Raw genomic sequence first — 144179 nt, 5'->3', positions numbered from 1 at the left:
TGACCAGTGTGTGTGTGTGTGTGTGTGTGTGTGTGTGTGTGTGTGTGTGTGTGTGTGTGTGTGTGTGTGTGTGTGTGTGTGTGTGTGTGTGTGTGCTGAAAATCCCCCAAAGATCCCAAAAAAGATAGAAATATAAGGAAAATTGTAATTCGTGGGGACCTTGCCAAGCTATTTTAGGCACAAGGGTTAGGTTTAGGGTTAGGGTTACAGTTAGGCTTAAGGTTATAAATTAGGGTTAGGTTTAGGGGAGTTAAGGTTAGGCTTTGAGTTAGGGGTTAGGGAAAATAGGAATTTGAATGGAAATATATTTTAGGCTTAAGGGTTAGGGCTAGGGTCAAGGTTAGGAGTTAGGATTAGGTTTAAGTTTATGATTTGTTTACGGGACACGAGTTTTCCAAACATTAAATGACACTGAGTGCACAAAACCTTAAGAACTCTTTTCATGACATACTGACCAGGTGAATCCAGGTGAAAGCTTTGATCCCTTATTGATGTCACTTGTTAAATCCACTTCAAATCACTGTAGATGAAGGGGAGGAGACAGGTTAAAGAAGGATTTTTAAGTCTTGAGACAATTGAGACATGGATAGTGTATGTGTGCCATTCAGAGGATTAATGGGAAAGACAAAAGATTTAAGTGCCTTTGAACAGGGTAAAAAAATGTGTTGTGGCTTTTCAACCTCTGCCATATTGTGGATTCAGAGTTATCTATCTAATATAACTCAAAGGGTTTTCCTTAATGGAAGCTTCTCTAATGTCAAACATTGTAACGGCTGTTGAATGGAGTAGACCAAGGCGCAGTGTGGTTAGTCCTCATCTTTGTAATTTAATGGAAAAGAGAACACTTTACAAAATAAACAAAAGACAACAGCCAAACAGTTCTGTCAGGTAACAAATGACTAAACAGAAAATAACCACCCACAAAACCCAAAGGAAAACAGGCTGCCTAAGTATGGCTCCCAATCAGCAACAACGATATACAGCTGTCCCTGATTGAGAGCCATACCCGGCCGAAACAAAGAAATTCCAAACATAGAAAAAAAGACATACAATGCCCACCCCAACTTACGCCCTGACCAACCAAAATAGAGACATAAAAGGATCTCTAAGGTCAGGGCGTGACAAACATATAAAGTGTGGTGTAGCGCAGGGCAGTTCTCTAGGCCCTCTACTCTTTTCTATTTCTACCTGCCACTGGTATTAAACAAAGCATGTGTGTCCATGTATGCTGATGATTCATCCATATACGCATCAGCAACCACAGCTAATGAAGTCACTGAAACCCTTAACAAAGAGTTGCAGTCAGTTTTGGAATGGGTGGCCAGTAATAAACGGGTCCCGAACTTCTCTAAAACTAAGAGCATTGTATTTGGTACAAATGATTCCCTAAATTCTAGACCTCAGCTGAATCTGGTAATGAATGGTGTGGCTGTTGAACAAGTTGAGGAGACTAAATTACTTGGCGTTACCTTAGATTGTAAACTATCATGATCAAAACATGTAGATTCAATGGTTGTAAAGATGGGGAGAGGTCTGTCCATAATAAAGAGATGCTCTGCTTTTTTGACACCACATTCCAAAAAGCAAGTCCTGCAGGATCTAGTTTTGTCTTAACTTGATTATTGTCCAGTCATGCAGCTGGCCCAGAACAGAGCGGCACGTTTTGCTCTTCATTGTATCAAAGGGCTGATATAGAGTGCATTCGGAAAGTATTCAGACCCCTTGACTTTTTCCACATATTGTTACGTTACAGCCTTATTCTAAAAGTGTTTAAATAAATAAAAATCATCATCAATCTGCACACAATAGCCCATAACAGCAAAGTGAAAACAATGTTTTAGAAATTTTTGCAAATGTATTAAATATAAATAACAGAAATACCTTATTTACATAAATATTCAGAACCTTTGCTATGAGACTTGACATTTGCTCAGGTGCATCCTGTTTCCATTGATCATCCTTGAGATGTTTCTACAACTTGATTAGAGACAACCTGTGGTAAAATTAAATTGATTGGACATGATTTGGAAAGGCACACACCTGTTTACATAAGGTTCCACAGTTGACAGTGCAGGTCATAGAAAAAAACTAGCCATGAGGTAGAAGGAATTGTCCATAGAGCTCCAAGACAGTATTGTGTCGAGGCACAGATCTCAGGAAGAGTACCAAACATTTCTGCACCATTGAAGGTCTCAAGAACACAGTGGCCTCCATCATTCTTAAATGGAAAAAGTTTGGAACCACCAAGACTCTTCCTAGAGCTGGCCGCCCAGCCGAACTGAGCAATAGGGGGAGAAGGGCCTTGGTCAGGGAGGTGACCAAGAACCCGATGGTCACTCAGACAGAGCTCCAGAGTTCCTCTTTGGAGATGGGAGAAACTTCCAGAAGGACAACCGTCTCTGCAGCACTCCACCAATCAGGCCTTTATGGTAGAGTGGCCAGACGGAAGCCAGACCTCAGTAAAAAGGCACATGACAGCCCAGCTTGGAGTTTGCCAAAAGGCATCTAAAGGACTCTCAGACTATAAGAAACAAGATTTTTTGGTCTGATGACACCAAGATTGAACTCTTTGGCCTGAATGCCAAGTGTCACGTCTGGAGGAAACCTGGCATCATCCCTATGGGGAGCATGGTGGTGGCAGCATCATGGACTTGAACCCGATCGAACATCTCTGGAGATGCCTGAAAATAGCTGTGCAGTGACGCTCCCCATCCAACCTGACAGAGCTTTAGAGAATCTGCAGAGAAGAATGGGAGAAACTCCCCAAATACAGGTGTACCAAACTTGTAGCATCATACCCAAGAAGACTCGAGGCTGTAATTGCTGGCGAAGGTGTTTCAACAAAGGACTGAGTAAAGTGTCTGAATACTGAATTTTATTTTTAATAAACGTGCAAAAAAATGTATAAAAACTTGTTTTTGCTTTGTCATTATGGGGTGTTGTGTGTAGATTGATGAGGGGAAAAAACTAACATTTTAATACATTTTAGAATAAGGCTGTAACGTAACAAAACGTTGATAAAGTCAAGGGGTCTGAATACTTTCCGAATGCACTATAAATGCTATGCATGCCAGTCTCTCTTAGCTAAGAGTTGAGGAGAGACTAACTGCATCACTTATTTTTTATAAGAAACATTAATATGTTGAAAATCCCAAATTGTTTGCATAGTCAAGTTACACACAGCTCTGACACTTATCCCAACAGACATGTCACCAGGGGTCTTTTCACAGTCCCAAAATCCAGAACAATTTCAAGAAAGAGTACAGTATTATATAGAGCCATTACTGCATGGAACTCCATTCCACCTCATATTGCTCAATTGAACAGCAAGCCTGGTTTCAAAAAACAGATAAAGCAACATCTCACAGCATAACGCCTCTCCCCTATTTGACCTAGATTAGTTTGTGTGTATGCTTTGGTATTGATATGTAGGCTACGTGTGCCTCTTTTTATTTATTTGTTATTAATGTAGTTCTGTCCTTGAGCTGTTCTTGTCTATTAATGTTCTGTATTATGTAATGTTTCATGTTTTGTGAGGACTCCAGGAAGAGTATCTGCTGCTTTCGCAACTGCTAATGGGGATCCTAACAAAATACCAATGCCAAATGGTAGGAGCACCGGTTTGTGTCAAGAACTGCAACGCTGCTGTGGTTTTCACACTCTACAGTTTCCCGTGTGTATCAAGAATGGTCCACCACCTAAAGGACATCCAGACAGCTTGACACAACCGTAACACAATATTAGGAAGGTGTTCTTAATGTTTGTTACAATCGGTGTATGTTAAGTTCCCATAAGCTCCTACTTGGGTAATACTTTTGGTTTCTGAACCAGAATATTGTTCAACATTGGAATAATACAAGATTAAATGCATGAGGGTTAAATATGTGATGTCATAGCTAAAGGATTACATTTGAAACATATCCCATGAAGCCGACAAAGGCTCTTACTCATAAGATGAAGGGTGAGCCTGTTGGTTGATCTCAGACACATTGTCATCGACTCTTCACATACATAGGAACTGAAGCCACATTTGCCTCTGAGCTATGGGGACTCACAGCTGAGGGAACACATGCCTCGTGAAGAGAGGAGCTTTTATCCAGATCAAAACCAGCTCTGATCTCATCTGGACCCTTCTGTTCCTGAAAAACAACACCGTGTCCTGTAAACACACACCAGTGGGATGGGAAGACGTCCACACGAGACACACACACACACAAAGGCATGGACACACGCACACACTCTCTCTTTGTCCAAGTCCATTCCTCCTGCAATTCCCAACTTTCCCTCCCTTGGTGCAACACACCCTTTCAGTACTGTAATTAGGAGACAGATGAAAGCAATACCGTCCTGTGTGTCAATGTAGCTTGTTACATCGAGCCAATCAACCCAGGCCATGGGGCCAGGTAAGCAAAGTATGGGTACATCAGCTGTGAACATCCACCCCCTCTCCCCCGGCCCTCTAGCCCCATAAAGGCGACTGCCCGTAACCCCTGGTGACACGTGATGTTGTCTTTGTGTAATTAAATCATCCTGGCTCTCGGGTCCATCCCATGAGATCTCTGAGGATTTGGAAACCTAGCTCGGGCAATCCCCACAGGTCAGGGTCTGCTGTTTTTCTTGGATGTGCTTCATGGGACCGCATGTTCTCACTGGGACCTCGGAAAAATCAGCCCCTTGGAAAAACAAGGCAGAGAAATTGGGATTTAGGCCTCGGTCGGACATTGGGTACACAGTAATTTAGGTCCTGTGCCTCGCCCCAGAGGCCCGAGTAGCCAAGGCTATGCGTGGAAAGGTTCCTCCGGGCTCCTCCATAGGTGGTCTCCCATTTCAAAGAGGCTGGAGGTCTAGGCTTGTTTCCTGAATAACAGGCCCTTTATTTGTTATTTAAGGACACACTGACTGGCTGTAGTTCCTATGCTTTGCATCAGACCCGTAACAGGATTTGGTCTGAGAGGTCTTTGTGATGACAGAACTTCTTGTTGTTGTCTACTCCTCATTGTACCATTGTTATGGGGTCAGAGGAATACAGTCATCCTGGGCACACTACTCCAAAGAGAACGTGACAAGACGCCTCTGAAGAGACCCTCTCCTTCAATTAATTGGGTCGACAAAGAAAGGGGGCCGTCTGAAACACCGTAAGGGGTGTGGAGAATAAGCGCAAAATAGAGACTAGAGACAAGTCCTCTTGTACTCTTTCATTTTAAAAGACACAGGCTACTCTTCCTTACCTAAACACTACAGGCCACCTCCTACTCTGGCTACCATGGTGTTCATGCACCTTGGAAGTCGATGGAACATATTATTAGAGTATCAAGTTGCAGTAAGTGGCCATTCTCTCTCTGGTCCTAAAACAACACTTTGTCATTATCATCGGACTATGTTACAGTGCAGCTCGACAGTGTAGGGCTTCTTAGGAAATTTCATCCGCCAGGAGAAGTACATTTCCCAGAGTGCTCCCTTCTGTATTGAATTCCCTGAGCTAATATTGAGTTCTGAGGTTCCCAGCAGAAACATGTTTCTCGGGGTGAAAGATGACGGTGATGCCCCTTTCAACAACACACCCAGAAAGTAGAATAGGCCTGATCATTCCTTAGTAAAACGTCACTCTAAAATCAAATCACATTTTATTTGTCACATGCTTCGTAAACAACAGGTGTGGACTAACAGTGAAATGCTTTATTACGGGCCCTTCCCAACAATGTAGAGAGAAAGAAAATAGAGAAATAATAGAAAAGTAAAACCCAAAATAATAAAAGTAATAATAGATACACAATGAGTAACAATAACTTGGCTCTATACACGAGGAACCAGTACAGAGTCGATGTGCAGGGGTACGCGGTAATTGAAGTAGACATGTACATATAACTGGAATAAAGTGCAAAAAGGGTTAAGGCAGATTCTTAAATAGTTAGCCTACACAGACTAACTATTTAACAGTCTTATGGCTTGGGGATAGAAGCTGTTCAGGGTTCTGTTGGTTCCAGACTTGGTGCATCGGTACCACTTGCCATGCGGTAGCAGAGAGAACAGTCTATGACTTGTCAAATCACACAACGGCAGCCATCCACTCGTCCAGACAGACTGTCCAAGTCAAGGGTGGGTCCAAAATAGCACTGTAGTGCATTACTTTTGACCAGAGCCCTATGGTTCCTCATCAAAAGTAGTGCACAATATTGGGAAATCGGTACCAGACTAAATCACACACCAGCAGCCGTCCACACAGACTGCCCAAGACAAGGCAATTGCATAATTCTGTCATAGAGCCATTTCTCATTGGTTGTTCAGATCAGTGCCCTCTGGCACACTCTGACTATAAATACAAGGTATATGAATCCAGTTGACCTCTATGTCTAGCTGTTGATCACTTTATATAGAACTTTATACTGCCTCGCGGACAGATCAACGGTTTCATGTTGAATCAGAACTGCCATAGGGACCAGTAAATGTCTACAGAACAGTATATTTTCCTCTTACATGCATATTTGTCGATATTTACGGTGGTTTTGCGGTTTGTTGGAATGTCTGTTCAGTTCAGCCACTGGTAAAGCCAGGAGACTTGTACTGGATTGGACAGTGTCCAACCTAAACACTATCCTCTATGCAGCAGTGGGCTGGTATGTAGGCTACTCTGATTCTAATCTGAGTGTAGGCACTTAACTCTTAACACATGGTGGAGTTGACACTAGCATTGAAAAAACGTGAATAATTGTAAGCACGCTGTACAGTAGGCTACGTTATTATAAAGGTGTTTGGCATCAATCAGATTGTTACATTGGGATTTGGGACATCACCCATCAATGAAAGCAAAAAGGTAGATGAGCAAATTGAAGCGCACGTACCAAGGTTTTTTTTCTACACGGTTGTATTAACTGTTAGAAGAAATGCGTCGACACGACTTGATAAACAAGGGCCTTAGGCACTAACAACATCCTGATGTCGTGGTGGTTGAGGACTATCCACTAAGTTATTAGCCCTTTTAATGACTCCCCATTTGACCATGGAGCCAGCAAGGGTCTGGATCATTAGCAAGGCATTCGGGGCTATTCTTCCAGGTGGAGGTATGGCTGTGGGGTGATCCTCTATACTGGTGCATGTAATCTACTCTCCTCAGAGGGTCGCTAACAGCAGGACGTCCCCTCTCTCATGCTGTCCCATGGATAATGACCTCAGTGAACCCGAACAGCATGTTGGGTGGTAATGAATGACACTACATTTTCCATAGCAGCTGAGGAGCGTTGGTAGCAAAACAAAAGCAGTACATATTGTGCTGTTCTATCGCGCATGCAGTGATGTCTGCTGGGAGAAAAACGGTGTTTGTTGTTTGCAGTAACTTCTTTGTTGTTGTAATATCCCAAATGGACACGGCTGTTTCACCATTAAAGATTCCAGCTTTAAGCCACGGGTTCATATGACACATTGTTTTTTATTTTATGACGTTTATTTGACAGGGACCGTGTCCAATTAAAACATACATCTCCCAGACAATGTTATGCATTGTATTGAATAAGGCTTTGAATTTGGCGACATGCGTCATTTCATATTATTTAACTCTATTATATGAAAGCTTGGAGTCAGTCAATAGATTTGTTGATATTGTTAACTCATTATGAATATAATATAATTATGTTTAATATTCCTATGTAATAGAAGAGACTGCCCAGGTTATATAAATACATCACTTAACCGATGTTACGTGAGTCCTGGCTGGAGATGCATGCCTAACTCAAACTGATGCACCAATCTCCCATCGAAATCATTCATTTACATAAAACAAAGTGTGTTATGCAGAAATATTTCACAGTCACAATCATCATTCTTCTTCCCTTTACGCAATAGCATGTTCTCAGCCACTCTCGTGCTTTAATACTGAACGTTAGAAGCCACCTACCAATCCACATTAACATAAGAGTTCTTTTCTGTTACGCTTCTCATGATGTATTTCTTTTCAGATGACCCCAGTGGGAAATGTTATAATGTGAGGAACAGTAGTTCAATGGCTAAATAGACAAGTTTTATAACATGTATATTTTGATTTCCAGCAACGTATACATTTTAATCTCTCATCTAAACTGTGTTGCATATCTTCACAAGTTCCCACACAGTTTGTCTCTTCATCTGGCATGTCGTGCTTAGAAAGCTGACATAACTGCTGGGGCTGGTATGCTCTGTGGTTAAAGGAGCAATCCTGGATTCAAAAAAACAACACAGCTATGGATGCAAGGACTGACCCAAAGACTGACCCAAGGACTGACCCAAGGACTGACCCAAAGACTGACCCAAAGACTGACCATCCATCCAAAAATGGATGACTTCCGCTGTAAAGGGAGTGTCATTTAGGATCTCTTTAGACTCTAGTATATACTGTATATTTCACTTTCCCAAGCCACAGTTCACTAGTTCCCTAGGGGACCATTTACTCAGTCACGTAGCCCTGTAGAAAGAGTTGGTGTGAATCTCAAATGGCACCCTATTCCCTATATAGTGTACTAGGTTTTGAACGTGGCCCTTTCCTTAGTCACGTAGGCTGCAGAAGTAGTGTACAACATATGAAATAGGGTGCCATTTGGGATGCTGAAACCTTGGTCGATCCATCACAACTTCACTAAAGTAAGCCTCTATCTTCTTTTCACAATGTCATGTGATAAAAACACGTTCGGATAGCTAAAACATAATATTTGTCCTCGCTTGCATAGCAGACGTGCTCTGTTCCGTCAGGACATGTTGGTGTAAACAACCACAGGAAACGTTGAGGACTTCCTCAACACGTGGTTCTGTGAGGAAGACAGTTTCTGTGCTCTCTCTCTCTCTCTCTCTCTTTCTCTGCCTTTCTCTCTGTAGCTCTGTCTCTTGGTCTCCGTCTCTCTCACTCTCTTTCTCTCTCTGTATGTCTGGAGTTTGTTCCATGTGAACCAACCATCGTCAGATGATCTAAACCATCTGCCAGGAGACATCTGGTTGTCTGAGTCATTACTGGCTGAACCAGACTGTATATTATGGACTCATGACACTGTGTGGATATACATAAATGCTATTTACACAATTAAAAAGCTCAATCGTCGAGCCTGCTCTTGCTATATCCCATTGTAAACTAGGAGAAGAGCATCGCCTCCAGGATCGTGTGTGTGTGTGTGTGTGTGTGTGTGTGTGTGTGTGTGTTGGTGTGTGTGTGTGTGTTGGCGTGCGTATGTGTGAAGGATCGCCTCCAGGGTTGAACAAGTTGAACATCATACGTACTTATCTTTGTAAGATTTACACGAGCATGAGTCATGACATGATGCAGCGTGCTGCAAAATGGCAACTAACCCCATTATCACAGCCCAGAACTCCCCCATATGTAATTGTGGTCACAAAGCTGTTTAAGTTAATGTGAACTTGGGTTCCTCGTGCCAGTTTGAGTTTGACATGTGAGTACAGTGGTGAGACTGCAGCTAATAAATCCAGGAAATGGTAGTCTTATGATCTTATAATATCTGTTCTTCATCTCTTTGCTTTTTCTTTTGTCTTGCCAAATGGCACTGTCCTTAACTTCCTCTCAGGATGTAGGGAAAACTGAGGTTTTTGTCTGGGTTTTCGTGCGTGTTTCCCCAGGTCTCTCTCTTCCCCACATGACATACTGTGTTGTCCTCCACGGTGTCACACAAATTCCCATAAACAACCAAAACTGGCCTCAACATTTTAACATTCTTCAAGTCTTGAATTGTCTTGAAATACTAGAGTGGGACAGGTCAAGTTCAATGCACTTCTCCATCAATCTGAAACAACCAGGCGACCCCAACAGACCTATTGGCAGGCTTCTGGAAGGAAACACCCAACAATAAGAACACAACGATTAAAACAGCAGCACCAAATCTAGGGTCAACAACCCACATCTCCATGACTGTGGTACTGTGTAGCAGTCCTGGGTTCAAATACTATTTCAAATCTTTCAAATAGTTTCAACATTTGTTTTAGCCTGCCTGGAGTGTCAGGTGGGTAGGGTGTGCATGTACTTTTGGGGCCTTTCAATTGGTTCCATTGCAACAGGTAAGCTCAATCAAGCTTAGCTAAAGTATTTGAAAGAGTTCAAATAAAATTTGAACCCAGGTCAGCTGTGTAGCTCTGCCCGTTGTAGGCTTGGCTGTGCACGCCATGCCCATTTCCTACCCTTTGATCCCTTAACACAGGAAACCACTGGATATAACAGGGTTTAGTCTGCATTACTCCCTCCAACCCAGAGACTGATGGACTCCGATGGTAAGACTGGGTACTGGCAAAGTCTATACGGCAGATTACTCATATCCTAAAGGCAACCACCAAACTGTTGAGAAGATACTGGCATCCGACCAGCAAATGGGCAGTACAGTTCTGTCACAACACTTAACTGTAACTCCCCAATCCTTCACAAAGTTAAACAATGGAGAATGCAATTCATTGTGTGTTAGAATAGATTCATCAGCCAGGGTTTATACAACGGGTGGGACTAATCCTGGACGCTGATTGGTTAAAACCACATTCCAGCCGGTGTCTATTCCACAAGTTACCACCGACTAAAGCTATGATTTCTTTTAGACTAGCAATTTGAAATTTGTATAAACCTTGCTGTCTATCTAACATTGTTTCAATATTGAAATTTGATCTCCAGCTGTCCCATAGTAATGAACGTGTAGGAGTCGGGTGTCGGGACGAGACAGACAGGCAGCTAGCTATTCTTAGCCAGTCGAAATCATGAATCGGCATCATTTTTATGGATATATAAGCTCAGCAACAAAAGAAACGTCCCTTTTTCAGGACCCTGTCTTTCAAAGATAATTCGTAAAAATCCAAATAGCTTCCCAGATCTTCATTGTAAAGGGTTTAAACACTGTTTCCCATGCTTGTTCAATGAACCATGAACAATTAATGAACATGCACCTGTGGAATGGTCGTTAAGACACTAACAGCTTACAGACGGTAGGCAATTAAGGTCACAGTTATGTCGTGTCTTTAGCATCATTAAACTGAAGATTAATCTTTATCAAAAATTCTCTGTAATTATTATTACGTGATTAAACTACTTAATCATGTAACTGTAATTAACTAGGAAGTCGGGGCACCAAGGAAAATATTCAGATTACAAAAGTTAGAATTTTCCTAATATAACTTTCAGATATTTTAATATCTGATCAATTAGTCTTCAAATTAATGAATTATTATTTACCTCACGTTAGTCTCATTGTCACGTCTTTCAAGGAGCAGGAAACGGGTGAGTCAGGCGCAGGAGACAAAAGGTCCGCAGAAAAATATTTAATTAAGTCCAGAGTGAATACAACGATTAGGCAGGGTGCAAAACACCAGCAGGAGGTAGAACAGCTCCAAAACTCAAAATACACGGGACGCAGCCCGGCAACCCTAATGCCTAATATCAGCGTTGTGTAAATCAAATCAAATCAAATGTATTTATATAGCCCTTCTTACATCAGCTGATATCTCAAAGTGCTGTACAGAAACCCAGCCTAAAACCCCAAACAGCAAGCAATGCAGGTGTAGAATCACGGTGGCTAGGAAAAACTCCCTAGAAAGGCCAAAACCTAGGAAGAAACCTAAAGAGGAACCAGGCTATGAAGGGTGGCCAGTCCTCTTCTGGCTGTGCCGGGTGGAGATTATAACAGCACATGGCCTAGATGTTCAAATGTTCATAAATGACCAGCATTGTCAAATAATAATAATCATAGTAGTTGTCGATGGTGCAACAGGTCAGTAACACAAGAGTAAGTGTCAGTTGGCTTTTTCATAGCCTATCTTTGAGAGTATCTCTACCGCTCCTGCTGTCTCTAGAGAGTTGAAAATAGCAGGTCTGGGACAGGTAGCACGTCCGGTGAACAGGTCAGGGTTCCAGCAGGTCTGGGACAGCAGGTCTGGGACAGGCAGCACGTCCGTTGAACAGGTCAGGGTTCCATAGCTGCAGGCAGAACAGTTGGAACTGGAGCAGCAGCACGGCCAGGTGAACTGGGGACAGCAAGGAGTCATCAAGCCAGGTAGTCCTGAGGCAAGGTCCTAGGGCTCAGGTCCTCCGAGAGAGAGAAAGAAAGAAAGAGAAAGAGAGAATTAGAGAGAGCATATTTAAATTCACACAGGACACCGGAAAAGACAAGAGAAATACTCCAGATGTGACAGACTGACCCTAGCCCCCCGACACATAAACTACTGCAGCATAAATACTGGAGGCTGAGACAGGAGGGGTCAGGAGACACTGTGGCCCCATCCGATGAAACCCCCGTACAGGGCCAAACAGGTAGGATATAACCCCACCCACTTTGCCAAAGCACAGCCTCCACACCACTGGAGGGATATCTCCAACCACCAACATACCATCCCGGGACAAGGCCGAGTATAGCCCACAAAGATTTCCGCCACGGCACAGCCCAAGGGGGAGCGCCAACCCAGACAGGAAGACCACATCAGTGACTCAACCCACTCAAGTGATGCACCCCTCCCAGGGACGGCATGGAAGAACACCAGTAAGCCAGTGACTCAGCCCCCGTAATAGGGGTAGAGGCAGAGAATCCCAGTGGAAAGAGGGGAAACCGGCCAGGCAGAGACAGCAAGGGCGGTTTGTTGCACCAGCCTTTCCGTTCACCTTCACACCCCTGGGCCAGACTACACTTAATCTTAGGACCTACTGAAGAGATGTGTCTTCAGTAAAGACTTAAAAGTTGAGACTGAGTCTGCGTCTCTCACATGGGTAGGCAGACTATTCCATAAAAATGGAGCTCTATAGGAGAAAGCCCTGCCTCCAGCTGTTTGCTTAGAAATTCTAGGAACAATTAGGAGGCCCGCGTCTTGTGAACGTAGCGTACGTGTAGGTATGTACGGCAGGACCAAATCGGAAAGATAGGTAGGAGCAAGCCCATGTAATGCTTTGTAGGTTAGCAGTAAAACCTTGAAATCAGCCCTTGCCTTAACAGGAAGCCAGTGTAGGGAGTCTAGCACTGGAGTAATATGATCACATTTTTTGGTTCTAGTCAGGATTCTAGCAGCCGTATTTAGCACTAACTGAAATTTATTTAGTGCTTTATCCGGGTAGCCGGAAAGTAGAGCATTGTAGTAGTCCAACCTAGAAGTAACAAAGGCATGGATACATTTTTCAGCATCATTTTTGGACAGAAAGTTTCTGATTTTTGCAATGTTACGTAGATGGAAAAAAGCTGTCCTTGAAACAGTCTTGATATGTTCTTCAAAAGAGAGATCAGGGTCCAGAGTAACGCCGAGGTCCTTCACAGTTTTATTTGAGACGACTGTACAACCATCCAGATTAATTGTCAGATTCAACAGAAGATCTCTTTGTTTCTTGGGACCTAGAACAAGCATCTCCGTTTTGTCCGAGTTTAAGAGTAGAAAGTTTGCAGCCATCCACTTCCTTATGTCTGAGACACAGGCTTCTAGCGAGGGCAATTTTGGGGCTTCACCATGTTTCATTGAAATGTACAGCTGTGTGTCATCCGCATAACAGTGAAATTTAACATTATGTTTTCGAATGACATCCCCAAGAGGTAAAATATATAGTGAAAACAAAAGTGGTCCTAAAACGGAACCTTGAGGAACACCGAAATTTACAGTTGATTTATCAGAGGACAAACCATTCAGAGACAAACTGATATCTTTCCGACAGATAAGACCTAAACCAGGCCAGAACTTGTCCATGTAGACCAATTTGGGTTTCCAATCTCTCCAAAAGAATGTGGTGATCGATGGTATCAAAAGCAGCACTAAGATCTAGGAGCACGAGGACAGACGCAGAACCTCGGTCTGACGTCATTAAAAGGTCATTTACCACCTTCACAAGTGCAGTCTAAGTGCTATGATGAGGTCTAAAACCAGACTGAAGCGTTTCGTGTACATTGCTTGTTCACGAAACTGCTGAAGTGAGAGCCATCCTCTCTTGAGGAATGCTGCTTTTTAGTTAACTTTGCGACAGTATCAAAAATAAATTTAGGATTGTTCTTATTTTCATCAATTAAGTTGGAAAAATAGGATGATCGAGCAGCAGTGAGGGCTCTTCGATACTGCACGGTACTGTCTTTCCAAGCTAGTCGGAAGACTTCCAGTTTGGTGTGGCGCCATTTCCGTTCCAATTTTCTGGAAGCTTGCTTCAGAGCTCGTGTATTTTCTGTATACCAGGGAGCTAGTTTCTTATGACAAATGTTTTTAGTTTTTAGGGGTGCAACTGCATCTAGGGTATTGCGCAAGGTTAAATTGAGTTCCTCGGTTAGGTGGTTAACTGATTTTTGTCCTCTGACGTCCTTGGGTAGGCAGAGGGAGTCTGGAAGGGCATCAAGGAATCTTTGGGTTGTCTGAGAATTTATAGCACGACTTTTAATGCTTCTTGGTTGGGGTCTGAGCAGATTATTTGTTGCGATTGCGAACATAATAAAATCAAAACACATAGGAAAATAAATCCAGCCCTAAGCCCAAAGCGTAACACAAAACAATTCCGTACAACTCCAAACAAGAAACTGACAAACTAAATACCCTCCCACTAATTACAAACAAGAAAAAGGTGCGTACTAAACAGACATAACTAACAGACACATGAAACATGGATCGGTGGCAGCTAGTAGGCCGGCGACGACGACCGCCGAGCGCCGCCCGACCGGGGAGTGGCGCCACCTTCTGTGGACGTTGTGACTCTCATTCCAAACGTCGTAAATTGTGGGTTATCTGCACGAACCCAGTCTTCACTATGAGTCATCCATACATCAATTATCTTAAAATCATTTATTTACTAACTAGGTAATTCACAGAAATGCATAACAAACAGTAGATATTGTTACAAGGAAATGATAGGAGAATGTGCCCTAGTGGGCTAAACCGATATGGCGGCTTGTTAGACAAAAGGGGAGTGGGGGTCAGCTGAGAAGGCACTACAGAGTTGAACATTATAACAATTGAAATGCTAATCCTTTGCACATGAACGCTCACTCATTCGGGAATAATTGCAATCAATATATATATTTACGCTCAGTGTGTCGTCGGGATCTCTGTTGAAAAGTTTGTTTCTGTTGTAGAGTTTGTCCGCTCTCTCTCTCTCTCTCTCTCTCTCTCTCTCTCTCTCTCTCTCTCTCTCTCTCTCTCTCTCTCTCTCTCTCTCTCTCTCTGTCGTGGTTAGAATGGATAGTTCTGAGTGACATTCATTCATGTCGTTATAGAATAGATGTTTCGGCGGTTTTTGGTCTTCGTGTTCAATGATACCGATTTCCTAGCTGCAGACTAGTAATTAATATCAAAGACTTGTTCTTATTCTGTCGGTATCGATAGTCTAAGAGTTTAAACACGTGGTATGGTTAAAAGATTCAGCCATCTACTCAAACCTTAGCTTATACTCAGGTTTATGGTCTCTCCTCAAACCTTGGCCCTCTCGTGGTAAGCTGGTCTGCAACCTTTAGCCATCTCGTAATTGAGGTAAGCTCGGTCTCCTGATAGAAAACCCAGGTGGGGGTTTTATTCGGAACATCGAAAAGGGCTGTCTCATGACGCCAGGTCCTGTCTGTGCCCCTGGGGGCGTGCCAATGACTTAGTGAAACTGTAAACAGAAATACAATTCTCTCACATTAACATCATTACATAGCAAATAGCTTCAAATAGCTTCATCCATATTCATTCATTTTATACAACCATTAGATAGATGTAAGCCTCATAACTGAGGCTATTGTATAAACACCGTTATGGTAATGTGGCTGTATTGTCTCTCATGAGTTTCACTAGATTGTACTAAACGGACATGTTTGTAGCTGGATGCTTCACTGATCTTTTATACATTCTCCAGAACATAAATATTGTTCAGACCTCCAGTTCTGTGAGGTGGAAGAAATTCCGTTGTTCTCTCTATGAAAACTCACTCTCTCTATACTGTCTGGCCATGAGGCAGGATTCTCCTCCAGGAATTTACGACCTGAGGTCACAGCAGCCTGGGTGTAGGGGAGACAGAGAGAGGGGAATGGTGCAGAGGGAGGGGGAATAGTGCTCGCTGTACCCAAAGAGAGCAACGTCATGAAAGTTATGAAAACTTAGTACACTAAAGAGGCCTTTATAATGACTTTGAAAAATACCAAAAGAAAGATGCCCAGGGTTCCTGCTCATCTACGTGAACGTGCCTTAGTCATGCTGCAAGGAGGCATGAGGACTGCAGATGTGGCCAGGGCAATAAATTGCAATGTCCGTACTGTGAGACGCCTAAGACAGCGCTACAGGGAGACAGGATGGACAGCTGATCGTCCTCGCAGTGGCAGACCACGTGTCACAACACCTGCACAGGATCGGTACATCCGAACATCACACCTGCGGGACAGGTACAGGATGGCAACAACAACTGCCCGAGTTACACCAGGAACGCACAATCCCTCCATCAGTGCTCAGACTGTTCGCAATAGGCTGAGAGAGGTTGGACTGAGGGCTTGTAGGCCTGTTGTAAGGCAGGTCCTCACCAGACATCACCGGCAACAACGTCGCCTATGGGCACAAACCCACCGTCGCTGGACCAGACAGGACTGGCAAAAAGTGCTCTTCACTAACAAGTTGCAGTTTTGTCTCACCAGGGGTGATGGTCAGATTCACGTTTATCGTCAATGGAATGAGCGTTACACCGAGGCCTGTACTCTGGAAGGTCCGTCATGGTCTGGGGCGGTGTGTCACAGCATCATCGGACTGAGCTTGTTGTCATTGCAGGCAATCTCAACGCTGTGCGTTACAGGGAAGACATCCTCCTCCCTCATGTGGTACCCTTCCTGCAGGCTCATCCTGACATGACCCTCCAGCATGACAATGCCACCAGCCATACTGCTCGTTCTGTGCGTGATTTCCTGCAAGACAGAAATATCAGTGTTCTGCCATGGCCAGCAAAGAGCCCGGATCTCAATGTCCCATGTCTGGGACCTGTTGGATCAGAGGGTGAGGGCTAGGGCCATTCCCCCTAGAAATGTCTGGGAACTTGCAGGTGCCATGGTGGAAGAGTGGGGTAACATCTCACAGCAAGAACTGGCAAATCTGGTGCAGTCCATGAGGAGGAGATGCACTGCAGTACTTAATGCAGCTGGTGGCCACACCAGATACTGACTGTTACTTTTGATTTTGACCCCCCCACCCTCCCTTTTGTTCAAGGACACATTATTCCATTTCTGTTAGTCACATGTCTGTGGAACTTATTCAGTTTATGTCTCAGCTGTTGAATCTTGTTATGTTCATACAAATATTTACACATGTTAAGTTTGCTGAAAATAAACGCAGTTGACAGTGAGAGGACGTTTATTTTTTTGCTGAGTTTACAAAGAAATGTCGATAGAAAACAGGTTAAACTAAATTAAATGCAGCTGGTTTGCAGTCTTTCCAGCTTCAGGATGAAGTTATTGTGTTAGCTGTGTTGTTGCCTAGCTCCTCTGAATAACAGTGTCCTGACGAGAGAGCACATTTCTATGCCAGGTGAAATCGCGCATTATTAGCTCATTGTTATGGATGTACCCAAATAAATGTCACTAGAACACAGCTTAAACAAATGCAAATTCAGCTACTTTGTTGTTATTCTGGCTGCACTGTTTGATGTGACTGAAAGTTAGCAGTAGTTGGCTAGCTGGCAAGCAAGGGATAAGAACGTTGCCAGCCAGTATGGCAATAGAACATTTAGAATGAACGACTGGGTCACGTCCATAGACACAGAACAAAGCCGAACTGATAGAACGAATGACCAGCCGGATGGGTAGGAACCCTAGATTTGTGTCGGGACTATATTTCGTGGAAGGATGAAATAGTATGAGAAATGTTTGTAATGAAAATACAATTTGTCAATCATTATTTAAATATGTTGGTAACCCATTGTTGTCACGTCCTGACCAGTATAAGGGGTTATTTGTCATTGTAGTTTGGTCAGGGCGTGGCAGGGGTGTGTTTGTTTTGTGTTGTCGGGGTTTTGGGGTTTTGTTCTATGTTTTGTAATTCTAGGGTTTTTCTATGTTGTATATTTCTTTGTGTTGGCCTGGTATGGCTCTCAATCAGGAACAGCTGTACATCGTTGTTGCTGATTGGGAGTCATACTTAGGTAGCCCTTTTTCACCTGTCGTTTGTGGGAAGTTGTTTTTGCATAGCTGTGTGTAGCATGCAATACTGTGCGTTCGTTCGGTTTCTTGTTTTGTTATTAAGTGTTCAATAAAAGTTAAAATGAGCACTCAACCCGCTGCGCCATGGTCTACTCAATACGACGGCCGTTACAATTGTAAAAAAAGGGGCGATGACCTTGAAGCCGGTGTTTGGAGGATGTACTCTTCTTCGTCTCAGGCCTGACAACACCCTGCCAACATATCCTCCAAACACCGGCTTCTCTGGCATTATCACTTAAATAGACACATTAGTGCATCTTTATGACCATACAAAATTAGTGTCATACCTTTCATCATTTTAATTCAGTTTCATATTGTGGGATAATATCAAAACAGTAATTTAGCTAGTGAGCTTGTCGGGAAAATGTTACATTTTTGATTAATGAACTACTTTCAACTGCCACGGCTTAATCCTGCTAAAACTTTAAACCACAGCTGTGTGAGTACCCTGGGTTGCATGTTGATGTTGTGGCGGTCAGACTACTGAAGTCTTAAGTGTACAGGCAGTGTTAAGGCAGGTGGGCCCCTCAGGCCTACTCAGGACCACAATTATGAAGGTCAAAGGTCAGTTTAATGCCGGGGGGGTAATCGGCCTTAGATATGCATATCCCCTTGAACCAAGGCAATCAGTGCTGATCAGCCAGATGTTACGGTATTGGGAGAACTGTGCAAGTCTGTGAGAAAGTAATGAGAATGTACTGGAATATAAGTTACGAGAAATAAATATTTTCCATGAAGCCAATTTGAATTACAGAAAATTCATAGGCTTTTTTTGATTGCGTTTTTCAGTTAATTACCCCAATAAAATGTTCTAACATTATTTTGGTTTACTTTTATTTATCTATAAAGTATAGGAAGTGACATTCCATCCTGGCACCGTGTTTAAAATGTCAAATGTGTTGCACTAACCATCTACATGTAAATCATTACATAACCCTGTCTCAATTCACACTTACCTCAGAGCTTTTCTTACTAACATGCTCTAATTCACATTTATGTGGCACTTAAAATGATCTAGCCATCACAGTCCCCATATAACTGTCTCATTTTACTGTTACATCAGAGTACACCTCAGAACACAGTTGGGGTGTCTTAATAAAGTCACAGCTTGTCCACATCACATCCACACACGTCTAGCTGTAACACACACCGTGATCTCTCTCTCAGCCTCTAATCACTGACAGATAATGTGCGTCCTCTCCCCTCTGACCTCTCACCTCTGGCCTCCCCCTCTCTCTCACACACTGGCTGTGGCGATTCTGGGAAGGATAACACCCTGAAGGTTACTACCCCACTACCCCAGCACGCTGGAGGATCCAACCCCAGGAAGAGGTCACATGTTGGGGCAGGGGAGGCAGGGGGGCTGGAGGGGATTCTCTGTGGTCCAGTAATCACAGAGCAGGATAAACACAGCTGTAGCAGGAAAGGGTGATAGATCATACATAGAGATTCTGTAGGAGACAACAAGCATGCCGAAATCATGCTAATGCTATAGCACACCCTCTGTTTCACAACATGACATCGCTGTCTGTCTCTCTGACAGGTGAATCAACATGGAGGTGAATGATTATCATAATATAGCTAAATGTAACATTGTTATTTTGGTGGTCTGGCCTGTATTCAAATGTGTTAGTCATTTCTTGTGTGTTTAGATTAGGATTGGACAATTCCTGGAACTTTCAATAAATTCCCTGCTTTCCAGAAATCCTGTTTGGATTATGATGTATCCTGGTTTTTCTGGTAAACTTACATGATTTATTCTTTCTATTTTGAACATCTTTATTATCTCCAAAGTAAACTTAGTAGACTTTGCCACAGATATAGTAATTCAAATAAAGCAACCCAACAGTTACCCTGTTCATAAAGCAAGACGTGGAAGCGAGCTGAACCATCGTGTTATCTGGAGCAGGATGACAGACTTGTTATGCAGCTTCTCCAGTTAATGAATCAGGTCAAGTAGAGTTTCTCTCAGTGTGAAATATAGTCAAGCATTCTAGCTCTTGCCTTATAAGTAGACAGTTCAGTACTTTTGGTCCAACGTTACATTCTTTTATGGAGTGTTTCAGTACAGAGGAAGCGTTGACCTTTCCGGTAACTTTTCAGTGTAGACTGGGGGACTGAAATTGCATCAAATAGTTTGTGTAGCATCTCATATGGAGTAATGTCCACTCTTTACTGATTTTAGTACTGTAGCATTTTTGAGTCAAGATACTTCATCAGACAAAATAATGATCAATAAGTTCTAGGCCTACCTACGTTTCTCGTTATTTATTTATGTGATAGATGTTTGTGTAACTTTGAACTTTACCCAATACAGAAATCAGTGGGGATGCACGTATTATGTATGGCCATAGTATTTTGTCGGTATAGGCAGGTGTTTCCACCTTCTCAGCATGTGAATATGTGTTTAGGTGTGTTTAGATCGCAGAAACAATAGACTGGATGTGCAGCCATTCAACTTCATTCGGAAGACAGGAAGGGCTTTATCATTGCAATGTTTTAACTGTATTGGGATCTCACCACTGTTGTCCTAAATGACTTTTCAGCCTCCAAGATATAAATATTTATCAGTTCTGTCTTAGTGCATGTTTTCAGTCAAAAAGCATTTGGGCCTGGCATGAAGCAACACCAAACTGTCATAAATGACAGAGGCTACATCAATTCCCCTCCCAAAGTTCAGTAACCTGATACATAATTGTGTTTACTTGGAGCCAATAATTTCCTTACAACAATACGCCGTGCTGCCATGCATTCATAAAATAATAATACAATTCTTGTTTTGAATGAGCGAGGTAAGGCTTAGCTACATTTGGCCTGCGTTTTCAGCTTTCAGCTGTCGCCTCACTCCAATAGCCTGACTAGGGTTTGTAGCCGAGCCAAGGGAACCAACCTCAAGATCCAAAGCTTATGTTTTACCCTAACACCCATACAGCCCACAACAGAGAGGAACATTAATCAACTCATATAAATGTCAAGGGGCTCAAATAAAATGCAAAAGTTGCAGATAAATAATCTCTAAAAGGTTTCATAACACGCTCCAATGAATGAGCGTTAATGGCCCATGTGCTACACATCAAAGCGGAACTCAACACTGTTTGCAATCTGGACGAATAAAAACAAGGGGAATGAAATGTTCTGGATTGATAAACAAAGCAGAAGGACTGGCTCAGATGAAATACCAGCTTGCGGGATTACCTTTTAGGCTAGGAAGGGTACAGTTTATGTCAGAATTGACCAGAATGGACTTTTTGTAGCAGGTTAGGAGAATTTACGCAGCAGGTTAGAAGGATTAACAAAGCAGGTTAAGATAATTAGGTTAAGGTTAGGAAAGGGTTAGGGTTAGCAAAAATGCAAAACATTTTTTCTTTTGACTTCAATTTGATATAAACTGTATCCCATCTAGCCATTAGTTTAGAGAGGGATGGGTGGGCCCCATTGTCTGATTACCATCTTTAGCTACTAGCATGACGTCGTTGCTGCGGTAACCACAGAAGAACAAGGGGGTGTTTTGTATCGGCTTCTCTGGGGCACCTATACATGGCTAGATAAGCCACACAACCACCAACCAACCGTTCTCATATGATCAGTACAGAGTTTATCTGCTGTTTCCTATAGCCATATTATTACATATCATTATACATCCATATCTAGCAGGCCTTTAGCCTTTCATCTACTACACAGGTCTCTGACAGACAGATTCTCGGAGTTCGCTCCACAAAGGCTGCTTTGTTTACCAAGCAGATGGATGCAATTGAAGGGGAAAAAACATTCAAAGACTTCCCCTACCATCAATTGATAGCAGATCTTTATTCAACCTCTCAAACAACAAACCCAACATGTGGCGTTCCTTTTACCTGTGAAATCTCTTTTCTCCTCTATCTTCATCCAATCGTCTGTCTGTTTCTCTTGGAGTTGCCATACTTGTGATCTCTCTGCGTTGGCCGGTGGCGTGGTTTGCGGGTGCAACTCAGCTCTGTTTATAACTAGCACAACATGCCCCAATCGTCCCCAGATGTTTCCAGAAGACCCAAACCTGCCCTGAGGTGAAGGTTTCCGACCAAAGAGACATGTTCTTTTTCTTTCTTTTTTCATGCAATTCTACACATTTGGCCATCATCGGGTGTAGAGAAAATGTTGCCATTGTAAAGCAAGTTTGATGCAATTCTGCACATTTTGCAATGGGGTCGGAGAGAAGATTTAGCAATTGTAAACTCATTTCATGCAATTCTACAAATTTTGCCATAAGGTTGAGAGAAATCTTTGCAGTTTTTAATGTGATATCTGAGTGAGACTGACTTACAAAATCAATAGGGGACCATCGGCCGGTAATTTGTGTAGATAGCTAGCCATTAAATAAACAATAAAAAAATAGCAATACAAAATAATTGAGCTGACATGGGCTAATTGAGTGACCATCAGTGAGTGACATAAGAGAAAAACGGCTTATGCACAACCAAATTTTGAAATTGCACCTTGTGTATTCTACTATTCTAACTCTCAACAGTAAGTTGAGACCCCGACTGAGTTCCCCCCAAAATGTTTTTATATATTATATATGGTATATACACACTCACACACACATATTTGGAGGGGGGATTGCTAACAATAAGCAACGGAGAAAGATGGTATTGTGTTAGACTAGTGGAAATCGCAAGGGAGGTGCTGGACTCTAATGCAGGGAAATGGTGCTGGACAGCAAGAAGATATGGCAAGAGAAGATATACCTTCTACTTTGAGAAGACAGTCAGTCAGTGAGCACCTTGTCACAATAAGTCATGATACGATCCATTGGCATTGGCTGGATGGGGTTGGTGAAGACTGATGCCTGGGGAGAGGATTCATCATGGGGTTGGTGAAGACTGATGCCTGGGGAGAGGATTCATCATGGGGTTGGTGAAGACTGATGCCTGGGGAGAGGATTCATCATGGGGTTGGTGAAGACTGATGCCTGGGAAATTATGGGGTGGTGAAGACTGATGCCTGGGGAGAGGATTCATCATGGGGTTGGTGAAGACTGATGCCTGGGGAGAGGATTCATCATGGGGTTGGTGAAGACTGATGCCTGGGGAGAGGATTCATCATGGGGTTGGTGAAGACTGATGCCTGGGGAGAATTCATCATGGGGTTGGTGAAGACTGATGCCTGGGGAGAGGATTCATCATGGGGTTGGTGAAGACTGATGCCTGGGGAGAGGATTCATCATGGGGTTGGTGAAGACTGATGCCTGGGGAGAGGATTCATCATGGGGTTGGTGAAGACTGATGCCTGGGGAGAGGATTCATCATGGGGTTGGTGAAGACTGATGCCTGGGGAGAGGATTCATCATGGGGTTGCTGCATCTCTGGCTTGTCTGTCTGTAGGGGCCCTCTCATTTCCTACACACAGTCTTCAAAGAGACAATGCAGAGGCACATACACTTAGATTTCAGTCATTTAGCAGACGCTCTTATCCAGAGCAATTTACAGTTAGTGCATTCATCTTAAGATACAGTTGAAGTTGGAAGTTTACATACACTTGGAGTCATTAAAACTTGTTTTTCAACCACTCCACAAATGTCTTGTTAACAAACTATAGTTTTGGCAAGTCGGTTAGGACATCTACTTTGTGCATGACACAAGTAATTTCTCCAACAATTGTACACAGACAGATTATTCCACTTATAATTCATTCTATCACAATTCCAGTGGGTCAGAAGTTTACACACACTAAGTTGACTGTGCCTTTAAACAGCTTGGAAAATTCCTGAAAATTATGTCATGGCTTTAGAAGCTTCTGATAGGTTAATTGATTTTAGTCAATTGGAGGTGTACCTGTGGATGTATTTCAAGGCCTACCATCAAACTCAGTGCCTCTTTGCTTGACATCATGGGAAAATCAAAAAAAATCAGCCAAGACCTCAGAAACAAATTGGAGACCTCCACAAGTCTGGTTCATCCTTGGGAGCAATTTCCAAACGCCTGAAGGTACCACGTTCATCTGTACAAACAGTATAAACGCCATGGGACCACGCAGCCGTCATACCGTTCAGGAAGGAGACGCGTTCTGTCTCCTAGAGATGAACGTACTTTGGTGCGAAAAGTGCAAATCAATCCAAGAACAACAGCAAAGGACCTTGTGAAGATGCTGGAGGAAACAGGTACAAAAGTATCTCTACCCACAGTAAAACGGGTCCTATATTGACATAACCTGAATGTCCGCTCAGCAAGGAAGAAGCCACTGCTCCAAAACCGCTATAAAAAAGCCAGACTATGGTTTGCAACTGCACATGGGGACAAAGATCGTATTTTTTGGAGAAATGTCCTCTGGTCTGATGAAACAAAAATATAACTGTTTGTCCATAATGACCATCGTTATGTTTGGAGGAAAAAGGGAGAAGCTTGCAAGCCGAAGAACACCATCCCAACCATGAAGCACGGGGTGGCAGCATCATGTTGTGGGGGTGCTTTGCTACAAGAGGGACTGGTGCACTTCACAAAATAGATGGCTTCATGAGGATGGAAAATTATATGGATATATTGAAGCAACATCTCAAGACATCAATCAGGAAGTTAAAGCATGGTCGCAAATAGGTCTTCCAAATGAACAATGACCCCAAGCATACTTCAAAAGTTGTGGCAAAATGGCTTATGGACAACAAAGTCAAGGTATTGGAGTGGCCATCACAAAGCCCTGACCTCAATTCTATTGAAAACTGAAAGGTGTGTGCAAGAAGGAGGCCTACAAACCTTACTCAGTTACACCAGCTCTGTTAGGAGGAATTGGCCAAAATTCACCCAACTTATTGTGGGAAGCTTGTGGAAGGCTACCCGAAACATTTGACCCAAGTTAAACAATTTAATGGCAATGCTACCAATACTAATTGAGTGTATGTAAACATCTGACCCACTGGGAATGTGATGAAAGAAATAAAAGCTGAAATAAATCCTTCTCTCTGCTATTATTCTGATATTTCAGATTCTTAAAATAAAGTGGTGATCCTAACTGACCTAAGACAGGGAATTTTTACTAGGATTAAATGTCAGGAATTGTGAAAAACTGAGTTTAAATGTATTTGGCTAAGGTGTATGTAAACTTCTGACTTCAACTGTAGCTACAGTAGGTGGGACAACCACATACAGTGTCAGAGCACAGACATAGTAAGTACTTTTTCCTCAGCAGAGTCAGTGCTATAAGTGGGGGGGGGTTAAGTGCAAGTTTTGGTTCAGGATTCATATTTTTTTTACTGAGTAGAAGGCAACGCAAATGTTTTGAGTTCGTCGAAGAGGAGGTGCATTTTCCTGAGAATTTCTCCAAAATCAAATTTTGACTGATTTCAAATACTTTGTGTATTGTTTCGCTTCCTGAATTAGTAATTATTTCCCTCTGAAACAGTCATCAGATGTGCTGTGGTGATGACGTCCCGCATGTCTACAGCCTTGAGTGCATCTTCAAGGGCTGTCCGATAGGAGGAAAGAACGGACACTCCCATTCAACGTCATTCTCTACGGGTCTAGACTCTAGCTCTTATCGCCAAGCATGTGGGGCCAGATTAGAGCTCAGGGTCTCCAGGAATGCGTTTGGGGCTCTAATTACCATGTCCAAGACAACACTATCAGTCCCCTGTCTCAGTCTGCTCCCAGAACACACTACCGTATGTATAGCCCGAAAGAATTCTGAGCATAGCTTAATATTGTCTGTTCACTTCTCTCCATGCATTGATTGAGATATGCTTATAGCATTGTAACTGCTGTAGGTAGTTGGGAGACGCTTTCGGGCTTTTTCACTTGTTCAGTGTCTGGTTCCAAAACAAATATGAAGTGAGCATAACATGGAGCTACTCTCCAACTATGTATCTTATTAACTCAAGTAACTTAGCAACACATGAAATGTGAAAGGATTGGGATCACTGAGAGAAGAAAACCAAAAGTGCTATCATAGTAACTCTAGCACTGAAAAAACTGGGAGCCGGATTGTTTGTTATAGCTGACATGGTTTCTAATCAGCATATTTCGGTGTGGGGTGGGGTTGGGTGGGGGGGGGACTGTTCTAGGGATGTGCTGTCCTCTTTCCGCGAACTGAAATGAAAAGAAAATTTTTTTGTTGTGAGACAGCGAGGAGCCACCCTTCTCATGGCATTTGACCCTGCTCTGTCCCTAAAAAGACAGTAAAAACACAAAACGTCCTGTTCAAGACAAAATTGAAAGTCTTATCTTTGTCCGAGTACGTATTTCAGCCAAAATTAGCAACGTCAGATTCAGAGGAAATTAGGATTTTGGGATCCTCTGCAAAAGTCTGACATATGTATTTCACAACAGTATGTGTTTCTTCACAGGCTTGATGACTAATTTCCCATCATTCCTTACTGACTCAACCTCAGCCATTCTGATCTTAATCCAATCTTAATTGGATAACGGTTCGATGGCATATCGTAATGAAATAAATTGAACTCATATGCTTGCATGAATTACACTATCAAAATTGTGATAATACTTCCATCATTGAGTTATCCTGCATTCCCTTTTCCATGTCTATCTGCTTTCACAGTAATCTCTCTCTCCAATTCACCAACAAATTCAGTCAAAGTAGAAAAAGTCACTACAGTTTGTCACTGATTGTCACAATAAAATTGGCCTCTAACTTCTTTCCCATTTCTCTCTCTCTTTTCCCTTTTTGTCATTTGGAGCAAGTGCCCCAGATAAGAAATTGCTTACATCCCACTTAGTGTGGGACTGGGTGGGTTGCTTCCCACAGGGTATGTACCAATGTGCAGAGAGCACACTTCGACAGATGCCATCAGAGAACAAGCATATGAATTACCAGGCAGCCTGCCATCTAGCGAGTTCACACAGAATGCCATTAATACCTGATGAACAGTCAGACAACAACACAACAACAACATGAAAGCCGTGGCAACTGGGACCCAGGTAAAGGTTCCATCATTTATATATTAATGGTTTTATTAACAAAGACTTCCAACTAGCAGCTAGCGAAACCCCTCAAAAGTTACAATGATGGAGGCGTCGAAGCTTGATGCCAGGCTGCAGCAACCAGGGGACCCGTCAGCGAATCACGTCTCGATGAATAAAAGATAACGCCACTGTTGACCAATAACTAATTCAGAAGCCATGAGATATTTATGGATACAATTAAAGAAAACACAATCCTTTTAAATTTAAATAGCGGTAGATATTAGCATTACCCAATTAAGTCACAATTTATATTAAGTAGGTAAAGTACCTTTACAAGTGTACTATAATTGGATGGGATCAGTGAATCTGTTATTGGGGCTTAATTAAAAAAGCATAAAGGAAAGGCTTTGTTAAGTCTTTAAATGTTCATTATTAAAATAGGGCACACGATGTTATGATCTACATGATATTTTTCATTATTATTATACAATTAATAGTCAACCAATGATTAAATGCATAAAATATCTGAAACAATTAATATTAAGTGATGTATTTACACTATATAAAAAGTTTATATTTGCTCTTCCTGGTACAGGGCATGACATGGCACGCAAAACATAATTACCTGATTATCATAAATATTTCCACTTTTACAAGGTAATATTTTCCACAGGAGACTCTGATAACATCAGACACACTGTTTTCATTAAAATTACGATGTGATCCAAAGTGTTGTTTAATGAGAACCTGACCTTAATGGAAAGAAGCCTACCCTCAGGCCAGGAGAATGTACCAGCGAAGGGCACGGGGGAGGGAAGGGAATATTGGAGTGCTGCTGATACAGAAAACACTACTTTGCCCTCTCGGAGGATGTTCAATCAGCTTTTAGGAATGGCCCTTGACTTCGACAAGGCCTGGGGGCCCACAAGTAATCAAGCGGAGTGTGTGTGAGTTTGTGTGTATGTGTACCCTATCTGTTTGCACATTATCTTATCTTCCTTGTGATATGGAACTCCATTGTCCAGATTCTTTATTTAGCTAAACAGTTGCCGTGTCAGCTCGTTGGGAGAGAGAAGGGCCGACCTTGGCCTGCTTGGATAGCCTCTCTTCCTGCTTTTAGACAATGTATTGATAAAGGGCCCATTTGCTAAGTGTATAGTTATGGAACGAGTAATGGACACCAATGGAGAGGCACTCACATTCCTCATCATTATTGACATGCCTCACTCTTCTTTGTTACCTAGCAACTCACAACATCTATCTGTCTGGACATGATGTACTTTGTGCTGTACATGTCTATGGGACAATATATCAAACATTCCTTTGTTTAGTTTCAAACTAGTTTATTTACTGTTTGGTGAATATGACAGCTGACAAACTTAATTAAGTGGAATAATCATGTATATGACCCTATTTAAGGCATGCTACAAGAGATTGATACACTTGCAGCTTGTGTGGCACATCCAGATGTGGTGATTAACTAGTCTCTGCTTTGGCCACCCACAGAGTTGTGATTGTAGAAAGTAATGCTTCAAAGAAAGTTTGGTTCCGCTCTCTTTACTACCCTTCCCGTTCCATCTCAACATGTTCAAATCAAGACGACTGGGACATACACATTTAGTTCCGACTGCCCTCCTCACATTTCCTTACGATGTTAATCTCGGTTGAGCGTGTACAGGGCTAGAATCTTATCTGGGATCTGAGGAGAAGAGAGAGAGGGGCATACTGACTGGGGACTGTGTGGTTCCCAGATGCCCGGTGCAGAGATGAGAGAGAGAGGAGAGAAGGAGAGAGAGAGAGGAGAGAGAGAGGACAGAAAGAGAGAGCGAGAGAGAGAGAGACAGAGAGAGAGAAAGAGAGAGAGAAGGAGAAAGAGAGAGAGAGAGAGAGAGAGAGAGAGAGAGAGAGAGAGAGAGAGAGAGAGAGAGAGAGAGAGAGAGAGAGAGAGAGAGAGAGAGAGAGAGGAGAAAGGAGAGAGAAAGGTAGAGAGACAGAGAGGAGAAAGATAGAGAGTGAGAGAAAGAGAGAGAGTGAAAAAGATAGAGAAAGAGAAAGAGTGAGAAAGAAAGAGGGGCTGCTGTTGCTGTTTCCTATGGGGGGCCTGTTACCGAGGGGAGGTGGAGATTTACACTCCCTCTCAGTCAAAGTGCTCCCTCCACTCCTGCTGCGCTCTGAGACACACACACACACAAACACACACACACACACGCTCCCAACTCTCCACAGGAAAACCCAGAGCCTAATGCGCAGCCCCTCACAGGCAGAACACTGCCACTGCCACGTACGTTGGGCAAACCAAACCAAGTGGGACACTAACTCCGACTCTGCGACTTTGATAGTTGGTTAATTACTCATGTGATGTGATTCAGATGTCTAGGGGCTTCAGCAGAATGTTCGCCTGACGGTTCCATCAGGGGGAGGCAGGAGCAGACATTTTAGGAGAGCAGAGCGGTAGGTGAAAACCAAACCTATTTATTATTTAGCAATATATCAGTTTATGTGCCGTCACACAGGGTCCCAGTAGTGTGGTGCCTGATGCTAAACGGTGATGCTACATGAAGTGCAGGATGCTAAATAGGTTTTTGTGTACTAACTAGGCGACATCTGGGACTTTGAACAGGATGAAACACTCTTCGTGGCTAGCTGGAGAGGCACTGTGTTCTGTTGTGATGAAAAAGTATTCAAATGTAGATCTCAGTTTTCTTTACCTCCGGTCTGAATTCAGTGAGTCTGAATTCAGTGACTGTACATTCATAGAAAGGGTTTTTAACTACTCTGTAAAGTTTTACCTGAAATACACTATTATATTACTTTGAATATAACCTGGTAATTATATAAATGTAAGTATTTCATTTACATATTGATAGTAGGGTTAATTTCTAACTGGTTAAAAAATATATTTTAATATTTTGAGAGAACTTAAGATTTTTTCATTTAACATCTTCACTCAACTCTCAAACAAGACAAAAGCTGTATTGTGTAATATAACACTGACTAGACATGGGCCTGATCTGATTCATTCATGTTAAAATGCCTCTTTGTTTTCTAACCGCTAATCTGAGTTTTAAATTAAAACCAGAAGGGAGAATGCAGGGCAGAGGAAACCACACTGAAGAAGCCACGCAAGGGGCGCATTGTCAAAACAATATAGTCCTGCCTGGCTCTCTCTCTCTCTCTCTCTGTGTGTGTGTGTGTGTGTGTGCGTGTGTGTGTGCGTGTGTGTGCGTGCGTGTGTGTGCGTGCGTGTGTGTGTGTGTCTGTGTGTGTGTGTGTGTGCGTGCGTGCGTGCGTGTGTGTAATATGTGCTTGTAGCCCACACTCCTATTAGCACAAAGCCTGTGCTGATTATTACTTCCAGAAATGACAGAGAAGAGAGGAGATGCTTCATAAGCTCACCCATCATATTGTTTGACTGTAACCAGTCGTGGCATCTTCCCATCTGTGCCCCCTTGGCAAAACCTGTTTGAAGTCTGAAGGAGGTTGTTTTACTTCCCCTAGCAGTTGGAGAGGATGGGAGAGGACCCACTGTGATGTGTAACTTTTGACTGACACATTCTGGTTTTGGCTCCATTTCTGAGGAGATGTTCCTGGATTGACATTTCATTTGTGGCGGGGGAAATTAGAAGATTCGGCCAAAGTATACAGTGGTTACACAGTCGATTCAATTGAGGAAGTTTTGTTTTGTTGCTTGCAAAGTTTGCTGGCTGAAGTAACCCATATACTTTTTTTCCCTGTCTCCATCTCTCTCTTTCTGTGTCTCTCTCACTCTATCTTACTCTCCCCCCTCTCTCTCTAACTTGCTCCCCCCTCTCTCTCTAACTTGTTCTCCCCCCTCTCTATCTCTCTCCCCTCCCTTGTCTCTCTCGCTCACCAGTTCTCACCACCAGCGGTATATGGGGAACCCCTACACTATCTGTCCATCTCCTGAGACAAAGCGTGGAATGTGTTCTATAATGCGCGCCCCGATCGTACATGTGTTGGTGCTAATGGCCGTCATGGCCGCCCTGCCTGGCCCTGGAATGTGTCAGATAAACAGCACCACAGACGAGGGAGAGAAGGACTCCCTAGCCCCAGACCAGGGCCTGGTCCTCCACAACACCCACATCACCCTCCAACCCCTGGGCTTCCACAGCACCAGCAGCCCCTTCCTGGAGCATGAGAGCCCCATCTCCACCAGGGGCCACCAGGGGCCGCAATGGCCCAGGGTCGGAGCTGGATCTGGGACCACAAACATCACTAGGATAAGGGCCCCTCCACCATGCACCATCGCCACTTCCATTCAAGGCTATTTCAAATACATCAACACAGTGATTTCTATCATAGTGTTTGTGGTGGGCATAGTGGGCAATGCCACCCTGTTGAGAATTATCTACCAGAATAAGTGCATGAGGAACGGGCCCAATGCCCTCATCGCCAGCCTGGCGCTGGGAGACCTCATCTACATCACCATAGATATACCCATCAACGTCTACAAGGTAAGAGACGCATATCCATCCTGTACACTGGACATCACAGTGAATTGTTCATGGATATATTGAAGCATAATTGCATCTCAGAGAGAACAAGAGAGTGAGAGAGCGAGAGATTATTTCACTTGCTTTGGCAATGTAAACATATGTTTCCCATGCCAATAAAGCCCCTTGAATTGAATTGAATTGAATTGAGAGAGAAAGATAGAGAGAGAGAGAGCGAGAGAGAGAGTAGCGGAGAAAAGAAAGAGGAGAACAAATAAATAAAGTATTCATTAGAAGGCTGCCCAAAGATCATGTTGCTCTCCAAAGTTGATTTCAATCAGTAGTAGTACTACTTTATCTTCATTGGGTGGCTCTTTGTGATGAAGGAAGCAGGGAGAGGCCCAGACTTAAATAAACAATGGAATCAGACCATTGCGGTCACACATATCAGTGGCCCTGCTCTGACCAGTGGTTTGTCACAGGACCAGCTCTCCTCTCCAGCCCTCTTATCTCCAATCACACTTGAACCTCGCTACACTCAGGATAAATGGGTCTGGTCAAATGATGAATCACGTGTCCAGTGTGAGTCATTTAAACCCATTAGACTGTAGTCCATTTACCCCCATGTGGGTTCACTTTAACATTAGCTAGATAGGTCTCACAGATGATTTATGACGTTATCTTGCCTGCTGTGGTATTATTGCTTGAGAGTAATGAGCATATTTTTAATTGGGTCCACATACATTGGTTGAACAGGTCAAGTTTCTTAATAGGATGGAGTACAGTACATTGGGAATGCTCAGTTCATTGTGAAGAGAAATGGTGAAGCCACCTGTTTAGTATTACCGGTATACAGTTTCATCACACTGTGTCAGCACATATGGAAGTGCTAGGGTCCCGGGACAGATGATTCTCTACATGCACAAAGGGGGAAAAGTCTTTCCTGTATTAGACATTTCAGTTACACACATGAAGGATAAATCACAATGTCCCTTTGTACTGGTGAGGAAACGTAGTGCTGTAGGTCCAACTCTGGATTCAGGCCAAACACTCCCTGTGAATATGTCTGCACTACAGGGCCATGTGCTTTAGGGAGGCCCAGCTCACTTCCTATGGGGTTTGTTTGACGCAGTTTCCAAATTTAATCATATACACACCACATACACACACACAATACTACACACACACACACCCACAGTGACGTAGCCCCCTTTCCCTTCCAACTCCCATGTTCCCGAGACGTTTTGATCAGATGGAACCGCCTAGCGCTCCAAGTGAACAATAGGGGGACGCGGATGCACCCGTGAAGTGCTTCCTTTGGCCCGGCCTCTCAACGACTCTGGGTTAATCCCCTCTTTCTCTCTTTGTTCGGCCCATGTTGATTCCTGTTCAACGACAGCTGCCAAGACTACTTCATAATGACAAAGGGTGGTTTTAGCAGTCTGTTCAACAGGGAGAGCTGTGACTTGTTTTCTTAAGGGAGCTCTTCTTGTAAGAGGCTGTGGGAAGTGGTGCTTATAGATGCCTGGAAGTCCAATTAAAGAAAGGATGTCACTTTCAAAGATAGTTCCAGGGCTGGCTTGCTAGGGTTTTATTGTAGGACCTGACTCAATGATGTACTGTATCAAGATGATGAGGCGCATATGGGCCTGCTGTTGGACTGTACTCAGATTCAGAATGAAGTCAGGACGTACCATGAAATCCCTCGGATGTGACTGCGACTAACCTGCCTGTTGTGAAGGGCCTGCTACAGTACAGTGGTTAAAGATAGTCCAGACCCTAAGGACAATGGGAATTGAGCTAGGAGGAGATAAACATGTGATTCACTAACCTCAATCCCTTATAATGTATCCCTTACTAGTTAGTAAAGAAAGAGATATAAGGGCTAGTCCATTATTATTATTATTATTCTCTTCACAGCAGGTATTGTTCTTTCACAATTCAATACATTTTTTACATGCATTTTCTGTCTTCTCAGTTATCATACTGGCTAGTAATGAGCATTATGGATTTGTGATATCTTATGAAAGGGTTTGTAATACAGGGAAGAGCCAACTGGCTAAATGCCATCTTAGGTGTGTGATTATTTCCTGACGATGCAAAGCGCGTTGTGAGTTAAAGCTTACATACTGTCTTCTACGATGTGCTGACGGGTCTCTCTCTCTCTCTCTCTCTCTCTCTCTCTCTCTCTCTCTCTCTCTCTCTCTCTCTCTCTCTCTCTCTCTCTCTCTCTCTCTCTCTCTCTCTCGCTCTCTCTGCAGCTCCTTGCCACCAGGTTCCCCTTCGATGACAATTCCTTTGGGCTGTGTCTGTGTAAGCTGGTGCCATTCCTACAGAAGGCCTCTGTGGGCATCACCGTCCTCAACCTCTGTGCCCTAAGCGTCGACAGGTCAGTCCCATGTACCACTGCTGAATTCCAAATCAACCAATGGCGGCAGATCTAACAGGATCAAAGCAAAAAGCATAAGAAATATTTGTATTTGCATATTAATGTTTATAGAATTAATAAACAATATACGCAATAAGCAATATGGTGTTTCTTTCCGTCTGCTTCATGATAGCCTATTGCCTACACCTATCCAATTCTGGTAGATCTACGACAGTGTCTAGGGAGTTAGGGGTGAGGCTTCTGAAGCATTATACACATTACTCGTTTACTATCAACTGCATTGTCTGGCAGGTTAACATATGAGCTGTAGCTGAATCTGACCTAGTACTCAGACACTATAAGTGGGTCTTTATGCATTTTATTCCATAGAGACATATTCTGCTCCCTGGAATAGGATTCTATTATCTTGTAAAAACATGTGTTTTAATTGGTTCCAGACTCATGGAATGTTTGCACCGTAGAATTCTGTTCTGTTCTGGCCCTTTAGTTCTGTGAATCTTTATATGTAGGTTACGGTAAACTCCAAATGAAAATCAGTCTAATAATACTTTTTATTCTGCGAAATGTAGTCTACTTTACAATATGTATGTATCAAAGAAAAAAACTCCTCTCTAAACTTTTTTTCTATAAAAAAAAGTCACCCTCAGACCCTCAACCTTTGCCAGTAACTCACCAACACCGTGATAAATCACACTGCCGTGGTTTGAATTCAAACCAAAAGTGTTTGTTGAACAGTTGTAACGATCGTCGTCGGGTGATGAGGAAGCGGACCAAAACGCAGCTGGGAGCGAACACATGTTTATTCTTTATACTGAAATAAACACGTACACAAAACCAAGACAATGCCGATACGTTAACGGCTCAAACACAACGAGGCAACACCCCACAAACAGCGTGGGGGAAAAAGGAACTTAAATGTGATCCCAATCAGAGACAACTAGCAACAGCTGTCTCTGATTGGGAATCGACAGAACCCAACATAGAAATAACCCACATAGAGCTAACACAAGGCTATAACGCAAACATAGAAAACAAACCAAGGAAAAATACCCAACATGACACACCTTGACCAAAATACCCGAGTTCACCTGGTCAGGGCGTGACAACAGTAAAGCCTTCATGAGATAGACCACTCTGTGTATGGGAGTGGCTGAGACAAATTGGCCAGGAAAGATGAATGACTTCCCTAATTTGATTTCAAGGAAACCACAGATTGGGAGTTAGTTTAACTCCTTAGCGGAGGTAGTACGGTAAGTTTGTAATGTCAGTAATAATGGAGCTCTCCCATTACCAACATTAAATCAAATCAAATCAAATCAAATGCATTTATATAGCCCTTTTTACATCAGCTGATATCTCAAAGTGCTGTACAGAAACCCAGCCTAAAACCCCAAACAGCAAGCAATGCAGGTGTAGAAACACGGTGGCTAGGGAAAACTCCCTAGAAAGGCCAAAACCTAGGAAGAAACCTAAAGAGGAACCAGGCTATGAGGGGTGGCCAGTCCTCTTCTGGCTGTGCCGGGTGGAGATTATAACAGAACATGGCCAAGATGTTCAAATGTTCATAAATGACCAGCATGGTCAAATAATAATAATCCTAGTAGTTGTCGAGGGTGCAACAAGTCAGCAACTCAAGAGTAAGTGTCAGTTGGCGTTTTCATAGCCGATCTTTGAGAGTATCTCTACCGCTCCTGCTGTCTCTAGAGAGTTGAAAACAGCAGGTCTGGGACAGGTAGCACGTCCGGTGAACAGGTCAGGGTTCCAGCAGGTCTGGGACAGCAGGTCTGGGACAGGTAGCACGTCCGGTGAACAGGTCAGGGTTCCAGCAGGTCTGGGACAGCAGGTCTGGGACAGGTAGCACGTCCGGTGAACAGGTCAGGGTTCCAGCAGGTCTGGGACAGCAGATCTGGAACAGGTAGCACGTCCGGTGAACAGGTCAGGGTTCCAGCAGGTCTGGGACAGCAGGTCTGGAACAGATAGCACGTCCGGTGAACAGGTCAGGGTTCCAGCAGGTCTGGGACAGCAGGTCTGGGACAGGTAGCACGTCCGGTGAACAGGTCAGGGTTCCAGCAGGTCTGGGACAGCAGGTCTGGGACAGGTAGCACGTCCGGTGAACAGGTCAGGGTTCCAGCAGGTCTGGGACAGCAGGTCTGGGACAGGTAGCACGTCCGGTGAACAGGTCAGGGTTCCAGCAGGTCTGGGACAGCAGGTCTGGAACAGATAGCACGTCCGGTGAACAGGTCAGGGTTCCAGCAGGTCTGGGACAGCAGGTCTGGGACAGGTAGCAAGTCCGGTGAACAGGTCAGGGTTCCAGCAGGTCTGGGACAGCAGGTCTGGGACAGGTAGCACGTCCGGTGAACAGGTCAGGGTTCCAGCAGGTCTGGGACAGCAGGTCTGGGACAGGTAGCACGTCCGGTGAACAGGTCAGGGTTCCAGCAGGTCTGGGACAGCAGGTGTGGGACATGTAGCACGTCCGGTGAACAGGTCAGGGTTCCATAGCCGCAGGCAGAACAGTTGAAACTGGAGCAGCAGCACCAACATAGTTACTCTTCCTCCTAGTTTTCTATTGGCTGCATCTGTTAAGGACTAGGCCAGCTGGGGCCATATCCACAAAGCCTCTCAGAGTAGGAGTGCTGATCTAGGATCTGCCCATACAATCTTTTTCATGGTGGTCCATAAGTCAAATCTGATGCTAGATCAGCACACCTACTCTGAGACGCTTTGTGGTCTTAGTTATTTCTCTCCCTGAGGAGGGATAGCTTTGCCATCAAGGAGCAGAAGTAGTTCTATTCTCAAATCTTAAAATGTTTATTCTCACATTTTTAACTCTGATTGTTTTGTGTCTGTTGCTACACTACTAGACTTGTATTCCCGTCTCACTCCCTTCAGTTCTTGTAACACTTAATACTGTCGGTTCTGTTTATCAGCAGAGTGAAAGTGAGTGGTTGACGTCCGGCTTCATCGGTCTGTGAGTGAGCAGACATAAGAGATAAGCGCATAAGGAGGCCTGTTCTGGGTCTACAGGGATGGAAGCCAGTTTAACATACCAGCTATGCTGAATGACTCCCATCATAGAGAGAGAGAGACGCTAGTGATAGAGTCGAGTTCAATAGCAGAAGGTCTCCATTTGTTCTCAGAAAATGTGCAGCATATCTCGTCTGGTTTGCACGCGTTGTGTCTCGTCCTCTCTGTTTGAGAGAGAGAGAGAGAGAGAGAGAGAGAGGGAGAGCTGGGTAAAATATAAATGACACTATGTTGTTTGACAAGGGTATTCAAGTGCGTCATGAAAAATATATTGTTCAGGCCATAAAATCTTGATGCACCGTTTTACTAAAACATTTAGACAAGCGGTTCCTATTAATGAAACAAACAAGCAAACATGATTTGGAGCACAGGAAACAAGCGTCAACAAACAGACCATAGCTCCTGCCAACGCTTGTTTGGAGGCTTCACAAAAGAATGAATATTAGATTCTGGGGATAAACAATTGATTCTTACCTGTTGTTCGTTAAATCTTAACTTGGATCATTTTTCTCACTATGCGGTATAGTGTGTGTCTGGTCTACTGCCATGCAGTCAGTTCATAGAACATATACTACAATGTACAGCTGAGTTGGCCCGACATAATGGTACTATAATAAGATTAACAAGTATTCCAGTAGTTTTCTCACCTTATCTCTATGGTTCTCACAATCATGTTCCCGTGCAGGTTTAAAAGTTTGAAGTAAGTATTTTATTCAAGTACTGGAAGTGTCTCTAAAATAGGTTCACTTTTCACAGTCACTTGAACCTCCTAGCGGGCAAAGCTGGTTGAAATGACTTCATTACAACCATTAAAAGCTGGTTGAAATGACTTCATTACAACCATTAAAAGCTGGTTGAAATGACTTCATTACAACAATTAAAGGCTGGTTGAAATGACTTCATTACAACTAGTTTCGCCGCTGGGCTGTTTATTAGTTCCAACTCCCAACTCATCAGTTGTTGCTGAAAGGTCCACAGCCCTGGCCCTGCTCTAACCCCTACCTTACCCCACCATGTTCACCATTTTGTTCTTTGTGTCCCTCTATGCCCCAGGTACCGTGCAGTGGCGTCGTGGAGCAGGGTCCAGGGAGTAGGCATTCCTCTACGGACGGCCATGGAGATCGTGTCCATCTGGGTGCTGTCCATGGTCCTGGCTGTCCCAGAGGCCATCGGCTTCGACATGGTTGAATTCAACTACAGGAACGAGACTATACGGACATGCATGCTCAAACCCAAGACTGAGTTCATGATGGTACAACCCATTTTCTTGTTGACGCTTCTGCACTTCGAATAATCCTATTACCTGTATACAAACAAATCTGGCCCACAAAGTGTCTCAGAGTAAGAGTGCTGATCTAGGATCAGGTCCTCCCTCTTATTCATTATGATTTAAAAGACAAAAGTGATTCAAGTAGGGTTAGAGTACGTGTGTTAAGATAGTGAATCTGACAGTCCATGACTTCATGTGGTGGTGTATCCTTGCACTGACCTATCAAAAACAATTTTATCTGTCCAAATACTTGGCAGGAAAATTAATTGTGATAAATACAGTGGTAGATTTATCGTACTGACATTCATTTCTCTGACATTCTTGGCGGAACCACCCAAAGAACTAGAAATATGGTGAAAGGAAGCATACAGAGGCCAGACCTGGGTTCAAATATAATTTCAAATACTTTAGCTGTGCTTGACTGAGCTTGTCTGGCTTAATGGACGAATAGAATCATCCCAAAACATCTGGCACTCTAGGTAGGCTAGAGCAAACACAAAGTATTTGAAAGATTTCAAATAGTATTTGAACCCAAATAGCATTTGAACTCTGAGAGAGGTCTCCATACGTTTTTTCCCTCAGAGAGAAAATCTCTGAGGTGATCACTGTCTTTGTTCACAAACCTGGAGAACATAATTGAACGCAGGCCACAACAGCAATTACAGCTCAACTGATGTATGGTTCCTTCAAGCTGAGCCATATGTGTGTCTAGTTCACATCAAGCAACACAAAAGATACTAAATCCCATATCATGACCAAACCATGCTGAGGTTTAGGTCATTTCATTTAAACCCAGATTCAATAGAACACGTATGACAGACAGCATCTCACCCTCCTGAAGTGAGGAATTCAGTAATGTCGTATAAAGGTTATAGATGAACATTTATTCTGTGGCCAAAAAATTCCTCAAATGGCATCTGCTCCTCCTTAAAACTTGTACGATAATATCCCCCTCTTATATGTGGATTTAGGAGATTAGAATATGTCACTGCCATCACATAGACGTATTGGTAAAGTTTGCTTTGTTACCAAACCTAGCAGGTGAAACTGGTTGAAATGACCTCATTACAACATCAATACAACCAGTTTTCCACATTTGCCTGCTGGACAGTCTTCTGGAGTATTGGCATGTTAAGAATTGTGTTTCTCCTGCATAGAACCTGTGTACTAACGTTCTCCTGTTGTGGTTCTCCTGCAGTACTATAAGGACATCAAGGACTGGTGGTTGTTTGGGTTCTACTTCTGCGTTCCTCTGATGTGTACGGCCGTGTTCTACACTCTGATGACCTGTGAGATGCTCAACCACAGGAACGGCAGCCTCCGCATCGTCCTCAGTGAACACCTCAAACAGGTACACAAACACACACAAGGTACCGAGGCCAGACTGCCTCATGTTTAGTGTCTCTTAAGGAGAAGCCCATTCCCTCTCTCAGGCCTCTCAAGCTGACATTGCATAACCCACCCTGATTGCCTTCTACAGTCATAGTACTACTACTTAGTATCAGGTCTCTCTTCTTCTCTTCGGTTGTTACGTACTGTAACCAGAGCCTCTAGCATTTTGGAGGCCCTAAGCCAGGCTTGGCTGCGTATAGGCAGAGGCACCTCTACTGTAACAGTACACTACTGTAGAATGACTCATGTTTTAAAGGTTAAAAGGTTTGTCCTTTTCCTCTCTCAGGCCTATCCGGTTTACATTTCATAACCCTACGTCTCCCTAACAACCTAGCGTCTCCCTAACAACCTAACATTTTATCTGTTTACATCCCCAGAGACGTTACCATACAGTATTCAGGATGACTCAGCGTTTTTTTAAATACGTTTTCCACTCTCAGTATCTTGTCTTCATCACCCTTCATCGTCATCGTCCAACCTTTTCCTAATCAGTTGTTTATTGTTATCCCCAGAGACGGGAAGTGGCCAAAGCAGTGTTCTGCCTGGTCCTGATCTTCGCTCTGTGCTGGTTCCCCCTGCACCTCAGCAGGATCCTCAAGAAGATGGTCTACAACCAGAGAGACATTGGACGCTGTGACCTGCTCAAGTGAGTGCAGCCACGTTTGTTTGCTGCTGTCATCTTATTATTAGAAATGACTGATTCAGGAACGGTGTGTTGTAAAATGGAAAGGTGGAAAAACGTGGGGAATCACTTGACTGGATCTAGAACCACAGCAGCCTAAACACAGACGGACATTATTTGAGTTGCTGCAATTTAACGATTCGAAATGTTTGAAAGGAGATGAAACTCAAATGGAGTTCGGTCAAAAAACATGGGTGTCGTTTCTTTCAGCTTCCTGTTGGTCTTGGATTACCTGAGTATCAACCTAGCCACAGTAAACTCCTGTATAAACCCCATCATCCTCTACTTTGTCAGCAAGAAGTTCAAAAACTGCTTCAAGGTACTGTAGATCCCTAAACATACACACACACCCAACTCTCTTTTTCTCTCTTGCTGTATATCTCTCTCTATCCTTTTCACTCTCTTGGTTTCTTTTTCTTTCGCTCTCTCTTTCCCCCCATATAATCAGTATCTCCACTAACCCCCCCAGCCCTCCCCAAACCCTTTGTCTTGTCTCGCCAGTAAAACAAACAGAGAACTTCTCCCTATCCCCACGACCGAGGGCCTGTGGCTCTGCGCTGGTGATGACATTATTTAAAGAAAATGTAAAGCAAAGCAGTGATTTATGAACTCATTTACTGGGTGAGGTCACATAACTGTACACATCTGTTAGAGACCTGAGCTGAAGATAAGCCATGCCCTAGCTCTAGCTGTCCTCGGAGAGCGAGAGAGACTGAGACTAACTCATAACAGCAACTCCCAGACCCTGAACGTGCCTCTTCCTCTGTCTGCAGAACTGGGGCTAAGATTTTGGGAAGGATAAAAAGTGTTCTACTTCTCACGCTGTGAGCAGATGTAGTTTTATGTAGTATATTCTTCAAAGAAGCATTCCGAGCCCTCATTACACAAGCCCTCATTATTGTAAGCTGTAGAAAAGTGCCTACTTGGACCTCATCTATCGTAGCAGCAATAGCATAAACACTATCAACACAGAATGACCACAGCAGTATGAATAGCGCCTCTAATCTTGTAAACTTGTACCCTTGTTCAAGTGTCTAACCTTGTCCCCTTCCAGTCCTGCCTGTGTTGTTGGTGCCACTCGGATGCCACAGTGACCAGCACGGGACAAAACGGGAACGGGACCAGTATCCAATGCAAGAGCCCAGAGCCCGCCAACCTTCACACGGACCGCAGCCTACGCAAGGACAGCGACTGACCACCACAGGAGGTGACGCCCCCTATGGACGAGGAGGTCTCACTACAACTACAGCCAGTCTGCACTAAACACAACAGACTCTCAACTCAATAGGACCCCCATGCTAAACCACTACGGTGTGACAAACAGAGAGAGAGTCACACGTTTCAAACACCACCACACATTTCTTATACAGAACACCGCTGGGCAGCTCTGGAGCCTGAAGTAGGATGACGGGGGAAATTAGTGGAGTTTATATATAGACACAAACATACAATGGGCATGATGGACACTGCAGTATTTCCAGTGTCTCTCTGGACTATACCATTCCCTTTGCCAGGGGGAGACAAGGAGGGAGCGATGCCTTACAGTGCCGTGAGAGAGGAGGAAGAGGGATGGAGGGAGGGGAGGGCACGGTAGGGGGGAGGTAGCTAACAGGATGCAGCTGAACCCAGGCTATAAATGACCGGCCAGTCATTTATAGCGGAGCGAGTAGCGTGTTGTTCTGTTCACAAAATGGTCAGCACTGCTGGGACGAACCAGGAAGCAGCGGAAACCCCGGGAAGGAAGGCCAGAGCGCTCCCTGTCAGAGGGCACGAGAGGAGAAGGAGAGAATGGTCCCCCATGAGTCCTAATGAACTGCTACTAAGTGATGGTGGAGAGAAGGGGAGCTCTCACTATTGAGTTGACTGTCCTTTTGTAGTGTCTCTATAGCATCTTCCATCATAGGCACTATACGCTGGTCGTTGTGTACACAGTAGTACCCTTTCATAGAGTGTTCTGTATGGTGAATTTGTATTAATATGGATGAAAGTGATTTTGCTATGTAAACGTGTGTGTTCCAGTACAGTTTAATATTCTGTTTTATAAAACGTACCAGGAAGTGTTAATTCAACGTGTTTAGGTTTCATGTGGTGGGAAGAAGGAAAAACTGATTGTAACGAAAAGGTGCCTTGTGTCATCTTGAATTCCCCCGTATAGCCTTATACAGTATACAGTCTCTGTACAACGTCCATTGGAATATCACTTAGGGTGTAGAGTTACTCCATTGTAGAGTAACCACCAGAGTGCATCCCCAATGGCCCCCTTTTCCCTACATAGTCCTATGCGCCCTGGTCAAAAGTAGTGCACTATAGAAGGGAATGGGGTGCCATTTGGGAAGTAGACCCAGTCTCTTGACTTGTTATCCAAAGACTAATGGTTTTCTGACCCCTACTGAAGTCCCAAACTAGTTTAAAGAACATGTCCAGATGCAACAAGCACCACTGGACCATAAAGTACAACGTTACGATTTTGTCTCAGATCAAGGCTCGTTGAAAAGGGGGTCTCTATGTTCTCACCCCAAAAATAAAGGGATAAAAACATTATCCTTACTTCACTGTGAATGTTACAAGACACAGAAATGTTGGTATTTACAGCTAAGCTGTTTGTGAAACATGCTCGTATATAACAAGTTTTTATATGGTGTTGTATTTTGCTATGTTCTTCATCATATATACAGAATGTGGTTATTATTTGTCCTTGCCTGAGGCAGGATTTTTTATTAGTTCGTTTTTTTGTTTGTGATGATAAATATACCAGTTGGTGTTTAAATCATATCAGCTACCTAGGTGACTATACTGCTTTATACATTTGATATGTGAATACATGTATTATGAATACAATTAATGTGCTGTGTGTGTGCGTGTGTGTGTGCGTGTGTGTGATTTTTTGCACTTTTTCCGTTTGAGTGTTTGTGGCACTATCTACAGCATATCAGACAATGTCAAAGATAAAGGCTTTTCAGTTTAACCACTCATATCAATACATCGTATTTTACCACTATAATGTTAATTCAGAGGCATCATACCCCTCTATAGGAAATTGTATTATTGTTCGACACGTTTGTTTCTCATGTTTCATACAGAAATGCTGCTGCTTATCCTAATAAAAATAATTTAAGTGTATACCTTTTGCCTTGCATTACTAAGGAGAGATGAACGTTATATTGATATGCATAACATAAATACTTCGACATTTGTAAGCATAAGAACATTAAACATTGCATTACTAAGGAGTTATACATTTTACATTGACATGCATTACGTATAATTACTTTGGAATTTGTAAGCATACGACCTCGCACATTGCTTTACTGTGGAGTTTATACTGACATGTCATAGAAATACTCTTCTCTTTCCGAGAGGATAAGGGGCCTCTTTTTTTATTTTCTTAGTGTCTGTGGGAAGGAAACACAAGCTGGTCTGGGAGTGATTTGAAGTGCACTGTGACCTGCTTGCTTGTTGCTTGGCAACACCGCCCTCAAGGTTACCATGTCAACTGAGAGGATGTGAACTGAATTGCTTGGAGAGAGGGAAGGTAATCAAGCCAGCCCATATGAATGACTGTTATCAGATCTCCCAAATAGAGGAGCTGTTAAACATAACTTGTCTTGTTAACTTAAAGACATCCTCCAGCGATTTCAGAATTTTTACTGTTGAAAAGCTATATCCCAAGTATAAATACAGTAAAGTACACAGGTGTAATACATTGAGAAAAATTGTGTTTTTTAGACAAAACTGCAAACTTCAAGGAATTGGTCTGATGGGGAGATGTGATGTCATCGGCCTCTCCCCTTTCTTGAGGAGCCATACAGAACAAAAGAGGATACCTGGACCACCTATTGAGATGTGCCTTTTGTGAAGTAAATCAGGTGAAAAAGGAGGTGAAAAGGAGAATGTAGAACGACTTTAATCAAATCTGCAGGTGTCACAGTGCAACTGGTCGAAGGAAGTCAGGTGCAGGAGAGCAGAGATGAGTGAAAAGGCACACTTTATTCATGCAGAGGAAAACAGCCGGACGCAACTGCGTCACAACACTCCGGCCCAAAGGAAAAAGCGATAGCGCACAAATTTCACAAAATGGTACAAATAACAAAGCCATGGGTACAAACAATACCCGGTGCAAAACCAGCCTGTAGCGTCACACACGTAACAAACAAATAATACCACACACAGACATGGGGGGAACAGAGGACAATATACACGGAGAGTAATGAGGGGATGTAAACCAGGTGTGCGGGAAAACAAGACAAAACAAATGGACAATGAAAGGTGGAGCGGCGATGGCTAGAAGACCGGTGACGTCGACCGCCGAACGCCGCCCGAACAAGGAGAGGGACCGACTTCGGCGGGAGTCGTGACAGCAGGATCTCAACTCTTTGCTTGAGATCAGTGCAATGGCTTTAGTTACAAGGTTGTGTTGGACATTTAAAGTGAACACCATGAAATCTTCTTAGACAACCTAAACATTGTGACCGATATCGTTTTTAATCATTTTAGCATTTTTGTAATTTAGTGTGGAATCAGGAGCAGGAGAGCAGATGGGTTCCAGGGAATCAAAAGTTTATTACAGGTGGTCCCAAAGGCACAGCACAAATACAAAGGCTAACCGCACAAAATGTAGCATCCACCCACAGGGATAGGAATTAGGTTCACACAGAGGAGAAACCTCTGCGGGCACGCACCTATTACAGTACTGATTAGCAACAATCCAGCACACAGCCTAACCTGCAGCGGGGAAATATAAACCCACCGAATCAGATACAACTAGACACAGGTGTGTAAAACCGTGCTAAACAAAAAAGGAAAATGGGATCGGTGGCAGCTAGTAGGCCGGCGACGACGACCGCCGAGCACCGCCCAAACAGGGAGAGGAGCCACCTTCGGTGGAAGTCGTGACACAGACGCTCTTATCCAGAGCGACTTACAGTTGTTGCATTCATCTTAAGATCTCCGTCATGTCTAGGTTGAGCTTGAGCTTGAAGTGGTGGGCCGACATCCAAGCTGAGATATCTGCCAGATAGGATGTAATCCAAGAGTGTGTAGAGCCTGAGAGGCCCAGCCGTGAGAGGGTGGAGAGGAGGATCTGATGGTTCACGGTGTCAAAGGCAGTAGATAGATCTAGGAGGATGAGAACAGAGGAGAGAGAGTCAGCTTTGGCACAGAGAAAAGCGGTCTTGGTTGAGGAGGGGATGGGGTTGAGTGGGCAGGATGTCGGGCAGCCAGACATCACTAGTCGCAGGATTTCGACTGGAGAGGGAGGGGAGAAAGAAGTCAGTGGACACGGAGGAAGAGAAGGTAGAGAAGAGGGAGTGAAAGGATGATTGGTCCTCCAAAAGTTTTCCTCCATTTTCCTCCACGGAGCAGGAGGGGAGGGCCGAGTCGGCCGGGAGGAAAGGAGACGGTGCAAGTCATAGGATGCAGAAAAGGGAGGAGAATAGTGTCGAAGAGGCAGAATCAGGAGACAGGAGGGAGAAGGATTTAGCAAAAGGGAGAGATGATAGGATAGAAGAGGAGATAGTAGTGGGAGAGAAAGCAAAGATTGTGATGCTGCTTGACCATCTGGGTAAGGGCTGAGTGGCTAGGGTTGGAGGAGAGGGAGACAGAAAAGGAAACAAAGTATTTTTAATATTTATATTCTTGATTTCAGACCAAAATAAGCTGAGCCAAAATAATTTCTGCCTCAAAACCAATAGTAATGTCAGTGTCATAGAAGTGTTGAGAGCTAATTTGTTACTTGTTTCAGTGGGTTGGTGATAACAGGTCATTCTAAGTTATAATCCTTACCAAAGTGTTCCATATTCACTGCAAAACATTTTTTTTGTCTCTTTCCAGTAAGCTTGAAAACACTGAATTCCTCTCACAACTGTGGTTGAAGAATATAAAAATGTCTGACTTTTATGAAATGGATGACAAAAAAATAACATGAGACTCAAAAGGCACGACCATGAGAGAGAGAGACAGAGAGAGAGAGCACAAGAAAGAAAGTGAGAGTGAGAGAGAGAGCAAGCGAGAGAGGATGGTTTTAGGTCTGTTGAATTTGGTGGGAAACTTGGTTGTTGCCAGCAGTGAAATGAATAAAGCTCAAAGGCAAAAATAGAGGACCTCAAAGGGCCAAAAAGTCTCCTCTATATAGAACATGGTGAACAGAGCCAAGTCCTTAATGTTGAAGGCCAAACACTGTTCACGAATGACAAGGCATTGGAGGGTTAAGTGTGTGTGTGTGTGTGTGTGTGTGTGTGTGTGTGTGTGTGTGTGTGTGTGTGTGTGTGTGTGTGTGTGTGTGTGTGTGTGTGTGTGTGTGTGTGTGTGTGTGTGTGTGTGTGTGTGTGTGTGTGTGTGTGGAGAGGCATCAGAGGGTTATTATACAGTGCAGGCTGTTCTCTGCTGAAGAACGATGTGTGGATGTCTCTCTTTATTCAGCAGTGTTCAAACCCATGCTCTCAGCTGCCACTCAGACATAAGATGCATACAACACAATAACAGTGAGGACTAGATGGACTACATATACTGAACTATGGTGGGTCGATAATGAGAAAGTCTATGAGTTTTGAAAGGGAGCTGAGAAAATTGTGAAGAGATACTTTGGGAAGATGCACTATGGTTTGAAACTAGGATAAATGTTATATAAAGTCAATCTTAATTGAATAGTTTATAATGGGTTGTACGTTGTTCATTCTTAATTAGGCCATTGTATTCGCTACATACTGTGTACACAGAGTAAGGAATTAAGATAAAACGTGATACAACTGTGTTGAAATCCTTATACTAGCGAGATTTCACAACATCAACAACTCAATCACCAACTGAGTTCTAAGTAAACATCAATGGCTACAGACAGATGCAAGAAGAGAATAGCTATTCTGAAACATACCACCATAGACTTTAATAATAGCCTGTGCCCTTTGTCAGGCTTCTCTACTTGTCTCTCAGCATTACACAGATGTACTGACGGACCTGGGTTCAAATAGTATTTGAAATAATTCCATTGGGTTTCGTTGTGCCAGGCCAGCTCAATCAAGCCCAGCGAAATTATTTGAAACCAAATGGAATAGTCCCAAAGGTGCCAACCCTACCTTCTGGCTTTTTAGGTTGACTAAAGCCTACGCAAAAAGTATTTGAAATGATTTCAAATACTTTTCGAACCCATGTCTGTCTGTATAAATGAAATAGTCCCAAAAGTGCCAACCCCTGCCTTCCGGCTTTTTAGGTTGACAAAAGCCAACACTGAAGTATTTGAAATGATTTCAAATACTTTTAGCGGCTTTAGTCAGCCTAAAAAGACAGAAGGCAGGGGTTGGCACTTTTGGGACTATTCAATTTGGTTTCGTTGTGCCAGGCCAGCTCAATCAAGCCAAGCTAAATTATTTGAAAGATTTCTAATACTATTTGAACCCAGGTTTAGTACTGAGGTAATGGATTGGTGTTGAGTCCAAACAAGCACATCACACTTCAGGGTCAACCCTACCTCATGCCATAAGAGTTAGATCAGACATCGACTTAGCTCTGCATTTCCTCTAAAGAATCCCCCCTCAATCACATAATAATATCAATAACACATTTCTAATACCCCGTGGAGTTCTGCCACACAGAGTAACCTGGAACCAGTATAAACTGTATCAAACTGGATTGATGATTGGATAATGATATGGTCTGGGAGATATTATTGGTTCATCATGTTAGAGGCCTACTCTTCCAGCCAATCAGATTGTAAGGCTATTTTGGGCTATTTCAGGAGGTGTATGGGTGACCTCATCAAGTGATCTCAGAAACACACAGCATCCAGAAATATCAGTCTACAGAGACCGGATCCAGAAAATTGACAGAAAACAGGATGAATGATGAAGCACTTTCGTGATTAGAAATATGAATGTCTGTTTCTTATAATGATATACCTTTGCTTTGTTTTCATATAGGCCAATACATACTGCATGTATAAAATGTTCTGAATGCATATCATTCTAATCTAGAACACTTTGTAGGTCAGGCTAAAAATCTATTCTATTCCAATCTGTTAGTTATTGTTCAGGAGAAGAAACAGCACAGCTGAAGTAAGTTCCCTGGGTGAATTTGAACACTTCCTAACACAGAGACCTTAGGCAGATGTATTAAGATAAATAAATAATCTCTGAATAATTGCAGACTTGTGTATTCCCCTGATGAGGGCGGTGCACTTTGGCTGATACTGTATCACTTGGTGCCAGTCAACAATCAGACAGTATGGCTCCACCTCTGCATACATTGATTTTCATACAGTAACTCCGCAGGGCCCATATTCATAACACTGATCTGGGATCAGTGCTGCTTTTCAGATCATAATGAATAAGATTAGATGGACAAAGGAGACCTGGTCCTAGATCAGCACTCCTACTCAGATGTTTTGTAACTAAGTAACAAGACCTGTTCAGTTCATTCAAAAATATACATTGGCAAGATAAAGTACGTGAACCCTTTTGAACTATCTGGATTTCTGCATAAATTGGTAAAAAAAAAATGGATCTGATCTTCATCTAAGTCACAACAACAGACAAACACAGTCTGCTTAAACTAATAAGAAAAATGCAATAATTTCTGTGTTGTCTATATTGAATACATCATTTAAACATTCACAGTGTAGATTGGGAAAAAGTGTGTGAACCCCTAGGCTAATGACTTCTCCAAAAGCTAATTGGAGTCAGGAGTCAGCTAACCTGGAGTACAATCATTGAGACGTGATTGGAGATGATGGTTAGAGCTGCCCTGCCCTATAAAAAACACTCACAAAATTTGAGTTTGCTATTCACAAGAAGCATTGCCTGATGTGAACCATGCCTCAAACCAAAGAGATCTCAGAAGACCCAAGATTAAGACTTGTTGACTTGCATAAAGCTGGAAAGGGTTACAAAAGTATCTCTAAAAGCGTTGATGTTCAGCAGTCCACAGTAAGACAAATTGTCTATAAATGGAGAAAGTTCAGCACTGTTGATACTCTCCTTAGGAGTTGTCATCCTGCAAAGATGACTGCTAGAGCAGAGCGCAGAATGCTCAATGAGGTTAAAAAGAATCTTAGAGTGTCAGCTAAAGACTTAAAGAAATCTCTGGAACATGCTAACTTCTCTGTTGACGAGTCTACGATACGTAAAACACTAAACAAGAATGGTGTTCATGGGAGGACACCACGGAAGAAGCCAATGCTGTCCAAAAAAACATTGCTGCACATCTGAAGTTAGCAAAAGAGCATCTGGATGTTCCACAGCGCTACTGGCAAAATATTCTGTGAACAGATTAAACTAAAGTTGAGTTGTTTGGAAGGAACACAAAACACTACGTGTGGAGAAAAAAGGCACAGCACACCAACATCTAAACCTATTCCCAACTGTAAAGTATGGTGGAGGGAGCGTCATGGTTTGGGAATGCTTTGCTGCCTCAGGGCCTGGACAGCTTGCTATCATCAACAGAAAAATGAATTCCCAAGTTTATCAAGACATTTTGCAGGAGAATATAAGGCTATCTGTCCCCCGATTGAACCTCAACAGAAGTTGGGTGATGCAACAGGACAATGACACAAAACCCAGAAGTAAATCAACAACAGAATGGCTTCAACAGAAGAAAATGTACCTTCTGGAGTGGCTTAGTCAGAGTCCTGACCTCAACCCGATTGAGATGATGTGGCATGACCTCAAAAGAGCGGTTCACACCAGACATCCCAAGAATATTTCTGATCTGAAACAGTTTTTTAAAGAGGAATGGTCCAAAATTCCTCCTGACCGTTGTGCAGGTCTGATCCTCAACTACAGAAAACTTTGGTTGAGGTTATTGCTGCCAAAGGAGGTTATTAAATCCAAGGGTTCACAAACATTTTCCACCCTGCACTGTGAATGTTTATACGGTGTGTTCAATAAAGACATGAAAACTATTAATTGTTTGTGTGTTATTCATTTAAGCAGACTGTGTCTTGTCTATTGTTGTGACTTAGATGAAGATCAGATCAAATTTATGCAGAAATCTAGGTATTACCAAAGGGTTCACATACTTTTTCTTGCCACTGTATATATTTTGTACCCCTTTGTGTTCTTGTCTCATTGCTGCAACTCCCCAACAGGCTCGAGAGGTGAAGGTCGAGTCATGCATCCCCCGAAATATGACCCACCGAACCACGCCTGCTTAACCTGGAAGCCAACCGCACCAATGTGTCGGAGGAAACACTGTTCAACTGACAACCGAGGTCAGCCTGCAGGCACCCGGCCCGCCACAAGGAGTCGCTAGAGCTCGATGAGCCAACTAAAGCCCCCCCGGCCAAACCCTCCCCTAACTCGGATGACGCTGGGCCAATTGTGCGCCACCCTACGGGACTCCCGATCATGGCCGGTTGTGATTCAGACCGGGATCGAACCAGCGTCTGTAGTGACGCCTCTAGCACTGTGATGCAGTGCATTAAACCGCTGCACCATTCGGGAGGCCCTTAAATACAGTGGCGAGACAGCCAGGAGTCGAACCTAGAATCTTCTAATCCGTCGTCAGACACATTTTCCATTGTGCCACTGTCCCCGATCATTCACATTTCTTATCAAATCCTCCTACAGTTCTATGTGCCATCCAAATAACCTTATTGTGAACTGTAAAATTATGCTTCAGTGGGATCTTATCGACGTCACATTGTCTATGCTCAAATATGTTTTCAGTTTGATCAAACACAGCACATGTTTATCCTACCCAGCCCTAACATGGCTGTGTTCCTAATGCCATTTTGCATAGCAATCTCTCCAAGCTATAACCCACCAAGGCGCCAGCTCGCTCGCATGACTGTGGTGGCAAAGACCATTTCTAATTTATAAAAGCCAAAAGGATAAATTCAAAATTCATGAACAATCTGTCTGGTAACAACCAGTGATTTCTGTGACTGTGGGGCAGTAGCTAGTGAAACGATGGGGACGGATGGTGCAACACAAAGGAAAGTTCTGCCTCCACTCATTAAACAGGGAAACGCACTCTGAACGAAAGAGAGGAGAGAGAGATTCATAGTCGTACTTCTCCTCCCTAGGCTCTTTCTATAACTTTCTTCATACTCAATGCTGTTTGAGTATAAAATCCTTTAGAAAAATGTCAGAACAGCTATCGTGAAACAAATTGCTGGCAACAAGAGGCCTAAAACTCCTTGAAATCTTGTAATTCATTCCCAGAACTAAACAAACAATGAGTGAACAATGAGGGAGAATGATTACTATTTTGTTTTACAAGCCTAGTCAATTCAACCCACCATCTGCCCTCATCATGGAAAAGTTTGTGCCGACAACCTTCTCTGCGTAAAACATTATTTCACTCCTCGTCACCGCTGCGAGAGTAATTGAAGCAGACCGCCGAGGGGTTATAAAACTTGTCTGTTTCACGTTCTCCAGGATTCTTGGTTTCGTGACTAAGAGAGGTTATTTGTTAAAAGAGCAGGTCTCCAATGATACATAGCAGATCAGGCCAACACATTAAAACAGTTCCTAGTTCCCGGCACTGGCTTCAAGTCATGAAGTAAGTATAGTGACCTTCACTTCAACCCCACTGCATTTTGAGGTATAAGAAGATTGTCACTCCAATAAATATATTTAAATTGAGAAGTTTCCCTGATATCTGCACTCTGTGGTAAGAAATGCAGTCCCTGTCTTCACTGCTGTAAATGCACATACATTGTTAAAAAAAACAACAAGCAGATTCCTTAAACAATTTGTTAACAACTATCTCTAATAAACATAAGCTCAAATCCCACATCCTTGACTTTCTCTGCTTCCCTGCACCGAGCTAGACCCAGATCACATTCTCTGTTGTGGTTTAATTTATTCAATGTGGAGCCTAATGTTCAACTAAACAAGTTTCAACTGGAATAAATCAATTGAAAACCTTCAATTGGACAAAGAAAAGAGAGCCTAATTGACTATGGCCTATTTACTCCACTCTAATTAACGGAGCAACGGATGCTTCTCTGAAATTGTTTAACAATTTAAATTGTCTAAAGGATAACAGATCTGTATTGAAATAGTTATCCTAGTACTATACACAGATGGTCGTTGTGTTTTTCAAACAAAGGCCTTGTGAGATTTTAGAGATTTTTTTTGTAAGCAACTCCAGCTAAATACATTCCTGTTGTCATTCATCTTCAATGTGCTATCTTTCTTTGGACAAATGGCTTTACTTGACTAAATATTTAGTGCTGACTTGCACCTTTCTGAAAGCTTTTGTAGGAATTAGTGGAGCTTTTGGACTTAATCCTCTCACACCATTTCTCACTTCTTAAGAATCTTAATTAGAACCATGTATTCACAGGCCACATGTTTTACAGCAAGGAAAGAGAGAAAGAAATATAAATAAGAGAGAGAGAGAGAAGCCAACTCCCGTATGTTTTTTTTTATATATAGGCAAAGGATACACAAATAATATTCAACAAATGCATATTTGTGGTATTTTCTATGAATAAATGTGAGAAGTTAGGCTAGTTCAATGTGGAACATTGAATGCGTTTCCACAGTGAGTTTCCACAGTGGATGTCACATTTATAATTTGTCATTATTTATACAGTTGAGTTATTCTTAACAACTTTTGGTGATTTAAATGAATTATAATTTTCCACTTGTGTGAAATACTGAGAATGATTGATTTGCATTGCCATCTAGTGGAGCTTGCATGATGACTCAGATTGCAGATCAACCGAACTACATCTGTGCTCAAGTCTTCCAATGTGATGGATTTAAAAAATGAGCAATGGAAAGTATTGAGATCTTTTCCATATCCAATCAGATTGAAGCATGGGCGGCATTTGTCGAGAACGTCAACATGAAGTAACCATCAGTTACGTTGTACAACTTATTTAGATGTTTAGGAAGTTTTAGAAATGAATATATCGTTATTAATACAAGAACTGCGTTGTTTTTGACCAGTTGGATTTTATTAGATGATACATTTTTGTTTTTAATTTTATCAAGAGCTTTCGCTCGGAATGGATGCAGCGTGGATTCATTGTTTGTTTACATATTGAATCATGAGATCAGCTGACTAACGTTAGCTACCTAGCTACCAATTTCTGGTTTAGCAAAGCAGCTAACGTTACAATGTGTTTGGAAATTGTCGTTCAGTATTCATGCTTCCCAAAGCACATTTGAAACGAACTCTTATATACCAAGCTATAGCTGGCAGCGGTAATAGCTAGTTGTTAGCTATTGACCCAGTGAGTGTAGGACGCTGGCCAACTTGCTGTGGCTAACTAGCTTACCATTACAAATATGCCTTGTACTTGTGGCAACTGGAGGAGATGGATTCGGCCTCTGGTCGTTTTTCTATACTTTCTGGTTGTGCTTGTCGTCCTACTACCCCTGTGTATCTGGGAACTACAGAAATCAGAGGTCAGTTGGTATCATTGCAGCCCAATAATATCGTTACTTGACACTGAATAGCCTAGTCCATGCTTTGTTGTTTGGATGTTGATTATATACGTAATGTATACCTTTCAGGTTGGTACCCATAACAAAGCATGGTTCATAGCTGGGATATTCGTGTTCATGACCATACCCATATCACTATGGGGGATCCTGCAGCATCTTGTAAACTATACTCAACCAGAGCTACAGAAGCCAATTATCAGGTAAGTGAAAGGCTACTCGGTCACAACAGTAGGATAGTATTACTTCATTACCGTCATGGGTTTGTGTCTTTATCTTGCATGATGTACAATATAACCTAACTGATTGTGAATGATCTCGTCTCCTTTTTTTCTTTTTACAGAATATTATGGATGGTCCCTATTTACAGTTTGGACAGTGTAAGTAATGCCTTCAATTATTGATCATGTAGCAAGATGTTCTTAAAAGTCAACATTGGTTTATTGTTAAGTTACAAATATTTGACAAAAGAAGTTAACAGAAGTCACTGTAGCTTTGACAGTAGTAAAACTGAAAAGCGCCTGACATGAGCATGGCACTTCAATTCGTTTCGCTATGCTAATTAGCATCTGCTACGCTCAGTGTTCCCCCTATCACACAATTTCCATTATCCTACTTCCCAAAGAATGAGAACAGAGCTCCTTTAGAAAAACAAAACAGAGAAACAAAAAAATGCCTCACTCCCTGACTGACTTTTCAGAGTAAATGTTTTCAATAGTTTCAAGTGTTCACTATTATCATGCAACGTATCATTGAGATAATGTAATGGCCCATCTATGATCCCATTCCTCTCCTTGTCTTCCTCTCCCACCCTCTCCCTTTCTCTCTCCCAGTGGATTGCGTTGAAGTACCCCAGCATTGCCATCTACGTGGACACGTGCAGGGAGTGCTACGAGGCATACGTCATCTACAACTTCATGATCTTCCTGCTCAACTACCTGGGAAACCAGGTACACATTCTTGCCATGACCTGACTGAGAATGATCCCAGACCTGTTTCTTCTAACATTCCAATCATGGCCACTCTTTGTCCTATGCCAAACATAAGTCTAGCACAAACACATCTGGATCCCAGGCTAGACTGAGTAGCCTACATTTATTTCAATATCCTCACACTGTAATTCCTCTCTTCTCTTTATTTCTCTCTCACTCTCTCAACCATGGGTAACCAGTACCCCAGCCTAGTACTGATGCTGGAGGTGCAGGAGCAGCAGAAACACCTTCCTCCCCTCTGCTGCTGCCCGGCATGGCCCATGGGAGAGTGAGTTTGTTGCTTTTATAGTTTTTGTAGTTCTTTAAGTGTATGTGTGCTATAATGAACAGGCCCCATGTACCAGATATGTTAGTGCTGTGCATTTGGCATGAGAACAAACATAGGGGTTGGCTTTACTCAGTGATAGAGGATGCAACATTGTATCTGTCCCATTAGGGTGTCTGTGGGAGCATGGGCAGGGCATTGATGCTATCTCCATTTTGAAATAGTGAATTTTCTTCTACTACTATTTTTAAGTTGGTATACAAAATTAAATGGTCATACTGCCACCTGGAATGTGTTGTTTGAACAGGTATAAAGCCAAGGTTGACAAATGTACTGCCACCTGTGGTTATGGAGTGTTTGATCACTTATAATTATTTGGCTGAAGCCTCCTTATGACCTGGATGGATCTATGTTATCCTTCCTTAATCCGTAGGAAGTGCCACCCAATTGACTACTTAAGAATGGTGAAAGTCCTTAATTGCGCTGTCCATGCTAAAACTGGCTTTTGGCCATTAGAGTCCTCTGTCAATATCTATGGCATTACTGCACAATCAGCCAGGCTAATAAGGAGCTATAATATTATCCATACCATGTGTTAAGTTTACATTTTAGGATGAAGGTCTATGTTTTTGTGCAGCAATAAACGAACACTTCTTTGTTTTACGTGTTATGAATGGATATTTTAGGATTAATAACATGTTTTTATACCACATTGATGTGTTTTAAGTATACATTTATATTTCAGACTCATAATCAAAACAGGAAGTTGGGTGTTAAAGTGGCTCCAGTCTGTGTGGCCTCCATTTTGAGTCTCTTTCTAGAAGGTTCACCTTCAAGGTGTTTGTTTGGCTGCTTGAAGTCTCCATTGCTACTCGCCAGCTCCAAACGAGCCCCAGTCAGGCAACAATAGTAATATGTAGCATGTCTGCCTGTAGTTGATTAAGAACAGAACCAGAAGTGTTTGCAAGTGGAACAACGTGTTCTCATTTTAGGAAAAATGCACCAGCTTAAAGAACAGAAAGACAGCATTAGGCTCATCTGTTTTGTTTACTCTGCATTTTAACTAATGCTGTGCATCTGCGATTTTAGCCACAGGTATTGCAGCATCTTTCTTCATAGGATGTTATTGATTTTAAGAAAGGGAAGAAATTCATGAAAAACAAAGCTGGTGATTAGTAAGATGTTAGTGCTATTTTATAGTGGGAAAAAGCTAACATTTTGTGTGAATGTCTTTCCTTAATAATGTGTACCGTGTTTTCCTATTGCAGGGTATTGCTATTGAGATGCAAGCTGGGAGTGTTGCAGTACACGGTTGTCAGACCAGTCACAACAGTTATTGCCCTGTAAGTGTTTTGCACAGGATCTGTTATTCCATTCAGGATGGACTTATGTTATATGCCTAAGTGTTGAATGTACATGTGCCCAGAGAGACAGCAACCTTACCTTGGTCCAGGGCCAGCTCTGTCTCTCTTGACTTCTGGGTCGGCCAGTCCAAGCAGATTATCATTTGTTCAGATGGTGGCGAAACATAAATATGTACAAAAAGGAAAAATACCAAAGGCATGGCCAAACCTAAAGATTTTAAAATTAAAAAAGTATCATGGCCACCAAACCAACCAGCAGCCTTACGGCTCTCCAAGCTGCCACCCCTTGGGGGACTGGGGTGTGGAAGTGGTAGTGATCTGTAGTGTGCGGTCTAAACTACCTAACCTATTCCCTAACACTCACCACATATAAATTAACTTTTTGTATCAAGTCATATCACATGTCTCCATTCACTATCCTGTAGGATATGTCAGCTCTGTGGTGTGTATGATGAAGGTAACTTCAGCTCAACCAATGCATGGACGTACCTGGTGATATTCAACAATATGTCCCAGCTGGTAGGTTCTGTATTATTCACACTTGTCTCCACATTTCTATAAACTTCCTGTCACCATACCACCACCACAAAGATAACATTATTAAATATTTAGCATTCAGTAAGTGGTCTCTTTCTCTATCATTCTCTCTCCTCTCTCTCCCAGTTTGCCATGTACTGTTTGGTCCTGTTCTACAAGGCCCTAAGAGAGGAACTGGCCCCCATCAGACCAGTGGGGAAGTTCCTGTGTGTCAAAATGGTGGTGTTCGTCTCCTTCTGGTGAGTGCTTTTTTTTGGGGCTGCCATTTTGGATCACCTGCATCTACCTCCTAGCCTGGTTCGAGATCTGTTTGTACTGTCTTGCCAACCCCTGTGGTCAATGTCAAGCCATTGACATGGCACAAACAGATCTGGGACCAGTCAATGTGTCTGCCATTCATGGATCTAGCATTGTTATCCATTAAAGTAACACAGTTTTGGCTGCCCATTTTTGTATTTCTTATACAACTTTTTTTCAGAATTGCATGTGTAGGACTTGTTAACAAAGTATGTTTTAAAGCTGTGTGAATTATAGCCAGTAATTGGGTTAATGTGTTCCCTGTGTTGGCTGCAGTGTATAGGATTGATTATTTCCACTCTGTTGTCTGGAATCTATCTTAGGCAAGCTGCATTCATCGCTCTCCTGGTCAAGGTTGGAGTGATCTCAGAGAGACACACGTGGGACTGGGACAGTGTTGAGGCTGTAGCTACAGGCCTACAGGTAATGCAAGACAATACCAACACTGTATAACGTCATAGTAACACTTTTACTACAATGCTACATAATGCTGTAGTAATGCAGTTGTAAAATTACTTGTTTGGTATAAGGTAATATCTGTTGAGGCTTGTGGTCTCATGCCCCTAGAAAACGAGATGATTCATCTCAAGGACTTCTATCCTGTGCAAGATTTCTAAATAACGTAGATATGATGGTTTGTTACATACTAAGTACATGAAACGGGTGTGAGAATAGACTTGCTTTGCTAAACAGTCAAGCTTTCATCCATGCTTCATCCAGGACTTCATTATCTGTGTGGAAATGTTCCTGGCGGCCATCGCCCACCACTTCAGCTTCACCTACAAGCCCTACATCCAGGAGGCTGAGGAGGGATCCTGCTTCGACTCCTTCCTGGCCATGTGGGACATCTCTGACGTCAGGGCTGACATCTCTGAGCAAGTCCGCAATGTCGGTTAGTTCTCATCCCATTCGGCTTGACTCAATAGCAGTCATGCATGGATGGAATCAAAGAAGCCACTGTTAAGAACTTTGTTTGAAAAGGTTTAATCTCAAAACCAAATGCATTGGCTAGCTACTCAATTTATGTTAGTAGAATGTCATGAGAGAATAGAAAATGGCTACCCTCAAAATCTTCAAGACTTTTTGATAGATTTCCTTATGAGAATGGCAATACACTCACATATCTTCAAACACATTCTTTCTTTCCTGATACAGGGAGAACGGTTATGGGCCGACCTAGGAAGACCTACTTCGGTGAGGCGGAGGACGACGGCGAGCGCTCAGGCTTGCTTTCTCCAGGCTCCCTAGACGCCATCGGTCCCACGGAGACCTTGTCCAACCCGGCGTCCCCCAAGGGTCGGTACCAGGGCCTGGGCAAAACCCAAACGCCCCACTCCCTATCAGCCCCCGCCGGGCTCAGCAATGCTCAGTGGATTGGAGAGGGGGATGGAGAGGAGAGGGAAGACGATGGTAGACAAGCTCCAGAGCCCAGAAACACCACCAACGAGCCAACAGACTCGGTTACAGACGACCTTGTCGTTATCACCTAGCTTAGCGTCATCGCTAAAATCCTCCAATGGGAACTCTGAATGCACGTTATACCAAACACAGTTGGGCAGGAACCAAGTATGGACTCGGCTACGTTTCCCCTACAGACGATATTTGGCTAACCTGCACAATAACAAATTTAAAGCAAGCGATGATAAAGCACACGTTAATCAAGCAATATTGTAGTGAGTCATTCGTCCACCAGGGCTGATGCAGATGGACCTCTGTCAATGACAGCTCGAAGAATGTTCATAAGCTTTTGTAAGGGTCTCATGACACTTAAGATATTTTTTCTTGTTTCTGTATTGTACTACTGAGTCATAATGGTAAAGTACGGTACCTCAATACCTTATTTTAGTATAACCCCTCTTCATTGTAATGGGTCTGGACTTAAAGGTCAAAAGCCAGTGAGATATTTTACCAGTATACTTGTTCTATAATAGCACCTGGGTGATATCACTACAAACTTGTTAATCATTTACTAAGGGTTTTAGTTGTTACTACGAAAACGTTCAAAGTATTATATATGTAGCTTTTAAACTGAAACTTATACAAAATACTGGTTTGCACCAATGATTGGTTTATATACAGTACCACTCATTCTAGGGTTTTTCTTTATTTTTACTATTTTCTACATTGTAGATTAATAGTGAAGACATCAGAACTATAGAATAACACACATGGAATCCTTCAAAGTAGCCACCCTTTGCCTTGATAGCTTTGCACACTTTTGGCATAAAGAAAAACCCTTGAATGAGTAGGTGTCCATACTTTTGACTGGTACTGAACATCATTGGTTTGCACATGCTTGAATACGGTCTTCGAACCTATGTTACAGATTTTGAAGCATGAAGCTGTCTCTCACTTTGGCATTAACGCTAACAGTCTATAGTCTTCTCGGATGCCTTGTTCTTCTATGTGCCGTACGTGGTCCTAGTGTATCCACACTATGTCCACTATCAAGTAATTCACACATTTCACGTCTGCCTCTCATTTGTAAATATAAACTGATGCTTTCATGGTTATAGATTTTGTTGGACCAGTGTTGCTGACAATTTTCTTACCATTCTAATTTCTGTTTTAAGCTTTTCAGGGATATTAGTTGTGATTTACTGTACTGAAAGGGATTGATTTCAGTCTTTTACTGGTTTCATTGTCATCAATTAGTAGAATGTCTTCCTATCAGGAATGTGTGTAGCTATTGCCTTACCTGATGTTTGTCACAAAGCATTAACCTTCAGAGGGAAGTACTACATGAAACGTGTCAGCACCTTTGTCTTTGAGAGTTCAACTCAAGGTTCCAAACATTCAACCTCCAATAAATGAAATTAAATTCAATGTGGCTGTCAGTTTTTGCTAGTGTCAATAAGAAATTGACACAATGTTGTTGAGATGACACCAAGTCCCTTGTTTGTTCATTATGATTTTCTTTGATTTCTAAATTAATCTTTGAGAGAAAAATGCAAGTGCTGATACAAAACATTTTAATGAGGACTGCAACCATAATCAAGAGACTTCATTCCAAAACAAGATTATGAACACACTGAAGACCAAAACGTCTCAAGATGAGCACATCATAAAACATGTAAATGTCTTTGTGAAAGTCCTGAGAGAAGGCATATTGAGATGGTAGCTGTGGGGTCATTTTAGAGCTGGCGCTTCCGGAGAATCCATAGTCCAATCCCTTCCCCTCAACATATATGCAGTTCACTCATAATATAGAATCCAGAGTGATACCTTGACCTCTCTCCCAGTAAGACTGAGTGGACTTGATGCTCTTGTAGAATCAAAAGCACCACAACTCCCTCCTTTAAAACACTAATGAAGTGGACTCTTGTACTGTTCATATCACCAGACATCTACTTCTCACAGTCACTGAGCGGACTCTCTAACCGAATCCACAGTCCCGGTCTCACCAGCCTCTTCCTCTATACTGGCTGATATGGAGATGGAGCTCTTCTGCAGGGTGACGGCCAGTCGTACCCAGTCTCCCTCCCTCACTGCCAGGGGCTGGTGCAGCACCACGGCAGCCTGCTTCCAATGGGAGTCCTGGTTGAAGGTGCTCACGCTGATCTCCTCGTTCAGGTGGATCTGGTACCAGAAGGGCACAGCAGTCACCCTGCCTGAGGCACTAGCCTGGACCTGGGAGAAACACAGTCAGGGCCATAGAAATAGACTATTGTAAGCTATAAAATAGTAATTGTAAACTCAGCAAAAAAAAGAAACGTCCTCAACTGCGTTTATTTTCAGCAAAGCTTAACGTGTAAATATTTGTATGAACATAAGATTCAACAACTGAGACAAACTGAACAAGCTCCACAGACATGTGACTAACAGAAATGGAATAATGTGTCCCTGAACAAACGGGGAGCCAAAATCAAAAGTAACATTCATTATCTGGTGTGGCCACCAGCTGCATGAAGTACTGCAGTGCATCTCCTCATGGACTGCACCAGATTTGCCAGTTCTTGCTGTGAGATGTTACCCCACTCTTCCACCAAGGCACCTGCAAGTTCCCGGACATTTCTGGGGGGAATGGCCCTAGCCCTCACCCTCCGATCCAACAGGTCCCAGACGTGCTCAATGGGATTGAGATCCGGGCTCTTAGCTGGCCATGGCAGAACACTGACATTTCTGTCTTGCAGGAAATCACGCACAGAACGAGCAGTATGGCTGGTGGCATTGTCATGCTGGAGGGTCATGTTAGGATGAGCCTGCAGGAAGGGTACCAAATGAGGAGGAAGGATGTCTTCCCTGTAAAGCAGAGCGTTGAGATTGCCTGCAATGACAACAAGCTCAGTCCGATGATGCTGTGACACACCGCCCCAGACCATGACGGACCCTCCACCTCCAAATCGATCCCGCTCCAGAGTACAGGCCTCGGTGTAACGCTCATTCCTTTGACGATAAATGCAAATCCGACCATCACCCCTGGTGAGACAAAACCGTGACTCGTCAGTAAAGAGCACTTTTTGCCAGTCCCGTCTGGTCCAGCGACGGTGGCTTTGTGCCCATAGGCGACGTTGTTGCCAGTGATGTCCGGTGAGGACCTGCCTTACAACAGACCTACAAGCCCTCAGTCCAGCCTCTCTCAGCCTATTGCGGACAGTCTGAGAACTGATGGAGGGATTGTGCGTACCCTGGTGTAACTCGGGCAGTTGTTGTTGCCATCCTGTACCTGTCCCTCAGGTGTGATGTTCGGATGTACTGATCCTGTGTAGGTGTTGTTACACGTGGTCTGCCACTGCGAGGATGATCAGCTGTCCGTCCTGTCTCCCTGTAGCGCTGTCTTAGGCGTCTCACAGTACGGACATTGCAATTTATTGCCCTGGCCACATCTGCAGTCCTCATGCCTCCTTGCAGCATGCCTAAGGCACGTTCACGCAGATGAGCAGGGACCCTGGGCATCTTTCTTTTGGTGTTTTTCAGAGTCAGTAGACAGGCCTCTTTAGTGTCCTAAGTTTTCATAACTGCGACTTTAACTGCCTACCGTCTGTAAGCTGTTAGTGTCCTAACAATCGTTCCACAGGTGCATGTTCATTAATTGTTTATGGTTCATTGAACAAGCATGGGAAACAGTGTTTAAACACTTTACAATGAAGATCTGTGAAGTTATTTGGATTTTTACGAATTATCTTTGAAAGACAGGGTCCTGAAAAAGGGACGTTTCTTTTTTTTGCTGAGTTTATTTCTATGGTCAGGGGCACAGCTCAGTGGAAGTACTAACACTGCCAAGGGATCTGGCAACTCAGTGTTATCCTCAGTATAATGTGTAAGCAGACAATGGTGCCATTTACCATGTTATTTTTATATGAATGTTTCAGACAATATCTGATAATGTATCTATAACTAAATGAATCTGTCGGGTTGGGTCTTTACCTTGACGTCTCTGTTGGTATAGTTGGCGTTGGTGTTCATGAGGTCCAGGATAAAGAGTTCTACAGAGTCACTGAGATGTCTACACTGCAGAGTGGACAAGTCCAGAAACACATGGACTGGAACCTAGGAAGGAGAGAGATCATATCATTGTTCCATATTAGATGTCCATTCAACGGACATCTATACAACCCTACATCTGAGACTAACTCAACCCCTTTAAACAGAATAACAAGGCAGTCCATGTAGTCTAGTTCAGTATTTCCCAAACCTCTCCTGCTAGTTTGTTGTCAGGTGTTTTTAACTAAATCTCCAACTCTTAGAACTCTTTTAGAGTCATGTGCATCATGTGACCTGCTGCAACGCATCGCACAGCTACACTCTAGAAAGCAGGAGGAGAGTTCTCATCAAGCGACAGAGCGGGAGTGTCACTGTCACGGAGAACAAACGAATGCCGCCACCTCCTCCTCCTCCCCGTCACAGCGCCCGGTGTCTCCGCCGCTCTCCGTTTGATGTCATTGATGTAATGCTTACCGATGGATCCAGGTAGGGATGTCCTTACGTGAAGCCGCGCGAATGCTTTTCCCCAGCGTGACAGTCGTGCTACGGCGTGCCCTTGTCTGAGCTCTTCAGAGACAACATCTGTTTAAACAAACTGCCGTCCCGCGGGAGCCAACGCCGAAAATTAGAGCGCCAACAAGACACCGGAAAAGGCAGACGACTTAAAAGGATTTCTCAGCTCCCCGTAATACGGACGGAAAGCCAGATAAAAGAAAACATGAGAAGTCTCAACGTAGAAGGTTGCATTGCAAGCAAAATGGGGTTTTAAAACCCATTTTGACTTAAAAAAAAGCACTGTAAAAAGGTCCGTTTAAACGCATTGTGCCCTTTCAAATTGGTTCACTTGAGCTCAACTGCAATACGGAAGACCAAGAACCACTAACAGTACTGCGAAAGAAACTATAAGAAAACAACGTTTAGCTTTCGCCAGAATATTTTTTTTGGGGGGGGTTATATGTCTGCAGCCATCTTGAGTGAAGATGTTACAACCCTCAGGCAACATGTTGGTGTGTCTCAGGAGCCTGTTCTTTGAATCAGAAGAATGATGCAAGGTACAAAGAACATTGAGGCAGCTGTCAATACTATGACTATTGCATCAGTGACATGAGAGGGAATACCAGATATGAGAGGAGACATGTTGAGCGAGAAAGGCTTGGGAGTTGTGTCACGTAGAATGAATTTCTGAGTTGACCATACTTTTCCCCCTAACCATGCAGTAAATTTACAATAGGACTTTGTTAGTTATCAGAGTATAGTGCATGCACATTTAGAGCTGGGGAGTGTGACTACAGCCAGGAGGTTTTGCTGACAATGTGACCGGACTCGGTCCTCTGTAGCTCTGTTGGTAGAGCATGGCGCTTGCCCTCAGAACAGCCTCAATTCGTCAGGGCATGGACTGGCCCACGTTGACTCCAATGCTTCCCACAGTTGTGTCAAGTTGGCTGGATGTCCTTTGGGTGGTGGACCATTCTTGATAATCCTTCCCCGTGTGTGAGTGCGAAAAACCCAGCAGCGTTGCAGTTCTTGACACACTCAAACCAGTGCGCCTGGCACCTACTACCATACCCAGTTCAAAGGCACTTCAATATTTTGTCTTCATTCATCCTCAATGGCACACATACACAATCCATGTCTCAATTGTCTCAAGGCTTAAAAATCCTTCTTTAACCTGTCACCTCCCCTTCATCTACACTGATTGGATTTAATAAGTGACATCAATAAGGGATCATAGCTTTCAACTGGATTCACCTGGTCAGTCTGTCATGGAAAGAGCTGGTGTTGCTATTGTTTTGTACACGGTGTAAAGAGATATATATATATAAATAAACGGTGTGGTTTGAGGCCTGAATGCTGATTCACTGAAAGCTGTGGTATATCAGACTATACCACAGGTATGACAAAACATTCATATTTACTGCACTAATAACCAGTTTACAATTGCAATAAGGCTCCTCAGGGGTTTGTGGTATCTGGCAAACATACCACAGCTAAGGGCTGTATCCAGGCACTTCGTGTTGCATTGTGCATAAGAACAGCCCTTGGCCATATACCACAACCCCTCTGGCCTTACTGCTTAACCATATCATTAAAACCTCAGGCCCTAGTGACGACATATGCAAGGCAGGTGGGGAGATACAGTATGCATGCAGCGGATGTGGGGAGGTGTGTCAGTAACTCACAGTGAACTGGTTGATGAACGGAGCGATGTTGAAGCCCAGTGTAGGCTCCTGGCCCTGGACAGCACTCTCCAGCAGCAGGGTGTCAGACTCCACCAGCATCCCGTACACCACTATTCTCTCTGGGAAGATCTGACCGCCGTCCTCCAGCAGGCACCTGCCATGGATGGACCCCACCAAAACAATCAAACAATTGTACAAAAAAGGGACAGATTCTTCCAAACCCAAATAGTCTATTTTTCCCAATGTGACAACACTGAAGATTCAATATCAACATTCGAGATGCTGCAATATGATCCACAATCCCACCTCATTCCTAAAACACTATCAAATTCCACCAGCACTTCATACATACTACCCGTTTACTACCAAAACTACCTTTCCCAGCAGCACTTCCTCCATCTTCCTACCTGGCTAGGGTGGCTTTCTCCATCAGCTTCTGCCTCACTAAGCCACAGGTCTCCACACAGTCTAATATAATGGCGCTCCACAGCTTCTCCCTGGAGGGTCTCTGGAGCACCGCCTGCTCATCCTCCACCTGGTTCAGCCAGAACTCGAGAGCCTCCTCTGGGACACCGTTGGCCCTGGCCAGCCTCCTGAGCACCGCCTGGTGCTGGGTCTTCTCTACCGAACTATAGGCCTTCACCTGGCCCTGACTGGCTGCCATGAGGGAGAGAACAGAGAAGCCCTCGGACACGTCCAGCACGTAGAAGGGGTCGGGACCAGGGTCCATAGGGCCACTGGGAGGGTCAGTGAGAGGCATGACCTCTAACCCTTGACCCTGGATGGGACCCTGGACCGAACGAGCGTCCTTCAGGTTGGTGATGAGTTTAGCCAGTGCCCTGCGGAAACTATCGTGGTAGGGCTGATTGTTGAGGAGGGCCATTTCAGCACACTCCAGCATGGTGTAGTCTCGAGGTCCACTGCTCTGCTCTGTTCCGAGGCAAGCTAGGGCGCTGCACAGTTCTGCCTCGGCGTTAAGGCTTGGGTTGGGATTGCCGCTTGGACCTGGGTTGTTTCTAGGTTTGTCTGGATCCAGACAGTCGTCTAGACAGAACTCTCGTCCGTCTCTCGCCACGGCAACGCTGCAGAGTCTCAGGTAGGCGTCCCGGCAGGAGATCTCCACGATGAGCTCGTCACCAGGCCTCAGGGGAAAATCTGACGAGACATTTCATTTTATGGTTCACTTGAAGAAGGACAGATACAAACCTATTGACATTGAATAAACAACCATCCAATGCGTTGCACCATCACTTAAATATTTTGAAATAAATATTTTTATACACAATCCATGTCTCAAGGCTTAAAAATCCTTAATTAACCCATCTCCTCTGATTGAAGTGGATTTAACAAGTGACATCAATAAGGGATCATAGCTTTCACCTGGATTCACCTGGTCAGTCTGTGTCATGGAAAGAGCAGGTGTTCATAATGTTTTATATACCCCCTATGTACATTTGTTTTGAAGTGTGTGACCCTTTTTTTAAGTCTAATAAATAAAGCACGTAAAATTGCAAATGACGTACAAATTCTTGGCATATCATAAGTAACAAGTTGATTTCTTTCTTTTTTTTATAAGGCCTTGTTGCACACATTACTGTTTATTCATGAACCACAACAATAAGTAAAACAGAACTGGCATGGAACAAGATGCTTTGTCAATGCACAAAAAGAAAGCGGGAGAGAGGAAGAGGGGTAGGAGCAGGGGAGCGAGGGAAATGAGATTCAGGGAGGGAGGGAGACAGAGAGACATTCCTGTAGGAATAACATCTCTTTGTGTCATCACGTCAGCGTGTGGCCTGTCGTTGTCAGGGGGCGTTTGGGGAAAATACATATGTAGAGCCTACAAGAGATTCATGAACACTAAAGAGTGTCACAGGCGATCCCGGTGCACCCGTCTGTCTCGCCACGGCAGCCGGGAAACGGATGTGGATGATCACCGGGAAAAATAGCGGGAATGGTGTCTGGCGGGTCCCTGGACACTACCCCTGTCAATTATCAACACTGCTGTACAGAAACACTGAGCTCGGCAGCTGACTGATGGTGCATCTCAATGACAACGCCACAACTTCACTTTGTTGTTCTACGTCTGGAAGGAGCACAATAGCCTGACAGGATAAAGGAGTACAGAATTGTTTGCAGACAAAGGTCAAGCCTATTTGCGTAGAATTCATTCAATCCATTTGAATGTTCATGGTTGTGGAATCCAGCTAGGCAAACCAAAGACAACCAATAACAGCCTTGAGGTTACAGTGTAAGTTGACTTCAGGTCATTGCCTACTGTCTTCAATGGAATAGGTTTCTTCTATATGTAGCCTACTGCCCCCGTTTGACGGAATGGGGAATTGCATTGCAAACATCAGAAGGGGACAAATATTACAGCGGAATATGCAAGAACACCATTTGTATATATTATGTACAGTATGTAATATATGTGTAATGTATTACTGCAATAGTTGCTCTGAGTGGATGTCAGGAGAATCTGTCTCTACAGTGCATTCTGTGCATCTCTACTGTATGATTAGAAGGGCTCTATGTAGAGATGTTTATACACACTGCTCCCTACGCAGTGCTCCCTACGCACTGCAACACTACATCATACTCCTACAGAGGAGTAGTGTGCAGTTGTCTAAATATACTACCTCACTGCATGTACAAAACATTATGAACACCTGCTCTTTCCATCAAATAGACCAGGGGTACTCAACTCTTAGAGCCTGCTGGTTTTCTGTTCTATCTAATAATTCATTGCACGCGCCTGGTGTCCCAGGTCTAAATCCGTCTGATTAGAGGAGAACAATGAAAAAAAGCAGTGGAACTGGCTTCAAGGTCCAGAGTTGAGTTTGAGGGACACAGACTGACCAGGTGAATCCAGGTGAAAGCTATGATCCCTTATTGATGTCACTTGTTAAATCCACTTCAAATCGGTGTTGATGAAGTGCAGGAGGATATTTAAACCTTGAGACATGGATTGTGTATGTGTGCCATTCAGAGGGTGAAAGGGCAAGACAAAAGATTTAAGTCCCTTTCAATGGGGTATGGTAGAACTGCAAGACTGATGGGTTTTTAACACTCAACAGTTTCCTGTGTGTATAAAGAATGGTCCACCACCCAAAGGACATCCAGCCAACTTGACAACTGTGGGAAGCATTGGAGTCAACAAGGGCCAGCATCCCCGTGGAACACTTTCGACATCTTACAGAGTCCATGCCCCAACGAATTGAGGTTGTCCTGAGGGCAAAAGGGAAGGTGTTCCTAATGTTTTGTACACTCAGTGTACATACACGTCTTATATAAATGAGCCTACTGTGTGGTGTCTGAACGGGGTAGATGGCCTGCTCCCAGCAGGTGTCCTCCTTAGGGCCGGTGGACAGGCTACTCTCCTGGTCCAGGTGGAGCTGGAACCACACGGCCAGGGCGTCCAGCAGACCCTCCCCAGTTACAGGTAGACGCACCCGGCTCACCTCCCGGGAGCACAGACCCTCCAGCTCCTGGGGTACAGTTAGCATAGCATAACACAATCACGGCTCTTGTATTCTTGGAACCTATAGCCAAACATCACGCTAACGAGCTTGTTCGATTTTGAAAAGCTTGAGAGAGTATGAGGCTTTTGACATACGAGATATTGTTTCGTTATCAATATACAGAATCTACACACAGCAATGCCACTGTGAGGCTGTACGTCGTAGTTGTTGATCATAACTAACAGTTCCCCGTGGAGATGTAATTCTGGTTTATACGTTATCTATGTACACATAAAGACGCTCTACTGCCGCTGACCTGAACGTTGTTGAAGTCTATGTCCAGGGCATTGAAGGGTTCAGTGAGGGGCGTGTAGCCTCCAGGCAGTCTGCTCAGTCTCTCTGTGGTGTAGGGCTCTGTGGAGTCATCCTCTGAGCTGCAGCTTACTGGGCTGTGGAGCTCTCCGGCTGCAGCCGTGGCCAGGCCTCCCACCTCAGACACACACAGCCTGCAGGCACATGGTTATAAATAGATGGTATGACATGAATATTAACACCGGTGTCTGTTCACACACACACACACACACACACACACACACACACACACACACACACACACACACACACACACACACACACACACACACACACACACACACACACACACACACACACACACACACACCCCCTCTCCAGGGACATATGGCCTTCAGCTGTTGTTCCATGTCGACAATGAAATATTCCAACAGATAAGGACACGAAAAGGTGAACAACATGTTGAACTTGTTGATGTTTGGTCTACTGTTCTAAATGCTGAGGCATTGAGGGTGAAACGCGCAAAATAAATTATACAACTAAATCCATCATTGAAGAACAACGTCTGACTGACTTAAGTTAGCCTTTATTAACAACACATGGACAGGTCACCTGTGATGGCGGCGGATCTCCAGGCACTGGACAGCCATCCCAAACACAGTGGCTCCGGCAGGGATGACCCGGCCTGTTTGGGAGGGAGGCCTGGATGGGTCCTGGGTGCTCTGCAGTAGCAGGAGCAGAAAGTGAGCCTTCACATGTTCATACATCAGGCCTCATGCCATTAACTTTGCTATAATAGGATTTTGGTTGTTGGTGCAATTTATATTATATGTTTACTTAATGCACTTGTCTGTAGGGAATCTTTATGTAAAGGATTTTCATCTATCCTTTTTCTTCTTTTTTTTTACCTCAAATGTAGTATTGCATTGAGACCATAGATGGCAATGTTGACCTATATTGGCTGCAGCATTATGATATTGAGGAAGGTGGTTGATTGGCACTGTAGCCTCCTACTGTAACCTTTAAAATGATTTTGGATGAATCTCTTTGCCAATAAACAAAGGATTTGGCTGGATAAAGGACATTTCATATAAAGAGGATTGATGCTCCATAATCATGTTTTACAATTGTGATTGTGACACAAAAATATAGGTAAAGCCTCTTATGAAGATTACTTTGCGATCACTTGTGTTGAATTGAGAGACAGACAATCCTGTTAAATGAATGAAAAACATGAACATGACTGGCATCTAAATCCATGGTTGTAATGAAACTGAAAATGTTATGAGAAAGTGTTGGGAAATAAATAATCAATACTAAAACCAATTCATGTTACTCACTAATCATGGTAATGCTTTCAGACTTACACTAAAGGGTGGCTTGTATTCACTACAGTGTTGGAACTCAGTATGAACACAAAATCCATCCTCAAAATGGCTGCCTATGCTAGTTAATTACCTGTGGAGGCAAAAGCAGATGATTCCAGGCGTGTATAAGGCTTTCTATAATACCTTCACCAAATAGGCCGGCATCCACAGTCTCGGTGACAACCAGCGATACCCTACCACAGAAAACACATCACACAAACGGTACATACACATTAGGAGGACGCATAGGGACAGTTTCCAGGCCACATTTTAGTAATTAAGCCGAAGCTCTTATCCAGAGCGACTTACATTAGTGCATTCATCTTAAAGTAAGCTAGGTGAGACAACACATCACAATCGTAGCAAGTACATTTTCCCTCAACAAAGTAGTTATCAGCATAGTCAGTTCTAGTAGGAAAAGACAAGTGCATTATTTGTATTTTATTTTGGGAGAGGACATGGAATTTATTCAAGATACTCTTTAAAGGAGGTAGGGTTTCAGATGTTTTTGGAAGATGGACAGCGACTCTGCCCTCTTGACATTGTACGGGGTTAAATCAAGTCTTGGACTGATGCCCATGCTCAATGGAGAGTCTCCATGTCTTTTTAGTCCAGGACTAGGCCCATACAGATGTCAGAGTAAGAGGGAAGGTGAAAGGTCACCTCTTAGGGATGTCTTTAGGCACTTCCATCTCCAGCGACTTCATATGGAGGATCTTGATGCGTCCGTTCATTCCGTTAGCGGTGACCACCTCACAGGCCAGTTCGTACATGGTCTTGGACAGCTCACAGGCGTACACCTCAGCCGCCCCTGCCTTCTTAGCACACATTCTGTCCATAGAGAGACCGGAGAGGAACAAGGATTACAAGCAGTAACAAACAAATAGAAATGGACAGACCACAGCCATGACAGTTAGTGTTTTTAACAGAGCTGTGTAGATTTCTCTGGGACAGATACTAACCATTAAGATTGTAAAACTTTAACCTAATTCTTCATATAACATAGCCACTGTAATAAAACAAAGGATGCACTTAAAAGGATAGCTCACCCAAACTACAAAATGACATTGGTTTCCTTACCCTGTAAGGAATGTATACGGTATGACAGCAATCCATGCTTTGGTTTAGTTTTACTGGCAGTGGCTGGCACTATTTCCAAATGCTACACTTTTAGCATTTGCGGCACAAATGTCCAAAGACCTCTTGCAGGTTAAGGAAAGCAATATGTAATTTTTTCATTTGATGAACTATCCCTTTAACTGTAATAGGCAGAAAGAAATCTCACCCGAGGATACCTGTCCCTGTGCCTATATCTAACACAGTGTTGCAGCCTCCCTCAACAGCCTTCTGGATGGCCTGCTGGTACTTGTGGTTCCTCCTGCGATCGTTGAGCATCAGGAAGTGCCAGCGCTCCACCAGCCAGTTGGCCACGCGGTAGAAATTCTCCTTGGCCTCAGGGTAGTCCGGCTTCAGCTTCAGGGCCTTGTGGAAATGACCAGCGGCCTCATCCCTGAATCCCATTCTGGAGCGTGCATGGAAGATTGGAACGGAACAATTGTGAGCAACCTACGAATACTGTGACACATTTACTAGGACACAGCGCTGTCTGGCTAGTTCAACCACTGCATGCAAACAAACAATTCATTGGCAAGACATGAAAGAAAAGATAACTATAGTCTTGATCCGGCATTGAGCACAACCTAAGGTACAATAGTACCTAGTAAACCTGACTAGTAGTCTTCCCAGTTCCCAAGCCTACAGACAAGACACCGGTCAGACTGTTGAGTGAGGGCTACCTGAACAGGTGTTCCCCCATGCTGTTGATGATGACCTCATCAGTAGGGAAGAGCTCCAGAGCCTGTTCGTAGCAGTCAAACAGGTCCTGGATGCGCCCCAGAGAGTCGAGCTCATCTGCCCATTTGAACAGAGTGAACCTAAAGGACTCCTGAAAACACACACATTATAAAAACTTTATTGGTGATGTATTGGACTAATCTACAAAAGAAAATCACTTGTCTTTTTCCTTCCGTGGTAAACATTCATATTATAACGTGCAGAGAGAATACACACTTCAACTTCAAAACGAAATGTAGCCTAGTGGTTAGAGCTTTGGGCCAGTAACCGAAGAGTCATTGGTTTGAATACCCGAGCCAACAAGGTTAGAAAATCTGATTTGCCATTGAGCAAGGCACTTTACCCTAATTTGCTAAAGGGGCACCATACTACTATGGCTGACCCTGTAAAATAATAAATTTCATTGCACCTATCTGGTGTATGTGAAAACAAATACAAATCTAATAAAAAAAATCTGAAAGTTCAAAGGGAATGTCAATTGTCAGACAGGCTGAATGGTGTATAGCCTACAGCAGGGCTCTCCAACCCTGTTCCTGGAGAGATACCGTCCTGTAGGTTTTCGCTCCATCCCTAATATAGCGCACCTGATTCTAATAATTAGCTGGTTGATAAATCAGGTTAGTTACAACCTACAGGAGGGTAGCACTCTAGGAACAGGGTTGAAGAGCCCTGGCCTACAGGTTTTCCTTTGCTACCCACACTGGCAAAGTCCTTCAGCACAGGAGCCAGGTTGAGGACGAGAAGGTAGTGGACAAAGGCGGTCCCATAGTCTTGGTTGAACAGACACTGCTGGGCACTCTCCAGTGACCTGGACACCAGCTCATTCCTGGCAGGGTCCTCCCTGGGCACCCGACGGTTCCGTCTGCCACGCTTAGGCCTGGTGCTGGTGTTGGGCATTCCTATCACACAGGAAGTTAGGAGACCACATGTTAGGAACACACAGAAACATAAACACATAGCCAAACAACATTCATCACACTGATGAGCAGTTTATTTTGATAATTACATAACTAGCTACAATGTCATTATCAATAGCTGTAGCTAGCAAGCTAACGTTTAAATTATACAAGTCTAGACTATCGGTGCAAAATGCCACACCAAATGATAAAAGAGTATAGCTAACTAGCAGTGTTGTGTTCATCATGCAATATCACTAGCTAACTACTGGGTATTATTTTCAAAACTAGTCGCTAACTTAGCTACTACTGTATGTTAACTAGCTAACTATAGCCAGCAAATTGTGTAAAACTTCATTTTCAGTGATGCTGATGACTTACTATATATATGTATCACACAATCGTGCATACAAGAGTAACGCTATAAACGATGATGACATTAACAGTATAAAATGTAGAGCTAGCAACATCTGATAGCGCCGTTAGCTGAAGACCACTGACAGTGAAGTATAATAAGAGTTTGTAAACCCAGAGGCGCAACATCGCCAGACTTCCGGGAACGCTTGCGAAGCAGACCAACATACCAGGCCGGGGTTTGGGTTTTGAGAAATCAATAAGAGAAGTGAAAAATTATTCCTTAGCTGTTAATCTTCTCGAAATCTAAAGGCACAACCTAGATGGAAGACAATGTCTCAAGTAGTTGAACATGTTTACTCTAACCTCGCGAACGTGACAAACTGACACGTCTTCATTTTTGTCCAAAAAAACTTTATATCGAAGGAGTCCCTTTGATTTGACGGCCTGAACATGCGCAGTTTGGCGCGAAACGACCGTTATACACGATGACGCGTTCTTCTCACGAATTTAGCTAGCCTACAAAGCGTGATCGGGGATTTCTATTGGTGTAGCAGTTTCTGCCTATCTTTATACTGTACTGTCTTAGGTATGATAAGAACTGCGGCACATGTCCGTTGAGTAAATAAGTACGGGTAGGAACAAAGATATCTTTCATGATTCCATTGTGTAAAGTTGTGGCTGTTCTGAGTGAAGAAAATCAAATTAGAGCGTCTGAAATATTATAATAAAAAACGGTCACCGGCTAGATATATTATAAGTATGTATTTTGTAGAAAATGTAAATATTTTACATTGTTGGCAAATGTATGAATTAATCAGAAGGTGGGTGGAAGCCAAATGGATAAACGCCCTATCCCGCGTCTGGGGAGGAGGGCTTGAGCTCAACGCCTACTTGTCAAATAGGAGTTTCTCCTTTCGCCTGTCAATTGAATGTCTATATTGGACGACGTGGACTACAACTTGGATTGACACAAGAATATACTGAGTTTTTCCGACCTAAATAATGGTTTGCGGTTACTCTTGAACAAGCTCTAACAAAATAGTTGCTAATGTAGGAATGCAATGCTCATTTTCAACTACTCGTAACATGCTAGCCAAGTTACTTCTTGAAATAGCTGTAGTTAGCCAACACGTTATGATTTGGGAACACTAGCTAGCAAAACGTAGCTAACGTGTTAGAGGACAGCACAAGCTAGTTGCTCACCCTAAAAATCTGTTTTTGGTTGGTTAAAGATACTTTTTTTTTTTCGCTTGACACCAAGCAACTTGTTGGTGGTGGCTAACTAGTTAGTGCGTGGTTTTTATAAAGCAGCTTTACAGCTTCTTATGCTAGCTAGCTGACCTAGTCAACTAGCTAACGTTAAAGACATGGGATTACACCCGTTGGAGTTTAGCGAATGCTACCTGGACAGTCCCGTTTTCAGGGAGAAAATAAAGGCACACGAGGCAGAGTTGGACAAAACCAACAGATTTATCAAGGAACTCTACAAGGATGGAAAGAATCTCATCAATGCCACAAAACGTGAGTTTTTATGCAGTTGAGTTTATTGCCCTGGAATGGTTAAATTGAGTTGCTGACTATCTGGCTAGTTGACAGGTCTCCCTATGCAGTTTCAAGTTTGCCTCTTGGACTGTGCAAGCTGTATGGTTAAGGTTATAACGTTAGGGCTCACTCTTTTCTTGCAACCAGCTGTATCCAATCGCCCTAAACTTTGTTTATAGCTACCAAAAGTTTGTTTCTCTGAACAGCTGTGTTCAACATTTTGTACATGGACCAGTAGTCAGTTCTGGAAACAATACCTTCATTATTCAATAAACTGGAACACATTGCTGACAGGTAAGGTCTGTTGTCAACCCAATTTGTTGTGCATGAACTTGCAAAATCCCCAGATGTTAACATTCACCCATTGTCTAGAGGCCAGAACACGATTCATGTGGAGTACTTTGCAAAAATGATAAGGTTTTTCCTTGAAGAAAGAATGTAGAGGCAATAACCTATCCAAATAACTTATGGCAGTGTGACAAGGTTGAAACATAAATTGCTGTCATCATGGATTGATTTGTGAGCACACCTTCACCTGGGCAAATATAATCTCCATGCACTCCAGCCCAGTGGGTTGGGTCTGTCAAATTGGTCAGGTGCCTTGTGAACTCTGGTATTATCAAGTGTTATTTGTCACATGCACTGAATACAACAGGTGTAGACATTACTGTAAAATGCTTATTTCCATCCCTTAATCAACAATGCAGTTCAAGAAATATAGTTAAAATATTTATTAAAGAAACTTAAGTAAAAAAAATAAAACAATAAAAATAACGAGGCTATATACAGGGGGTACCGGTACAGAGTCAGGTTAGTTGAGGCAATCAGCTACCTGTTCATTGCTGGAACAAAGCCCTGAAGACACCACTGATATCTGTCAGGCAAACCGGCTAACTTAATTTAGTCACTGTTAGCTGATTAACTATATTGCTTTAGAGTGCAAATGTTGCAGTGCTGTAGGAGCATACTGCTTTTAGCCCACTGCAAGCCTCTGAGGTTTCCTTTTCATTCAGAAGTGAAGGATTTCTAGCAAGGCCTGCCAATGTGTTTCATTACACTCAAAACTCTGGTGTACTTTCATCTCTCCTTTTCTAGGTGCAAAGATAGAATGTTCCATTTGGAAAAGCCAGTGAAGAGACAGAATATTTCTAAAAATAAAGAGTAACGTGACTTTCACAGATTGTCCTCTCTGTTTTGCAGGCCATTTTGGGAGTTATCAGGGACCAACATGTGCAGTGGAACTCTCTGGGGCAGCCTCAGATGGACTGTTTGGAATAGAACCACCTCTGTTATTCACATTGCATGTGAGCTTTAATACAATGCAGAGTAGTGTAGCTGTAGGTAGCCCACACAATTAGTTGTTCAGGCCAGGAAAGATTGCTTGCTTGCTTTGACAATTGATTGTCCCTTCCTAGTGCAACTGGTACTCTACTGGTCTCATTAGAAGCCAGTGATGAGCTTGTTAAGAGTTTATCGGTTCACTACAATCGGTGATGCAGCTCAGGTCAACCTCTTAACCTTCAGTGCAGCAGACTAAAAATAGTGTTTCCGAGGTTAATTTGCAGTAGGCCACACTCCCACTGTAAGAAAACAAACATTGACTTGTCTGTTTAGGCAGTAGGGATGACATCTGAGAGCCCTGCTGCTGTGCTTCATAACTGTAACAATAACATATATTTGATGTACCCTAGGTCTATTGTTATTCCAAAGAATTGAAGGTTCTAGAATAGGAAGGTGAGCTTATTTCATAATGCAGGCAGCACACACCCTCTTCCTCCACATGGAGCATCACCCTGCTAGGCTGGCTCTCTGCAGGGGGCTCAGTGGATGTATGTGTGGCAGGCATTGTGTTGAAGTGGGCTGGTAACATCGAGCTATAAATCTGTTTTATATTTCTCAGTTTTGTTTCCACTTTCCCAGTTTTTGCTCTAAAATAACACTTAAGTAAATATAATTTTTTTATTAGAAAAACAATTGGATGTTGTAAGTCCTCAACAATGTTTAAAACCTCTTTGGGATAGGGGGCAGTATTTTCACGTCCGGACAAAAAGCGTGCCCAAAGTAAACTGCCTGCTACTCAGTCACAGAAGCTAGGATATGCATATAATTGGTAGATTTGGGTAGAAAACACTCTAAAGTTTCTAAAACTGTTAAAATGATGTCTGAGTATAACAGAACTTATTTGGCAGGTGAAACCCCGAGGACAAACCATCCAAGATTTTTTTTTTAATTTTTAATTTATTTTTTAGTTCACTGTGTTTTCTATGGGGAAACTAGATTTGAGGCACCTGGTTGCAGTTCCTATGGCTTCCACTTGATGTCAACAGTCTTTAGAAATTGGTTCATATTTTACCTTTGAGAAATGAAGTATGGCTATTCAGTATGAGTGTCAAGCCAAGTGGACACTTTATTTTTTTTATTTTTATTATATATATTTTTTGGGTGCGCTTGACCTGTAGCTCGCTCCACTTTGATTTTATCCGCTATTGAACACAGTATATTCCGTCTTAAATTTTATCGATGATTTACGTTTTAGGATACCTAAAGTTGGATTAGGAAAGTTGTTTGGACCAAGTTTACAGGTAATTTATTAAATCTGTAGTCATGTTGGCTGAGTTGGAACCAATGTTTTTCTGAATCAAACGCGCCAAATAAATGGACATTTTCGGGATATAAAGGAGTTTATCGAACAAGGACCATTTGTGATGTTTCTGGGACATATTGGAGTGCCAATGGAAGATCTTCAAAGGTAAGGCATGAATTATATCATTATTTCTGACTTGTGTCGCAGCTGCTTGGTTGAAGTATGATTTTCATGTGTTTGTATGGTGGGGTGCTGTCCTCAGATAATCGCATGGTTTGCTTTCGCCGTAAAGCCTTTTTGAAATCTGACACGATGGCTGGATTAACAAGAAGTTAAGCTTTATTTTGGTGTATTGCACTTGTGATTTTATGAAAGTTAAATATTTCTAATTTGAATTTTGCGCTCTGCAATTTCACCGGATGTTCCGTAACAGGTTTAAACCACACCAAGAGACTACTTTTGAGAACTGTGGAAAAATATAAGAAATGTATTATTTTTGGTGAAGTTACCTTGTATTGCAGGTGAGCACCAGCCAGAGAATGTATTTTAATTTTTTTTATCAATGTTTCTGTAGCCCTTATGTTATTTCAGAATTTGCTAAACAAATGTCCACTGGATTGATGCAAATAATCATATCATTCTGCCAGAAAGGCTTAGGCTACGTTTTAGTTAACATTTCATTGAAAAGGTTTAAATCTTTCCATCTCTACCAGAAGACAGTTATCATTAGCCACATTACCAATGGCTACACAGTGTACTGTAGGCATACGCGTGCAAAATACAAATCACTGATTCAATTTGTTCATGACTTGGCAAATTCATACATGTTAAATACATTTAGTTGATTTCCTACTAAGTTCAATACATTTGAGTATTGTTGAAATCTGTTTTAATGTCTGGATTCTGGGTAGGCCGCTAGTAACATGCGTCTTTGGAAGACATTTGTTGAGACCAAAGACCACGAGCAGATTTAATATCCTACTTGATGAAAGGGGCATACCTAATCAGTTGTAAAACTGAATGTATTCAACTGAAATGTGTCTTCTGCATTTAACCCAACCCCTCTGAATCAGAGGTGCGGGGGGCTGCCTTAATCGACAACCCCTTTAGAATGTCAAATCAGTGAATAGGCTACTGTGTTTTATTTCATGGAAATGAACAGAAATAGGCTAGGTTATTAGTGTTGTGGATGTCTACCAAATTATTCTGACATTACTCAACTACCAAGAGGCAGAGCAAAACGGCAGCAGGTAGCCTAGAGGTTGCTGGCTTGAATCCCCGAGCCGACTAGGTGAAAACATCTGTAGATGTCCCGTTGAGCAAGGCGCTTAACCCTAATTGCTCCTATAATTCAACCGGGATAAGGGCGTCTGCTAAATGACAAACAATGAAAAAAAAATAATAAACTCATGTGGCAGTTGGCTGTGCATCAACTTTGACTTGTAGGCCTAGCCTATTTCCTAATGTGTTTACTGTATAGGGCTGCTCTACACTATAGCCTTAGCCAAGTTAGCTAGCTAGACACGTGATTGTAGTTGATACAAAGTGGGTTGAACAGAGGGTCAAGATCATCTTTGTCTGAGATCAAGAACAGCGTTTATTTTAGGTAGCAGTGTGTACCTGGTTTTATGTCCTTATTAAGCGATAAATAAGATGGGATCGGCAGTCTGGGCCCGCGTAAAGTGGCATGTGGTGTCTTTACTTGTCTCTTACACCTCTAAGCTGCTCCAGTATATACAGTGTCAGCTTTGTGCACTCACTCACTTCTCTGCGTGAAGTCAGTCATGAGCCAACGCCAAGTTCTCATTACATTGACTTCAGATCCTGTGTTTAAGACACAGCAGCGTATCGACTGACAGCTGCTAGGTCTCGTGAGACAGACTGCAGTGAATAGACGGGTTGGTTGTTTAGCAGCAACAATCGACGTGTGCGCAACTATGGGGCAAAACAGACGGGGTTGGCTTAGATTGTTGATAACATGTAAACTATATTTCGTCTTCAATGTTCATTGAAAACATAAGTGCTCCTTGAGCAAATGTATTTGTCTCAAATACATCGTTGCAGTTGTTGGTTAGCTAGCTAGCATTTTTGTTGCCTTGTTAGCATTGACATGAAATGTGTCATTGTCAACAATGGCCATAACTAGCTGAAATGAGTCACTTACGATTCACCACATGGCAGTTCCTCGTCATTGTTGGTAGCTATCTGGCCCTCCAGAATCGCAACAACTCAAACTTCTGCCCCATTGAAGCGTGTGCATTGTTTTTGTGACGTTGTCAGCTAACCCATCTGTAGTCCCTCACTAGCTATGTTTCCATTAACTTTTTGTTTGTTGATGGCATTTAGGTTTGCATAGAAAATGGATGACAATTGCCTGCTAGGGTGCGATTCCATTTAACCATCTTCCGTCGATTTAAAAACAGCTGGACGTAATGACGTCACACCTTAACATTTTTTTTTCTCTCGCAAAAAACAATTTTCAAATAAAAATGCAGTATTTGAAGTGTGTCCATTACCCATTTAGGCAAATTGCGCGTTAATGTTCTCATATCTGCTGTTTTTAGTTAAAAAAAAATTGCCACCTTGCTTTGTCGAAATATACCTGGGTCAATGGAAACCTGCCTACTGTGTCTGAGATCAGAGTAAAATGTCTCAGCAATTGGCTGTACTTGTTTGACTTTGTTTTATCTGCCTTTAGCCTCTCTGCTTTTGTGGTTGACAAGAAGAGGCTTGGCTGGGATTCAGTGAGATAATCGTCATTTATCACCATTTGAAATCAGACCATGTTGTTGATCAGAGGAGTGACTCGGGCTCTCTAATATGGCATATAATCCTCAAGGCATGTGAGCCTCCCATCAGCTTCTGGCAACATTAAAAGCAATTTTGTCAAGGGCAGATTCAGCATTACGCTAATCTTCAGTAAACATCCAGAGATGTGGTGTCACTGCCTGTATAAATATCATTCATTGAATGATGAACTGTAGCCTGGTCCCAGATCTGTAGAAGTTGGCTATACAGCACAAACATCTGAAACCAGGCTGAATGAAGGCTGAAGTTTGAATAAGGTAGGGACTAGGGAGGAGGAATGTTGTGCTCTTGGGCCAGCCACTGCTGTAGGATCTTCAAGTGGAATTCCCTGTCTTGCTCAAGTTCCAAAATCCCAAGTTACTCTGGTCCAGCTTTGGCCCTGGGCCACTCTTTCCAGTCCTACGCCTGAGGGGATGTCCCGCAACGGAAAGTCTTAGAATATATGTATTTTTTTGTTGTTGGAAGGAAACGTGCAAACAGGGCCTTTGGCCAGGGAGCTAGCCTGTGACATGGAAGTGCCCACTAGAGGAGGGACAGGCCAGAGGATGTGCTCCTGTTTCAAGAGTGGTTTCCTCCATAGGAAGTCTGCCTGCTCTGTACCCCCCTGTTACCCAACCCCAACTCAACATGTCAGTCATTTTATTTCTTTTTTTTAACCCTTCATTATGTTAGGGTTTAGTCTCTCATAATTGAGTGTCTGCTTTTCAAAGAACATCCTGAAATCTCCATGGGAGCTTTGTCTTGTGAGAAAGTATTACCCACTAAAACTGTCTTGATTTCAGATAATGGTATCTTCTATTAGGGCTGGGTGATCTATCTAATGTTTTAGCGCAATGTTCCAAATGCCTGTATGGCAAGAATCAAGGTTATTTGTTTAAATTTTTATGGGGGTTTCTTTTTGGTCTCGTCTCCTTCACTGCTGTGTGCGATGTGCACTAGAGGTCGACCGATTATGAATTTTCAACGCCGATACCAATTATTGGAGGACCAAAAAAAGCCGATACCGATTAATCGGCTGATTTTATTCTAGTTTTTTTTAGTGTGTGTGTATATATACACACAGCTCTGAAGTGACAACGATACTGAAGAGTCTGCTTAGGAGACAAATACTCAACTGTTTGAATAATAAAAATTTAGTTTAAGTTACCTGTGATGAATGCTGTAAACAAAAACTGTAATTTCTATATGCAGGAAATCCTATTTTAATAATGGGCATGGTAAGAATTGACTACCAAAGTGCGGGTCACAATTCCCATGACACCTTCTAGCAAAATCTGAAAAGCGGTTCCTTCATTTATTCCATAGGATATTTTTAGATTAACTTAAAATAAGGTCTGTTTGGTTTAGACTTACACCACCTTGCCAATTTTATAACTGTGTAGATATCCATAGGATATAACTCTGATCAATATAAGCACTTTTTTTGTAGAGTGGATTCATGAAAATATGTTGACAAACGTTACCTAGTGAGATTTACACGTATCAAAACGCCGAGGCGGTTTAAGCACGAAACACAGACCTTATTTGAAGTAGATCAAGACATTCTCTATGGAAGACATGAACGGTAAAATAACGAAGGAACCCCTTTCAAGTTCAGCCGCAAGTTATTACAGGAATTATGACGCGTTGACTATTTCTCTCTAAACCATATACCTTTGACTATTACGAGCCTGCTGCTGCCTACCACCGCTCAGTCAGACTGCTACATCAAATCAGACTTAACTATAATATAATAAACCTTAGTTTAAGGATTTGACCATATTAATGACCTATCATCTCAAACATTATTCTTTCAGTGAAATACGGAACCGTTCCGTATTTTATCTAACGGGTGGCATCCATAAGTCTAAATATTCCTGTTACATCGCACAACTTACAATGTCATTTCATAGTTCTGTAAAATTCTGGCAAATTAGGTCGCAACGAGCCAGATTCTGTATACCCTGATTCTGCGTGCAACGAACGCAAGAGAACTGACACAATTTCACCTGGTTAATATTGCCTGCTAACCTGGATTTCTTTTAGCTAAATAGGCAGGTTTAAAAATATATACTTCTGTGTATTGATTTTACGAAAGGCATTGATGTTTATGGTTAGGTACAGTCGTGCAACGATTGCGCTTTTGTTAAATCATCCCTGTTTGGCGAAGTCTGCTGTCTTTGTTAGGAAAAATAGTTTTCACAGTTCGCAACAAGCCAGGCGGCCCAAACTGCTGCATATACCCCGACTCTGTTTGCAAGAGAAGTGACACATTTTCCCTAGTTAAAAGAAATTCATGTTAGCAGGCAATATTAACTAAATATACAGGTTATAAAAATATATACTTGTGTATTGATTTTAAGAAAGACATTGTTTATGGTTAGGTACACGTCGGAGCAAAGACAGTGCCTTTTTCGCGAATGCGCACCACATCGATTATATGCAAAGCAGGACAGACTAGATAACTACACATGGTTGATGATATTACTAGTTTAACTAGTGTTTATGATTGTTTTTTTTTTTTTTATAAGATAAGTTTAATGCTAGCTAGCAACTTACCTTGGCAACGTAAAGCAGGTGGTTAGAGCGTTGGGCTAGTTAACGTAAGGTTGCATCCCCAAGCTGACAAGGTACAAATCTGTCGTTCTGCCCCTGAACAAGGCAGTTAACCCACCGTTCCTAGGCCGTCATTGAAAATAAGAATGTGTTCTTAACTGACTTGCCTAGTTAAATAAAGTTTTTTTTTTTTTTTTAAATACAAAATCGGCAAATCGGTGGCCAAAAATACCGATTACCGTTTGTTATGAAAACTTAATCGGTATAATCGGCCATTCCGATTAATCGGTCGACCTCTAATGTGCACCTTCCCACTCACACTCGGACACCAAGCACCTCCCCTGCCACACAACAACAATGAGAGCATATTCTTCCTCTCTGACAACAAGCAGTTTCAACTCTCTATTTGCGTTTCAGATTTGGTCCAACATAATCAGTCATATGGAAACTGAAACACAAGACATTATTTTACTGTAATAGAGGGGAAATTAACCTTTTAACAATGCCCTTTTTATGTCTCAACTCCCAATGAACATGATTTTGGAAAATAATGCTCAGTTTGTCGCACGCAGCATTGCGGTACTGCTAGCAGCATTTTAGACTTATGCGTTCTAGATGTGCAATGAGCATAGAAAGACACATTATATAAGGCATTGGCAACTCGTTGTCATTCAGAGAAATGAGCATCTTCTTATCCAGGTAGGCCACTTGATCTAAACAAAGTGAACAGGCTATGTTAGGATGGTGTATTCATAACAGTTAAACTGTTCTACCTTGTTAGCAAGCAAATGGATCCAAGTTGGCAAGACTTTAAATATAAAGATTAGCTGGCTACTCACTAGCACAGGGGTAGGCAACCCTAGTCGTGTTGAATTTAGACAATCACTGAACTGATCAATTTGGTCAGGTGGTGTAAAGTACTTCAGTAAACATTCTTTTAAAGTACTACTTAAGTTGTTTTTGGGGTATTTACTATTTATATTTTTGACTACATTCCTAAAGAAAATGATGCACTTTCTACACCATACATTTTCCCGACACACAAAAGTACTAATTACAATTTGAATGCTTAGCAGGACATAAAGGTCCACACACTTATCAAGAGAAGGTCTCTGGTCATCCCTACTTCCTCTAATCTGGTGGACTAATTTAAACACAATTTACAAAGGAAGCATTTGTTGGAGTGTGCCCCTGGCTGTAAAAATAAAGTTAATGGAAATTGTGCATCAAAAGCTATACTTTTGATTTACAGCTTTTACTTTGTACTTTTACTCAAGTATGACAATTGAGTACTTTTTCTACCTCAGGTCAGGTGTGGTGCCTAGTTGGAACAAAATCTGTCAGTACCTGTGGCGCTCCAGGAACAGGGTTGCCTACCCCTGCACTAGCAGTTGGGCTTATGCTTGAGTGTTTGAGACGTGTCCATATTCTATAATGGCTGCTACCAGAAGTTGTGCATGGCTCTGGTAAATTTTAGTAACAAAGGGCATTTTCATAAACTTCAAAACCAGATCAGTGATTATTGCAAAAAGCACTAACTATTTTTATAAAATATTGTAATTATTGGTGGGTCTTACGGTTGAAGGCTTATATTTAGCCTTGGTATAATTTAACAAACCCTAAATGCATAGATTATCTCAGGCTGTTTGAAATGCAGTGCATTGTTCATTAATTGTGCAGCAAAGCTTATTTAGAGAACATAAAAAATATATTGTGAATCGCCCATAACTTTGAAAATATCAAGATATACACCGAGTGTCTCTTTTCCATGACAGACTGACCAGGTGAATCCAGGTGACAGCTATGATCCCTATTGTCACTTGTTAAATCCACTTCAATCAGTGTAAATGAACGGGAAGAGACCTGTTTTAAATAAGGATTTTTAAGCCTTGAAACATGGCTTGTGCCATTCAGAGGGTGAATGAGCAAGACAAAATATTTAAGTGCCTTTGAAAGGGGTATGGTAGTAGGTGCCAGGTGCACCCGTTTGAGTGTGTCAAGAACTGCAACTCTGCTGGGTTTTTCATGCACAACAGTTTCCCGTGTGTATCAAGAATGGTCCCCCACCCAAAGGACATCCAGCCAACTTGACAACTGTGGGAAGCATTGGAGTCAACATGGGCCAGCATCCTTGTGGAATGCATTGAGGCTGTTCCGAGGGCAAAAGGGGGTACAACTCAATATTAGGAAGGTGTTACTAATGTTTTGTACACTTAGTGCAGGGCTGCCCAACCCTCTTCGTGGAGATCTACTGTCCTGTAGGTTCAGTCCAACCATAATTTAGCATATCTGATTCAGCTAGTTAAGGTCTTGTTGAACAGCTAATTAGTAGAATCAGGTGTATTAAATTAGGGCTGGACTAAACCCACAGGACGTAGATCTCCAGGAAGAGGGTTGGGCAGGCCTAACTTAGTGTATATCATGAATCGCCCATTAGTTATGATTTTTACACCATATCGCCCAGCCCTACCTCATATTCAGTCCACCATGGCAACACTTCCTCTGGTCAATTGATGACTACTCACAAATTAAGATGTTTTGTCTTTTCCTTCCCCCACATTTTCCTTGTAAAAATAAACACGCCAAGAGGTTTTGCAGCTTTTGCTGGGTGTTGGCAGGCAGGCCAGAGCGAGTGTACGGCCATGATTCGGTCTGGCAAGCTGCTCAGGCTCGCTCCCCTATAATCGTATTACTGATTCTGCCGAAGAGCCACATCACAATCTTTCATTAAAATCGCATTAACACAGACGTGAGGTCATGCAGGAGGAACTTTTTCTATCTGTCTAGTGCCATTCTAAACAAAACTCGAGGTTCTTTTATGAAACTGATACCAGCGTATATTACCTGGGTTTGATCATGGTCATGACACTCAGGAGTCCCCTTTATGGTGCAGGTGTTTCAGTTTGCTGAAGGCTCCACCCTCCTTCCCTTGGGTGGCTCTGAACTCCTGTACCTCTTTTTATGAATTATTTAAAACCACTGTTTCAAATGCCTGACTCTGAAGGTTACTTCAAGGTAAAACCAGATGGGCCATATCTGCTTGAAGCCTCTCCCTATGCCTCTCCCATTTAAAAATAAATGCAGAGATCTAGAAATGTGGACACAAGGACAGGGAAATCTCACTCAGCCTATGCAACTAGTTTGACCAGTCAGAGTGAAAGCTAGAGTTCTCAGATTAAGATCCTGTCGTAGTTGTCCGTTGGAAGTACAGGGGCTGGGAGACAAAAGGAGCTCCTGGAATTTCTTAAATCACTCTGCTGACCTTTTTAGACATGTTTTGATGTTAAAGAACCCTGAGGGTAGAAATGAGGTAATGCTGCTGTTGTCATGAAGGGTAATACCATGGAAGATTGATGGGGGTAGAAAAACCCCAGAACTCTGAACAAACTAGAGGGGGAATGAGGGTGGCCTCCAGAGAGGAAAGTGGTGGTGCCTGTGAGTGGAGCGGCGTGTGGATCCTGACTGGAAAGATGGGCGAGTGGAACAGGAAGGATTGGGAAAGGCATGGCCGTGTAAACAGTTCATTGGCCCGGGAGGCCCTGGGCCCTGCAGCTCTCTCGCTCTGCCTGTTGATGACAGCTGACCCAAGTGGCACATCAGATAAGCTGGCTAACTCCTTGATCCTGTTTGTAGTATACCCCTCTGTAGTAATCATAACAAAGTGCTCACAATGAACACAGCGTTCACTTTGTTGATAATATACCACTAAATGTCAATGACTCTTCTATAGAAAAGCTTCTGATCCAAACAGGTATTTTAATGTATCAGTGGAGTAAGGTTTGTTTGTTGGCTGTTCTGGTTGCTATTGTTTTGATACTTTCTTCCCAAAAGGGTAAAGGAGTTAGGCTTTACTCTGCCTACTACAAGGACTAGACTAGTGGATAGTTATTTCAGTTGGTAGAGTTTAGAAAGTACAGTAGTTTAATTAGGCTGCAGCTACAGTGGGCCAACCATTACAGTATCCAAAAGCTAGCCTACTTGGGAATACCATCTCAGGAAATTCAGCTTTGCGGAGAAAAATATCATGAATACATCTGTCTGTGAGGCAAATGTATTAATGATTCACCCGCCCTGCTACAGTCTGAGGTGAGGTCACTTCAACACTTAAGATGCACTGAGCTATTTTTCAGCTTTGCCACCACCCTCCCCAGTTTCACTAGGCTGCTTATGTTTGCCACTCCTCCTTCAGAACAGCTGTGCATGGAGTGAGTCATTAGCAATCCAAGGAACTTTTTAAAAGGATGCGTCAAAATGCATATTAGTCCTACTAGCTTGTAGATTGTCATGGCGTCATTGAATTCACTATGGGACTTTACGGGGTGTTTGTGTCCGGACCGTAACTGGCTTGGTTGGTGTGGTTGTATTTCCTCTGCTGCTCAGAGGGGAAACCATCACGTCATGAGGAACAGGTTGTACACTGGGGTGGTACTGAAGGTACAGCACAAACATGTGTAACCGGTTGCAGTGCGCTCTAGGGTTGAAGGAAGCATGAATAAGCAGTCGGATTATGCTGCTGAATGTTTAAGTGAGGCTTAGTGTAGGGCTGGGTGATATGGCCAAAATATAATATCACTGTATTTTTAGTTAAATAATAAAAGTTGTACATTTGCTTTATGAGTAGTGAGAGATCCTAGGGTGGCATCACAAACATTTGAAGTCTTTCTCCATTCTGATTTTGTTTTATACTGTTCAATTCAACTTCAAGCAATACACATTTCAGCACTTATCATTTCTGCATTTTCTGTACTCCATTACAGTGGTGGAAAAAGTACCCAATTGTTATACTTGAGTGAAAGTAAATATATGTTAATAGAAAATGACTCAAGTGAAAGTCACTGAGTAAAATACTACTTGAGTAAAAGTCTAAGTATTTGGTTTTAAATAATATACTTAAGTATCAATAGTAAATGATACTTAAGTATCAGTGTAAATAATTTCAAATTCCTTATTAAGCAAACCAGATGGCACTTTTTAAAAAAGTATTACAGATAGCCAGGGGCACACCAACACTGACATAATTTACAAACAAAGCAGTTGTGTTTCGTGAGTCCTCCAGACCAGAGGCAGCAGATGACCAGGGATGTTGTCTTGATAAGTGCGTGAATTGGACATTTTTCCTGTCTTGCTAAGCATTCAAAATTTAACGAGTACTTTTAGGTGTCAGGGGGAAAATGTATGGAGTAAAAAGTACATTATTTTCTTTAGAAATGTAGTGAAGTAAAAGCTGTCAAAAATAAAAATGGTAAAGTACAGATGCCAACTTAAGTACTTTACACCACTGCTCAATTGAGAATTTCCACACTGCCACATAGGGCTGCACGATATGGGCAAATCTAGGACTTATTTTTCACCAAATGTAGCAATTGCGATTTGACTTGAGAATTAGAGTAAAACTGTTGGAATCACTGAAATAGAATGACTATTCTAATTCTATAGTTAGAATATAATAGTGGACACTTTGAATAAAGTGTTTGAGATGACAACGAATTCAAATGCCAGGAAGGAGTTGTGACAGGGTAGGAACTAAAGTGTTGCTAAGTGTTACCTAGGGGACCCTGTAAGCTTTGGCTACATTGTATGTTTTCTCTTAGCTACTTCATGTTGCTAACATATTCATGCTTCTGGTATTCCTCTTTTGATTTAGAAGATACTGTTGCACAAACATGCTGATTTTAGGTCTATGCCGTCACTGGTATTATCAGGCTATATAGCCATTTACATTTGCACTGACTCAGTAGCAAGCTAACTAGCGATTTAGCATTAGTGACTAACACAATTTAGGCCTAACTTGCTAAGAAAAGACAAGCTAGCTGTTTGCAGATGTAAAAGAAACAAACTAGTGTAATGTATAGAACGCTTGTGAAAACTGCATCGTTATCAGCATTGTTGCATGCGCTGCATTGACCATAGACTGAACACAAGTGTCTCATGGTCACGGAACAACATGCGCTCCTTGAGTGACGGCAGGGCTGTGGGAAGTGGCATGGCGAGAGGGAGTGGAGGGGGATGACTCGAGTAGCAAAGTGAACAATACAAATGGACGTTACACATGGCGTATCACATTTAACAGACCTAACATTCAAACACCGTTTATAGAAGGTAAAGTTAAACTCAAACCGGTCTGTGTATCAATACTGGTAGATCGTTAAATACGGTATACTGCCCAGCTCTGTGTGAACACAAACATGCATCCATAGCACTTTGTTGTCATATTCCACAGCACTTAGGTTCAAAGAGGCTCTACTGTAGCTTCTCTTCCACTTTGTAGAGTCGGGTCGAGTCCTTATAAAGTGTAGGGCCATTTCTGTGTTCTCTTGACGACTACACCTAGATTTGAACAGCGCAGCCTTTAAAGAGTACCCGGCCTTTGCTCTTACATTTACATTAAGTCATTTAGCAGACGCTCTTATCCAGAGCGACTTACAAAATGGTGCATTCACCTTATGATATCCAGTGGAACAACCACTTTACAATAGTGCATCTAAATCTTTTAAGGGGGGGGGGTAGAAGGATTACTTTATCCTATCCTAGGTATTCCTTAAAGAGGTGGGGTTTCAGGTGTCTCCGGAAGGTGGTGATTGACTCCGCTGTCCTGGCGTCGTGAGGGAGCTTGTTCCACCATTGGGGTGCCAGAGCAGCGAACAGTTTTGACTGGGCTGAGCGGGAACTGTGCTTCCTCAGAGGTAGGGGGGGCCAGCAGGCCAGTGGTGGATGAACGCAGTGCCCTTGTTTGGGTGTAGGGCCTGATCAGAGCCTGAAGGTATGGAGGTGCCATTCCCTTCACAGCTCCGTAGGCAATCACCATGGTCTTGTAGCGGATGCGAGCTTCAACTGGAAGCCAGTGGAGAGAGCGGAGGAGCGGGGTGACGTGAGAGAACTTGGGAAGGTTGAACACCAGACGGGCTGCGGCGTTCTGGATGAGTTGTAGGGGTTTAATGGCACAGGCAGGGAGCCCAGCCAACAGCGAGTTGCAGTAATCCAGACGGGAGATGACAAGTGCCTGGATTAGGACCTGCGCCGCTTCCTGTGTGAGGCAGGGTCGTACTCTGCGAATGTTGTAGAGCATGAACCTACAGGATCGGGTCACCGCCTTGATGTTAGTGGAGAACGACAGGGTGTTGTCCAGGATCACGCCAAGGTTCTTAGCACTCTGGGAGGAGGACACAAGGGAGTTGTCAACCGTGATGGCGAGATCATGGAACGGGCAGTCCTTCCCCGGGAGGAAGAGCAGCTCCGTCTTGCCGAGGTTCAGCTTGAGCTGGTGATCCGTCATCCACACTGATATGTCTGACAGACATGCAGAGATGCGATTCGCCGCCTGGTTATCAGAAGGGGGAAAGGAGAAGATTAATTGTGTGTCGTCTGCCTAGCAATGATAGGAGAGACCATGTGAGGATATGACAGAGCCAAGTGACTTGGTGTATAGCGAGAATAGGATAGGGCCTAGAACAGAGCCCTGGGGGACACCAGTGGTGAGAGCGCATGGTGCGGAGACAGATTCTCGCCACGCCACCTGGTAGGAGCGACCTGTCAGGTAGGACGCAATCCAAGCGTGGGCCGCGCCGGAGATGCCCAACTCGGAGAGGGTGGAGAGGAGGATCTGATGGTTCACAGTATCAAAGGCAGCAGATAGGTCTAGAAGGATGAGAGCAGAGGAGAGAGAGTTAGCTTTAGCAGTGCGGAGAGCCTCCGTGACACAGAGAAGAGCAGTCTCAGTTGAATGCCCAGTCTTGAAACCTGACTGATTAGGATCAAGAAGGTCATTCTGAGAGAGATAGCAGGAGAGCTGGCCAAGGACGGCACGTTCAAGAGTTTTGGAGAGAAAAGAAAGAAGGGATACTGGTCTGTAGTTGTTGACATCGGAGTGATCGAGTGTAGGTGTAGGTTCTCTTCTAGACTAGGCTGTATCTGACCAGGACCGAGGCCAGCAACAAACATTTAAAATGTCCCACCATTTGTACTTCAGTTGTCTTTCGCTCCAGCCTGGATGCTGATAGGTCAGTCCTGCTGTACTGTAGACTAGAGCACCTCCATGTTTTAATGTAACCAAAGAGAGAACCCTGGCTAGAAGGTGACGCAATACACTCCCAGAGCTGTAGCACTCCATTGTCTCCTCTCCCGGCTTAATGGACACACACACACACGGCAACAAGTGTTTTTCCTGTTAGAACTTGGCTCACGATACCAGCTTAATGCAAGGTCGTAGCATCATGACTCACACAGCCAAGCAGGGTCTCTGGTTTTTACACGGACAAGTGGTGGGGCTGAAACTTGACAGTTCCCAGTTAACTGAAATTATTTGCTAGTTTTACTGAAACGCCTTGCCTTTTTTTAAAGGCAGCATGGCTAGGACCAGGAACAAGATGTATTTTCCTTTGGCGGAAGTTTTGGTATTTGTTCTGTCACTGTAGGATAACCGTTATCTCTGGGATCGAATAAATACAGACCTCTTGCCTGTCACATTTGTTGTTGCTCCGCTGATGATATCTCATTGATGTGTGCCTGCAGCTGCTCTGTCCAATTGTCTTGCAGTTATACACCCTGTGATACCACCAAACATGCAGTTGCCAGGTTTGTTTTTCCACCATTTCAAGTATTACAAATGATGTAAGAATGCTAGGGTGAAGGGTGTTATGTAATGGTTGAGCTAGCTGCTTTCTTCCTGTCTCTGCTAGTACCCACCCTTCTGGGAGGGAAAGGGAATGATTCAGTCAGTGACACCACTTGTAGCTGTAACCAGAGTAGGAATCAATGGGAGCGAGTCACGGTGAGGACGCACACCACACATGGGGCTAATCAAGCCAATGTCATCGGAATTCAACAGTTCAGTTGACATCACCCTCCCATGTGCATTCTCTTACTGTAAACTGTGTACCGTGTCCTTGAACCCTCACCAGAGAAAGAGCGGGGAGGAAACGGGACTTTCGTTGAACAGTCCACATGGAATGGAAAGGAACGGGTCTGAAAGAAGTGAGAAACCAGTTGGATGACCAAGTGGCCATTTCTAAGCACAGGGACATCTGAAGTACATCCATCCACACTACGCCTGCCCTTTGTGCCCTAATATACTTTATGTCATGATAGTAGAACTTGTGATCGATATCATATCTAGAATTCAGCGTGGCCCACTTGGCTCATGTCTAACTCCCTCCAGTGTCTTCCTCCGCTCAGCTGAGTACTTCAAGGCACTCCTCTCTTATCTGTTAAAGAATGCGTCATTTCTTTACGGCTGTCCTTTGGACCTTTTTTAAAGGAATGCTTGCATGGGGAAGCATACACTTGTTTGGGATGTCATATCACATTATCCAATAGCCTATAATGGCCAACAGCTGTCTTCCCCCCCCACCAAACCATGGATTCTGTTAGTTTGTCTTCTTTCTGCTGCTCAAACACTGAAGTTTTTAAAGGAATGTCTTCAATGCTTGGGCATCATATTACGTTAGCCTATTCTATGTCATAACCATGAGCTCTCTTCCCAACCACAAATTCAGATTTTTCTCCCAATGACGTCAATAAATGAATTCAACACTGAATCAGGCCTTTTAAATGATTTCTCACTGCTGATGTGACACTGCTGTAACAAAATGGCGTCCTGACTTCTCTCCAGATAGTGTAGGCTGTGGAGACATTAACTTAGGGTGTTGTGGCATGTTGTCAAAACATGTTTTCCTGCGTTAGTTAAACGTGTTTAGGGAGGAAAAGTTCAACTCTATCCAGAATGCATATAGTTGTTTTTACACAGGGAAACCTTCAGATTTGTTGGAGATGGATTCTGCCTCTGTTTACCCCTAGGCCTGTTATCTGGTAAGAGCTGCCACATACAGATGGTAGGCTACACATAGGGTGTCCTAGTGTTTGATTTGCTTCAGGTTGCACAAATGAAGTGCTGGTTTAAAACCGCATCACCATGGTGTTGACATTTAGCCTAAGCCAGTTGAGCTAGCCAACTGGAGCTAAAGTACCTCGAAGAACATAATGGTGATAACACAAAACAGATACTGTAGCAATACCATGTTAATGAGGTGTGTCTATTGCATATGTCAAAAAGTAATGAGACACTGGCTCTGTTAGGTAGAATATCTCTTCATATATCCCTGGGGCTGAGACAAACACTGACTCTGTTGCTTGTTGTGAATCTGGATCAGCCTGTGCAACACAGCCACAGCACTGATGCCCGCTGTGGTACTGGCAGACTGGTCTAGCAACAGGTTAGTTAGGCCATCTGGATGGAATGCCCTCGGTGGGAGCTGGGAGTGACTGAGGATGAAAGCTGGTCAAACTAATCAGTGGGAACCTGATTACTAGGTGGTAATTTGACTCCATGAGAGTCAGAGGAAGGACTGGCCAGATTCAGAGGTCTGGATCCCTCTAAGTGGTTTGGACTCACTCCGGAGTTCCACAGTCGATAGAAAGATAATTGCTATGTTCAGCAGGGTATGTTTGCTAACAAAATAATGACCTGTCTGACTTGTTGGCCTGGCCATACCTCTGTTTTGACAACACTTCATCGAGGCAATTAACCCATACTTTACTACCACAGTTCATATGTACATCACTGGGACTACCAGTCTACTGGATGATCGACTTAGTCTGTGTAGAAGTCTGCTAGAAGGTGATGTTCACTGTGTACAGGAGACGTACGAGGAGCCTCCAGATCTCAACAACTGACATGACGGGGCAATAACATGAGCTTTAACATTACTGCAGTAATGCCCAATCCCTTGGCTTATGGCGTATAGGTTCAGCAGCTAATTTGTTATTTAGCTTATTGTTATTTAATCTTAACGAATCGTAACTTTTTCGAGATTTGATCCTCTCAAAGTGTTAAACTACTTCAAGTGTCTTTCTTGGTTGGTGGGTTTTGTCTGAAACAGATGCTCAACCTGTGCCCTGGTGTGTTTTTAGTAGTCAGGCACAAGGCTGCAAAAATCTGTGGTCAGATCTCTCGTTGAGCCTTGTCTCAGCCAGCCTGTCTGAGGAAGGAAGCACACTGCTGCGGCTTACATGCAATCATGTGTTTGTGAGAGGTGGTCTCCTCTCCCCCTCCCTGTGTAATTTAGCCTAGTTGTAGTCACCCACCCCAAGATGGGCTGTGACTGATTATTACTCCAGCATAGAGGCAGTATTTTGGGATGTCTCTGTCTGTCACATTCCTCCTGTCCCCACATCAGTGGTTAAACACTGGCATGAACACCACCAGTAAGGGAATTAGAGGACCTTTGGCATAGCAGGCTAGTGTCTAGGTGCTTATGAGTAGGCCTAACCATCCCATTATGTTTCTCTACTCAAGTGTCTGTTGTCAAAGCAAGGCATGGATTGGGTCCAACTTGAGACGTCTTTAATTACGATGGCTTGGGCTCATTTAATTTTTTTCCAGAGACAGATTTTTCACTTTAAAATGTATGTCAAACAAAAACCAGTAATTGCGAAGTTCAACTGTACAATTCTATGCACAAGGATTACTTGTCAATTTCCACTGAAACTTTCAAAAATACATGTAGTTGAAGAACAGTGCAGATGCAAAGTTTGGTAACAGAATGATGGCACAAACTGTCATTCTGTTACCAAACTTTGCATCTGCGCTGTTCTTAAAGTAAATGTATTTTTGTGTAATGTTAAGGGGAAATTAGTTGGGCCATATCGAGAAGCATATGAGATCTAATCTTAAATGTCATTCATACACCAATATGGTGTAATAAAGAATTCTTAGCATGGTTGAATTCTGGGGGAAAGTCAACAATGGTGAGTTTGAACATTTTACTAGCGAATGTGAACGATACACATTATGCAAATGAACACAGTTTTGAAGCATGCTTGTCTAAACGGTACTGGCTCAAGCAACATGTACGTTGTCTGTCTGGAGTCGCTAGGCCAACGGGCATGCCTGCTCTGCTGAGAAGAGGGGCTAGGAGAAGCCATGCTGAGAATGGAGAGGAGAAAAAATCAAGATGGTGGCAGCTGTACAAATAATATTAATTTACAACAACGGTTTGACCGTTAGGTCTTCATCAGGCATCCATTAGGGGCATTACTCAGTGACATCACTTCCTGAAACAGGAGTTAAAAAATGTCTAACAGTTTTGCAATATTAACATTCAATGTATCAATATATAAGATCATACACAGGGTATGTGATCAATATTTACCATAATACATACACAATATTAAATTAGGATTAAAAAAAACAACACAATTTAGACATTGAAACTATAAAAACGGTTTCAAGTTAAGGCCAAGAGGAGACGGTGTGTTGGTACTGTGGATCCAGAAAGATTCCCTTTTTGAAGAAGTTTCCTCTCAATGTCCCCTCCCCTGCATGACATCTTGACCATTTCTATTCCAATGTATCTCGGCGAACTAATAGGATGTCCAGCTTGTACTAAATGAGCAGGAACCAGATTTTCATATTTTTTTTGTCTCACCTGTCCGTATATTGCTGCGGTGCACACTGGTCTGTGTCTTATTAAGGCTTCTATGGGCTTTCCCTATGTAAGACAGACCACAAGGACATTTCAACATGTAAACATTGGTGGACATGAAGGTAATCAGGCCCTTGATCTTTAATCTTTGTCCTGGGTGGGTAAATGAGTTGCATTTGTATGTGAAGCTGCATTGAGCTCATTGGCCACATTTGTTATTACCCTTCCCCTTTTTCTCTGGTGGGTAATCTGATTTAACCACTATAATGTTTTGTTTTTGGGTTTTTTTAAAACCATATGTGGGGCATATTAAAAAATGGGTTTCAATTGTGGGTCAGTATCAATGTACCAGTGCTTCCTGATGTCCTTTCTGTTTTCCATGAGTTTGCCTACAACTCCAGCACCTGCGATAAGTACCTGGATGTGTGCATGTTCTTCAGCTTTTGTAGCTGTACAAATAATCCATCCAAAGGGTGTTGAATTCTCAAACATGTCAGAAAGCTAACACAATATGATGCCCTGTCACCTTGTTAAGAGCCACTTACTAAGATTAACTAGCAAGTTAAACTTAGTGGTCGCGTTGATGCAGAATTCAGTTTTTATGCTAGAAGATAAAACCGCAGTATCGTGCTGCGTTTTGTAAACGCATGTTAAATGCTTTTTATTGGGTTCCCGAGTGGCACAGCAGTCTAAGGCACTGCATTTCAGTGCTAGAAGCGTCACTACAGACCCTGGTTCGATTCCAGGCACAACCGGCCATGATTGGGAGTCCCATAGGGCAGCGCACAATTGACCCAGCGTCGTTAAGGTTTGGCGCGAGGGTAAATAATATATTTTTATTTCTTAACTGACTTACCTAGTTAAAGGTTCAAATTAAAAAAAATCTATTTCGTGCTCCAGTTGTACTTTCCACTCAGATAAGAATTCACGAACGGACATTCTATCAGCAGATGGCGCTCTGAATGTGTAGCTACTTTTCTCCTGTACTTTTCTGAATGTAGCCAGCCTAATTCTCTCTGGTAAAATGAAAGAACTTTAAGCAAAACATCAGGAAATGTAGCTGGCTACATTCTTTCTATGATAAACATTAAACTATGCATGGCCATCATGTTTCTAACTAAAAAATACCTTTTTCATTATAAGCTCATTTACTTGTGGCTGCCAGGCAAATGGCTTTGCACATCAGTCATCTGATGAAAATGAAGCTATTTTGTGCCGAATGTGTTGCACTAATGCATGTTCTGTGAAGGAAAACTATAGTTGCGCGTCCCCATTCAACTGAGGGTACTGCAGGGGGTCTGTTAATATAAGTGCCGTTTACCTTTTTATATTTTCTCTTGAGTATAGCTAGCAACAACAATATATTTTGTTATTATATACCTGTGGTACAAAAGGAGAATATCATCTTTCTAATGTCAACTTTATTTCTCAACTCCTAATATTGAGCAAATTACCCTCATTGGAGCCAATTACACTTGCTGGGGTATGGCTTTGAATAAGCACCCGCAAATAGGCTGCCAGTGTGGCAAGTGCCACTGGCTGCTGGTAAGCTTTCCTAAATTGGACATACATTTTTGCCAACACATGGCTGACCTTTTGTTTAAACAGCAGCTCTTAGCAAAAATGTGTTTGGAGTTACCCTTCTAGCTGTTAGTTTACTCTTCTAGTTGTAATGTAGGCACGTCAAAATAATGACTATCTACTAAATCTGTTTACTTAAATGTTTTACTTCTCCTTGTCATTATCATTCACCTGATGATATTGATAAGATGTCGTGATGTTAAAAATATTTGCTAAAGAATGATGGGGGTCGCTGGTTTGCCCAGAGGGGGTCCATGGGCAAGAATGTTGAAGACCCCTGGCCTATTGCTAATCTGTCATAGTTTGATAACAGCTCAGGAGTGCATTGGCTTGTACTTTACTTTCTGCATATTTTAATGTGTCGTCATCACTACTGAACTTCTCTAACAACGACATTACATAACCTCACCAGTTTAAAAAAAAAAGAGAAAAAAAAAGGAAAGAAGCTAGCTTCCTGCAGGTGCTATTTTAAAGTGGGCCTAACTCAGAGCTAGCACTGGTAAACAATGCTCCAGCTGCTGCAGAGGGCAACAGTGTTTCCTGTAGTAACTTGGACAACAAACGTACCAAGGTCTTAGCACTACGTAAAAATGGTTTCCAAATGTGTAAAAATGTATTTACACATGATCAGTCAAAACTGAGTAGGTGGGGTTTCAGAATGTGGCTGTTTAACAGTATCAAATGCATGATGCGTTGTGGGTAAATTGACTGCCTGACTGATCTACATATGTGTATGCTAGTTATGATGCAAGATGATTTTGTAGGTCAGTCAGCAGTTTTAATGTTGAACAAGCCCAATCATGCACAGGGTTAGCCAGCCTACATCGATTTCCTTGTCTAAGGTCCACACAGCTCTGAGATCAGTTTGGGGAGTTTACTTGACTATTGATTGAAACAAATACAGGCTTGGGAGCAGTCAGGCAGAGGTTAGGGCTAGGCACTTTATGCCAGTCATTGTGCAGAAGTCACATGATTAGCTTTGGGTCTCGTCGTTATAATCCGCATGCACTGAGTTGACAATGTTGATATGAGGGTGATGGGCTGTGACTTATTTTAATGTGGCAATTCTCTCAACTTCTGTTCAAAGATTGACTTACAATCATTTGTAGATGTTAACGTAATCAATAGGCCCCAGTATTGAGTGAATACTTTGTTGTGTGGAAGATACTGCAGACACTGACTCATGGCAATATGCAGGTTGACTTTTATTATTGTCAAGAGTCTTGTCCTGGAGGCAGAACTGAGCGATTTCCACTTAGGCCAGCTGCAAAGTCAAAATTTGCTATTATAAAAATGTATGTAAAGGGCCCTCCTGAGTGGCGCAGCAGTCAAAGGCACTGCATCGCTGTGCTGAGGCGCCACTACAGCCTGGGGTTCGCTCTAGCCACTTCTTGTAGCCAACCGGGCGCCTGCAAGCTGACTTCAGTCGTAAGTTGTGGCTGGCTTCCAGGTCATGACAAAAAATGTTAACCTGCTGGTAATATAACTGTTAGAATAAAAACACAGGCTTCCTACCGCCATTGTCAGTGAGAATCTGAGAGCCCCTGTATTCAAGACTCCCAGCTGATCCTCCCCATAGAGCCCCAGCCAGCTCCCAAAGCTAATGATACTGCTCCTCTGGATACCAGTCATAGCTCCAGTCTTAAAAATACCCTGCTACATTCTCCCATGCTGTCCTTATGGGACTGTCACCAGTCCGAGATCCACACCGCTGGGAATATCTGTCTACGCTGTTTAGAAAACAGAGCGGGCTCAATATGCCTGGAAAACAAACGCTCCAAAGTTCACTATGGTGCAGCGTGTGGGCGTCAGGCTACATCCGAATGTGGTTGTTCAGCCCATCTTCTCCTCCTCACAACATGGTAAGGCTAGCGCATGGCCTAAACTAGTATCCTAAAAAATAATGTTATTATGGTTTTCCTACACAACAAGCAGGTCAAGAGCAAAGGTTAGCCTATGTAGACTAATATGTATGTTTGTAAATCAGTTGGCTCATTATAAACCCTTGGGCCAATACCCACCACACCCCCATAGTTAAACCAGGCCTATATAGGCTAATTTCTATAGGGTCGTATGTTTAATGTGTTGCTCAAATGTAAACACCTGTCACCATCAATGGACCAGTAGGCATTGTCTCTTTTTTTAGAACCTATACAGGGACAGGATGCTACAGTCTGCTGGCAGCAGAGGCAACAGGATGTATGCAGAGTGGGTTAACCACTAGGTTACAGTAGGTGCCTTACTGCCTGCATGTCAGCCAGGCCTTGAATAAATGACTGTTCTGTTTTTTTTATTTGTTTTTTTTCAGTCTTGAGGTATTTGTGCTTTGGTCCAACTCAAATGTGATTTAATATCTATCAAGCTAGTATATCCACTAATTAAAAAAACCTTGATACAAGCCTGTAAATTGGAAGCACATGTGACCGCAGTGCATTTGATGTCGAAATATGGTCGTCAAGGGAAGGTCTCATCCGAAATCGCATCAATCCATAGGGTTGTTTTTGAAATGATTTTATTTTTTGTTTTCAGAGCTTGCGTTGGCCCAGCGCAAGTTTGCCCAGTCCCTGGGAGAATTCCAGTTTGAGTACATCGGCGACGCGAAGACCGACGATGAGAGGTGTATTGGTGAGTGTGGTGCTATTACGTCCTACAGCTGGGTGGTTCTGCCAGCGTAACCAGACTGAAAACCTTTGTTTTTGGTTTTATGTCTACCACCAAATGAAGTGCTTGCATGTGTAATTTCCCAAACCCTTGGCTTCTTTAGAGGGATGGAAACACCAGTACTTATGTCTCTCTTTCTCTGTGTGGTCTTATGTTTGTGTGTTCTGTCTCTTGTCTCGCCTCCTATTTGGGGGGAGTGGGGCAGTGTGTCAAATGTTATTGGTCACATACACATATTTAGCAGATGTTATGTCAGATGTAGCGAAATGCTTGTGTTCCTAGCTCCAACAGTGCAGTAGTATGTAAAAACAATTCACAGCAATACACGCATCTAAAAGTAAAAGAATGTTATTAAGAAATAAAGAAATATTAGGACGCGCAATGTCGGAGTGTCATTGACTAAAATACAGTATATACATGAGATGCGTTAAGCTGTATGTAAACATTATTAAAGTGACTAGTGTTCCATTATTAGTGTGTTTTTGTGTGTTGCAGATGAATCCTTGCAGGAGTTCTCTAACTTCCTTAAGAATCTGGAAGACCAAAGAGAGCTGATGGTAAGCAGTAACTAGTCGAGACCTGCTTTAAAAGCCAGGGGAAATACCTCTGTCTGTGTGCGTAACTAAAGTCTGCTCTGTGTGTGAGTAAATTACAGTTCTTCAGTGGGTGGAGGGTTGAGCGATGCCTCTGTTGTAACACCAGGGTCATGTTCATTAGGGCACACCGTAGCAAAACGTATTGGAAAAGAAAACCATTTGTTTCTTAATAGACAAGTCTGGGTAGTCCCTGCTGTCTGTTTTCTTCTGACTGGTGTCTAATGAACATGCCCCAAAGGAGAGGAGGCAGAGCCACCTTTACTGCACCTGTCCAAGGGTCACTGTCTGCTTTCCCCACCTCTCCTCTGGAGGCGGTGGGACAGAACCATTAAACACAACCTCAGAAGACATGGCATACCAGTGTCAATGGAGTCATTCAACACTCACTGTGATGTGTAGTGCTATACTAGTACACTACAGTGACATGTTAAAGTTCAGTTACATCTGCTATACTGTATAGAGGACGTTACAGCTGAACTGAATGTTGTAAATGTAGCCTGTTAGTGTTTTCTACCCTGTTAGTGTTTTCTACCCATGCTTGAAAAGACTGGGTCTGTGTCCTAAATGGCACCCTATTCCTTCTCTGGTCAACAGTAGTGCACTACATAGGGAATAGAGTGCCATTTGGGATGCAGCCTAGGGTAACCCTGGAGTTTGCAACCAACCCAGCCTCTCTCGTTGAGTCACGGTGTTCGTGTGTCAGCAGATGGGCGTCTCCGTTTCACAGAATAATATCCCTCAAGGCTCCTGGCTCTATTGTCCCTATTCCTCCATACCTCTATTTACTGTAGGTGTTGCGGAGTCAATGTTTTAATCAAGGGCTAGGCTAAATCTTGTGGTCTCTTGGTGACTCATGCAACATAGATAATGTAGTGTTATTTATATTCTCCTGTAATGCAGCCTATGGCTTGTTCTGAGAGTTCTAAGAGCTCGTACACACCAATAGTGTTTGCCTGCAGTGTGTACTTGCGAACCTAGTGCAAACCTATTTTACGTGTAGAGTCGCACAACAGCGCGCTGAACAATCGCTAGACGAATGGGAGATCCATCTTCGGTGCAATGTGTGCGACCCTTAAAATATGATAGCTAGCTACAGATGCAGTATGGCATTTTGAAACCCCATTATTGTTTTACTTCCCTGACCCCTTGCAATCAGAATAGGTTATGTTCTGAATGTTTACAATGCATGTTATGTACTGTTTGCGCTATAGATATGGTTACATGGTAAGGATAGACCCTCTCTACCAGGGCCTGGTTCAGCCCCAGCATAGCATAGCAGAATGGGATGACATCGCAGGCCACAGCAGAGGACTGTGGGGTGGGCAGGCAGGCCCAGACATGTCCTGGAATCAACCTAGGGCAATTCCACGGTAACGGAATTGCGCTGAGACTCCGATTTTTCACTTAAAATGTATGCCAAACTTGATTTCAAAGTTTAACAAACCATACAACTCTATTCACAAGAACAACTTTTAACAATTTACACTGAACATTTTACATAAACACTTTTACTGGGAAAAACTGTGCAGATGCAAAGTTTAGGTTCACGTTTTCCCAAAACTCTTAAATAGCTGCTCCGAATTAAGATTCAATGATGTTTGCAAAAATAATTGTCAGCTATGACATGACACATTGACTTTGAGAATCTCTTTTGGTTATTGAACTACAGTAAGTGAAGTAGAGTTACACTAGTGGAATTGCGGGAACGGAATTTCATCATGGGTCCCTGATCTGTACTACCCAGAAATGAATAATTATGGATATGTCATTCTCTTCATGGTGATGTATCCTAACTAGGTACACAAAGGTATAAATATGCAATATCCTATCCTACACGCTGGCTATTATTTTAATGATCTCTGCCCCCAAACAAGACCAAATCTGAACCGATCATAGACGTAGGTCTATGGCTGCATTTAGAGGCATCCCAATTCTGACATTTTCTTCACTAATTGGTCTTTTGACCAATCAGATCAGCTCTGATCTAAAAACATGTGATTGGTCAAAATACCAATTAGTGTAGATAAAGGTGAGATGGGTTAAAGAAGTGGTTTTAAGCCTTGAGACAATTTGAGAGCTGGATTGTGTGTGCCATTCAGAGGGTGAATGGGCAAGACAAAATATTTAAGTGCTTTTTGAACTGGAAATGGCAGGTGTCAGGCGCACCAGTTTGTCAAGAATGGCAACGCTGCTGGTTTTCACGCTCAAGTTTCCTGTGTGTCAAGAATGGTCCACCACCCAAAGGACATCCAGCCAACTTGACACAACTGCAAGAAGCATTGGAATCAACATGCCGCTTTCGACACCTTGTAGAGTCCATGCCCCAACGAATTGAGGCTGTTCTGAGTGGAAAAAGGGTGCAACTCAATATTAGGAAGGTGTTCCTAATGTTTTTACCCTCAATATAGTAGAGGTCAGTGAGTAGTGTACAGTACATTATAGTGTGTTCTCTGCTGTGTACTCTACTGTGCTGTCCAAACTTGTGAACCCAACTCTGATTTGTGACTATGATTTCCCATTTGTGCCAATTCAATTGCAGAAACTCTGTTACTGATTTGGTAATGGAATTTCAAGTTTTAATCACTTCATATTTCATAAACAATTGATGGGTCTACCTTATGACTTCTGTGAACTTTCGTTATACTCCCTCATGAGGGAGAGAAATTTGAAAATATCTTAAAGATGTGAGTTTCTAGTAATGGAATTTCAAGTCACAAGGCAAAGTTCTTTCTCCAAAATATAAGTGTTGATATTAGTTGGCAGGGGTCTTTACTTCAACATTATGCTGTTTTTGATGTATTTCTAATACCTTTTAAGAAAACCAGAAATCAAAACCTTTTGCTTAATCAACGTTTTTAGGATGGGAAAATGGTTGACAAAACTATATATGCCTTGATTTCAACAACAAAAAAATATAGAACTCTAGCTTTGATTTGACACCAAATTTGACATGCTCCTATGAGCTTCACATGTTGGTGCTCGTGGGTCCTTTTACATGGACATGACCCCCAGCAACAGGACCTTTAGCAGAGGGAGAGGAAGGTATGATTCTGAGGGGAGATATGGCAGGGAGAGATCAATAGGACAGCGCCGTTGATTTCCAGTTGTCATGTGACTGGGACTAGTGTACTCGAATGTGTTGTGGATGCTTGTAAAAAGTTATACAACAACAGGCAATTTTCACTGACTTTATGCTGTCGTTAACCCACTGCAAGTATTGTGACCTTTGACGTAACATTCCAATGGAAAGCCAAAGGTCTAATCGGAAGGTGCTTATATTTGTCCTTTTTCACTAACCGCTAGGTTATCTGCGGCCTCTTAGGCTGGGTTTACACTCAAGCGGTCCTCTTGGCAATACGTCACTGATGCTTCCGTAAAGTTAGAAATTCTGGCATGCACTGAAGTCTCCATGCTGAGCTTGTGGAGCCTCTACAGAGAATGCCTAGTAGAGTGTAAGTCCAGCCTAACACTGTACCTGTGAATACATGAAACACTTTTTTTGGAATATGTCCTAATATGGTCATGTCTTATCTCTTGCTCTCTTAGATGAGGAATATTACAGAAACGCTAATGAAACCACTGGAGAAGTTCAGAAAAGAGCAACTGGGCTCAGCCAAGGTACTCTTATCATATACCATTACACTGCTTAATGCAGTCTGCTTGTTAATGATCTCATACAAGCACAATCCTGTGTGCTCTGAACACCGATTTAAAGTAATACCCTTTTCACAACACTGAGACAAACCAAGCTGTACTGCACTGGCCTGGTTGTGTATCCACCGTAGTTGCAGAAACCATGCTGCAAAGAGGAATGTGAAATGAAAATATCAGAGCCAGATAAGTACGTTTTGGGTCGGCACGATAATGTGAAAAGGGTATTACAGTATCTTTTATCAAAATGCCTGTCTAGAGACAGTTCCAACTCCCTTTTTAATTGTAATGTGTACCTCTTGATATCATGTTCTGAACATTCCTTTGGTCAGTGAAACTAATGCAATATTAAGATGACGTTTGTCCTGCTCACTTCTCTTATTATCTCTCTTACCATGCTCTTTCTCGTTCTGTTCCTCTATACTATGCCCTTTTAAGGCGGAAAGGAAGAAGTATGAGAAGGAAACTGAGAAGTACTACAGCTCCTTGGAGAAGCTTTTGAACATGTCAGCGAAGAAGAAGGAACCGCAGCTACAGGAGGTACTTTGTTTAATACTTTTACTCTCGCTCTCGTGCGTATATTTATGGAAAACAGGCCGAAAAGACTGGCCCCAACGTCTTCCCAACCCCAAAATGTCTGGAAAGAATATTTGCTTAGGGAGAAGTTCCTGAATCCTGACCCATAGGATGCCTCCCAAACGGCACCCTATTCCCTGTATAGTGCACTACTTTTGACCAGAGCCCTATACACTGTAGAGGATAGGGTGACATTTGGGATGCACACAGACTTGGCTCATCTCTGTATCTGTGTGTGTGTGTGTGTGTGTGTGTGTGTGTGTGTGTGTGTGTGTGTGTGTGTGTGTGTGTGTGTGTGTGAGCGGTGTGAGTGTCCACAGGCCTAGGGTTAGAGTACGGAGTGAGTTTCTCTTTCCTGCTCGGAAAGGAAAGTCATGTTCAGTGTTTCTGTACCAGCCACCAAGGTCGTACCTCTGAGGCAGTAGCTTTTGGAGCGCCTCAAGATATCCTGAGAATGTAAATACAGTATCAAGCTTTACAGACCCAGTGTGGATTATATTGGGGTTGGTAATGGAAAAACAAACCCTTTTGGTTATCATTAAAGTTATGTATTTCACTATGAAGGCTTGTGGAGCTATCCTTTGTATAAGGATATACTAAACTTAACATATAGTACCTTAGAGACATGCGGTCTGGTACTAGATTGTATGTAATATAACCTAAACTCCCATCACTTAACAATTTATTTTGTATCCTATAGATTGCCCTTGTGGGAACTGTTCTGTTCTTCCCTCACTGACTCTTGTGGTGTATTCAGTGAGATTAAACTTTCTGAACATTTCAGGTAGAAATGTAAAGAAAAGAGCTGACACAATTCCAAATTATACCTGAGAGCCAATCATCTGTTATATGCATTACATTTCTGTGTTGTGATACCCTCCTAAACAGACCCCAGGGTTCTGTGTTTGGAACAGAGATTGTCAGCAGGGCACAGTACAATATATAGTGTTCACCGCCTCGTAACCGCGAGGCACCGTCTGAACTCCCTCAACTAATCTGTTATACTGTACACTCGTCATGTGACGGGCCCGAGGCACAGTCCCGACCTATGGCACTAATGGAAACTACCAGCCGCTAATGGAAAAACTGATGCACTGGATTGAACACAATAACATATTGAACACACTACACTAAAGTGGTAAATAACATTAAATACTGGGATGATGTGAAGATCCAGTCAACAAACCATGTAGCCTAATCAGTTAGCTTATTAGTCAACCAAACAATAAACTCGCCAGTTGATTGGTCACTTTTTGGGGGGGGGGGGCTGTCATACACCAAATGTCATCAGTGTCTTAGCCCTTAAAACTCTACCAAAGTTATCAAAAAAGTAATACTTTCTTATAGCTCATCCTTTCTCTGTCTGGGACTGTCTGAATCCAGTACAACTGAAGCTAGGCTGTGATCTCCATCTGTCTGTGTAGAGACCTGACTCTACTGTATAATAATAACTGACATTTTCTCGCTTTCTCTCTCTGTCCTCTGTTGTGCAGGCGGACAGCCAGGTGGAGAGCATTAGACAGCACTTCCAGGAGGAGTCTCTGGACTACGTGTGTAAACTGCAGGAGATCCAGGAGAGGAAGAAGTTTGACTGTGTGGAGCCAGTGAGTGTTAGAAAATGCATAATCACACACTCTACACCGGGTGGACAAAACATTAACTCCTTCCTAATATTGTTTGCACAGCCCACAGTTGGCTGGATGTCCTTTGGGTGATGGACCATTGTTGATACACAGGAAACTGTTGAACGTGTGAAATCCGCCAGCGTTGTAGTTCGACACAAACTACAGCCATACCCCGTTCAAAGGCACTTCAATCTTTTTGTCTTGCCCATTCACCTTCTGAATTGCACACATACACAATCCATGTCTCGAAGCCTTAAAAATCCTTCTTTAATCCATCTCTGACCCTTCATCTGCATTGATTTTAAAGTGGATCTAACATGTGACCTCAATAAGGGATCACAGCTTCACCCGGTCAGTCTGTCATGTTCTTCATGTTTTGTACACTCTGTCTGGTGTACTCCCAATGTGCTTTAAAGGAAATATTCACCCTTATTTTTTGTTGTTACATTGTATTTGTACCTCTGAGTGATTAAAAAGCTGTTCTGCGTTCAAGCAGGCAGAAACACAGCCAGTATGATGAGTTTTGCATCATATGACATTTGGAGCCAGTGAGTGAACGAACTGCTGGCGAATGCACCTTTAGTACTTGTCTAGCCTGGTCAGCAGTTCTCCTTTACAGTGCTCATTAACTTAGTGCTCGTAACTGTGGCTCAGTTGGTGGAGCATGGTGTTTGCAACGCCAGCATGGTGTGTGCAACGCCAGGGTTGTGGGTTCGATTCCCACGGGGGGCCAGTACATAAAAAATAAAAAATAAATGTATGTATTCACTACTGTAAGTCGCTCTGGATAAGAGCGTCTGCTAAATGACTAAAATGTAAAGTAGTGTACACTACAGTGTTTTATATAGGTTCCCTAGCAGTCAAATGAAGTGTTTTATAAACCAGCTCTGAAAGTGAGTGTGAAAAATCAGTTGAAGTCAACAAGAACAATGTCTTCATTCCCTGTAAACCCCTTAGAAATGAAAGTGGAAAGTGTAGACGGCCCCAGGTTATAATGCATTAAAATGTCATTTATACACTTATGTCCCATGTTTTCTTTCTCTCCTCAGATGCTGGCGTTCTTTCAGACCGTGTTCACCTTCTACCACCAGGGATTTGAGCTGGCCAATGACTTTAACCACTACAAGAAAGCCTTACAGATCAATATACAAAATGTGAGACATTAGTCATCACCCGCGTCTTATTAGATTTCTATTTAAAGATGGAATCCCCATTAGGGGAAACAGCGCCACTGTCCACCACCAGCACCTTTTTGTTTTTGTTCAACATTTTTTGAAGTGCAGATTCTGCTATTCTATCGAGATGCAATGACGTCCGGGGGGGTGTGTTTGTGATTTGCAGTAACTTTTTGTTGTTGTAATAGCCCAAACTAACATGGCTTTTTCACCATTAGGGATTCCAGTTTTAACCACATAGTACAAGGATGTCAGTATACTGTATGAAACAAAGTGGTGTAAATGTAGGTGGTAGGTGTCTGTGCAAGGCACGCCACCTTAATTGCCTGTAAATCATTCTGGATAAAAGTGTCCGCTAACTGACAAACATTTAAATGAGGTGATCATTCAACTTTAGGATTATATATTAAGTTTTTGTCTAGAGGGACATGTCTTGTACACACAGTATTGCTCTAAATACTATAGATTACACTCATCACCAAAACTGTACATACACCCCACGTTATCCATATCCTACATTTGAATGTTGGCTCGTAATATAATATCTATAAAGTTGGTCTGCTTCTACTGGGACTTTCCCTAGGTACTCGAGGCGCTTTCTTTTTGACTCACTCACTATTGTTAATTGTGTTTGGGTTAGTCTTAGTGTTTTGACTTTTCTTTGACCCTAAGCTTTCACTTTCACCCACTCTGGGATGTCAGGGTAGTTTCCAGAGGGAGCTCTGCAGATTTTCTTTTCCAGTGGCTTTGCATTGTGTGATTGACCCCTGCATAACCATTTTAGCTAAGGTCACAAGGGGTGTCTTCCTTCCTTGGGTGTGTCTCCCTGTAGTCAAAATGTACTACATTGTGAAACTTGACAAAAAAAACTTAACCCTAACCTTAAATGAAGGTTAAGTATAATATCAGGGGAATAGACAAGGTTGGGGTTCATTTTTAAATCAGTTTGGAGAGAAGTTACCTTACTGCTGGCTTTGCAGCTTGGCCCAATAGTAACAAGACCCCCCCCCCCCATATAGACACGGAGTCGGTTTGAGGGCACGCGGGTGGAGGTGTTTGAGCTGATGAAGAGGATAAGGGAGGTTCCCCAGGAGTACAGACAGACCAGCCCCATCAGCAGCGAAGGATACCTCTATGTCCAGGAGAAACGTAAGGATAGAGGAACAACGTGTGTCCAAGAGGGGTGAAGGGCAGTTTAAACTGTGCTCCAATGAAATGTGTGTTCTCGTCCCCAGGGCCCCCTCCTTTTGGTTCCAGTTGGGTGAAGCGTTACTGCACGTTTGTGAAGGAACAGAAAATCCTACACATGGTCACCTTTGACCACAGGTCAGGAGGAAAGATGGTGAGTCGTGACCCATACAATCAAAGACAGGTTTTGGAAGCTATACAGATTACGGTCCAAGTAGCACATCAAATTATTGATTATTCAATGTGTGTATCATCCCTATTCAAATACATCTAAAGTCATAATTTGTCAAATCGAAAATTACTTTTGAAACCCACATTAAAAGTGCAGTCTGTAGTCATTTTATAAGGAACAACTGTCTCTTTCTTGCCATCAGAACAGGCTGTCTGAACAGTGATTCTCTCCCTCAGGGCGAGACGGAGTCGGTCACCCTCAAGTCTTGCGTCCGCAAAACCACAGACATGCTGGACAGGCGGTTCTGTCTCGATATAGAAATCACAGACCGGTATGTCGTCGTGTCGCACTACACCCATTACACTTCTCAATCACTTTAGTCATCATGTATTCTCTGTGGTAAGACACACTTTCCACAACCACCTGTTAAAGTATCTCGTCTCATCAAGGAACTAAGGGGGACTCATGCATTTAGTACATAAACCAGGGGGTCGGTCAGTACCATCTGGGGGGGGGGGGGGCGAGGTCTATGCCATTAGACCTGGAAAATGTGATTGCATTGCCACACTTGTAGCTTATTCATGCACTGTTGGCAACCTTCCCAAATACACAGTAACACTCCCCATTTAACAGTTCTGCTTGGAGCCTTCGCTCCACACAGGTCCTGTGTACAGTAGAGCTGAGAGAGCTGCTCTCCCTAGCCTAACACGGGGTTGGGTTGGAGAGGATTTGTCATGGAAGATGGCCCCTCCACATAGCTGAGAGGATTCTCTATGCTCCTCCGCTACACTTGGTTGTAATAGATACAGTTCTTTTGTCACTCCGCAAAACCAAACTGCTATTCTGTCTGCGGTATTATTAGCAACAGCAATTTGTGTTGCAACCCTGGTGCCTGCTTGTCAGCCTGCAGATGTAAGGTATTTGGTATCGGAGTGCAACAGGTTAGGGTTAGCCTGATGTGGTAGCCTATTATAAAAAGTGGGGTAAATGAAGCTCAGGTATTCCTGTAATTTTGCTATTTAAGAGCCCAGCCCCTCTGCCACATTTTAGGACTGACTCTAGATCAGTCTTAGACACATGAATTGACTTAGTAGTTTGTTGGAACCCCAGGCCCAGTCTGACATAGAGAATTAGATGAGATTCACTGTACTTTACAATCCCCAAGGGTGGAATTAGTTTGTCATACAGCAGCCATAATTAAAAACGGAACAAACCCTCACGCCATTTAAAAAAAAAAGCAATCACAAGGCTATTACAATAAATAATTGTGCGGTGTGTTCTGTTCCCAGACCGGGAACGGTCCTCACGGTCCAGTCGCTGTCGGAAGATGACCACAAGTTCTGGATTCGTGCCATGGGTGGGAAAGAACCAGTGAGTAACCACATCATCCTGACAGATCCACTGTAGTTTATATTGTCTATTGAATGATACTACAATTCTATGAAAGTGGTACATCAATGCCAACAGAAGTCTTTTCTTGGTTTGTGGTAACCTCTTGGATATCAAATGTGACTGTGGAACGCTACATATAATGCATTTTTTACAGGCTGGGCAGTACTTGGGTAAAACCTATTCAAAAGAACGTGGAAGTAAGTATACAATGATTAGAAGCCCCTGATCTCAATCATTTCAATGTAATCTCTGTGATAATTCAAATGACATGGGGATAATTAAAATAACTGTCATGGCTCTGCAGTTGATGCACAGCTAGATGACGTAGGATTGTCATTTTTGAAGAATGCCATCAACGCCATTGAGACGAGAGGTAAGACGATGCATGATGACAATATAAAGCCTACAGAAGTGTACTTTGTGAGGTTAGCTGACTGGCTAGAGCAGGGGTGGGTATTAATTTTGTCTCGGTGGGGGGGGATTGGGGTTTCAAATTTCAGGGGAAGGCTGCACATTTTTTTCCCGGACTGATTTCGCTGTCAAAAGCAATTTATGGGCCAGAAAAGGGGCAGTTATTTGAACATAGAAAGTACATATAAATAACAGATTTATATCAAGTTTTAGAGGTTCAAGAGTGGCCAATGGTTGTGTTTTAGTTTTTTTACTCAAACCTCCCTCGTGCTGAAATTTTCCCCCCAGGGCTAGAGGGTAGAGCGGTAAAGAGGGTTTTGTGAAATGTTGTGATGTCTCCCATTTAACACATGAGGGCAGGCTTGGACCAATATCCAGTAATATCTTGTGCTGTGGCCACTGTTCATAGTTTCCAGGTAGTGGTGCAACATGTACACTGTGTGTACAAAAAATTAAGAACACCTTCCTAATATTGAGTTGCACCCCCTTTTGCCCTCAGAAAAGCCTCAGTTCGTCAGGGCATGGACTCTACAAGGTGTCAAAAGCATTCCACAGGAATACTGACTCATGTTCACTCCAATGCTTCCCACAGTTGGCTGGTGGACCATTCGTGATAAAGAAGCAACTGTTGAGTGTGGAAAAACCCAGCAGTGTTGCAGTTCTTGACACACTCAAACCGGTGCGCCTGGCACCTACTATCATACCCCGTTCAAAGGCACTATTTAGTCTTGCCCATTCACCCTCTGAATGGCACACATACACAATCCATGTCTCAATTGTCTCAAGGCTTAAAAATCGTTCTTTAAACAGGTCTCCTCCCCTTCGTCTACACTGATTTTGATGTGGATTTAATAAGTGACGTCAATAAGGGATCATAGCTTTCACCTGGTCAGTCTCATGGAAAGTGCAGGTGTCCTTAATATTTTGTACACTCAGTGAAGAAGCCCACCTTTTGATTTGAGTAAAACTGTATTTTCAAAGTTTATCCATTCATCTTCTTATGATTGTTTGTGCTATTAAGGGCCATGTAATCTGTTGTCAGGTATCAATGACCAGGGCCTATACAGAGTGGTGGGGGTCAGCTCCAAGGTCCAGAAGCTCCTTACCCTAATGATCGGTAAGACATGCTCATTTATCACCCGTTAAAGTAACTGTCCAGTGAAAATCACTTTTAAAAGTTAATATTCTGTTAACTCATGTCCAAATAATGCTGTTGACTCCATCCTATACTCGTATGAGGCGAAAGCATAAATTGGAGGGGAAAACACTTTAAAATCCCACCTCAAACTTGTATCTCCAACAAAGGCCTGCTATGTTGTCAGAGAATGTCATCCTGTGTAGGATTTTCTGGCCAATCGGTGGTCTGCTCGCATGAATGTTTTTAACGACTGGTATACGCCCACACCATTCTGTTGGGGTATGACCACACCATTCCAACACACAAAAGCTGCTTTTTTTAAAACATACTTAATTACATTTTAGGGGGTGCGGAAAACGATTTCACTCATATTCTAATTAATTATAGGTCATATTTCATAAAAATCTTGAACCACTGGACAGTTAAATTGATCCAGTAGGCATTGTGCACCCTGTGTGATCTACTTAGTAGTATTCAGAGTAATGGTTTCCTGTGACTTAGACGACGATGTAAGGCTCAGTGTGCAACAAGTGCTGCTGGTACGGCATTGGCATTCAGATAGCCAGGGGGTGCCTGAGAGGCCCCCTTCCTGCTCGCACCCGGCCGTCCTAGCAGGGACTTCACTTGAGTCGCTCAGCGGAGCGCTGGAAATTAGATTTCCTCGCCATTCTTCCCACTCTCTCCTCTAAACGCTCTCTCTCCTATTCTTTCTACCCCCATCCTCTCATGTTCTTATTTTATCCCCCTTTATCCTCTACCCCCCCTTTTTTTTTCTTACCTTCTCCCTCAACGACTGCCCTCTCTAGTAGACACCATCTGTGTCTAGTCGGCTGTGTGTGTTCTGAATCTGAATGGCAACAAACCCAGTCTGCCACCAGGCTGTCCCAGAGCCCACTCCGAACTTCCCACCTGAACCCGCCGACTCATACTTCACAGTCCATTAGCACACTGAAAGACAACATACTAATTGAACCCAGTCTACACCAGCAGACAAATACCATATGGATGCAGGTAACTCTGTGAGATAGTTGAGATTTAGGTCACCAGTCATTTATTTGGATACGCTGTCTTTGGCATGTTAACCGTCTCTTTCATTCCCTCACACTGTTAACCATAAAACACAAGCATTTCACCAACAGCCATATCAGTGTATGTTCAGTATGATGCGTGGGTTAACGAAACACAGCACTGGGCTGAGACCCTGAAGAAAGGCTTTGGATTTACTTCATCCCTCACCTCCTTTCATGTCTCACCCACTAACATGGGAGGGTTACAGTTAGTCATGACCAGATCGCCACCCTGTGCACAGTTGACAATTCACTGGAACAGACGTAGGGAAAAACTCCAGTTCAATGGAGGGGTTAGAACGAGGCCAAAGCAGCAGAAGTGGATCACATTATCTTCCCACTGTGCTCACAAATCTCTGACAGTGGATTGACAGAACTCATAAAGCTTAGCATAGAGAATGGATATTTTACAGCTGGGAATTTCACTGCTGGGGAATAAAGAGGTAAAAGGACTTGGCTACTACTAGTGTAGAGTTAGTCATGTCCCAATACATCTGTAACAGAGTACTATGTGGGTTAGTTCATATTTTGATGTGCGCATTACAGTAGCTAAGAGACACACCACTCTCCCACCATCTGTAGCTGTGTACACACACATTTGGCTGTTGGCCTTCTAGGAAAACATTTGGTCCAGCCCGTTGATGTTGGACAGGCCACTGTTCTGTGGGTAAATAAACACAGCCCTTCTGGTTTTAGTACTGAAGGGATACAGTCAAATGAAGTAAATAAATGGCTCAGAGCAGCAACCTACCTCCCACCAAGTCTAACCCCTTGGAGACCTCCTGGTGACCTGGGGCTTGGCCTCGCACCAACCTCTGACTCAATCCACCATAGTTGTGCATGTTTATTCATCAGGTCAGCCCAGTAAAGTTAAGCCTGGCTCGGTCCAGTTTGACTCAGTAGTGTGAGAAGGGTATACTTTAAGCCAGCCAGCAATTGCCACTGGGCAGAACTGCTCCTCAAGACTACTGCAATGCTTTTATCCACATAAGACACAATTCACGTTATTTATATTTTAGCTTCTTTGCAGCCGTTCACTTCACCGTAGGGTTTAGTTACAATACACTAGTTGACTTACAAAACAAGTTTAGGCTCTGGGAATTATGGGAATTGGAGTGTACTCTACTAAAGTAAAAAAAAAAAATATTGGTGCTTTGTATAATTTGTTAATTGTTTGTTGGAGTTTAAAACCTTTTGGAATGTTTCATTACAGATGAGAAGAGTAACGATGTGGATCTGTCTACGTGTGAGGACTGGGATGTGAAAACGATCACCAGCACACTAAAGCTGTATTTGAGGTAAGGATCCTTTTGTGTATCAATCACTCATATTCTAGTGATTATGTAGCAGACTATGTATTCATGTAGTCGGTCTTATTAGAAATTAGCAAGCTGTGGAGACTTTATTCTAAATGTTTGTCATTGTCTGAGTTTGAAGTTATTCTACTCCGGGGGTAGAAGCATAAAATCATTTCCTGGAGCTCAACTCCTGCAATGCAACAGGACATTCACATTGCCGCATAGACATCCATGCATTTAAATTCAGACACATAATCAATCCACTTCATCAACCGACCCCGTCTCTCTGACTTCATTATTCCCACTCGCTGTGTGTTCTAGGAAATCCGTTGTTGACCTGAGACGTAATTGGTAGGGAGTCTTGGCCACTTTCTAGGAAGAAGAGCGGCATCCCTGGCTTCACATAGTTTATCATCCATCTTTGAATGTATTGATTAGGTGACCAGGTGAAAAAACAAAATGGTGGCCTTTGGCAGGTATTTTAACTGTAATAATTTACCGCCACACAACAAAGCAGTGATATGAATACATTAGCATGATAGGGATTTTAGTGTCATTGTTTCTCCTCTGATCAAATCACTCAAATTAGGTTGGATGCCACATTAAAGGAATCCTGTTTTTTAGTTCAATGATGTGTCAATCGATTATATAGATTAAGTTATTGCTTGCTTTTTCCAATAGCAATTCATTTAACTGATAGTCCTAGATTTGAAGTAAAAACACTATCTGCAAGGTAACAAGTTAAATGTACCCTAAAAGCTAAGCCAAAGTTCTGTTAGCTAACTTAAACACGCACTGCATATTCTGACGCCAATGCAATTACGGTATCCAACGGAAACTAATGAGTGATATTTGCATACTGTAGTGCTGCATAAACTGAAGGGATGTTAGAGGTTTGGTTCGTTATGGAGCTATTTTACTGAATAAAATTATAGCCATCTTATCGTTAAACCAGGCCAGTCTGTTTCACTTTCTTCTGCACTTGTTTTGGAATTAGTTCATTACGCTTGTTCAGTACTCCATGTGCTGTAAAAGGTTTAGTTATCAAAATTAAATTATAAAACATTGGCAAGTTCACCAGTGCAATTGCCATATAGCCTATTAAATAATAAACTTTGAGTGAGCCAAGTCTTTTTCCATCAATTGAACGACAATAAATAAAGAGGATTTTAGCTTAGTGGTCAATGTAAAAGCATGGGAACTGAAATGGTGTCAGTTTGTCCTCTGATAGGCTAGCAGGTCAGAAGTCACGGCACTGTGTGTTGTGACTGGCCAGGTTTTGCTGCCCACCCGCAACCCTTACAGGAAGTAGTTTGATGTTGCTTGCTGTGGGTCATGGGACTGACTCTCTCCCAGGCTGGTCCCAGATCTATTTGTGAGCTCTTGCCTACTGCTATGCTCGTTGGCCTCCCGAGTGGAGCAGTGGTCTAAGGCACTGCATTGCAGTGCTAGAGGCATCACTACAGACCCGGGTTCGATCCTGTGTTGTATCACAACCGGCCATGATCGGGAGTCCCATAGGGCGGCGCACAATTGGGCCCAGTGTCGGCCGGGGTAGGCCATCATTGTAAATAAGAATTTGTTCTTAACTGACTTGCCTAGTTAAATAAGGTTCAATAAAAAAATGTCCGTAAATTGGCATGACTGCAGAAATGGATCTGGTCCCAGGCAGCGAACTGCCTTGTTTATGTAAAGGAGTTTTTCCTGTTTCATAATTACGCTTGACAGTCAACCAGTGGGATTAGTGTTGGGCAAGTAACGGAAAGGTCGCTAGTTTGAATCCCTGAGCCGACAGGATGGAAAGTCTGTCTATGCCCTTGAGCAAGGCACTTAACCCTAATTTCTCCAGGGTCTCTGTTTGGGGCAGGGTCTGCCACTTTCTCCAATTGTGTCTCAGGGAGAGTTGGGATATGCAAAAAAAAAACACATTTCCAACTCACCCATGCATATTAATACACTTTTATAAGCACTCGCTAAATTATAATTAAGACAACATTTAGATTGCTACTGAGATATTACAGCTGTTAACGTGACTGTCATTTATACATTGCACACATCATATGATAAAATGTTTTTTTTTTTTTTTTTACACAAGCAATCTAGAAAACCGTCCAATCATATGATGAAATTAAACTCATCTGTTGAGTCAACTGAAACCTTTATTACGGGCTTAAGTCTGCAGTAGAGACAGTAGATTTACTGTAAATCGTCCTGCAGCTCCATCCTCCATCTGTCTTCCTCTGGCCTGCTGCAGAGCCAGAGGGTCAGCCTCTCTCCTCCCCTGCTCCTCTGGTTCCTCAGGGGAAGCTAAGTAGCCTTGGCACAGGGCCTGGTGCAGCACCGTGAAAGGACCTTCAGAACTTGGTTATCTCACTGTGGCATGGTGCGCCATCTAATTCCATCCCCGACACGGCCACATTAATCATTGTTGTGTGCAGACCCTATAAAACAGTGCTGCGTCTATTTCTGTCCCCCCCCCCCCCCATTCTACCGCTCTTCTGCGCTCTCTTTTGGTCTCCACCTCTTCTACTCGCTCTTCTCTCACTTTTGCTCTATTATGCATTCTTTCTTTCCTGTCTCTCTAGGAGTCTTCCTGAGCCACTGATGACCTATGGACTCTACAAAGACTTTATCGCCCCTGCTAGTAAGTTTGGGCCGTCCTCACTCGCAATACAGCTCTTCTCAAACCAGATGTGTAGGAGCAGAGCAAAGGAATACTTCTCTATTTTATTGCACGTTATCAATGAGTGAAATGCTGTGTGCATGACTAGCAAGTGTTTGTCTGTGAGACAATTCATCGTCTAAGTGTCCCAGCTCAGTTAGGTTGGTTATGAATCATTTTCATTGGCTCAGTAGTTCTATGGAAAACGGATGCCAGCGTAACTGTTTTGAATGTTCCACATCTTTTAGAGTCTAAACAAATGCATGTTTTCATGGTTTTCCTCAGTTAAAGTGCCTCAGCATGTACCTATAAAGCCTTTCATGTGACCCAGAGATGTCTTCATCTCTCTCACACACACACTTCAACCTTCATCTGCCTTTGAAGTAACCTTTGGTTCTTTGCAATTAAGGTAACTTAAAAAGGAAATGTTACCACCTGTTAAACACTATAAATCCTAGTATCCTACACTAACGTCCTCAAATGGCCCAGTGACTTTGAACAGAGACATGACATGTCTCTCCCTATATACTCCAATAGCCTGCCTGACATGTCCTGAGTGATCCTCCTAACATGAATTACCCTCAAGTCCCATACATAATTGGATCATGATGGAGTGTTTTTATCAGCCGTTTGCAATGCCCTCATAATGCAGGTACAGAAAAATGCATTAGCAATAAATATTTTCTGAAAGATGACAGCATCCATAAGAAGCTTTATTCCCTTATTCAAATTTGTGTCGTTCCCCTAGTAATGGGGGGTGTGTGCATGCCGGCTGTTTCTGTGTGTGGGCAGTAGCCATCAGATGCCTGTGTGTGGGTGTGTGAGGAAATGTTTAAGGGATGATCTTGTGGGTTTTATCACAACCCTTTTACACGGTAGCTTCTGTAGTATAATGCTATCTCTCTATAGCCAGCAACAGTAGCCTACATATCCTCTGGCAAAATTCACTCATGTCTAATATCAGCGTCAAACAGGAAGTTTGCTGTTCATCTCCATACTCTTTTTGTTTGCTGTTAACCCTTTACTGTTTTCTTTTAAATATGGAACAACCCGTTGTAGCCTACACTAGCTGATTTAATCCAATGTAAACGGCAGCCATTGTTTTATTGTATGGTAGCTTGTACTGGGCTAAACAGTGACTGACTGTTTTGTGCCATCATTCTGTTACCAAACTTTTCATCTGCGCTGTTCTTCAACTACATGTATTTTTGTAACCTTTTCGGTGAACAATTTCCAAAGTTGTCCTTGTGCATTGAGTTGTGTGGTACTTTGTTTAACTTAGCAATCATCGGTTTTTGTTTGGCATATATTTTTAAAGTGAATAAAATGGTAGTCTCCACATTCTGTTGCCGTGGAATTGCCTTACTGTAACTACACCAATATTGACTAAAGCTACTGACAAATTTTAAACGGACGACCCTGTGTCTCCAGTGAATGGAGTTGGTGGTTCCACATCTCCTACTGTGACCGCTCCTTCCAGGGTGAGATCTGACTTCACCAGAGCGCTTGCTGCTCAATCCAAAATGTCTATGGTTGGATTACCACGGGGAAATCCAAGTCCTTCTCGTTCTATGCTGTACAGTTTCTCCGTTGTGGAGTCTTGCCACCTAAGGATAGTACAGCACTGTAAAAACAAGTGTTTTTGGTGGATTCCAATTGTATTTATTTATTTTTTTGCCAGGGAGTCAGGCTAGGACAGTCTCTTTCGCAGATGAGCCCTGCATACACATCAATCAACAACAATGACACTATACATATACACCCATTACACTAAATGAAAAGCGCAAACAAAACATGAAAAGCAAAGCACAATCGCATGAAACGCATTCTTCATTTAAAAAGCCTTCTAACGTCCATCTGAATTGCCCTGAAGGCACCAACTCCACCAGCTTTAAGGAGTTTTGCATATCATTCCACATGCGGCGCAAAAAAACTACAAGCGGAGCTTCCTGACTCTGTGGAGATTGAAGGGATCTCCAGGGTTAGCCATCCCGGAGTCTAGTAACTTATACGTCTAAAGGTTAACAGTGAGGTGTGGTGGGAGTTTATGCAAGAGGGCTTTATAGACGAGTGCAATGTACTGTGATAAACTGCGTCCAATGGCTTCAATACAGTGGCAGCCGCATTCATAGACGGTAGTCAATAACCAGAATGAATGTCGACGTACTCGTTGGTTTTCTGCTATTAAACAAAAGGCAGGACCTGCTCCCATAGAAGCCTTTTAATTCTCAATTCCTTAACTAACTCAACATACTTTTAGAATAATAGCTTTTTGTCAATCCAGTTGCGCAGATATTTATAAGCCAATTTAGGTTCAACAAATGATTTCTGCAGAGCAATAAAGGTGACGCCTACAGCATGGTGCTGGCAACACCAGGGTTGTGGGTTTGAGTCCCGCATGGTCCACATAGAATGATGGCACATCTGTAAGCAACTGTCAAATAACCTTGTTTGTCCTGTTTTTAAACAGAGGGTGGTAGTCCAGAGTCTCGTAGCCAAGCCATCCACTGCCTGGTCCACAAGCTGCCTGAGATGAACCGCCTGGTCCTGGGGCTACTGATGAAACACCTGGCTACGTGAGTTAGCATCCTTACACTCGTCCTCGGTCTCATACTCTTTCTCCACTATCCTTGTTCCATTCCTCCCCCCCCATCTTTCTCTCTCCTGTCTCTTCTGTCTCTTCCCATCAATCTTTCCTTTCTCACATCTTCTGTTCTGACTAAGTGCAGGCAGAACGCCCTCCCCACCGCTCTTAAAACAGCCCAGCACCCTCCACAGTAGTAGTCAGAAGTTTGAACTGCTTCACCAGTTCTCTATGCCTGTAATGAAATGGACTGCTCCCTCCATTTCCCACCCGCTCCTCTGGGTTTACCCCTCTCTCCAAACTGGACCATTAGCTTACACAACTCGCCCTTTCAGAGATTAGATAGGATCTGAGATTTCAAAATAATCTTTGCTAACATTACAAGGTTTTACCTCAGCAACTCGCTTTTTATTTTTTACGACAAACTAAATAGTAGCAAATTGAAGATAAGTACATAATCCTCGTTCCCTGAGGCAATCAAAGTCTGGAGGATCTTATTTCTTAGAACCTGCCCCAGGGTTCTCAGAGTAGAAGTAAAAAGGCATTGAAGTGCAGCAATTGAAATTGAATTTGGATTATCCAGCATGAAATTCTTCCGACTGGGTTTTTATTTTTTTAAATTGGCTGTGTGTGGGGGGGGGGGTGTGTTTGACTGTATGTGTGAGCTTGTCCTGCAGGGAGAGAGGCAAAGCTGAAATTTCACACCGCTGTCTGAAATGGTTTGAGAGATGTGATAAAGGAAGGTTGTCACTAGGAGACATATTTAGGTCTGCAAAGGCTCCCTTTCATGCATTTCAACCATCACTCTCACTCTGATTGAATTTGAGGTCTGTTTAAAAAAAAAAAATTAAAATACAGCAACACCTCATGGCACAATGCCTCTCCCACATGTGACCTACTTGTTGTGTGTATGTACTGACATGTATGTGGAATTGATAGTGTGCGCACACTACATGTTATTGTTTTTAAATGTATGTAAATTGTAGTCTTGTCTAATGTCATTTTCGTTGTGTGCAGGAACCCAGTAAGACTAGCTTTGGCAATTGTCTTAAGGCTAATGGGAATCCCAAAAAATCTCATCTCTGCAGTTTTTGCCAACTCTTCAGTCATTCTAAAGTCAAGATAAAATTCCTCCCATTGAAAAAAAAACAACCCAATTTAGCGTCCACTTACTGTGAATCGGCTGAAATGCAACTGAAAAAGTTCAGAGTTTGAAGTGAGGAAAAGTTTTAGGAGAGAAGGTCAGTCTATGGAGTGGTGATGAACTGGGTAATGTCAGTCAGAACTCTAGCTAACACCTATGAGGCCAAGCCAGAGATGCTGTTCTAGACACCTCTGACTGACATAACGAGGTGGTAGCAACACCTTCCTTCGTTGGCAAACTGTCAGACGTTAGTAAGCCGTCAGACGTGGAGTAATCAGATCTTCAAAAGCGAATTCGAATTTTCTAGCCAAATTCTTTACAGTATACAGGCCTACTAAAGTGTATGTATCCCCTTTTGTAAAACATTTTAAACATCAGGGAAAAGCACTCTAAATCAATTGTCTGAATTGTTATCATCCCTGGTCTCCCCATGCAGTGTGGCGGCCCACAGTAAGTTGAACCTGATGACGGTGGCCAACCTGGGTGTGGTGTTTGGTCCCACCCTGATGAGGCCCCAGGAGGATACTGTGGCTGCCATCATGGACCTCAAGTTCCAGAACATTGTGGTGGAGATCCTCATCGAGCAACACGAGAAGGTAACCGCTGGGTTGTTCTCTTGAACGAAACAGGCGTCCGAACGCACTCCTGAGCAGTGGTGTAAAGTACTTAAGTGGTTCTTCGGGGTATCTGTACTTTACTATTTATATTTTTGACAACTTTTACTTTAATACATTCCTTAAGAAAATAATGTACTTTTTACTCCATACATTTTCCCTGACACCCAAAAGTACTGGTTACATTTTGAAAGCTTAGCAGTACAGAAAAATGGTCCAATTCACGCACTTATCAAGAGAACATCTTTAGGTCATCCATACTGCCTCTGATCTGGCGGACTCACTAAACACATGTTTCATTTGTAAATTATGTCTGTTGGAGTGTGCTCCTGGCTATCCATCATTTGAAAAAAGAAAATGATGCTGTCTGATTTGCTTGATATAAGGAATTTGAATACTAAAGTTACTTTTTATACTTTAGTATATTTACAACCAAATACTTTTAGACTTTTACTGAAGTATTTTACAGGGTGACTTTTACTTGAGTCATTTTTAAGGTATTGTTGCTTTTACTCAAGTATGACAATTGGGTACTTTTTCCACCACTGCTCCTGAGCTTGTCCCCCTGACCACAGTAACATCTATAGACCCATCCTCTGATATTGTTCCTCAAAGCTACAACCAGAGGAAAGCTTGTCTAAAACCCACCGCTAAACGCACTGCTGAGACTTTTCTCCAGTGCTGGCAATGGGATTTTAAGGACATTGCTTTCAGTGACATTTTAGGATATATATATATTTGGGATATTCTTCTGATTTTGAGTACAGTAAAACTTATTGAAATCCCTGTTTGTCTTGGGCTAGGGCTCTTAAGACAAATGAAATTGTAAAGCAGCTTATTGATAAGAAGCATTAGTTTTTATCTATGTGTTTTACATAATGTAGAGATGATCACTTTGAGCTGACTACAGTACCTGGCTGACATCATTCCATCTGCCCAGCAGTTGACTTACAAAGCAGGTATTCTCACTTTGCCCCTTTTTGTGCTTCAAAACGATATCCAGTATGTCATGGTACTCTTGATGACATCTACAAGGGTACATGCAAGATCCATTGCCTAACCTACAGGGTTTAAGTCCCATTTTGAGCCATGCTATGACAGAACTGTAATCTGCTTTTAATGTAAATAGTCATCTGCCTACATCTATAGAGGGGCTCAATTCCCAGAGCCAAAACAAAGGGTTGAGATTAGTATTAGAGGTCGACCGATTATGATATTTCAACGCCGATACTGATTTAATTGGCTTTTTTTGTAATGACAATTACAACAATACTGAATGAACAATTTTAACTTAATATAATACATCAATGAAACCAATTTAGCCTCAAATAAATGAAACCTATTCAATTTGGTTAAAATAATGCAAAAACAAAGTGTTGGAGAAGAAAGTAAAAGTGCAATATGTGCCATGTAAGAAAGCTAACGTGTAAGTTCCTTGCTCAGAACATGAGAACATATGAAAGCTGGTGGTTCCTTTTAACATGAATCTTCAATATTCCTAGGTAAGACGTTTTAGGTTGTAGTTATTGGAATATTTCTCTCTACGATTTATATTTCATATACCTTTGACTACTGGATGATCTTATAGGCACTTTAGTATTGCCAGTGTAACAGTATAGCTTCCGTCCCTCTCCTCGCTCCTACCTGGGCTCGAACCAGGAACACATCGACAACAGCCACCCTCAAAGCAGCGTTACCCATGCAGAGCAAGGGGAACAACTACTCCAAGTCTCAGAGCGAGTGACGTTTGAAACGCTATTAGCGCGCACCCCGCTAACTAGCTAGCCATTTCACATCGGTTACACCAGCCTCATCTTGGGAGTTGATGGGCTTGAAGTCATAAACAGCACAATGCTTGAAGCATTGCGAAGAGCTGCTGGCAAATGCACGAAAGTGCTGTTTGAATGAATGCTTACGCGCCTGCTGGTGCCTACCATCAGTCAGACTGCTCTATCAAATCAAAGAATTAAGTCTAACATAACACACAGAAATACGAGCCTTTGGTCATTAAAATGGTCGACTCCGGAAACTATTATTTAGAAAACAAAACTTTTATTCTTTCAGTGAAATACGGAACCGTTCCGTATTTTATCTAACGAGTGGCATCCCTAAGTCTAAATATTGCTGTTACATTGTACAACCTTCAATGTTATGTCATAATTAATTACGGCCTTTGTTAGGAATAAATGGACTTCACACAGTTCGCAATGAGCCAGGCGGCCAAAACTGCTGCATATACCCTGACTGCTTGCACGGAACACAAGAGAAGTGTCACAATTTCCCTAGTTATAGGAAATTCATGTTAGCAGGCAGTATTAACTAAATATGCAGGTTTAAAAATATACTTGTGTATTGATTTTAAAGAAAGGCATTGATGTTTATGGTTAGGTACATTGGTGCAACGACAGTGCTTTTTTTTCGCAAATGCGCTTGTTAAATCATCACCCGTTTGTCGAAATAGGCTGTGATTCAATGAGAAATTAACAGGCACCGCATCGATTATATGCAACGCAGGACACGCTAGATGAACTAGTAATATCATCAACCATGTGTAGTTAACTAGTGACTGATTAGTTTTTTTTATAAGATAAGTTTAATGCTAGCTAGCAACTTGCCTTGGCTTCTTGCTGCCCTCGCGTAACAGGTAGTCAGCCTGCCACGCAGGCTCCTCGTGGAGTGCAATGTAAGGCAGATGGTTAGAGCGTTGGACTAGTAACCGGAAGGTTGCAAAAACGAATCCCCGAGCTGACAAGGTAAAAATCTGTCATTCTGCCCCTGAACAAGGCAGTTAACCCACCGTTCCTAGGCCGTCATTGAAAATAAGAATGTGTTCTTAACTGACTTGCCTAGTTAAATAAAGGTGTAAAAGAAAATCGGCAGATCGGTGTCCAAAAATACAGATTGTTATTGAAATCTGCTTTAATTAATCGGCCATTACGATTATTCGGTCGACCTCTAATTAGTATGTGATCTGTGCTAAATATTCGGGCCAGCTATAACATGCCAAGAGTACCCCTAAACTCTGAAACATGAATTGACCATGGATTGCTCGTCAATTTTGAGCTCCTCTAGTTCTAATTGTCCAAATAATAGAAAGCGCTCAACCTTCAACCACCAAGCAATTAAAGTTTTGGTGAGGAGACACTTCCATATAAATAATGTTCTAGAACTTCACCATACACACCACAAGGTGATGGAAGACATGGTGTCAGAGCCAGAATGTAATACCATTGGAAGCTTTAAGAAAAGTAAAGTGCTGAGCTGCGAAACGAGAGGTGAGGGAGTTTTGCAGACAGACATTAGCTTTCCTCTCAGGCCCAGCGCCCCCCTCCCTTCCTCTCTCCCTCACCCTCTCTCCTTCTCGCCAGACTGATACCCCCAGATGCTAGCAGACAGTGTTTTACATTCACATCCATCTGCAGAGATGGGCGGGGGAGAGATTGCTGAAACTCTGCTGCTCTCAACCATATCAGATTTCTCTCACTGTATCGTCCTTTTTCTTTTTTCTCTCCCAACTTTCTTTTACTTTTACCTCGCTCTCTTCCCTCCCTCTGATCCTCTCTGCCTAATGTCTTTCAACTCCACATCCTGAAGTTAGTCTGTATGTAAACGCATCCTATGTAAACACGCTGTACAGTGAGCCTCCTCCAGACCTACTGCCCGTCAGTGGGTCAGCAGCGCCTAGCCACCTCTGGCCCCTGTTCATTAGGCACTAAACGGAGCTGAAACAGAGTTTGTCCAATGAAAAGGGTCATTTTTCAAAATGTTTTCTGTTGGGTGCCCTAATAAACACGATGCTGCTTTCAGCAGATTCCTCATTCCCTAGACTGGATTTGGTCTTAGTGTTTCGGGGTCTAACTTTATATTAACCCTGATGTAAGTTGCAAAGGAAGATCAATGTGTTTTACAAGTGAGCAAAGAGCATCTCAACTGTCCCTAGAGATACCATGCTGCTGGGCTAAAGTGCTTTGCTATCTGACTTGCGTCAAAGATGTGAGCTCTTCAAAACACACGTTTTACTAAGGTCAGCCGAGGACATGCCTCGGCTCAATATGCGCCATCTTTGCTTTGAGGGAGTAGTAATTTCCCCCGCCACTCACACACACACACGCTTACTCTTCTTGTTTCAGATCTTTGGAGATGTCCCAGGCGCGTCTTCCCCAGGGCTCTCCGCCCCCACCAGGCAGTCCAAGAAACTGTCGGTTCGACAGAACCGACCCCTTGCCGTCTATAACCCAAAGACAGTGGACCTGCAGACAGGTAAGAGACAGAACCAACCCCTGGCCATCTATAACCCACAGACAGTGGACCTGCAGACAGGTAAGAGACAGTCCTAATGTTACATCCTTAGCCAGGCTTACTGAAAGGTTGGTTGGAATGAGGGACCCCTACTCTCATGACAAGTATGTGACTCAACGATCCCAGTAAAGGTTCCCGTACTATATAAAGCAGTCATGAAGCTAGTGTTGCGCCTTTGTAAACCTGCACAATAGCTTTATAGATCATCACTTATATAAAAGGGACAGCTGTACCACTACTGTACCAGGCCTCTCCTCCCACACTGCTCTACCAGGAGAGCCTGGTGATTTGACCTGCTGCCCTACTGTAAATCCCAGATCCCCAGCCCCATCAGATCCTCCTCCTGGAACATGACCTAAAGGAGGCCTAATCTGCTTATCAGACTGACTCCCCTCACTTCATTCATATTGCTCCAGGCTTTTACCATTGGGGTATTTTAATATCTGGGATGAAAAATATGTAGTCCTCTCTTTAACCATATTGTGTTCTGAATCTGTGGATGATGTTTTTAAAGTGAGATGTCTAACTACCTGGCGGAGAACGTTTTAATTTGTAAATGTATGTGTGGGCAAATATACCCGGTAGGTATGGATGACCACGTTGAAGGCTGCGGCCGCACCTAGATTTTGTATCCATGGAAAAATAATTTGCCAAGGGCTTTTTTTCTATGGGGCTGATAATGGTTGAAGGACAAGGGAGAGAACTGAGGGCATCAATAGATTTGTCTATTTTTACATATGCTGCTCGTGTGTTAAAAGATGAAATTAGTTAAACATTTGAGGAACTACAATGGACAATGAGGAAGATGTTTCTCATCCATTTTCACCCGTCTTTGTGTGGCCGTAGCTTCAGCCCCTTGAAAGGGAAGTGTGTTAACACATTTGCAATGGGGCAACTGTCCAACAGGTATTGGATTTCCGAGGACACTGCAGTTTGGAGGGCCAGGAATATCATATTTTCCTGGATCAAATCATTCGCGATCAAGTTTTGTTTTATACCTTACTCTATTTTCTCTCTGATGGGAAATCTTAAATTTTGCCAAAACTCAGGTGAAGCGGAACAAATACTTTAACAATATGTTGACACGTTATTAAAAGATATGACTGCCAGGGTTTGGAAGAAAATCCGGTCTCATTTGCAGGCGAATGAACCAGGTGCTTTGATATTTTTATGGGCCTGTTCAATCCTGCTTTTAGCATTAGCCAGGGTTGTATTCGTTAGTCATCAAATGGAAGACTACTTGAACTTGTCCAATACGAAACGCTTGCTTGCGCTTTCTGTATAAATAAAGTTTTTGTGCAGTAGCTAGGTTTCCATCCAATTGGCGACAGATTTTCATGCGAATATTGTCAAATCTGTAAAATGATATGCACATTTTCCCACCAGACATGTTTCTATCAAACTGACTCATTGTGCAGAAAATGCTGTGTGGATGACGTAGTGCACATAAAAAAAAATACATTTGCGGTTAAATTCCCATGTAACCAAAAAAAATGGTTTCCATTGAATTTTCAACTCTACTGATGGTTTTGTCACACAAACTGTTATGTTTTATATAGCAAATGTTCCTATTCTGGTATTATGTACGCTCTAGCCAACAGCTCACAGTGCAGATAGGCTACCTAAAAGAGATTTATTATGGATAAGAACAAAATCATTTCTAATTTGTCTTAACAGCATTGATCATCTTTGATGGTTATTATATCAATATTTGCGCATAAAGGCGTTTCCACCTCCCATTTCTTGCATAAGTCATCTTACCCACACAAAAATATGTGGGTAATAATATTAAAAGGTCGAATAAACAAATTGTCTGCCAGCATTTTATACAATTGTACCAGCATTTCCTGTTTCCATCAACCCGGTTGTGATTATTTTTTTGTGTAAGGTAATTTAATCCGCATAATGGCCCAGGCATTGTGTACAAAGCAGATGTTACATTTTACAAGAAGTCTCTGGTTTTGATTATTTTCTATTTGGGCTGTGTTTTCTAGTAAAAGTAATGAAGTAATTCTGAATAGCTCATTTGGATCGTGTAAACATGGAACATGAGTTTTGTTTTGACTGCAATATCCTCTTGATAGATGCTTCTTCTTAACTCTATACAGCTGAAGGTAGTGAAGGTTTTTAATAATGGTAGAAAACTGGTTTAACTGATTCCAGAAGCTCTAAAACCCAGACAGTCATCCATCTTGTGCTCAGTGCAACCTACAAAGCAACAGTTGCTTTTCTCCGACAGCGAAACGGCTTCTTGTAGTTGTGTAGATTTTGTTTCGATACAATCGAGGCTAATATCATATAATCATTATATATATGGCTTTTTCATATAATCAGTGTCATCTGATCTATAAGACCTACTGTATACGGGCCGAAAAGCTACAGTATTTTATGAACGCCCCTTTTATGATCATGATTGTCTTCGACAGAATCTGCAAACACTTTCTCCCACAGTGCAGCACAGCACTGTCAGCCATTAGCTTTTAGTGCAGTCCAGGGGGACTCTGCCTGAACATCACTCATTTAATATAGACTCCCATAATCCAGAATGGCTGCCCTGTTGCTTTGATCGGTGTGGTGGGAAAGGAAACTACACGCTTCCAAATTTAAACAAGCAACTTCCTTTAACTTTTCATTGCTGCTTAGGATCGTCTGTCCCTCAGTTTTAAAAACCGGAACTAAGAGTTGTACTAGACAGTGAACTTGGCCTGGAACCTCGTCGCGTCCCTTAGTCATGGTGATCTCCTGGTTGTCCACTGCCCCATTCAGCTGCTGTCACAGGGTCATCCACAGAGCCGCGTTTAGCCTTGCTCCCCTAAATAAAGGACAAAGACGTTCTCGTCCAACAATTTGCTCTCAACGACTAACAGCCTTACTTCTCGTCTCAGTGTCACCGACGTCACCTGATGTCGGTTCCAACTCGGATGAGGCGTCGCTAGGCAGCAACGAGTCGGTGTCGTCCCAGTCGACTGCCTCGGGGACGCCTCCGGAGAAGGCCAACCATGCTCCCCTTCTCGCCAGCCTCACCACAGGAGACAGCCCAGGGTAAGTGGGTCTACATGGAGAAATGCCTGCTTATTTATTTTTATTTTTTTCCATCTTTATTTAACCAGGACAAGTTCTCATTTGCAACTGCGACCTGGCAACGCATAGCAATTCGACACATACAACAACAGTTACACATGGAATAAACGAAACATACAGTAGAAAGAAAGCAAAGTCTATATACAGTGAGTTCAAATGAGGTAAGTTAAGGCAATAAATAGGCCATGGTGGCGAAGTAATTACAATATAGCAATTAAACATTGGAACGGTAGATGTGCAAGTAGAGATACTGGGGTGCAAAGGAGCAAGATAAATAAATACACTATGGGGATGAGGTAGATGGGCTATGTGCAGTGATCTGTGAGCTGCTCTGACAGCTGGTGCTTAAAGTTAATGAGGGAGATATGAGTCTCCAGCTTCAGTGATTTTTGCAGTTCGTTCCAGTCATTGGAAGCAGAGAACTGGAAGGAAAGGCGACCAAAGGAGGAATTGGCTTTCGGGGTGACCAGTGAGATGTACCTGTGGAGCGCGTGCTGCTATGGTGACCAGTGAGCTGATATAAGGCGGGGCTTTACCTAGCAGAGACTTGTAGATAATCTGTAGCCAGTGGGTTTGGCGACGAGTATGAAGCGAGCGCCAACCAACGAGAGCGTACAGGTCGCAGTGGTGGGTATTGTATGGGGCTTTGGTGACAAAACGGATGGCACTGGGATAGACTGCATCCAATTTGAGTAGAGTGTTGGAGGCTTTTTTTTATAGATGACATCGCCGAAGTCTAGGATCGGTAGGATGGTCAGTTTTACGAGGGTATGTTTGGCAGCATGAGTGAAGGATGCTTTGTTGCGATATAGGAAGCCGATTCTAGATTTAATTTTCTATTGGAGATGCTTAATGTGAGTCTGGAAGGAGAGTTTATAGTCTAACCAGACACCTAGGTAGTTGTCCACGTATTCTAAGTCAGAGCTGTCCAGAGTAGTGATGCTGGATGGGTGGGCAGGTGCGGGCATTGATTGATTGAATAGCATGCATTTAAGAGCAGTTGGAGGCCACGGAAGGAGAGTTGTATGGCATTGAAGCTCATCTGGAGGTTAGTTAAGTGTCCAAAGAGGGCTCAGAAGTATACAGAATGGTGTCGACTGCGTAGAGGTGGATCAGAGAATCATCAGCAGCAAGAGCAACATCACTGATGTATACAGAGAAGAGTCGGCCCGAGAATTGAACCTTGTGGCACCTCCAGAGACTGCCAAAGTCCGGACAACAGGCCCTCTGATTTGACACACTGAACTCTATCAGAGAAGTAGTTGGTAAACCAGGCGATGCAATCATTTGAGAAACCAAGGCTGTCGAGTCTGCCAATAAGAATGTGGTGATTGACAGTCGAAAGCCTTGGCCAGGTCGATGAATACGGCTGCACAGTAATGTCTCTTATCGATGGCGGTTATGTTTAGGACCTTGAGCGTGGCTGAGGTGCACCCATGACCGGCTCTGAAACCAGATTGCATAGCGGAGAAGGTACGGTGGGATTTGAAATGGTCGGTAACCTGTTTGTTAACTTGGCTTTCGAAGACCTTAGAAAGACAGGGTAGGATAGATATAGGTCTGTAGCAGTTTGGGTCTAGCGTGTCACCCCCTTTGAAGAGGGGGATGACCGCAGCAGCTTTCCAATCTTTGGGAATCTCAGACGATACGAAAGAGGTTGAACAGGCTAGTAATAGGGGTTGCAACAATTTCGGCAGATCATTTTAGAAGGTCCAGGTTGTCTTGCCCGGCTGATTTGTAGGGTCCAGATTTTGCCGCTCTTTCAGAACATCAGCTATCTGGATTTGGGTGAAGGAGAAATGGTGGGGGCTTTGGCGGGTTGCTGTGGAGGGTGCTGGGCAGTTGACCAGGGTAGCCAGGTGGAAAGGTTAACCTCAGCATCAGTCTTTTCAGATATTCTGGTAACTTCAGTTGCAAGTAATGTATCATGATTGGTGGTGTCACTATAGGATCAGCCATCATTTACATCGCTCCATGGCTAAAGAGAAGCCTACTATTTTACCCTAACCTCTTTACAATGCTGTATCTACTACAGGTTACCAACTCTCCTGAATTAGTCATTAATTCTTAATCACTCTTGCTAAACTTCTTCTGCATACCTAACTTTCCCCTGAGTCACCCCCCACTACCATCCACATTAAGATCTGTAGCCGTCTGACTTCACCCTCTCAAACTCAGTCTGGAAGAGATGACATGTTGCAGTGGGATTGAACGTTTTCTCTACTCACACCACTTAGTCACTGATAGGGACATTTTGGTGTTGCTGGCTCTATTCATACAGCAAACCATCATATCTCTTTAATTGAAACTCTATCTCTGTCACTGAGAAACTCTTTGAACTGAATATATCGCTAGTGTCATAAACTGCCCAAGAAAATATGCGTTTTTTTTTTTTTTTAAATGTGGCACAGAAAATAAATTGATGCCCACTTCCTCCTCTGTCTACCCCTTCCCAGTCTCCACGTACATATGTCTCTATCCAACCCTTCTCTGTGAAGTCCTTGGTTACTTTTAGTTGTCTCCAGCCCACAGCTTGCCTTGAATGCTGATGCGAGAGCTAATAATAATATTGGGTTAGACTGCAGATGTTGGGCTGCTCTTTCTCTGCAGTGTCTCATGTCTGCAGATTCACCTTGTGAAAAACTTTTTCTGACTCCCTCTACCCCTCGCCCACTTTCCCTCCTTCCCTCTCTCTGAGATGCTCAGAGTGCAATGAGTTCTTCTCACAAGACACACGAGCTGTAAAACAACAAAATTAGCACATAACTGAGGAGAAAAATATGATTTCTCTTTGGTTTTCAAAGTGTGTCTCTCTCACACTCTGTGTGTGTCGCACCTCTAGCCTTGGCTCCAAATCGCCATGGTAGACAGACGGAGCTACAGTGGGTTACATAACCAAGACTCGTTTTTTTCCATGTTTTCCCACTTCGTGGCTTCGCCTCTCCTCCAGTGGAACGGAAGGAGTGACCGGGAGGGGGTCGTGAATATTGCCATTATTTGTTTGGGAGACAGGTGGCGGTGCGTCAGCCGTGTAAATAGTATTGACTTTGGGAGATATTCTAGTTCACTCTTATAGCTCAGCTCTGACCTTTATGAAGACTGCCGTGTGTGCGAGAGCATGGCAGGGAGCACCTTTCTGGCAGAGGCCACGGCACCGTCACTCTCCACCAAAAAAGGCGTGGGAGTTTGAATGAGTGTGTACAGTAGGTAGCCTGTTTTCAGATCGATTTGTGATGCCTTGGCAATTCCTGTTTAGCTTGACAGTGACATTGACCATAGGAGTTGCCAAAACAGCACAAACAGATCTGGGACCAGGCTAGAATAACTCTACTTAATCAGCCTCAACACTGGAACCTGAAGTCACTGATGTGGTGCTTACTGCTCAATACCTGGAATTGTACCTAATTAGTACACCTTTTAAGCTTTTACCTGGAAAAAATGACATATTATACACAAGTTCAACTAAGTCTCTACATCAGACAATATTTTCTGTAGAGTGATTTATCATCTCTGCCAACTTCAGTGTCTCAGCTCATTCCCCCCCCCAAAATACCCTAACCCTAACCCCCCCCCCAAAATTCACTATCTGGATCTCTCTGTGGCAGTCATTTCTAGACCTGGAGAGTGACTGTAATTCTGCCTCTTCTCCTCTTCCTCCCCATCCCTCTCTTGGCGGACAGCTGTGGATCATAGAACGGTTTCCTGCCCACCCAGATTGAAGGCAGTTTGTTGGTGCTTACCAGCTCAAATCAAATGTATTTGTCACATACGCGTGTTTAGCAGATGTTATTGTGGGTGTAGCGAAATGCTTGTGCTTCTAGCTCCGAGAGTGCAGTAATATCTAACAGTTTCACAACATATACACATACATCTAAGTAAGGAATGGTTCAAGAATATATACATATGTCAGTGGCAGCATTGGACTAAGAGTGATATAGAATACAGTATGTACATATGAGATGGGTGCTGCAATATTTACACTCAATTATACTCTTCTAAGGTATCTTAGTCACTTTAGAGTACAGTTTATACATATGAGACCCTGCCCACCACTCCTCCAGTAATCAGTGATGTGGAAAGTCTCTCTTAGCCCAGAAAGAGGAGCAGTAGAAAGTCCCCCCCCTCCCTCCGTCTGTCCACCGTTAGCCCCATTGGCAGACCCTACCTGGCCTGGAGGCTGTGGGGTGGAATTCCTTTCCTGCCATACAGTAATGGGAACCAGCAGTGCACCTCTTTTTTTTGTACAGTGACTGCCCCCATATCCACACGATTATAAAACGAGTGGGAGCTGAACTGGTGACCGGAGGGCTGCTAGTGTCTGATCCCAGGTATCATCTCCTGTCCTGCTGTTGTGCCCTTGGGCAAGGCACTTAACACCAAAGCTGCTCTTCATCCAAGGGCACTGCTCTGTGGCTTACCCTGTGCTTCTCAAAGTGCGTGTTTATTTGTGGGGGGTTTAGATGGGCAGTTGGACGAATTTCAGTTTTTTACAAAATGGACACAGCCTAGTTATTCTAAGTATGCTTCCACTGAAAATCTAACTTCTGGCCTGTGTAAAGCCTATGAACTCAGATTGTTGCATGTTTAACTGAATGGTTAATGTCCTCTCATCTGTATTTTACTGCAGCGAGAAGGTCTAGGTGACTGCCATCGTTAAGTTGGAAAGTGAATTCCCTTCTCAAAAGCATATTTCAAGTTAACCTCTTTGGGCTAGGGGGCAATATTTTGACGTCTGGATGAAAAGTGTGCCCAAAGTAAACTGCCTGTTACTCAGGCCCAGAAGCTAGGATATGCATATAATTGGTAGATTTGGATAGAAAACACTAGTTTCTAAAACTGTTAAAATGTCTGAGTATAACAGAACTGATATGGCAGGTGAAAACCTGAGGACAAACCATAAAAAAATTCAGCCTACCACTCTTTCCAATGCCTTTCATGTTTATTATGAGGAGAAAACCACCCAGATTGCAGTTCCTAGGGCTTCCACTAGATGTCAAGTCTTTAGAAAGTTTCAAGCTTGTTTTTGGGAAAATTTGCTAGAATTTGTAGTTTTTCTTAGTGGCTCCCATTTTGCTGTAGTGTTCATGCACGTGGATGAGAGCACTTTTTTTGTTTATCTCCGGTAAAGACCATAACGATTCTGTCTTAAATTTTATTGTTTATTTACATATTAGGGTACCTGAGGTTTGATTATAAACGTTGTTTGGCGAAGTTTATTAGTAACGTTTGGGATTTGTTTTTGTATGCATTTTGAAGGGGGGAAACCGGTGGATTATTGAATGAAGCGCACTTGCTAAACTGAGTTTTTGGGGATATAAAGGACATTATTGAACAGAAGGACCATTTGTGATGTAGCTGGGACCTTTTGGAGTGCCAACAGAAGATCTTCAAAGGTAAGGCATTTATTATATCGCTATTTCTGACTTTCGTGACGCACCTGCCTGGTTGAAAAATGTTTTTCATGCTTTTGTATGCGGGGCGCTGTCCTCAGATAATCGCATGGTGTGCTTTCGCCGTAAAGCATTTCTTGAAATCTGACACAGCGGCTGGATTAACAAGTTAAGCTTTTTTTGATGTATGACACTTGTATTTTCATGAATATTAAATATTTCTGTCATTTGAATTTTGCGCTCTGCAATTTCACCGGCTGTTGTGCGCCAGAAAGGTTAGACATGCTTAATTCCCTGTAGTCACCAACATAATAATACCATGATATTGTTTTGAGTGTGCACAGTTATGAACTTGGTTATTAATAAACCAATTAGGCACATTTGGGCAGTCTTGATACATTTTGAAGATTGATCCAATGAACCATTGCATTTGTCTAAAACTTTGCACATTGCTGCCATCTAATGGCCAAAACCAACATTTTGCCTGGGCTGGAAGAATACATTATGGTCTTTCTCTTGCATTTCAAAGATGATGGTAGAAAAACACGGGGGTTTTTTTCTTTGTAATATCTTTTACCAGATCTAATGTGTTTTATAGTCTACTACATTAATTTCACATTTCCACAACCTTCAAAGTTAGATTTGGGTATGTCATTTTAGGCGAATTTTTTTTAAAAGGGGTCCGATCTTTTGTCTTGCCCATTCACCCTCTGAATGGCACACACAACTCAAGGCTTAAAAATATTTTTTTAACCAGTCTCCTCCCCTTCATCTACACTGATTTTGAAGTGGATGTAACCAGTTGCATCAATAAGGGATCATAGCTTTCACCTGGTCAGTCTGTCATGGAAAGAGCAGGTGTTCCTAATGTATTGAAATTTCAGTGTATGTAATCATATTTCAATAAACACATTTTGTAGATTAAAAACAATCTGAGTAATTTGAGGCTCTGTGATATTTTGATTAACGAGACACGCCCAAAAAGTTATTTTCCTGTGTCTGGCTTAGTTGGATTTATCCAAAAACAAATTACATTTTCCACTCTGTTCATTTGGCAGGTTTCTAGGGCAACCATTTATCCTGTAATCATTTCAGTACCTATTTACTCGACAGGTCTTTTCCAGATCTTCATAATTGCCATTTCATTAATAACCTTTTCTTGTGTAGTGAAGTCACGACTTTTATGACTGAATATTTCGATTTGAGTGTGTGATTTGAATCTGTTTTTGTGGGTGAGTGTACCCTCGTGTAAACACTAACATGCAATTGTGAGTGTTTGCCTGTTTTAGTGCCTGTATACTGTGTGTGGACGCACACACATCCACTCTGCCCCCTTTCCCCCTCCATCCCCCTACCTTTGCAGTAAAGAGTGCATCTCAGCACCTACCCTCAGGTGGGTAATGTGACAGTGCTCCTGTTCTGCTGTTGGCATAGGCAGACTGTGTGCAGTGCGGACGGAGACTGAGGTTAATGAGTGGATTTGCTGCACTGCAGCGCTCCGCCCCCCCCCCCCCCATGCTGATGTGGAGCAGCTGAGCCTCCAGTGGCCCCTCTCCCCACACACACACACACACACACACACACACACACACACACACACACTGTCTGCAGAGCTATAAATCACCCACACCATCCGGCATCCACTGCACTGACTGAACCTGACTAGAACCTGATGGAGGGAGAGGTTGGAGAGAGGAGGGGGGGGATGGATAGATGGAGGAGAGGCCATGTCTACACTTGAGTTAATGCAGTTTTCATATTCTGATTGTGGAATTCTGAACACGTCATGCATCTACAACTACATTTTAAATGTGGCCACAGTGTGTCCAGATTCCCTTTTTCCGCTATATTAAAATGCCAGTATGCATTCTACAAACCTTGGAATAGGCAAATTATGGTAACACAACAACAACTTGATGACTGTAGCTAACCTCTGCAATCTATTTAGCTTTGCTTGCTAGCTTACTACAAACGGGTTAGGCTAACTCTAGCCAAACAAAAAATAGTTTTTCAAAATGTAAGCTAGCTGGCTAGCATTTGAGTCCAGCAAACACGTTCCTCACACGCTAGGAACGCATTTCCTCTGACTATAATGAAAGGGTGACTCTGTCCCAAAACACACGTTTTCTGGAGACTTATGGGAGGAGTGCTGATGACGTGATTGCGTCCAGACTGAGGAGAAATCCACACACAATGCAGCCCTGACCACCACCTGAAGTGGTCAGACAGATCTGAACACAATCACACCACAAAGACTTTGGTGCATCTAGGCACATCTTTTAAATGCGATCTTCGTATTCTGATAGCAGAAGTCATGGCCAGAGAGGGGTAGGGACTGTGTACCCTCATTCCCATCCCACCTGTAACCCCTGCCCCCCAGGCCCTCCCAAGCTGCTCCCTCTAATTGTATTTTAGTGTCTCTATGGGAGCAGCGGCTAGAAGCAATTTACTCATTACGCTGTATTAGCATGGGCCCCGGGCAGGGAAGGAGGGCGGCTTGACGCTGGCTGTCCCCCTCAGCCCCACTGTGCCCTGGCTGGCCCTGCTCCGTCTCTGGAGGTTAAAGTAGGACAAGACTTGACGCAGAGAGCATAAAAGAGCGCAGACACACTCTCTGCCCCCTACTTTTGCAGTAAAGAGCGTATGGCACAAGACGACATCTTTACTAGTAGTGGTTAATAGGATTGGTATGGCTGTTTTTAGAGTGGATGGTCATGTCTATAGGGTGTCTCCTCTTATATCCATTTAGTGAACAGATGTTGTTATGGGCTGTGACCTCCCAGGTAGTTTATAGAGGACAGTTGAATTAGTGGGGAAGTGGAGGCTTTACTGTTAAGGGAATTGTTTCCCCCTCCAGTTACACTGTGTTCAGGCTAAAGGACCTCTAGTAATGGTTTTCTAGAACATTCTCTAACTTTCTAAGTTGGTGATACTGTTTTTTTATTTTATTTTTTTGTGTCTGTCCTGAGAACAGTGGAAGTTGTTCCTATGGGGAAAAGAAGAATGGGTCAATTGCGTTTACTTTGTTCTTCTGTACCATTGGACTAATTTGTACGTCAAATATCAGTAAAATAAGTGGTTAAAATGTAGGACATTGATTTTCAAAAATATTCTAACAATGCTTCATAATAAAGTGAGGACAGCTGTGAACTTCCCCAGATTTGAATAATTATGCACCTGCTTTCAATGTTTTATTCATAGGGGGTTATGTCTTTCTCTGTGTGTGTGTGTTCCTCTGTCTAAATTTGCTCTCTCCAGCATTCTGCAATCAGCATGTTGAAGGCTGTTGAATTGTCCTGAGATGGTGTGGTAGTCAGACGGGGGGGGGCATTATCAAAGAAACAGCCAGTGTCTATTCACCCCCAATATGAGACTAATGTTTATTTTAGATGATCTGATAGTCAGTCAGTATTTTTTTTTCTAAAGTGATGACCCTTGATTCTGTTTCCTGCTGTTTTTCACAAAGGGTCAAAATGTCTCTGCTTTTGTTTTGCTCTTTCCTTTTTTGAAACACTCCACTGAATTTGTCCTCTTTTTTTAAAATTCTCACATAAATAAACTTGTGTAGAATGTTCTAAATGTGCCCTTCACTACAGAATTGTTTTTACAAAAACTGTTCAAACAAAGGTAATTAGAACAAAACCTGTGAGTTCCTGTAAGCCTTGCCAAGGCTGTGTAGATTCTGGAGGTGGAATATTAATTGGCTGCGTGCGAAAATAGCTAGCTGTTAAGTGTGGTGCTCTTCTCAGCCTCTACTCTGCCACACACTGTCCCCTGCTGAAATCCCCTCTGGCTTTCCCCCCCACAGCTCAAGGGCACTAGCCATTAAAACCTCACTCTACCTCTCACTCCCAACAATTGCTAATGATTTCAGTGTAAATTATAGCAGTTGTCTTGAGATGGCTGTGTACTTTTTTTTATTATGTTGGTGACTACAGGGAATGTTTAACTTAAACAACTTGAAATATGTGTTTGAGAAGTGAATTCCCTTTTCAACTTAACGATGGCAGTCACCTAGACCTTCTCGCTGCAGTAAAATACAGATGGGAGGACATTGTTGCATGTTTAACTGAATGGTTAATCTGCATTCATAGGCTTCACACAGGCCAGGGAAAAGACTAAGACCCACTACTGGGTGGATGCAGTGGTCACTAACGTTGTGTTGGCAGACCACTGTCTGGTGTCATTGGGATGCTACTGTAGGTATTTGGTATCTGGTTATAGATGTTTGACCCTCTGTTCCCTCTGTTTGACTGCAGGGCCTGCATCGCTGTAGCAGCCTCGTGGCTCAACTCTGGTGCCCTGACCAAAGCCAGTTCTGATGGGGACAAGACAGTGGACGGGTAAGCGTGCGCACACACAGGTATTTGAATGGACTCTGTGGGAACTCTGTAGACTCGTAGCCCATAACTGTTATCCATAGCTGGGCTTACCTACCAGACACAAAAAATTCATTCAAGCTTTCAAATTATGTTGAGGAAATTGCACATGGCCAAGTCATTATGGGCAATCCATTATGTTATTTAATATATACAAAAGGCCTGTTTCTCCAGATGCAGTCCCGTAAGAATACCCTCTATTCAAAAGAACAAATCCCAAAGTGCAGGTGAAGATGGTTGCAGTGACAACTCGGCATCCACAAAAGTTTTTCAGTTTGAATAGATATTATGTTTTGGTCTCCAGTGCTCTCCAACGTTGTTGTTGTTGTTGCAGAGTGTAGGTATATGAAATATTTATCAGGGTATGAGGTATTGAAGGCTGCGTTTTCTACATAGTTCTCAACTGGCAGTAGGCATTACTATTTGCAAAGGGGGCAAAACAACACGAGCCTTGCCGAATAAACACATTGTTTTCTCAAGGCCAGAAAAGCATCTTCTCTAACCTCTGCAGGGCTATGCATGCATATAGTTTCTTAGACAACCCTTTTACCACACATTCACTTTAAGAATGTAGCCTCAGTGTCTAGGTCTGTAACCACTACGGGTAGAATTTTGCATAAAACCGTGCCGGGGAGGAACTCTCAGGAATTCCATTCGGCTGTTCTGTTTGTGTAGAAACCTGCTTTAGAATTGCCCCGCTCTAATTATCTCAGTAGAACCATAATGGTTGTCTATCGCTGTGGCCTGACGCATGTCTGCAGTCTGAGATTATCCACGCTGACCCTGTGTCTCTGAGAGAGGGACGGTGTGTGGACTCGCTCGCCAGGTTCAGATAGCGGCCAGACAAGTCCTCTTGGTTTGCGCCAGCCCCTGAGATACCCGTAGTCCTTTTGCTCATTTTCTCCCTGCTGTTTCAGTACTGATCACCTAGCCCAGATTGAATCGTGGAGTAATCCTCTGATCTCCCTCTCTCTTCCAAAGCCCCGCCAGCTCACTGATTGTCTTCATTTTTCAGTGTCACCGGTGGCGGCGGCAAGAGAGCCATGGCGGTGTACCCGTGCGAGGCCGAGCACGAATCCGAGTTATCCTTCCAGGTCGGAGCAATATTCAGCGCCGGTAAGTGTTATCGCTCCGACAACGGTCGGTCGCTCACTCTGAAATCTCAAAGAACCGCTGGGCATATTGGATTCCGTGAGGGAACCGGTAACAGGATCTTGAATCAGACTGAGTGATGGATAGAGGGGATGGAGGGAGAGAGGAGGGGTAGAGTGACTCTCCAGTCCGTCTGAAATGGGACTTGACAGAGCTCTAGTCAGTGAAGGGAAATGGACTTGATACACAGGAGTCTTTACAACAGGAGGATATGTCATTTTGTCCTTGACAAGATGCAATGGGTCCGTGGCTGGGTATTACCAGCCAATTATCATTGAGGGCTTACTCAAGTATGCATATGGGCTGGGGTTCCTGAAGATGCAAGACACTTGCCTAGCTACCCATCCATATGCCTCTTGCCAAACTGATGTTTCTTCTCCACGATGAGTCTGGATTTGCGCTATGATTTCTAGAATGTGAACACATTCTGACCGTTCTGATTGGTCCCAGAAACCGATGGGTTGGGCCAGAGCCAGCTTCCATGATGACTTTATCAACTTTGATTTGTTAGAGATTGAATCGCTGATTTAATTTGTTTTGTACAACTCCCCTCAATGACTTCTAGGATGTCAGATTCAGACTGAATGTATATAGCAATGTAACAGAGCAGAGGAACAAAATTCAGGGTGAGTAGTCAGGCAAGTGAGACACTCTACTAATAAAATATTATCTGGTATGGGGTTGTTTTCCAATTGAGTTTAACTGAGGTGCCTAACTCAGACGGAAAATATAAAATGTACGTCCTCAAGCCAAAAATATTTAAAAAATGATTCACTGTCTCGTATTGAGAATCCAACAATCTCAAAGCCACACACTGTCAATTGGCAGTGCATGGGTCGACAAATGAAAGAACCCTTGTCAAAAGAAGTGGCCATATTTTCCCTCATACGGTAACAATCTCTTGACTAGAGACCTATATTGGCTTGCGCATACCTAACCAAACATGGTCGAAACATTACTTTATCAATAGTTTTAATAATGGCACAGCTTGATTTTAATATATTGGGTTTTCCATCCCATAAGAAATCGTATCACATGAAATAATATACACCACAAGCAAGGGAGCCAAATATCACGTAGTAAACATTTTTTAGAGATGGGTTAGAAAATACTAAAGTTATGCGTCAACATATCTCAGCCCATTTCACTTTAGTCAAATATACAGAGTTTGGGTAGGAATCCATTGGCGCTGTATTTTGTTGCCAATTTACCTCCTATCATCTCTCATTCAGTCTGAAGATGGTCCGGCACCATGGGAAGACCAACTTAAAAACATTTTCAAACATTTTGCAATGCAGAACTGAAATGAAGAATTCTGATTGGAGAAGTCCCTCCCTGCATGTCTGTTTTTAATCAATTTAGTGCCTAATTAACATGTCCCTGTTCTCTGAAAAGCTTCTCTGTGCCAAACATGTTTTATACAGCCTACAATGATACCCTCTTGAGTCATTCTCCCAGCAAATGGGGTACATTACCTGAACGGACAAAATGAGGATGACATGGCACGGGGACATTGCCCATCACTTTCCGTATTTGCTGAGTATTTCCAGAGCACAGAAAGTTACATTTTTATTTCCACCACAATTTCAGTGTTTGCAGAGATGATGGTTGTGTTTATATACTCGATCTATGCCAACTATAAAATGTCAACTATAAAGCTCTGAGCAAAACTTTCTCTCACTGACACAACCATCTGTGTTTTCTAACACTGATGAAATGCTGTGTGTTTACTCCTATCTCACCCTGTCCCCTGGTACCTTCTGTTCCCATCTGCAGTGGCACCTTCCAGGGAACCTGGCTGGCTGGAAGGAGAGCTGGAGGGGAAGAAAGGGCTCATCCCTGAAAACTATGTGGAGATGCTGTAGTCCAGAACCTTAGACCTCTTAGCCTGTATACTCTCAGTGGAAGACTAGCCTTGTCCCAGGGCTGTTTGTGTTGTATACTTTTATATGGTCATAGTCATTACCAAACATACCAAACCGTGGAAGTTTGCTATACAGCAAAACATTGTTGGGAAGACCGCACAAACAGATCTGGGACCAGGCTAGTGGAAGAGGGGTCTCGTCATCCCTGACAATCTACGTCTAGATGCTGTATGCCAAACCCAAGGGTCGCCTGGCCTGCCACCATCTATGGCTGTATCTCGCCCAACGGTCACCTTATACATGGTATCCATGAAGTTGACGTTGACGCACTCCCATTCATACTTTTATGCCTTCAACTCTCACGTTCCCTGCCCGGCGACTACTATGCGTTCATCAACACGTTCGTCAACTTTAATGCAGAATAATAATAAATATCCCCCAGCAATGAGGTACAATCCATTATCTTGGATATAGGAAAGTAAGTAACATTTTAAGGTGCCTTACAACACCAAGACAGAGTTGACATGTATTTACTGAACGGGAATGTTTGGAAAATGCTAAAGAGTTGTGTTCTGTGAAGAATGTCTGGAATACTCTTCAAGAGGTGCTTTGGTATATTATGATGTATTTAATTGGCACATTGATTGCATTTTTTTTTTTTTTTTTACCACAATAATATTATTTTATTTTCAAAGTATGGTATCCACCGTTGTCTGATTGTACACTGACATGCCAGTCATATTGGAATGGTTCTCCTTCGATAGAAATATAATTACTAGAATGGTTCATGTATGTCTATGGTTCACACTCTTCCTCTGCATACTTGTTGACCTAGACGTTCAATGATGTCCGAACAGACTAGTTATCGGGTCGTTTCCACTTCAAAAAGCACAAGGAGGATTTCGACACCCACCATCTCAGATTGTGCTGAAATGGTTTCTGTAGTTACAAACAGCTAAGATTAGCATTCCTGAAACGTTATTTTATCTCTAAGAATTTAAGCTAATTCATTGCACCCAAATTGGCCATTTAAAATAATAGGATTTAAATGATCTTCAATAAATATAGTAACATTTGACCATAATTCCTCCTACCAATGAGTAAGACATGAGGAATCCAATAGCCACCCACATACCCCTCACACTCCTTACCAACTGCACCCCAACAACCAGTATCAGTTCTGTCTAGCAAGTAGTATGGAGCTGTGGCCTTGGAGTATTGCAACTTCATCCTATGTAATGTATTTCCTGTGAATCTGGTGGGGTCCTTACATGGGTCACAGCATTTGTCCCATGTCACAAAATTGCCATGCAATTTACTTTAGCAACTTTGGGTAGAAAAACCAACAGCTTTTGCTCATGATGAAACTAAATTGTGGCCATTCTCATAATTCAAGTCAGTCCTCTGTGAAAGCAGTCCAGGTTGTCCTTCTCTTAGGCTTAATCTGTGTCCAGGAAACAGCCCCTCTGTGGTTTATTCCCTTTAAAAAAAGGTCTGGATTAGTTTGACCATTCCTGGTGAATAAACAAACCATTAGGCTACAGCAGTTGTAATGGTTTCAATGTTATGCTCTTCAATGGGAAAAGTCCCAAACACACACTAGTATTTTGCAATGGTGTTGGGTTTAATGGTACAAGTTGCTAGTCACACAACATATATATTTTCAAATAATTCTATTAAAAAACATACGACTGCCATGCAATAGTTTATAATTTTGTTAGGGTTTGAGTCACACCCTAGCCCATTTCTTCAAAGTGTTGGTTGTAGGAAAAGTTTATGAGAATTGCACCATAGGTGTTGCCCACTAAGAGCTGCCATTTTTGTTGGGTTGAATCATTAGGCTGCTAAGACAGACAACCTGAATTGCTTTCATGGAGGACTGTCTTCACTTGTGAGGATGACCACACAATTTGTTTTCATCATGAGCAAAAGCTATTGGTTTTCTACCCAAAGTTGCAAAGAAAATGTGATTTGTTTAATAACCCCAAACCAGCAACATTTACAAAGGGATGTGTCAGTAGTAGGAACAGCAACATCAAGTTGACACAACCTAGTACTTTCAGACTATTATTTGGTAAATAATACAAGTGATTTCAAATGGCAAATTTCTCTGAATGGGGAAAAAGAGGGAATACATTACATAGAATGAAGAAGCAATACTCCAAGCCGGCTGCTCCATAATACTTGTTAGACAGAACTAATACTGATCATTGGTGTGCGGGGGGTCCTTGGGTGGCTTTGGATCTTTTTATTGGATTCCTCATGTCTTGCTCAATGACAGGAAAACATTTGGTCCAAATAAGATGTGTACTATATTGATTGAATATTATGTGAATCTTGTAAATTAGAAGGGCCAATGTGGGTGTGATCAAATAAAATGTCAACAAAATGTTGCAGGAATGGCTTACTGAAAGGACATGGAATGAGTATCTAAAGTTCTAGTCAATTCTTTAGATGTGACAATGTTCAACTCAATGCAGCAATGATGTATGGGAATGTGCAAAACAAAGTGGGGTTTTATTGAAAACCGGTTTTATAGATCCATATTCGACGTTTACGAAAATTTAGATGACATTCACATAATTTTTATTATTCTGTACCAATTGACTGACGAGACTATTTTATTATTATTATTACCACGACCACAAATGCAGTATTTTCTAATCTTGTCTATGGCTGTGTATATAGTTATTTTAAAAGGCCACACAAAATGCCAAGTATATTCTATTCTAAAGCCCTTTTTTTTTAGTGGTCAACGGAGTTCGTTTTTAGTGGTTTCATTTGGAGTGGTTTTTACAATTGTAAGTGTACTAAACACATCACAATACTTTTTATTCTATAGCCGTTCAACAAAGCCGGTTTCATTTTTCTAAGAGCTTTTGTTCTCTCATTTTGCATTGCAATTGAAGTAATTTAAGACAGTGATTCATGACATTTCTAAAGGTCTTGGCATCCATTTCAATTTTGTAACATTGATGTCCTCTTGATCAATGTTAAATAAATAAAGACATTTTTATTCTTTACCCCGTTATGTATTCTTCTGATAATTGGAGAGTAGACAGACACCGCAGACTGAAATGGTCCTCCCAAAATAATATTTGATATAAAAAAAGTAAAATGGCAACTCTACTGAATTGTTTCAATGAAGTTTGTTGGACTGTCAGGACTTTCTGTGGAAGAACAATGGAATAGAATATATCAAAGGTTATCATTTTGGGGGCCCAAAAATAATTCAGAAATGGACATTGTTTACTGAATCAACCTCTACCTGCTTGTTCTAGTGGTAGAAATGAACAGTGTCTGTTAAGTACATTGAAATCATTTGAAGTCTTACTGAATTTTTCCTTTCTACTTATTGAGTCTTAGGCATAGGATATTCAGTAGACATTTCTCTACAGACACTGCAGAGATTTTTCGTCACTGATTCAGTCTGCTACAGTGCTACAGCCCCGCTGTCTGCAGTAGAGTTAGTCTTCCACTTTATAATGGTGGCTTTAAGTCTGCATTATACATTAGGATAGACTGACTGAAAGCTCTAGTCCCAGTCTATTGCAGCTGTACGACTACAGTATTTTCCAAAGGATCATAGGCTGTATCAACAGGCCATGTGATGTCTCTATCAAACGCTCCCTCCACCTCATCCTCCACTCACATGTGAAAATCCTTGGGATTTCATCTGGCGTAATGTACAAA

The 144179-nt window shown here is 42.7% G+C and overlaps 4 protein-coding genes across 9 annotated transcripts in view; 3 read left to right on the top strand and 1 right to left on the bottom strand.

Moving 5' to 3' along the window:
- Positions 1 to 43320, top strand: part of LOC106610225 (endothelin receptor type B) — a 45899-nt gene extending 2579 nt beyond the window's left edge. Inside the window, exons 1-9 of one of the 3 annotated variants that reach the window (XM_045722757.1) lie at positions 29052 to 29270; positions 29359 to 29440; positions 30864 to 31464; positions 33705 to 33832; positions 37910 to 38108; positions 39325 to 39477; positions 40031 to 40164; positions 40411 to 40519; positions 41255 to 43320. In XM_045722757.1, the coding sequence (XP_045578713.1) occupies positions 30883 to 31464; positions 33705 to 33832; positions 37910 to 38108; positions 39325 to 39477; positions 40031 to 40164; positions 40411 to 40519; positions 41255 to 41395 (1446 nt within the window). In that variant the 5' untranslated portion in view covers positions 29052 to 29270; positions 29359 to 29440; positions 30864 to 30882 and the 3' untranslated portion in view covers positions 41396 to 43320. Of the gene's footprint in view, positions 1 to 29051; positions 29271 to 29358; positions 29441 to 30863; positions 31465 to 33704; positions 33833 to 37909; positions 38109 to 39324; positions 39478 to 40030; positions 40165 to 40410; positions 40520 to 41254 lie in introns of those variants that run through there. The other 2 variants (XM_045722756.1, XM_014209437.2) reach the window with 2 other exon arrangements.
- A 9648-nt stretch (positions 43321 to 52968) lies between these two features.
- Positions 52969 to 59872, top strand: LOC106610229 (transmembrane protein 184C). Its single transcript, XM_014209444.2, has 11 exons — positions 52969 to 53555; positions 53664 to 53794; positions 53935 to 53971; positions 54425 to 54541; positions 54763 to 54851; positions 56117 to 56191; positions 56638 to 56731; positions 56876 to 56988; positions 57370 to 57469; positions 57767 to 57938; positions 58202 to 59872. The coding sequence occupies exons 1-11, from the start codon at positions 53436 to 53438 to the stop codon at positions 58534 to 58536; spliced, it is 1383 nt and encodes a 460-aa protein (XP_014064919.1). The 5' UTR covers positions 52969 to 53435; the 3' UTR covers positions 58537 to 59872.
- A 129-nt stretch (positions 59873 to 60001) lies between these two features.
- LOC106610226 (protein arginine N-methyltransferase 9) lies at positions 60002 to 79417 on the bottom strand. 3 transcript variants are annotated; one of them, XM_045722752.1, is made up of 13 exons: positions 79188 to 79417; positions 72344 to 72543; positions 71587 to 71735; positions 71076 to 71312; positions 70454 to 70621; positions 69882 to 69984; positions 69036 to 69145; positions 68428 to 68617; positions 67955 to 68138; positions 65058 to 65805; positions 64651 to 64804; positions 62414 to 62536; positions 60002 to 60676 (listed from the first exon to the last, which is right to left on the bottom strand). In XM_045722752.1, exons 1-13 carry the CDS (start codon positions 79213 to 79215, stop codon positions 60407 to 60409), a joined length of 2664 nt encoding a protein of 887 aa, XP_045578708.1. In that variant the 5' UTR covers positions 79216 to 79417; the 3' UTR covers positions 60002 to 60406. The 3 variants fall into 3 exon arrangements, with proteins under 3 accessions (XP_045578708.1, XP_045578709.1, XP_045578707.1); XM_045722753.1 differs by lacking the exon at positions 79188 to 79417 and adding an exon at positions 73125 to 73147; XM_045722751.1 differs by lacking the exon at positions 79188 to 79417 and adding an exon at positions 72922 to 73136.
- On the top strand, positions 73774 to 143509 carry LOC106610191 (rho GTPase-activating protein 10). Of its 2 annotated transcripts, none has more exons than XM_045722754.1 (23): positions 73774 to 74418; positions 98896 to 98991; positions 99523 to 99584; positions 103170 to 103241; positions 103713 to 103814; positions 105344 to 105454; positions 106525 to 106629; positions 107670 to 107799; positions 107886 to 107992; positions 108247 to 108341; positions 109300 to 109381; positions 109557 to 109599; positions 109707 to 109775; positions 110856 to 110930; positions 113232 to 113316; positions 115902 to 115960; positions 118449 to 118554; positions 120143 to 120302; positions 124451 to 124640; positions 127505 to 127661; positions 137350 to 137433; positions 138485 to 138585; positions 140398 to 143509. In XM_045722754.1, exons 1-23 carry the CDS (start codon positions 74265 to 74267, stop codon positions 140484 to 140486), a joined length of 2334 nt encoding a protein of 777 aa, XP_045578710.1. In that variant the 5' UTR covers positions 73774 to 74264; the 3' UTR covers positions 140487 to 143509. The 2 variants fall into 2 exon arrangements, with proteins under 2 accessions (XP_045578710.1, XP_045578711.1); XM_045722755.1 differs by having other exon boundaries at positions 73777 to 74418; positions 124451 to 124580.
- Positions 143510 to 144179: the final 670 nt, after the last annotated feature.

Source organism: Salmo salar, chromosome ssa08 (genome assembly GCF_905237065.1).
Source record: "Salmo salar chromosome ssa08, Ssal_v3.1, whole genome shotgun sequence".
Taxonomy (NCBI): domain Eukaryota; kingdom Metazoa; phylum Chordata; class Actinopteri; order Salmoniformes; family Salmonidae; genus Salmo; species Salmo salar.
This window is presented reverse-complemented; position numbering and strand designations above follow the sequence as displayed.

Excerpts from the sequence above, each read along its gene's own strand:
- LOC106610191 (XM_045722754.1), top strand. The coding sequence starts at position 74,265 with ATGGGATTACACCCGTTGGAGTTTAGCGAATGCTACCTGGACAGTCCC. Across the intron at positions 103,242-103,712 it reads AGCAACTGGGCTCAGCCAAG|GCGGAAAGGAAGAAGTATGA; the intron begins GTACTCTTATCA and ends TGCCCTTTTAAG. Across the intron at positions 109,776-110,855 it reads CAACGCCATTGAGACGAGAG|GTATCAATGACCAGGGCCTA; the intron begins GTAAGACGATGC and ends ATCTGTTGTCAG.
- LOC106610226 (XM_045722752.1), bottom strand. The coding sequence starts at position 79,215 with ATGACGAGGAACTGCCATGTGGTGAATC. Across the intron at positions 69,146-69,881 it reads ATCTGCTTTTGCCTCCACAG|AGCACCCAGGACCCATCCAG; the intron begins GTAATTAACTAG and ends CTGCTACTGCAG. Across the intron at positions 64,805-65,057 it reads GAGAAAGCCACCCTAGCCAG|GTGCCTGCTGGAGGACGGCG; the intron begins GTAGGAAGATGG and ends CATCCATGGCAG.
- LOC106610229 (XM_014209444.2), top strand. The coding sequence starts at position 53,436 with ATGCCTTGTACTTGTGGCAACTGGAGGAGATGGATTCGGCCTCTGGTC. Across the intron at positions 53,556-53,663 it reads GGGAACTACAGAAATCAGAG|GTTGGTACCCATAACAAAGC; the intron begins GTCAGTTGGTAT and ends TATACCTTTCAG. Across the intron at positions 53,795-53,934 it reads CTACAGAAGCCAATTATCAG|AATATTATGGATGGTCCCTA; the intron begins GTAAGTGAAAGG and ends TTCTTTTTACAG.